Below are 118390 nucleotides of genomic sequence, written 5' to 3'. Positions count from 1 at the left end.
TGGAGAGAGAGGGAGGAGGAAGAGGAGGAGAAGAAACACATAAAAAGAATAGAATAGAAAAAGAGGGGAACAAAAGATTAAAAAATAAAGAACTTCCAATTCTTCAACTGTCCACTATATAAAAACAATAATAACTTCGTCCAATTCGCAACAACACCCCACAAAGCCACTTTCTATAAACAAACATTATCTTCAACCCTAAAATCCAGATGTCATTATTTCATAATGTTTTCCAGGCAAAAAGTCTATGAGAGGTTTCCAATATTTAACAAATGTTAACAATGGGTTTTCTCTTAATGAACGTGTGAATTTTGCCATCTCAGCTAAATCCGTTAGCTTTAACAGCCATTATTCTAATGTTTTTAATTATGTGTCCTTGAATCTTTGTTCAAGTAAAGGTCTTGCAGCTGTGATCATATATTGTAACAAAGAGGAGCACACATTCTGGACAGAGAGATGGGATATCTTTAGACGCAGCAACTCCGTCTCCCTGACCCTCAGGTCTGCCCTGATGCTGCACTTAATAACCAGGTGGGCGCAGCTGGGTTAAACCAACTCCAGCCTGTTCACTCTTCCACTCAGGTCTTTGTGATATAGAGACAATCATCCTCAGGAAAGATGAATAATCTCTCTATCCCCCCTCCCCCCCTCCTTGCCCACAATCAAACCACAGAAGCAAAAACAAAAACCCACACAAATTAAAGTCAGTTAGTCCTTAAACAAGATCCAAATCCAAAATTCTGTTCAGCAGCCTCAGCTTTTGTAGCTAGAGCCAGTCAGGACCCCTCTAGGTCAGGAGGGAGAAGGCCTGTAAGGCAGGGAGCAGGTCTTCCAGGACTCAGAGCCATGAGACAGTTGAGGAATAGAAAGGGCAGAGTGACTAAAGTTAGAAGGGAGCAATGTTGAAAGGTAAAATGCTTTTAATACAGATAAAAGGAAAAATGGACAATCTCTCTCACTCTCTCCATTTATTTTTTTGCCGTCAGGTACTCCTTTGTGTTCAGTTCAGGCTTCAGTATAATAATGTAGCACTTGGGCATGAAGATGCAGCCCAGAAGCCCAGCACTGGAAGCCAAGATAGAGAAGACCTGCACAGCTACCATGTATTTCCCCTTGGTGCTCAGGTAGGTGGGCACAAAGGACACCCAAACACTGCAGAAGACCAGCATGCTGAAGGTGATCAGCTTGGCTTCATTGAAGGCCCCAGGCAGCTTCCTGGCTAGGAAAGCCACCGTGAAGCAGATGGCCGCCAAGAAGCCCATGTAGCCGAGAGCAGCGTAAAACATGGCCACAGACCCTTCGTTGCATTGCAAGATTATCACCCCAGGTAAGGAGCTCATGTCAGAGTTTGGGAATGGAGGAGAAAGTCCCAGCCAGATGGTGCAGATGACAACTTGGACAGTGGAACAGGAAATGACAATGGAGTTGGCCAGACTTTTCCCCAGCCATTTCCTCAGCCTGTTCCCTGGCTTGGTGGCCAAGAAGGCCAACACCACAGTAATGGTTTTTGCCAATACTGAAGAGATGGCAGATGAGAAGACAATGCTGAAGACCGTTTGTCGGAGAAGACAGGTGACTTTCCTTGGCCGGCTGATGAAGAGGAAAGAGGACAAAAAGCAGAGGAGGAGGGAGAAGAGGAGGATGTAGGAGAGGTCCCTGTTGTTGGCCTTGACTAGGGGAGTTTCATTGTATTTCATGAATATTCCCAAAACAAAGCCTGTAGTTGAGGAGAAGAGTAGGGCAAAGGAAGCCAGGAGTTTCCCCAAGTAATCTTCATAGGACAAGAAGGTGATTGCTTTGGGGACACATTGATCTCGCTCCTTGTTTGGATGCTGATCTTCTGGACATTTGGTGCATTCATTGGCATCTGCACAGAGTAAAAGAGACATCATTATCCTAACATTAGTCATACACCTAGAGCAGTCTTATAATTGTGGGGAATGGTTGGCATATGGGAGAGATCAAGAAATTAATAACAACAACAACAACAACAACAACAACAACAACAACAACAACAATAATAATAATAATAATAAATTTATTATTTATACCCCGCCCATCTGGCTGGGTTTCCCCAGCCACTCTGGGTGGCTTCCAACAAAACACTAAAATACAATAACCTATTAAACATTAAAAGCTTCCCTAAACAGGGCTGCCTTCAGATGTCTTCTAAAAGTTTGGTAGTTATTTTTCTCTTTGACATCTGGTGGGAGGGCATTCCACAGGGCGGGTGCCACTACCGAGAAGGCCCTCTGCCTGGTTCCCTGTAACTTGGCTTCTTGCAGCGAGGGAACTGCCAGAAGGTCCTCGGTGCTGGATCTCAGTGTCCGGGCAGAACGATGGAGTTGGAGACGCTCCTTCAGGTATACTGTGTTTTCTAGTAGAGAACCTTCGATCCATAGCTTCTTTCCACTGGTGTCGTGTCCTACCTTCCTGAGTGGAGATTGTCCCTTCTGAGCAGGGAGCACAGTCATAGCAGCACGGAGGTTTCCCTTCCTGAATCTTCTTGGCAAATCCAGGGCAACAGCTCTTTGTGCATCTTGCATGAGGCGTGGTCTGGAAATAAACAGAAGAAAGAGCATTGAGGAAATGGATTGTTCAGTATTGGAAGGATCCCTGGACTAACACTAACACTAGCACTAGCACTAACACTAACAATAAAATAATATCTGTACCCTACCCATCTGGCTGGGTTACCCCAGCCACACTGGGCAGCTTCCCACAAAGATAAAAATATAATAAATCATGAAACATTAAAAGCATCTTTACTTCCAATTGCCCAAAGTGAGCCCAGGCCCAATTAGGAGTGATTTCTTTTTTGCTTTCTGTAGAGCAGCATGGCTGTGAAATCTCTTTAGTGTTTCTGCTTCTTCCCTTTAACATTGATATACTGCCCTTTTCTACATTGAACCAGTCATTCCTACAAAATGGGGCACTAAAACAACTCCTGACACTGTTGCCATCACACCTGCTATGTGTTGGTGCAGTTGTGAAATAAGGCTGGACTGACTGATTTCTGCTTTGCTTCAAAGGCTAAATGGTGTTGTTGAGGTTGGCATGAAGGCTGCAGAACTTGACACCTAGTTTTCTTGTGAGGCATATCTGTACTTCCCATTTTCATTTTAGGAAGCTTTCCCAGCTGGGTGAATAAATATTTATTACAGCTGTTCATTTTGTAATTCATTTTGTAAGCCTCTTATTCATTGTCAGATTTTATACATGCTTATACAACAGTGAGATCCATTAAGCTCATTGCTATTTATCTCCAAGGAAGTGTCCATGACTGCAATAAAAGCTTCATATGTAATCTTCAGCAAGTTGTTAGAATGTAGAATATACCATAGATATTAAAAAGGCATGTAACATTTCTCCTACCTTCTTACACAGTGTGGGCCATACTATTGTTTCTGGGCTAATGGTGAACTTTAGATTTGAGGACTTCTGTCTCTCTATGCTTCCAATTTTCACACCAGCATGAGAATTATTAGGAAACAGCACCCAATTCACAATATCAAAGTCAATGGCCAGTGCCCCATTCTCATCCAAGTACTGTGCATCAGTTGAAGTATTAGAAGACAGATGGACTTCTTTCAAGAATGAATGAAGCTAGAACAACAGAGAAAACCACGTTGGATGGCATATATTGATTATAAAGACATTTGGAGGTGGAAATCATTGGTTGGATATTCCTTCACTTGTCATATGGGGACATGGCTGATGTGCACACATGAGAAGAAAATGGGATGTCCCAGTTTTTCCAAGACACCTGTAGGGTATGCTGTGTTCCTATTATGATTATTCCAGAGTTGGAAAATAAATCACAATCTTCAAAAGCGAGAGGCCATTTTTGTAATCTACCCCCCACTCTTTAACCCATATCTAATTCTACCCTTCCTTCCCCACCCATCACACTTTATGTTAGCACAACTTAATAGGTTTTATAGACAATACAAGCTGAGAGACACAGGTCAACGCAGATGGGTTGGCATGGAATCATCCTATAAAGTAGATAAGCAAGATGGCTAGCTTAAAAGCAATTACATTAAATGTGAGGGGGTTGGGAAACCCTATGAAAAGAAAACGCATCACTTCGTATGTGAACACCATGAAACCACACATTCCTTTCCTACAGGAAATACACAATCCACCGAAAGGAAGCAAACTCCTGGGTGATCCCTGCTTCAGTCAACAATGGATTGCACCTGGTTCAGGAAAGGCCCGCAGAGTAGCCATAATACTCAGTAGAGACCTGAGCTTCAAAGCCACGACAGCTAAAAGACAAAAAGACAATTGGCTCCTTATATGCTGCAAACTAAAAACAACTTGAGTTCATCCAGAAAACTCTAAACAAGTTCCTCTCCTTATTCAAAGGGGAAGCAATCCTGGGAGTGTGACCTCAACCTAAATATGAGAAGCATCTTCCTGAAAGACACCCACCCTACAACACCATGGACAACCTTCCTCTGAAGGCAGTCGCTTCAGGGACTCTTACAAATTAGGGACTCTTACAAATTGCTAAAAAACACAGGGGTCTCTATGACATATGGTCTCTATGACATATGGGGCAAAGAAGACCTGGGATACACCAGCTACACATTCCATTCCAGGCACCACAGCACAGTCCAGACTAGATAGCATTCTGCTCACACAAGCATCGATCCCCTTGGTTGAATCAACAAACAAGTAGAAGTTACGAGAAGAAACACAAACCACCCCATTATGGTCCTTCAGTCCGATCCCAACCACAAATAAGGTAATTAGAAGGAGTCTCACAAAAACTCTCCAAAACTACTTGAAAGAAAATGATGTGGACAATATAACAACCCGCCTCCTTTGGGATGCAATGAAAGCAGTCACAAGAGGAGCCTCCATAAAAGAGAAAGCATCCCTTGAAAAACAAACCTCCTCAAAAATGAGCAAAATAGAACAAGACATCACGGCCCTCTCATCACGCTACAAACAGAAAGGAGCTAGAAAACTCCTTAAACGTATAGAACAAAAAAGGAGGGTACTAGATTCACTAGAAATCAACAAGAAAATGATCGACATGTTATACGCAAAACAATGCTTCTATGAGTATGGAGGGAAATACTCCAAATTATTAGCAAACAGGTGTAGGAAAAAATCACTCAAAACAAGAATACACTGCATCACCAAAAAAAGACGGTGGTGACAAATCAACAAAGACTTGAGGAGATGGAACAACACCAACTTCACTCTCTCAGACTAAATAGCCATGATCAAAATGATCACCCTCCCAAAATTAACCTACCTATTCCAAATCCTCCCAATCTGGATTCCCCCAGCCCAACTTCGCAAATGGCAGAAAAAACTACACTCATTTATCTTATTTCACAAAAGACCAAGAACAATCCCCATATACCTGCACCTCCTCTCCTCAGAAGGAGAATGGGAAATCCCCAACATAGAATCATATTACATTGCCAACCAAGTGTGCCACATAATTCTGTATATCCTAGAAAACAAGATGAAACAATGGATACACCTGGAGACATAATCAAAAATATCTCCACCACTGCATACCTATTCCTCCCAAACAAACTACAGTGGAACCTCTACATATGGACGTAATCAGTTCCGGAGGTCTGTCTGTAAGAGGATCCGGGTCGCTGGTAGAAGCGCCATTGTGCGCAGACACATTCGGCGGCAGCGCACTTCTGCGCATGTGCAGACGGCAGCAGCCGCTTCTGCGCATGCACGAATTGTGGCAAACCCGGTGTTTACTTCCGGGTTTGCCGCAGTCGCAACTTGGATCGGGCCTAAGTAGAGGTGGTCGTAAGTAGAGGTTCTACGGTAAGGAAAATCCCCACAACACTAAACAGGTTCACACAGACCATGCTTAAAGAATGGAAGGAAGAAGCAGGTAAACTGTCCCCAACGCCATCACCACTAATCCCCCTGGCTCACCACCCACCATTTCACCTCCAGATAGAAACCTGGCAAGCCAAAGGCTTATATATACCGCCTAGCAGACTTCTACAAAAATAACAAACCCATATCAAGACAAGAAATACAAGACAAACTAGGGGATACCCAGATGCCCTGGCTAACACACCCAAAATATGCAAAACACTACTAAACCTTAGGTTATGTTAGGATAACTGAGCATCATTCCTGAATCAGAAATGGAGTTGTCGATGCACCTTTGGTGCAACATTTTATACAAGCATTGCATTCCGATGAGGATCTAACATTTTTTGTCATTTGGGCATATCAGGGACCTATGGAACAAGCCCAAAAAAATCTTTTGCAGAAGGAAACCAGATTTCTTTTTCTGCTTAATACTTTACATCCAGCAGGCCTGAATACTGAACTAGATTACAGCTGTTTACCTATGAGTCATTATGTGTTAATTCTTAAAGGTACATCATTTAATTTCTTTAAACATGAAAATATGGTCTCTTTCATTAACATTTACAGAAATTGTAGCCACCTGTGTTAGAATCTATACTGCCTCTCTGTATAAAAAGGAACTTTGGCCAATGATTGGATCAACTGAATTTATTTTTTTCCATGTTTCTGTCATACAAAGCCACTTCTGAGCTAGGGAGGAGGTGGGGTTGAGGGCCAGAAGCATCATAGCCAGACGCTGGAGAGACCTGTCAGGAGTAAGCATGGACCAATGGTATCAAATAGTATGGGAAATAGCTTTCCTAGAAAAACTAACCAATAAACTGAAACTGACATGGGGACAAATAGAAGAAGAAACCTTCACCCTGGTATGGTTCCCCTTTATCACATACACTGCCCAAGAAAAGAACAAGTATCACACACCCCACTCAAGCACAAAATCAAATCTCACTAGAGCCAACCTGTAATGGTTCTAGGGGTTGCTCATGCGTAAATCGGTGCCACACCTGGCTAGGTTACCTGGGTGAACTCTTTCTGTCCGGACAGCCACTCACCCGTGGCTGTCTCAATCGGTGGCAGAATCCGTCAGTGGGCATTTCTTGAACTTCTTCCAGCAAAGAAGCTCTTTGACGCCTAGTCTCCGCCTACTCTCCCTGAGCGGAAGCCTTCTGCTCAGGGAGGGTGTGGGCAGCGGAGGACCCGTGCTCTCCCCGCTGGTCTCCGGCGAGGAGTCATGGAGCCACCTCGCCGATTCCTCCATCTGCCCCCCTTCTCCACTGGTGCTACGCTGATTTCCTTCCCCAGAAGATGGGCTGCTTCTCTCCCTCCCGGGACGCTCTCCGGAATCCCTCTGGAGCCCTCCCTCTCCCTCTGGCTCCGATGGCAGTTCCCTGACACAACCAAACACAACTAACTACACCCTAAGCCATGCCTGACCTCTCACCACAAAGGAAATACAACAAGCAAATAGTAAGAGAACCTACACAGGTGACACTGACACAAAACCCCACGCATACACTAAGCAGAAGAATAGAAGCATAACCACCTGACCTCACCCCACTCACCATTCCTCCTCCCCCTCTTTCCCCCTCTTTTCTTCCTAACCTAACCCTGTATGTAACACTAATGTCTCACACCAAATGAAACTGATCTGTACAAGCACAACTTGAAAAAAAGACAATGCATGTATTTTTGTAAACTAAAATATATTACATATATAGATATATAGATATATATATGAAGAGGCCATACCTGCCATGGCTGTAGACTTTGAAGCTTCATCTTGTCTCCTTCACCCACCATCAACCTCCGCTTTGATCTGGATGAATAGGCTGCATTCAAGGCTTGAGCCACAACTTGGACACTGTAGTAAGTTATGTAGCTATCTTGGGAGTGGATCCCTTCGATCTCCTCCTGGGGCAGCAGCATCTGATTCTCCTTCTGCCTGCATCTTTGCCAACCCCTCACAGATAAGGCATGCTTTAAATATGAACATACAAATGTTTTCCGCCAAGAAGCAGAAGCTCTTGGCTCATAGTAGTCCTTTTTTGCCCCCTTTTGAGTCTTCATTACAAATGACAATGAACCATGGGCATATCGGAAGGCGTCAGTCTCATAAAACAATATGTTGTCTGGAAAACATGTGGTGATCCAAACTTTCCCCCCGGTTTGTGTCCTTTCAAAGAAAGATTGTACCTCTATGATAACATAAAATCCATACTGAGAATCTGTATAGTAAACAAATACATTGACTTGTCTCCACATGGCAGATGGCTCATGAGAGAACCACAGGGAGGTTTTCCATTGTACTCGTTCAGTGAAGGCAGCACAAATTTCCCTTTTGCTCATCAGAGGTGTCAAAGTGCTCAAGAACTTTTCTCCATTGTCATTGTCTGAAGCAAAGAGGCCGACCCATGTCCATCTGAAGTGCAGGAGGAGTTGGGCCACCCCCTGGCACTGAGCTTCTTCACTTGGGACCATCCAGTTGACAAAAGGGGACTGTTTTTTATCATGAAGAACGAAGCCAGAACTGAGCTGGTGAGAGAAGGGAAAGAGACTGATGCTTTGCTTTTCAGGATGAAGATTAGATGACAAATTTAATTATCAACCACAACCTTATTTGAAATAATTTTTATTTTATTTTGGCAATGTATATACCACTTAACTGCTTAGCAATGTATAAACCGCTTAAAACCTTAGCAATTACAGAGGACATCATCATCATCATCATCATCATCATCATCATCATATTTAAACCCCACCATCCCCAGCTAGAGCCGGGCTCAGGGCGGCTAACACCAGTAAAATTACAGTAAAAACATAATGGGGGGTGTGTGTGAACCAATTTAAAATACAGGTTAAAATGCAATTTAAAATGCAATTTAAAATGCAGCCTCATTTTAAAAGTGGCCCATAGATCAAAACCATAAGGGGTGGGACACATAAGGGACTGAGTCCAGACCAATGGCCAGGCGGAACAGCTCTCTCTCAGCATCTTCATTTAGCAAAGGAGTTGTTCTGTATGATTCAGCTGGTTTAGGTCCATTTGTTAGGAGTAGATATAATTATAGCTTCTGAACTATAGGTGGTTTTGGGTGTGTGTGGAAGATTTGTAGATTGTTGTATTCACTTGTTATTTTATCAGTGGGAAGTTTATAAAGGGGCATAATCAGCATAAGTCATTGGGTGGATTTCAGTTTTAGTCATCTTTGCTACTGGGCATGAAGCAATTAGAGAAAATCTCTATGGAAATATGAATTGTGGACATGAAAATAGAAAGTGAGGTCTTTATCAATAGGATGTTAGAATCTCCAAATATCTATTAAGCTATTTACTTCCATTATGCTTTAAAGGTCTTGGTTTGTTGTTTAGTCGTGTCTGACTCTTCGTGACCCCATGGACCAGAGCATGCCAGGCACTCCTGTCTTCCACTGCCTCCCGCAGTTTGGTCAGGCTCATGCTGGTAGCTTCGAGAACACTGTCCAACCATCTCGTCCTCTGTCGTCCCCTTCTCCTTGTGCCCTCCAATACATCACTACTTGGAAAATCATAGCTTTAACTACCTTGTCAGCAAGGTGATGTCTCTGCTTTTTAAGATGCTGTCTAGGTTTGTCATTGCTTTTCTCCCAAGAAGCAGGTGTCTTTTAATTTCGTGACTGCTCTCACCATCTGCAGTGAAAGTAAAATCTCTCACTGCTTCCATTTCTTCCCCTTCTATTTGCCAGGAGGTGATGGGACCAGTGGCCATGATCTTAGTTTTTTGTGTAGTCAATGAAGCAGAAGTAGATGTTTTCCTGGAACTCTCTAGCTTTCTCCATAATCCAGCACATGTTTGCAATTTGGTCTCTGGATCCTCTGCCCCTTCGAAATCCAGCTTGCACTTCTGGGAGTTCTCGGTCCACATACTGCTTAAGCGTGCCTTGTAGAATTTTAAGCATAACCTTGCTAGCGTGTGAAATGAGTGCAATTGTGTGGTAGTTGGAGCATTCTTTGGCACTGCCCTTCTTTGGGATTGGGATGTAGACTGATCTTCTCCAATCCTCTGGCCACTACTGAATTTTCCAAACTTGCTGACATATTGAGTGTAGCACCTTAACAGCATCATCTTTTAAAATTTTAAATAGTTCAGCTGGAATATCATCACTTCCACTGGCCTTGTTATTAGCAGTGCTTTCTAAGGCCCATTTGACTTCACTCTCCAGGATGTCTGGCTCAGGGTCAGCAACCACACTTTCTGGGGTGTACGAGCCGTCCATATCTTTCTCGTATAATTCCTCTGTGTATTCCTGCCACCTCTTCTTGATGTCTTCTGCTTCTGTTAGGTCCTTTCCACTTTTGTCCTTTATTATGGTAATCTTTGTACGAAATGTTCCTTTCATATCTCCAGTTTTCTTGAACAGATCTCTGATTTTCCCCATTCTATTGTTTTCCTCTATTTCTTTGCATTGCTCATTTAAGAAGGCCCTCTTATCTGTCCTTGCTATTCTTTGGAAATCTGCATTCAATTTCCTGTGTCTTTCACTATCTCCCTCACATTTTGCTTGCCTTCTATCCCCCGCTATTTGTAAGACCTCATTGGACAGCCGCTTCGCTTTCTTGCATTTCCTTGGCTAGGTCTTGCCTAGATTGCCTTTTTTGAGATATGTCAATCATAGATGAAATCATGAAATCATACCATTGAAGTCACCTCCAAGTATTATTTCACCTTTAGCATGACTTTTTATTACACTATTTGTAGATTTGACAGGGGAAAAGATCGGTTAATGCACATTGAAGAGTACAGTGGTACCTCAGGTTACATACGCTTCAGGTTACATACGCTTCAGGTTACAGACTCCGCTAACCCAGAAATAGTGCTTTAGGTTAAGAACTTTGCTTCAGGATGAGAACAGAAATCGTGCTACGGCGGTGCCGCGGCAGCAGAAGGCCCCATTAGCTAAGAACAGTTTCAGGTTAAGTACGGACCTCCGGAACGAATTAAGTACTTAACCCAAGGTACCACTGTATTTATATTAAAGCAGCTGTACATTTAACATTATGTCCCTTTCTTCCTATCATTTTGCTCAGTTTATTTAATAAAATAATTATAGTATCCTCAGCATAATTTGTTGTTTCATGAGATGGCAAAGCCCATTCTTACTTGTGGGATTTTGTAGATGCCCAACATGCCTGCAATGTGCATGGAAATGTCGGATTCACCCCGTTCAAGAACAGCCAGTAACGTTTTCTGCCTTCCACAGGTATAGTTTGGAATATTGATTTTCCCACCAGCAAGCAGATCTGTCAGGGCATCAGAAGTGGTTCTTCCATCAAAATAGGTCTCATAGATGCTGTAGCCCAGGGTGATGTTGGGTAGGAGCCTGGGGTTATGATTGACATCCTGAACAGCCAGCAAGAAGCTAAGAATTTGCCACCCCCTCTTATTCACAGAACTGCAAAAAGAATTATGTCACATAGTGACATTCAGTTCAGTGAAATTGAAAGTATAGCCTTCTCCTATAGCCACTAAATATCTTAAGGCTTTCTAAAATACTTCTGTAATACTAAACTCTTAAAAATACATTTTGACCTGGCCAATATGGCCAACTACCTCCCAGTCTCAAATCTTCCATTATTGGGCAAGATGATTGAGTGGGTGGTTGCTGAACAACTCTAGTCATGACTGGAGGATGCAGACCATTTTGATCCCTTCCAATCGGGATTCAGGCCTCATCATGGGATGGAAACTGCCTTAGCTGCGCTGATCGATGATCTCCAGTGGGCTAGGGACAAAGGTGAGAGCTGTTTCCTAGTTCTGCTGGATCTCTCTGCAGCCTTTAATACCACCAACCATGACATCCTTTGTGACTGTCTAGAGGAGCTGGGAGCTGGGGGCAGCGTTATACAGTGGTTCGGCTCCTTCCTCCTGGGCCGTGTCCAGAATGTGGTGTTGGGGGGGTGAGTGTTCATGCCCTGGGCTCAAACTTGTGGGGTGCCTCAGGGTTCCGTCCTCTCCCCCATGCTTTTTAATATCTATATGAAGCCGCTGGGATAAATCACCGGGGGCTTGGGCTGGGTGTTCATCAGTATGCAAATTATACCCAGCTCTACCTCTCATTTAAATCAGAACCAGTGAAAGCAGTGAATGTCTTGTGTGAGTGTCTGGAGGCAGTTGGAGGATGGATGATGGCTAACAGATTGAGGTTGAAATAAATAAATAAATAAATTTTGTCCAGTTGCACCTTGGAGACCAACTAAGTTTGTTCTGGGTATAAGCTTTCGTGTGCATGAACACAAAAGCTTACACCCAGAACAAACTTAGTTGGTCTCTAAGGTGCTACTGGACAAAATTTATTTATTTTGACTGTGTCAGACCAACGCGGCTACCTACCTGAGTCTAGATTGAGGTTGGATCCTGACAAGACAGAAGTACTGTTTTGGGGGGACAGGGGGAGGGCAGGTGTGGGGAGCTCTCTGGTCCTAAATGGGGTATCTGTGCCCCTGAAGGACGAGGTGCACCGCCTGGGAGTCATTTTGGACTCACAGCTGTCCATGGAGGCGCAGGTCAATTCTGTGTCCAGTGCAGCTGTCTACCAGCTCCCTCTGGTACGCAGGATGAGACCCTACCTGGCCTCAGACTGCTTCACCAGAGTGGTGCATGCTTTGATTATCTCCCGCTTGGACTACTGCAATGTGCTCTACATGGAGCTACCTTTGACAGTGGCTCAGAAACTGCAACTAATCCAAAAAGTGACAAAAGAGGCTTCTCAAATATTGATAGATGGGAGTCATTAAACCTTATCCTTTGGGGAAGGGTGAATTCTCTCAAAACGAACATTATCCCAGATTTATTTATATTCTGAGAAGACTTCCAGTTTTTATATTCCGATCATATTTCCAAAAGATAAAGTTCCTGTTTAGGAAATGTATTTGGAGTTCAAATGTACTGAGAATATCATTGCAGAAAATGCCATCACAAATTAAGGAAGGTGGCTTTGGAATTCCAAATCTGGAATTATACCAGCATGCTCATTTATTGTCAAGTATCAGACACTGGAGACCTACTGGGGGTCTTAATCTCCCGAGCTGAGCAACTTTAGAGAATACATACATACAGTAAAGCCTTTGGTTAGGTGGACAGTATTAGGATCCATTTCCACATGCTAAACTTACCCTGTGGGGAAATCCTACTTTATATTTTATCCTTTTATAAATAAATTATTCTAATTTTTAAAAATAAAATCTCTCACACTCAGCGGCCTTGTGGAAGTCCGGCCTCGCTTTGTCCAGTGGTCAGTAGCTAAGGTCTTTTCCAGGCATTCTACATCTCACAAACATTGCTTCCCATAAAAGGGTTGGCATGTTTGGAATCAAAGCATGAGAAGAGCACCTGCCTAAGCATAGTAGAGGGTTACAGTTTTCAGTTGCATAGATTGCTTTGTGCCTGGGGAAAATAATTGTGCATTGAAAATTGTTCTCCCCATTTATCATTGCACCCAGCTCTAAAGGACAAGCCTGCCTTGCAACATTCACTTTTCTGAGTGAGAGAACCGATCTCCCGTTCATCTCCAGGTGAGGGTAGTGGCTCAGTCCTGGGACACTAATTCATAAACTTCTAGAAAAATTTATTGGGTTGAGAGTGGGAGAACTCCAAAATTTTCATGCCAAATAATGCTCCAAGGTTCCATGAGACACAATGAGAGAATGAATTTCATTTTGCTAACTACAGAAAACCTGCAACAGCCACACCCTATATACCTCCATAAACCTCCAGGACACCATAGACCTCCAGGAGAGACCCACCCTGGCTTCAGTCACTTTAATCTCAGAGGGGCTGACCCAGGTCCATCAAGAGAACTGGAGTGTAGCAGAAACACATCAATATATTACTCACGCATCAACAAAGTTCAAGGGGGTGCTGGAGAAGGTGAAGGGCAAACGATCTCCAATGAATCTTGAAGATACAATCCCACTAATAAGATAGTTTCCTGGCCTGTAAAAATTCACAGCATAATTGAAATCGCTGACCAGATTCAGTGAGCATTTTGCCTTCTGCTGCATCCCGCAGGTTACAAGAGGGAGCAACAAGAGCAGTGTTATCATTCTGAATCCACCTGCTACACTTCCCTTCTGACTGTTTCTCTCAATTTCATAACCAGCTAATCAGAAGATGCCTAAACTCTTGCAAAGACGTGTCCAGCTCTAGCTTCAGAGACAAAGAGGACATGATATAACGGAGTGCTAGAGCACTTGTTTGCACCCAAAAGTGCCAGGTTCAACCTCAGCCAACTGTTCCAGGTAGGGCTGAGGATGTCCTCTACTTGGAGAGCTTACAGTCAGTAGATAGTACTAAACTAGAAGGCAGCTTCCTATGTTCTGATTAAGCTACACAAGCACTTATCCCCTACACCCTTTCACCTGACGTATATCTTGACTGCAAGGACTCTGTGGCACACAAGATATTTTATATATCTAACTTCTCAGGCACGGTGGAGTAAATAACCTCCTGCTGCTTTTGATCATGATGTTTGTGTTATTGTTCCCAAAGGCAGCATTCAAAGGGTGTGCAAGGGGGATAAGAATAGATCACTGTGGTTCTGATAATTGTAAGGGGAAGAAAGGTCTCCTCTAGGAGCAGGTGCAGAGCAGGAGAAAAACATGTTGACTCAAGAGACTGACAAGGTTCAAAGAGGGAGAAAGTTGAGTTTGGCTGAACATGATTGACATCAGAAGAGCCCTAAAACTGTATCAGACGAAGGGCCCATAAAGTCCAGCATCTTCTTCTCAAAATGGACAGCCAGTTGCCCCAAAGGGAAGGCCACAAGGAAGGGGTCAGTGCAGCAGCCCTTTCCCTATATGGGATTCAGAGTCTTCCTGCCTCAAACAGTGGAGGGAGGCCATATTCATAAGGGCTAGTGGCTGTTTATAGCCTTATCCACCTCCATGATGTGGCCTAAATCTCTATTTTTATTTTATGCAAAATTCACCTACCACTTTATTGTAGATAGAGGTTTACCAAAAAAAAAACCCCAAGAAAAATAATAAATTTCTTGGGAAAAGACAAAGATAAAAACAGATATATTTAGAAATCCAAAATATTGTTAAGTAAAAAGTTAAGCTAAAGATAGATTAAATAACATGTCAACTTCTACATGTCTGAACAGTCTTTCCTCAATGAACATTGTTTTCCCAGGCACCAAAAAGAATGCAGCGAAGGTGTCAAAAGGTTGAATGTGGCAAAGTGTAGGTGCTGCCACAGGAAGGGATCCATTTCCACCTGTCCAGAATGAGCATTGTGCGGTACCAGCAGTGCTATTTTCTAGGGGTACTCAAGGGTGCGCAGTACTCCCCCCCAATTTTTTTTTGTTTAATATAATTTTTATTAACAAACCAATCAAATCACATTAATTCCAAATTACAAAGCCAAATTTTTTGTTGGGGGTACCCATGCTTCGAGCTCCGAAAGGGATCCAAACATCTCTCTTGATGCTGCTTTAATATTCACAGTTCTGTCCAAATAATATTCACAGTTCTGTCCAATCTTCACTTTATTATTTTCCTCATCTTCTTGTTGTTATCATATATTCCTTTCTTTGTGTCCACAAGCGGGTTAAAAACAAACGTTGTTATATCCTGTGTGAATTTTCCATTCCTCCAAGAGTCATATTCAAACAGACAGACGCCATTTCAACACTTCCGTACAAAACATTCTTAAAGTTTGCCCGTTGAACTTCGCAGGCCTGTCAGTCTCTCCTCAATCTTCTTAGGGGGTTCTGCCAGGTCAAACTCACGGTCCGATATAATGGTCTCCTCCCCCTCAATCGTAAAACCTTCAGCCAGGCCTGCTTCTTAACAAGTCTCTTTTTATAACTGCGTCATTCCAAAGGCCTTTCATTCCTTTCCAGATATTACACAAGCCATGTCTTTGATTGATAATTCATTTCCACACAGTTCTTAATCATCCCGCTTATAATCAGTAATTGCAATGATTCTTCTTGGGGGGAGGATTGTTAGGTAATCACATAAGATAAAAAAAAGAAAAGTTCCCCCCCCATTCCGTCCCATTCCGACATACCAACCCTTTGATATATCTTCTTGTTATATTATCCTGTTGAATCCAACCCATCGCTCCACTTCACAGAGGTCACTTCCATTAGCAGTCTTAACTCCCGTTCTTCACTTGAAATATGGGCATTTGCTTCTCTCTAATTGTTTGTTTTGAGCTCCTGCAACCAGGCCGCGCGATCAGAGACAGCGTCAGGGAGTGCCGTCCCACACGAGTGCTGTGCGCCTTGTGCCCTCACCCCCTTCTTTCGAACTTGGGGGTGATTTATGGCAACCGCAGGCGAGGCAGTGTTCCCCATTCCCTTGGGGTAACAAGGGAGGCTGCATACTCCCATATCAGCCTCTTAATTACCTCGTGTGAGCCGGAGAGATGGTATTGTCGGCCATCTTCCAATGCGCCCCTAGCAGCCCCTCCCCCCCAAATGTTAAAGGTGTGGTATGAAGTAACAACTTCATGGTGAGTACCAGCACTCCCCTTCTTTTTTAAAAACAACAACAACAACACTGGGCACCAGCAGTTGGGCCAGTTTTTCAACCTAAAGCAGATGAGTGAACACATATGGAATAAGGCAGTTCCCCCAATCAACTCTTCCCAAGCTGTTAGGAGCTTCCATACAACCTTGAATTTGGCACAGTAACAAAGGAGTCACCACTGAAGATCTCAGAGCAGAGTTGTGATCTGCTGGTGAAGTCCCAATCCAGCCGAATGACAACATTTGCATGCCTGTGGTCCTCCAAAACCAGGCCAGGGACCCCCCCCCACTGCTGAGTGTTGACCTAAGAGTGATTTCACTGGATGGAGTGGAAGTGACTGTGTCTTGTGCCAAAATGAAGCATTGGGACAGACACAAGGTGAGGTCATGTCAGCCTGTCTCTCATTTTTAACTAGGGGAGAGTTCTTCTTTTAAATCCTTACTCCTAAACCAAGCTTTTTCATTTCTCCAAATATTTTGAATGTTTACCATTCCAGAACAGGGGGCACTAGCATGGTATCCTCCAGATTTTGTTTGATTATCGCTCCCAGTAGCCATCTGGAAACCCATTGAATCCACCAGACTCTGAAGAGAAGCTGCCAAGCGGAGAAGCTGCTGATTGCCAAAATCTCAACAGGAAGTGATCTGAATTTGACAAAGGACTGATGCCAACGTCCCGCACTTTCAGATCACCCTCTTCCTGCCCAGTTGAGAAAACAAAGTCCATAATGTGGCCTCTCACATGCCTTGGGATAGTGACATGTTGGGACAGCCCCATGGTCATCGTGGCAGCCATGTGTCAGGGAATTGGCAGAGGAGGAATTGTGGAGACCACCTCCCCAGCCTGATCCTTCCAGAAAAGAGGAAGACAGTTAAGAAGTACAACAGGGGTTGGCGGGAGGTCACAGTTTAGATGCAGATTAGGGGGAAAGTTATGGAATAATGGGCTAGGAGGATGTAATGGTTCCTAAGGGGGTTGCTCGTGCGTAAGCAGGTGCCTATCTTCCTGGCTGGGTGCAAACACCTGGCTGGGCTGCCAAAGTGAACCTCCTCTGTCCGGACAGCCACTCCCCCGTGGCTGACTCAATCGCTGGCAGAGTCCGTGAGTGGGCGTTTCTTAAACTTTTTCCAGCAAAGAAGTTCTTTGACACCTAGTCTCCGCCTACCCTCTCTGCGCGGAGTCCTCCTGCGCAGGGAGGGCGTGGGCAACGGAGGACCTCTAGTCTCTCCGCTGGTCCCAGGCAAGGAGTCATGGGATCGCCTCGCCACTTCCCCCACCAGCCCCCTTCTCCACTGGTGCTACACTGATTCTCCTCCCCAGAAGATGGGCTGCTTCTCCTGATCCCTGGACGCCCTCTGGAATCCCTCTGGGCTCCGCGCTCTCCCTCCAGTACTGATGGCAGTTCCCTGACAGAGGAGGAGGAAGAGGACGTACCAGGGGTTGACAGTTGACGGACACAGTGTCTTTAAAAAGCATTTCAGACCCCATCTCCCAGAACATAGCAAGCCTTGAAAGCAGGGGTGCAAAGGGCTCAAAGGCAGAGGGCGCTTGTCAGCACCCGTAGAGATGATGAATGAGAAAGTGGGAGAGACCTGGAGGGTGGAGATTCTCTTGAGACAATGCCATTTTCCAAGAGGCTGGGTTCCAAATCCTCTCTGTAAATACTGAATAAAAAGCCAATGGTAAGAAGCATTTCCTTGTATTTGTATGTTCCTGGCAACAGGCCATGAGAGTTGCTGGTACCCAACTGACACCTTGTTTGATTATAGCTCCAAGCAGCCATCTGGAAGCCCCTGCCTCTCCCAGCATGAAGTGATCTGAACTTGACAAGGGACTGATGTCAATGTCCCACACTATCATATGACCTTCTTCCTGCCCAGTTCAGAAAACAAGGTACAGAGTGTGGCCTGTCACATGCATTGGGATGGTGATATGTTGGGACAGCCCCATGGTCATTGTGGCAGCCATGAAGTCCTGAGCCACCCCAGAACCAGTTGCCTCAACATGGATGATGAAGTCCCCCAAACCAACAGTCTGGGAGTCCTCTACACCACCTCTGAGACAACCTCTGTCAACTGAGGCAGGGAGACTGCTGGGCAGTGAGGCGGGCGGTAAACCAGCACAGTCCTTAATCAGTCCAGACTGCCCAATGCCAGAAACACACATTTTATTTTTTTAAGAATATATATTTTATTAAAGTTTATATACATAAAAATTACAAAACTTCATATATTTTCCCATTTTCTAAGCAAACCAAGACTTTTATATAGATACAATAAAAACACAGAAAGGTGTGTGCGTGGGAGAGAGAGAGAGAAGGAAGAAGAAAAACATTTTAAAAAATAGAAAAGAGAGAGAAAAATAAGATTCAGAAAGATACCGAAGAAGCTGGTCTCTAAGGTGCTACTGGAAGGAATTTTTTTATTTCGTTTCGACTATGGCAAACCAATATGGCTACCTACGTGTAACTAAAACTAAAATCGGTTAACCTTCAAACAAGATCCCAACCAAAATGTTTTTAATACAGACCAAAGGAAAGATGGATAATCTCTCTCTCTTTCTCTTTCTCTTTCTCTATTTTTTTGCTGTCAGCTGCTCTTTCGTGTTCAGTTCCGGCTTCAGTATAATAATGTAGCACTTGGGCATGAAGATAAAGCCCAGAAGCCCAGCACTGGAAGCCAAGATGGAGAAAACCTGAACGGCTACCATGTATTTCCCCTTGGTGCTCAGGTAGGTGGGCACAAAGGACACCCAAACACTGCAGAAGACCAGCATGCTGAAGGTGATCAGCTTGGCTTCATTGAAGGCCCCAGGCAGATTCCTGGCTGGGAAAGCCACTGTGAAGCAGATGGCAGCCAGGAAGCCCATGTAGCCGAGGGCAGCGTAAAACATGGCAACAGACCCTTCATTGCATTGCAAGATGATCTCTCCAGGTAAGGAACTCATGTCAGAGTCTGGGAATGGAGGAGAAAGTCCCAGCCAGGTGGTGCAGATGACAACTTGGACAGTGGAACAGGAAATGACAATGGAGTTGGCCAGACTCTTGCCCAGCCATTTCCTCAGCCTGTTCCCTGGCTCGGTGGCCAAGAAGGCCAACACCACAGTGATGGTTTTTGCCAACACAGAAGAGACGGCAGATGAGAAGACAATGCTGAAGACCATTTGTCGGAGAAGACAGGTGACTTTCCTTGGCCGGCCGATGAAGAGGAAAGAGGACAAAAAGCAGAGCAGGAGGGAGAAGAGGAGGATGTAGGAGAGGTTCCTGTTGTTGGCTTTGACTAGGGGAGTTTCATTGTATTTCATGAATATTCCCAAAATGCAGCCTGTGGTTGAAGATAAGAGTAGGGCAAAGGAAGCCAGGAGGATCCCCAAATAATCTTCATAGGACAAGAAGTTGATTGCTTTGGGGACACATTGATCTTGCTGCTTGTTTGGATGCTGATCTTCTATACATTTGATGCATTCATTGGCATCTGCACAGAGAAAGAGAGACATAATTATCCTAACATTAGTCACACACCTAGAGCAGTCTGAATGCTGTTACAATTGTGGGAATTGGTTGGCGTATGGGAGAGATCAAGAAAGAACGCTGTGTTCACAGGTAGAGAAGTTCCATGGCTTCTTTCCACTGATGTCGTGTCCTACCTTCCTGAGTGGAGATTGTCCCTTCTGAGCAGGGAGCACAGTCATAGCAGCACGGGGGTTTTCCTTCCTGAATCTTCTTGGCATATCCAGGGCAACAGCTCTTTGTGCATCTTGCATGAGGCGTGGTCTGGAAATAAATAGAAGGAGGAGCATCGAGGCTTTAGGAAATGGATTGTTGAGTTTTGGAAGGATTATCATTACTGTTGTTGTTGTTGTTGTTCATACCCAAACCATCTTGCTGGGTTTCCCCAGACACTCTGAGCAGTTTCCAGCACATATAAAAATATAATAAAGCGTGAAACTTTATTATATTTTTAAATATAATAAAGCATCTTAACTTCCAATGGCCCAAAGTGAGCTCAGACCCAATTAGGAGTGATTTCTTTTTTGCTTTTTGTAGAGCAACATGGCTGTGAAATCTCTTTAGTGTGTCTGCTTCTTCCCTTTAACACTGATATACTACACTTTTCTACACATATAGACAATCCAGGCAACATGTGAATTGAACCAGCGACAATAAAATTTCCTACAAAATGGGGCACTAAAACAACTCCTGACACAGTTGTATTGTGCAGTTGAGAAATAAGACTGGACTGACTGATTTCTGCTTTGCTTCAAAGGCTAAATGGCGTTGTTGAGGTTGGGATGAAGGCTGTACCTAGTGCAAAAATTGGCACCTGGTTTGCTCTTGAGGCATATCAGCACTTCCCATTTTCATTTTAGGAAGCTTTCCAGGCTAGATAAAATATATATATTACAGCTGTTCATTTTGTAATTCATTTTGTAAGTCTCTTATTCATTGTCAAATTTTATAGATGCTTATTCAAGAGTGAGATCCAATCAGTGCAATGGGATTTAGCTCCAGGGAAGGGTCCATGATTGCAATAAAAGCCTCATATATACTGTTCAACTAGCTATTAGAGTGTAACAGAAATCATAATATTAAAAAAGCACATAACATTTCTCCTACCTTCTTCCACAGTGTGGGCCATACCATTGTTTCTGGGCTAATGGTGAACTTTAGATTTGAGGACTCCTGTCTCTCTATGCTCCCAATCTTCACACTAGCATGAGATTTATTAGGGAACAACACCCAATTCACAATATCAAAGTCAACGGCCAGTGCCCCATTCTCATCCAAGTACTGTCCGTCAGTTGAAGTATTAGAAGACAGATGGACTTCTTTCAAAAATGAATGAAGCTAGAAAAACAGAGAAAACCACGTTGGATGGCATCCATTAGAAAAGATTGGTTATGATTTTGCGAAATTATGTAAAGAATGGTCATCATGGATTTAATATATGTTGAACAGAAAGTTCTAAGAAGGATGGAGTCATCTTTCTACTATAGGATCAACAACATCATAACAGGGCGGCCTCATTGCTAAAACCTAGACCACCTCCAAGATAGTCTCTATCCCAAAGCCACTCAAGGTAAAGGTAAAGGGACCCCTGACCATTAGGTCCAGTTGTGACCAACTCTGGGGTTGCAGCGCTCATCTCGCTGTATAGGCCGAGGGAGCCGGCGTTTGTCAGCACACAGCTTCCGGGTCATGTGGCCAGCATGACTAATCCGCTTCTGGCAAACCACAGCAGCAAACGGAAACACCGTTTACCTTCCCGCCGGAGCGGTACCTATTTATCTACTTGCACTTTGACGTACTTTCGTACTGCTAGGTGGGCAGGAGCAGGGACCAAGCAACAGGAGCTCACCCCGTCGCGGTGATTTGTACCGCCGATCTTCTGATCAGCAAGCCCTAGGCTCTGTGGTTTAACCCACAGCACCACCCGCGTCCCCAAGCCACTCAAAGACAGCCACAAAGTAGAAGCATACCCATCATTAATAAACCAAGACTACAAGATATTTACATCAATCTTGGCTAACTGTCTAAAAATTTTCCTACACAAGTTAATACCGTCAGACCACACTGGCTTTGTCCCACGTTGCGATATGATAGACCCCATCAGGAAACTACTGAATCTGATTGAACACAGCAAGGTAACTAGACTCTGACTGACAGTTAGGTTCCTAGACATCCTCTAGGCTTTTGATTGCTTAGAATGGAAATACCTACTAGCTGTACTAACTAATATAAAATTTCGTCCTAACTTCTTACAAACCCTCAAACAAATATGCACCCGAGCTGCAGCAAAATGCAGGACTAACAGTATGGACTCTAACACTATAACAATCCAAAGAGGCACAAAACCAGGATGCCCACTATCTTCCCTTCCTATTCATCCTGGCTCTGGAACTTCTAGCAATTCGAATCCGAGCAGCCATAGACATCAAGGGAATGGAAATAAAAGGCAGAACCTTTAAATTAGGGCTATTTGCATATGACCTGATGGTCACAGCACCAGACCCCATAAACACAGCAACCACCTTAACTAGAGAACTCAACACATTTGCAATGGTGTTGGGCCTACAAGTAAATTTTGCAAAATCTGAGGCTATGTGTTTCAACACGCACCCACCCCATACTCAGAAAGAATTCATCAACATCACCAAGATAAAACTTTGCAGCACCTGGATCAGATACCATGGGGTACAAATAACCAGAAACCCCAACAAACGATACCCCCAGAATTACAACCCCTTGTGGTGACAAATCAACAAAGACTTGAGGAGATGGAACAACACCAACTTCACTCTCTCAGACAAAATAGCCATGATCAAAATGATGATCCTCCCCAAATTAACCTAATCTGGATTCCCCCAGGCCAACTTTGCAAATGTCATAAAAAACCAAGAATAATCCTCATTTACCTGCACCTCCCCTCCTCAGAAGGAGAATGGGAAATCCCCAACATAGAATCACATTACATTGCCAACCAAGTACGCCACATAATTCTGTATATCCTAGAAGACAAGATGAAACAATGGATACACCTGGAGACATAATCAAAAATATCTCCACCACTGCATACCTATTCCTCCCAAACAAACTACAGTGGAACCTCTACTTATGGACGTAATCAGTTCCGGAGGTCCGTCCATAAGAGGATCCGGGTCACTGGGAAAAGCACTGTTGTGCGCAGGCATATTCGGTGGCATCACACTTCTGCACATGCACAAATTGCGGCTAACCCGGTATTTACTTCCGGGTTTGCCGCAGTCGCAACTTGGATCGGGCCCAAGTAGAGGCAGTTGTAAGTAGAGGTTCTACTGTAAGGAAAATCCCCACAATACTAAACAGGTTCACACAGACCATGCTTAAAGCATGGAAGGAAGAAGCAGGTAAACTGTCCCCAACCCTGTCACCATTAATCCCCCTGGCTCACCACCCACTATTTCACCATGCAGCACAAAACCTCCAGATAAAAGCTTGGCAAGCCAAAGGCCACATAATCCCACATAATCCAGTATATCCTAGAAGATGAGATGAAACAATGGGTACACCTGAGGAGACATGATTGTAAATACCCCCATCTGTGGACAAACGCCTGAAAGCGAGATGAGTGCCGCAACCCCATAGTTGCCTTTCACTGGTCTTAACCGTCCAGGGGTCCTTTACCTTTTACCTTATACAGTAGGACCTCTACTTACAACCGCCTCTACTTGGGCCTGATCCAAGTTGTGACCGCAACAAACCTGGAAGTAAATACCGGGTTTGCAGCTATTTGCGCATGTGCAGAAGTATATTGATATCGAGAGGCCATACCTGCCATGGCTGTAGCCTTTGAAGTTCCATCTTGTCTCCTCCATCCACCATCAACCTCTGCTTTGATCTGGATGAATAGGCTGCATTCAAGGCTTGAGCCACAACTTGGACACTATAGTAAGTGATATAACTGTCTTGGGAGTGGATTCCTTCAATCTCCTTTTGGGGCAGCAGCATCTGATTCTTCTTCTCCCTGCATCTTTGCCAACTCCTCACAGACAAGGCATGCTTTGAATATGAACATCCAAATGCTTTCTGCCAAGAAGCAGAAGCTCTTGGCTCATAGTAGTCCTTTTTTGCCCCCCTTTGGGTCTTCATTACAAATGACAATGAACCATGGGCATATCGGAAGGCGTCAGTCTCATAAAACAAGATGTTGTCTGGAAAACATGTGGTGATCCAAACTTTCCCCCTGGTTTGTGTCCTTTCAAAGAAAGATTGCACCTCTATGATGACAAAAAATCCATACTGAGAGTCTGTGTAGTAAACAAATACATTGACCTGTCTCCACATGGCAGATGGCTCACGAGAGAACCACAAGGAAGTTTTCGGTTGTACTCGTTGAATGAAGGCAACACAAATTTCCCTTTTGCTCATCAGAGGTGTCAAGGTGCTCAAGAACTTTTCTCCATTGCCATTGTCTGAAGCAAAGAGGCCGACCCATGTCCATCTGAAGTGCAGGAGGAGTTGGACAAGCCCATCGTACAGAGCTTCTTCATTTGGGACCATCGAGTTGACAAAAGGGGACTGTTTTTTATCATGAAGAACAAAGCCAGAACTGAGCTGGTGAGAGAAGGGAAAGAGACGGGTACTTTGCTTTTCCAAACAAAGATTAGATGACAACCTCAACCGTATTTGAAATAAAGTGTTTTTATTTTATTTTAGCAATGTATAGACAACTTAACTGCAGTAGTCACTAAGACATTAAGAAAGAGTCAAAAGGAAAAAACCCCAAAGAAGGTACATCTATTAAACTAAATTAAAATGTCTGGAGTAATAATGATAACAAGTCTTCATGAGGCCTCATAAGGTAAATAGAGAAGGGCCTTGTATGAGCTCAACTGGAAGCGAGTTATATAAAATTGTTCCCACAATAATATGCACAAAGCTCATGTTGGAAACAAGCTGTGCATCTGAGCTACTGGGGACCCCAAACCATGATTCATCCTTAAAGCTCAGTGATTGAGGAGGATCATAATGGATCAGGTGGTTCTAGAAGTATTCTGGACCCCAATAGTTAAGCACCTCTTAAAGAAATACAAGGAACTTGAACCTAGCCCTGTAGCATAAGGGCAGACAGGGCAAATTTAGAGCACTGGTGTTACATGCTGGCAATAGCCTGTACTTGTCAGTGGTCTAGCTGTAGAATTTTGCTTCCCTTGCTGGCTCTAGACCAGGTCCAGGGGTAGCCCCATATAGAGCGCTTTGCACTAATCAGCTCTTTTTTTTATATAATATATTTATTAAGGTTTAGGAATTTATATAAAACAGAAAAAACAGAACAATAAAAAACAAAAACAATAAAAATACATACAATCAAAACAGAACACATACAAAACAAGTATAATTTCCATCCCTTATATTCATAAAACTTACTTTCCCGACCTCCTCATACCTCCCCTTTCTGTATTCCATTCTCTAATTAAGTCAATTCAGCAAATCCTTCCCCTAATTTCTATATAATTTTTAGCCTTTCTTTTCTTAATCACATAATCATTACAGCTTTTAACCCCTTAATTTCTGAATCAACATCGTTCTAGCCTTCAATAATTTTACAATGTTTCTTAAGATAGTCCTTAAATTTCTTCCAATCTTCTTCCACCGTCTCTTTTCCCTGGTCTCGAATTCTGCCGGTCATTTCTGCCAGTCCCATATAGTCTATCACTTTCATCTGCCATTCTTCCACGGTGGGTAGATCTTGTGTCTTCCAATACTTTGCGATGAGTATTCTTGCTGCTGTTGTAGCATACATAAAAAATATTCTGTCCTTCTTTGGCACCAATTGGCCGACCATACCCAGGAGAAAGGCCTCTGGTTTCTTCAGGAAGGTATATTTAAATACGTTTTTCATTTCATTATAAATCATTTCCCAGAAAGCCTTGATCCTTGGACATGTCCACCAAAGGTGAAAGAATGTACCTTCTGTCTCTTTACCTTTCCAACACTTATTATCAGACAAGTGGTAAATTTTTGCGAGCTTGACTGGAGTCATGTACCACCTATAAATCATTTTCATAATATTTTCTTTCAAGGCATTACATGCCGTAAATTTTATACCGGTGGTCCACAACCGTTCCCAGTCCTCAAACATAATGTTATGACCAATATCTTGTGCCCACTTGATCATAGCTGATTTAACTATTTCATCCTGTGTATTCCATTCCAACAGCAAGTTACCGTATTTTTCGCTCTATAACACGCACCTGACCATAACACGCACGTAGTTTTTAGAGGAGGAAAACAAGAAAAAAATATTCTAAACGAAACAGTGGATGTATGATTTTTGTGGTTCATGCTGTGGCCACAGACATGTGATCTGACGGTGAGTTTGGGGTAGCCCAATGCAAAAATCCTGAGGATCCATGTGGATCCGTGCTTTGTAACCACGTTTTAAGTGGGGAGGGAAGGAAAAGAACTCAAGGGACAAGGAGCACGCGTGGGGTGTGTGGAGAAGGATGATGCTAATAATGCAGGAGAGGCTCCTCTCTGGCTTTGCTCCTTTAGAACAAGCAGGCTCTGCGTCTCTCCCTCCTCCCCGGCAAGGAAACCATGATAGTAACCACTCTGAGACAAATCAAGAAAAATTGCGACCAACACTCTCCCCCAACAAGCGCAGTGAGGTCAAAGCACACACACACACGCAGAGAGAGAACTGGCCCTAAAGTCACAGGGGTGCTGGGGGAGTGAACGGGAAGCAAGAAAAGGAGAAGGAGCCCTCACACACAGAGAGACACACAGAGTGTCATTCTAAAGTCGCAGGGGCGCAGGGAGAGTGAACGGAAGCAAGAGAAGGAGAAGGAGCCCTCACACAGACACAGACACACAGAGTGTCAATTCTAAAGTCGCAGGGGCGCAGGGAGAGCGCAGGGGCGCAGGGAGAGTGAACGGGAAGCAAGAGAAGGAGAAGGAGCCCTCACACAGACACAGACACACAGAGTGTCAATTCTAAAGTCGCAGGGGCGCAGGGAGAGTGAACGGGAAGCAAGAGAAGGAGAAGGAGCCCTCTCTCACACACAGACACACAGAGTGTCAATTCTAAAGTCGCAGGGGCGCAGGGAGAGTGAACAGAAGCAAGAGAAGGAGAAGGAGCCCTCACACAGACACAGACACACAGAGTGTCAATTCTAAAGTCGCAGGGGCGCAGGGAGAGTGAACAGAAGCAAGAGAAGGAGCCCTCTCACACACACACAGACACACAGAGTGTCAATCCTAAAGTCGGAGGGAGAGCGCAGGGGCGCAGGGAGAGTGAACGGGAAGCAAGAGAAGGAGAAGGAGCCCTCACACACACACAGACACACAGAGTGTCAATTCTAAAGTCGCAGGGGCGCAGGGAGAGTGAACAGAAGCAAGAGAAGGAGCCCTCTCTCACACACACAGACACACAGAGTGTCAATCCTAAAGTCGGAGGGAGAGCGCAGGGGCGCAGGGAGAGTGAACGGGAAGCAGGAGGAGGAGAACGATAGCTCAAGCACACACACACACACAGCCCCTACAGTGGCTAATCCAAAATCGGACAGCAAAAAACTGCAGGCAGGGACAGAGAGCATGGGGTTGTTTTAAAGCAGCCAACCCCGCTCTGCTTCTCTCCCTCCTCCCGGCTAGGCTGGCTGAAAAGCTTTGCTGCTACTTAGCAGCTCAGTGGGGAGGAGAGAGGAACATAGAGGACGGGGTTGTTTTAAAGCAGCCAACCCCGCTCTGCTTCTCTCCCTCCTCCCCGGCTCCGCTAGCTGACAGGAGCCGCTTACTGTTTCAAAGCGAGCCACGGACTGCTCACAACTGCAGCAGATTCCCCCGCCATCTGTAGGCATTCGCTCCATAACACGCACAGACATTTCCCCCTACTTTCTAGGAGGAAAAATCTGCGTGTTATGGAGCGAAAAATACGGTATACATTTTTGACAAGTTCTTATGCACTAATCAGCTCTTGAGGGTCACCATGTACAAACTATCCCAAAGTACCAACCTGTTATTGTGTATGGAGTCCAACCCCATCCAGAACAATTGTATTAAACGTGAATCCATTCCTTGAAGCTCCTGCTGAGATTCATGGTCAACCCTATGTGAGATAAATGACCTACTAGAACTGCTTTTTAATGTGTATATGATTTTATACTATTCTATTTTGTTCTGAGCTTTTAAATTTTGTAATTAGTGCTTTTATTAGTGCTTAAGGTTAATGCTGCCTCATCTCTAACTCTTTCAATTGGCAAGACGTAGTTGTCCAAACATAATATTTTGTCAGATCGAGTTTCTGCAAGTTGTATTTTATCAATATTGGGGCATAATCAGCATAAGTCATTGAGTGGATTTCAGTTTCAGTCATTTTTGCTACTGGGAATGAAGTAATCCCTATGGATATATGAATTGTGGACATGAGAATAGAAAGCGAGGTCTTTATCAGTAGGATGGTAGAATCTCAAAATACCTATTAAGCTATTTTCTGCCATTACTTTTTTAAAGACCTTGGCTAGATTGCATTGTTTGAGATATGTCAATCATAGATGAAATCATACCATTGAAGAAGAAGAAGAGGAGGAGGAGGAGGAGGAGGAGGAGGAGGAGGAGGAGGAGTTTGGATTTGATATCCCGCCTTTCACTCCCTTTAAGGAGTCTCAAAGCGGCTAACATTCTCCTTTCCCTTCCTCCCCCACAAGAAACACTCTGTGAGGTGAGTGGGGCTGAGAGACTTCAAAGAAGTGTGACTGGCCCAAGGTCACCCAGCAGCTGCATGTGGAGGAGCAGTGAAGCGAACCCGGTTCCCCAGATTACGAGACTACCGCTCTTAACCACTACACCACACTGGCTCTCGAAGTTACCTCCTAGTATTATTTCACCTTTAGCATGGCTTTTTATTACATTATTTGTAGATTTATGGGGGGGATTGGTTATTTATTGGTGCTTAAATGCATATTGAATGATATTTATATTGAAGCAGTTGTACATTTAGAATTATGTCCCTTTCTTCCTATCATTTTGCTCATCTTATTTGTTAGAATAGTTATATTAACATCAGCAAAACTTGTTGTTTCATGAGATGGCAAATGTGGGGTGTGCCTGACTTGAAGCCCATTCTTACTTGTGGGATTTTGTAGATGCCCAACATGCTTGCAATGTGCATGGAGATGTCGGATTCACCCCGTTCAAGAACAGCCAGTAACCTTTTCTGCCTTCCACAGGTGTAGTTTGGGATATTGATTCTCCCACCAGCAAGCAGATCTGTCAGAGCATCAGAAGTTGTTCTTTCATCAAAATGGGTCTCATAGATGTTGTAGCCCAGGGTGATGTTGGGTAGGATTCTGGGGTTATGATTGACATCCTGAACTGCCAGCAACAAGCTAAGAATTTGCCATCCCCTTTTATTTGCATAACTGCAGAAAGAAAATGCCACATAGTCATGTTCGATTTAGTGAATTTAAAAGTCACATTCTTTTTTGTATAAATCAAAGCAAATGGGAAAGGAGCCCAGTAAGTAGGGTATAGTCCACGGTATCTTTGCAGGATAGAATGGAGAAAAAACCGTTATAATCTATAATACTAAACTGCAAACAAAAATCATGTCTAATTGGGTAAATGTCCTCCCTGCTGCCTTATTTTACTCCTAATTTTGAAGAAGCTTAATTATGAGCAACATAGATACAGTGGCACCTCCGGTTGAGGACGGGATACGTTCCGGAGCTCTGGTCAGATCCCGAGGTTTCTGCAACTGGAGGGACTGCTTCTGCGCATGCGCATGTGTTGGTAGAGCGCTTCTGTGCGTGCGCGCGTGGCAACAACCCAGCAATATACTTCTGGGTTTGCCGCTTATGTATCCCGAAGTTTACGTAAGCAAAGGGATACGTAAGTGGAGGTGTGACTGTACCAGAACTACTGAGGGAGATGGAGCTCCTTCAACTGCGCATGAAATGGCCAATCCAAAAATGAAGGGGGGGAGGCTGGAACTTATTTGAACCCCACAGCCCTAAAATAGCTTATGGAGATTCTTAAACTGATGCAGCAAGATTCGGTTGTGATAAAACACAATACTACACGAGCTTGTTCCCCGCCTCCATTGCATCTGCAGAAAACAGCAGCAGGTGACACTTTTAGGTGGGTTGCAATGTAATGGAACCACCTCCACCACTGGGGCCTTGTGAGGACCTCAAGATCTCCTGCAACGATTTCACAAAGTTTTTTGCAGATTTCATTTTGTTAACTACAGAAAACGTGCAACAGCCACACCCCCAAAGACCTCCAGGATCCCATAGATCTCCAGCAGAGACCAACCCTAGCTTCAGTCACTTTCATCTCAGAGGGGCTGATCCAGGTGCATCCGGGGAACTGAAGTGAAGCAGAAACACATCAATACATTACTCACGCATAAACCCTGTTAAAGGGGGTGCTGTGGAAGGTGAAGGGAAAACGATCTCCAATGAATCTTGAAGATACAATTCCACCAATGAGATAGTTTCCTGGCCTGTAAAAATTCACAGCATAATTGACATCCCTGATCAGATTCAGTGAGCATTTTGCCTTCTGCTGCATCCCGTAGGTCACAAGAGGGAGCAACAAGAGCAGTGTTACCATTCTGAATCCCCCGGCTACACTTCCTTTCTGATTGTTCCTCTCAATTCCACAGCCAGCTAATCAGAAGAAGCCTAAACTCTTGCAGAGATGTGTCCAGCTCCAGCTTCAGAGACAAAGAGGACATGATATAACGGAGTGCTAGAGCACTTGTTTGCACCCAAAAGTGCCAGGTTCAACCTCACCCAACTGTTCCAGGTAGGGCTGAGGATGTCCTCTACTTGGAGAGCTGCCACCAGTCAGTAGATAGTACTAAGCTAGAAGGCAGCTTCCTATGTTCTGATTAAGCTACACAAGCACTTATCCCCTACACCCTTTCACCTGACGTATATCTTGACTGCAAGGACTCTGTGGCACACAAGATATTTTATATATCTAACTTCTCAGGCACGGTGGAGTAAATAACCTCCTGCTGCTTTTGATCATGATGTTTGTGTTATTGTTCCCAAAGGCAGCATTCAAGGGGTGTGCAAGGGGGATAAGAATAGATCACTGTGGTTCTGATAATAGTAAGGGGAAGAAAGGTCTCCTCTGGGAGCAGGTGCAGAGCAGGAGAAAAACATGTTGACTCAAGAGACTGACAAGGTACAAATCGGGAGAAAGTTGAGTTTGGCTGAACATGATTGACATCAGAAGAGCCCTAAAACTGTATCAGGCGAAGGGCCCATAAAGTCCAGCATCCTCTTCTCAAAATGGACAGCCAGTTGCCCCAAAGGGAAGGCCACTAGCAGGGGGGTCAGTGCAGCAGCCCTTTCCCTACATTTGATGCCCAACAACTGGCACTCAGAGTCTTCCTGCCTCAAACAGTGGAGGGGGGTCATATTCATAAGGGCTAGTAGCTGTTTATAGCCTTATCCACCTCCATGATGTGGCCTAAATATCTATTTTTAAAAAAAACAAAATTCATGTACCACTTTCTTGTACAAAAAAACCCCACAAGAATAATGATAAATTTATTGGGAAAAGACAAGATAAAGAAGATCTATTTGGAAATCCAAAATATAATTAAGTAAAAAGTTAAGCCAAAGATAGATTAAAGAACATGTCAACTTCTACACATCTAAACAGACTTCCCTCAATAAAAATTGTTTTCCCAGGCACCAAAAAGAATACAGAGAGTGTGTCAATAGGCGGAATGTGGCAAAGTGTAGGTGCTGCCACAGGAAGGGATCCATTTCCCCCTGTCCAGAATGAGCATTGTGTGGCACCAGCAGTGCTTTTTTCTGGGGGTACTCAAGGGTGCGCAGTACTCCCCCCACCCCAAACAACTTCATGGTGAGTGCAAGCACCTTCTTTTCTTTCTTTAAAAAAAGCCCTGGGCACCAACAATTGTGCCAGTTTCTCAAACTGAACCAAATGAGTGAATATATAGGGAAGATGACAATTCCTCCAGTCAACTCTTCCCAAGGTGTTAGGAGCTTCAGTGAAACGTTGAGCTTGGCTCAGTAACAAAGGAGCCACCACTGAAGATCTCAGAGCAGAGTTGTAACCGGCTGATGAAGTCCCAATCCAGCCCAATGACCATCTCTGCATGGATGTGATCCTCCAACACCAAGCCAGGGACCCCCCCCCCCAATTGATGAGTGCTGACCTAAGAGTGATTTCAGTGGATGGAGTGGAAGTGACTGTGTCTTGTGTCAAGGTGAAGCATTGGGACAGACACAAGGTGAGATCATGTCAGCCTGTTTCTCATTTCTACCTAGGGCGCAGTTCTTCTTTTAAATGCTCACTCTTAAACCAAGATTTTTCATTTCTCCAAGTGTTTTGAATGTTTACCAGGGGGTCCTAACATGGTGTCCTCCAGATTTTGTTTGATTATCGCTCCCAGCAGCCATCTGGAAACTTATTGAATCAACCAACTTACAAAGACTGACCATCCAAGGATGTCTCCTGCCTCTGCCAAGTGTAAAAGGTGCCGTTACCCTCAATCTCAACAGGAAGTGATCCGAACTTGGCAATGGACTGATGTCAATGTCCCTCACTTATAGTTCACCCTCTTCCTGCCCATTTGAGGGGGGAAAGGTCCAGAGTGTGGCCTGTCACATGCATTGGGACGGTGACATGTTGGGACAGCCCCATAGTCATCGTGGAAGCCATGAAGTCCTGAGCCACTCCAGAAGCAGTTGCCTCGGCATGGATGCTGAAGTCCCCACAAGTAAAGAACTTCTGATTCTTCAGCTGTTTGCTACATAAAAACAATTATCACTTCGTCCATTTCACAATAAAACCCCACAAAGCCACTTTCTATAAATAAATTATGTTCAAACCTCAAATCGAGATGTCATTGTTTCATTTTGTTTTTCACGCAAAAATTCTATGAGAGGTTTCCGGTCTTCAACAAATCTTAACAATGGCTTTTCTCTTATTGAATGTGTCAATTTTGCCATCTCAGCTAAATCCGTTAACTTTAACAGCCATTATTCCAATGTTGGAACGCGGGTGGCGCTGTGGGTAAAACCTCAGTGCCTAGGACTTGCTGATCGTAAGGTTGGTGGTTCGAATCCCCACGGTGGGGTGAGCTCCTGTCGTTCGGTCCCAGCTCCTGCCGACCTAGCAGTTCGAAAGCACCCCTAAGTGCAAGTAGATAAATAGGTACCGCTTTATAGCGGGAAGGTAAACGGCGTTTCCGTGTGTGGCACTGGTGCTGGTTCGCCAGTTGCAGCTTCGTCACGCCGGCCACGTGACCCGGAAGTGTCTTTGGACGGCGCCGGCTCACGGCCTCTTGAGCGAGATGAGCACGCAACCCTAGAGTCGGTCACGACTGGCCCGTACCTTTACCTTTATTCCAGTGTTGGTAATGATGTGTCATTGCATCTTTGCACATATAAAAGTCTTGCAGCTGTGAGCATATAGTGTAACAAAGAGGAGCACACTTTCTAGATACGCCCCCAACTGGAAAGAGAAATGGGACCGCTTTAGACCCAGCTACTCTCCCTGATGCTGCTGTTGGACTTTGCTGCCTGTCCAGCACATTTCCTCTGCGCAAAACTTCTTCCAGGCAGCTTTCCGTGTGAGAAGAAGGAAAAAGTCCACACACTGTTCTTTCTAACAGCGTTTTATTTACATCAGCAGGCAAAAGAACGAACGATTCCACCCGAACTTGGACACATGCTGTGTGTCTCTCTCGCTCCCAGCAAAAAGTCAAAATACTTTCACACAGACAAAGAAAACTGCAGCTTCCGTTGGAAGCCCCTCCCCAGCTGTAGGACATTCAGGAGGTTTAACCCTATACATGCCACAGCTGCACTGAATACCCAGGTGGGCACAGCTGGCTTACACCAACTCCAGTCCACTCACTCATCCACTCAGGTCTCTGTGATATAGATACAATCCGCCTCCTCATCCACAATCAAACCATAGAAGCAACAACAAAACCCCACACAAATTAAAATCAGTTAATCCTTAAACAAGATCCCAATCCAAAATTCTGTTTAGCAGCCTCAGTTTTTGTAGCTAGAGTCAGTCAGGACCCGTCCCTCCTCAGGCCATGTGGAAAAAGGCCTGTAAGGCAGGGAGCAGGTCTTCTGGGACTCAAAGCTGTGAGATAGTTGAGGAAAAGAAAGGGCATCATTTTTGTGACCATAAGATGTAAATAATTTCTCATTTAAAAATTGAATTTATTTGTGATCCCATCAGATTTTGTTATCCTCATTGGTCATTAATTGTTGGACCAAATTATCATATTGGGTTAATAAAATAAAATAAAATAAAATAAAATAAAATAAAATAAAATAAAATAAAATAAAATAAAATAAAATAAAATAAAATAAAATAAAATAAAATCTAGCTGTTAAGGCCTGTAAGGCAGGGAGCAGGTCTTCCAGAACTCAGGGCCATGAGACAGTTGAGGAATAGAAAGGGCAGAGTGACTAAAGTGAGAAGGCAGTGATGCTGAAAGGTAAAATATCAACTGAGCAAAGTGAATGAGGTGTCATACTGAGAGGAAAATGGCAGTTTTAAACAACTGAACTCCTGAGCTCCCTAGAGAAACACAAAAATTCAGCATCACCTGTTGAAAGTGATTAACAATGCTTTTAATGCAGACCAAAGGAAAGATGGTTGGATAGTGTTCTCGAAGCTACCTGCATGAGTTTGACGAAACTGCGGGAGGCAGTGAAAGTCAGGAGTGCCTGGCGTGCTCTGGTCCAGGGGGTCACGAAGAGTCAGACACGACTAAATGACTAAACAACAACAAAAAGAAAAATGGATTATCTCTCTCACTCTCTCTGTTTATTTTTTTGCCATCAGGTACTCCTTCGTGTTCAGTTCGGGCTTCAGTATAATAATGTAGCACTTGGGCATGAAGATAAAGCCCAGAAGCCCAGCACTGGAAGCCAAGATAGAGAAGACCTGCACAGCTACCATGTATTTTCCCTTGGTGCTCAGGTAGGTGGGCACAAAGGACACCCAAACACTGCAGAAGACCAGCATGCTGAAGGTGATCAGCTTGGCTTCATTGAAGGCCCCAGGCAGATTCCTGGCTAGGAAAGCCACCGTAAAGCAGATGGCAGCCAGGAAACCCATGTAGCCGAGGGCAGCGTAAAACATAGCAACAGAGCCTTCATTGCATTGCAAGATGATCTCTCCAGGTAAGGAGCTCATGTCAGAGTCTGGGAATGGAGGAGAAAGTCCCAGCCAGGTGGTGCAGATGACAACTTGGACAGTGGAACAGGAAATGACAATGGAGTTGGCCAGACTTTTCCCCAGCCATTTCCTCAGCCTGTTCCCTGGCTTGGTGGCCAAGAAGGCCAACACCACAGTGATGGTTTTTGCCAACACAGAAGAGACGGCAGATGAGAAGATGATGCTGAAGACCATTTGTCGGAGAAGACAGGTGACTTTCCTTGGCCGGCTGATGAAGAGGAAAGAGGACAAAAAGGAAAACAGAAGGGAGAAGAGGAGGATGTAAGTGAGGTCTCTGTTGTTGCCTTTGACTAGGGGAGTTTCATTGTATTTCATGAATAGTCCCAAAACAAAGCCTGTGGTTGAGGATAAGAGGAGGGCAAAGGAAGCCAGGAGGACCCCCAAATAATCTTCATAGGACAAGAAGGTTATTGCTTTGGGGACACATTGATCTCGCTCCTTGTTTGGATGCTGATCTTCTGGACATTTGATGCATTCATTGGCATCTGCACAGAGTAAAAGAGACATAATTATCCTAACATTAGTCACACACCTAGAGCAGTCTGGATGCTGTTACAATTGTGGGAATTGGTTGGCATATGGGAACAGTCAATAAAGAACACTGTGTTCACTGGTAGAGAAGTTTCAACCCATGGCTTCTTTCCACTGATGTCGTGTCCTACCTTCCTGAGTGGAGATTGTCCCTTCTGAGCAGGGAGCGCAGTCATAGCAGCACGGAGGCTTCCCTTCCTGAATCTTCTTGGCATATCCAGGGCAACAGCTCTTTGTGCATCTTGCATGAGGCGTGGTCTGGAAATAAATAGAAGGAGGAGCATTGAGGCTTTAGGAAATGGATTGTTGAGTTTTGGGAAGATTATCATTGTTGTTGTTGTTGTTGTTGTTTATTCCCCACCCATCTAGCTGGGTTACCCCAGTCACTCTGGGCAGCTTCCCGCACAGATCAAAATATAATAAAGCGTGAAACATTAAAAGCATCTTTACTTCCAATGGCCCAAAGTGAGCTCAGGCCAAATTAGGAGTGATCTCTTTTTTGCCATACTTTAGAGCAGTATGGCTGTGAAATCTCTTTAGTTTTTCTGCTTCTTCCCTTTAACACTTTTCTGTACATACATACAATCCAGGCAGCATGAAATATATGAGGAACAAGAGCTTAACGGCAATGCTAGGATCAAAATAAGAAAAAACATGAGAATTGAACCAGCCATCATAAAAAACTCCTACAAAATGGAGCACTAAAACAACTCATGATACAGTTCCCATCACATCTGCTATGTGTTTGTACAGTTGTGAAATACGGCTGGACTGACTGACTTCTGCTTTGATTCAAAGGCTAAATGGTGTTGTTGAGGTTGGCATGAAGGCTGCAGAACTTGACACCTAGTTTTCTCGTGAGGCATATCTGCACTTCCCATTTTCATTTTAGGAAGCTTTCCCAGCTGGATGAATAAATATTTATTACAGCTGTTCATTTTGTAATTCATTTTGTAAGCCTCATTCATTGTCAGATTTTATACATGCTTATACAACAGTGAGATCCATTAAGCTCATTATCTCCAAGGAAGTTTCCATGACTGCAATAAAAGCCTCATACGTAATGTTCAACAAGCTGTTAGAATGTAGAATATACCATAGATATTAAAGAGGCATGTAACATTTCTCCTACTTTCTTACACAATGTGGGCCGTACAGTACTATTGATTCTGGGTTAATGGTGAACTTTCTACTACAGTATCCTTTTTTATAGCACCAGTCTTAAAGGAAACTATATAAAATTGTTATAAGGTAAAAAAAGAAAAGGTTAAAGAAAAGGACCCCTGGATGGTTAAGTCCAGTCAAATTCAACTTTGGGGTGTGGCGCTCATCTCTGCTTTCAGGCCGAGGGAGCCGATGTTTGTTTTTTTTAATAAATTTTTTATTGGTTTTTTAACACATTTTAAAAGACAAGACAAGACAATACATAAACAAACAAACATATAAACACGTATAATTTCTTAACATTTTTTCCTTAAACCTTCTTTCATCGACTTCCCCATACCTCCCTTTTCTGCATCCCTGTTTTAAATCTTTCCAGCAACCCCTAATTTCAACTTGTGGCACTTTTTTAAATCCTTTTTCTCATATCCAATTGTTTGTCCCTGCAATTCTATTTTACATAACCCAAGACATTTTAACATTCATTAATTTTGCAACAGTTCTTAAGATAAACTTTAAATTTCTTCCAATCTTCTTCCACCGTCTCTCTCCCTTGGTCACGGATTCTGCCAGTCATCTCCGCCAGTCCCATGTAGTCAATCACCTTGGTCTGCCATTCTTCCAGTGTGGGTAGTTCTTGTGTCTTCCAATACTTTGCTAAAAGTACTCTTGCTGCTGTTGTTGCGTACATAAAGAACGTCCTATCTTTCCTTGACACCAATTGGCCCACCATGCCCAGGAGAAAGGCCTCTGGTTTCTTCCCGAATGTGCATTTAAGCACCTTTTTCATTTCATTATAAATCATTTCCCAGAAGACCTTGACCCTTGGGCACGTCCACCAAAGGTGGTAAAAAGTACCTTCAGTTTCCTTACATTTCCAACATTTATTATTGGGCGTGTGGTAAATTTTTGCAAGCTTGACTGGGGTCATGTACCACCTATAAATCATTTTCATAATGTTCTCTCTTAAGGCATTACATGCCGTGAACTTTATACCGGTAGTCCATAACTGTTCCCAGTCAGCAAACATAATGTCATGCCCGATGTCTTGTGCCCATTTAATCATAGCTGATTTAACCGTCTCATCCTGTGTGTTCCATTTCAACAGCAAGTTATACATTCTTGACAAATTCTTAGTATTGGGTTCCAAAAGCTCTGTTTCTAATTTTGACCTCTCCACCTGGAAGCCAATTTTCCTGTCCTGTTTAAAGACTTCATTTATTTGGTAGTAATGAAGCCAGTCTCTTACTTTAGACTTCAGTTTCTCATAACTCTGCAATTTCACTTTTCCCTCCTCATACTCTATAATTTCCCAATATTTTGGCCATTTGGATTCCATATTTAGTTTTTTCACTTCCTTAGCTTCCATTGGTGACAACCACCTGGGGGTTTTATTTTCCAACAAATCTTTATATCGAATCCAAACATTATATAATGCTTTCCTAACAATATGGTTTTTGAAACCTTGATGAGTTTTAACCTTGTCATACCATATATATGCATGCCAGCCAAATCTGTTATTGAACCCTTCCAAATCCAAAATGTCTGTGTTTTCAAGAAGCAGCCAGTTTTTCAGCCAGCAAAAGGCCGCTGATTCATAATACAGCTTTAAGTCCGGCAGGGCAAACCCCCCTCTTTCTTTTGCATCAGTTAATATCTTAAATTTTATTCTGGGCTTTTTGCCCTGCCAGACAAATCTAGATATATCTTTTTGCCACCTCTTGAAACAATCCATTTTGTCCAAAATCTGCAATGTTTGAAACAAAAACAACATTCTCGGCAAGACATTCATCTTGATAACAGCAATTCGGCCCAACAAGGAAAGTCTTAAATTTAACCATATTTCTAGATCTTTCTTAACTTCTGTCCAACATTTCTCATAATTATCTTTAAATAAGTTCACATTCTTGGATGTCAAATTAATCCCCAGGTATTTCACCTTCTTTGCTACCGTTAAACCAGTTTCACTCTGAAACTTCTCCCTTTCAACAGCTGTTAAATTTTTGTCCAGTACTTTCGTTTTCTGTTTGTTCAGCTTAAAGCCTGCTACTTGACCAAATACTTGTATTAGTTCTAAAACTCTTTTCGTACTAGTCTCTGGCTCTTGCAAGGTTAAAACTAGATCATCTGCAAATGCTCTCAGTTTATACTGTTTAGCTCCGACCTGGACCCCCTTAACCAGCTGGTCCTCTCTAATCATGTTTAATAAGACCTCCAGGACCGATATAAAAAGTAGTGGGGATATTGGGCATCCCTGTCGTGTCCCTTTCTCAATAGCAAATTCTTCTGTAACCACATTATTTACAATCAATTTTGCTTTTTGTTCAGAATAAATTGCACCTATACCATTTTCAAAACCTTGGCCTACCCCCATCCCTTGGAGATTCTTTTTCATAAAATTCCAAGAAATATTGTCAAAGGCTTTCTCCGCATCCACAAATATTAAAACTGCCTTAGTATTAATATTAACTTCCAGTAACTCCATAATGTCTATTATGTTTCTCACATTATCTGACAAATGTCTTCCTGGAAGAAAGCCCGCTTGGTCTTTATGAATCTCCCCCACCAAAACTCTTTTCAATCTTTTTGCCAAAATGTCTGCAAAAATTTTGTAATCCACATTGAGTAGTGATATAGGGCAGTAGTTCTTAACCTGGTTCTTTTCAGTCTCTGTCTTTGGTATAAGTGTAATATAAGCTTCTTTCCACGATTCAGGTGCCTTCTTCCCCTCTAAAATTTCATTGCAGACCTCCTTCAACGGTTGTATAAGCCATTCTTTCAGAGCTTTGTAGTATCTGGAGGTCAGTCCATCGGGTCCTGGAGATTTTCCCAATTGCATGTTTTGAATGGCTCCCTCTATTTCTTGCTCAGTTATCTTCTGGTTCAAAATCACTTTGCTCTGTTCAGAATTTTTTTGTAATCCATACTTTTTAAGAAATTCTTCTATTTCTATTTCATTCACCGGCCCTTGTGCATAAAGTCTCCTGAAATAGCTCTGAAAACAGTTTCTAATCTCATTTGGTTTATAGATGTTCTTTCCCTCCACTTCTAAGTTTGTAACCGTATTCTGTTTTTGTCTCTTCTTCAATTGCCATGCCAAAAGTTTCCCACATTTATCTGCCGATTCAAATGTCTTTTGTCTCATTTGTTTTATTTTCCATTCTATCTCTTGGTTCATCAATTCCATATATTGTCTCTGGTAAAACTTAATTTCTCTCAAAATTTCATGTGACTTTGGTTTAGATCTCAATCTTTTTTCTCCTTCTTTTATCTTTTCCAAGATCTTGTCCTTTTGCTCATTCTGTCTCTTCCTTTTTATGGCATTCTGTTGTATTAAAAATCCTCGCATGACGGCTTTACTTGTGTCCCAAATTACTCTTTTTTCCACTTCTGTTCTCAGATTTATCTCAAAATAGTCCTTTACCACTTTCTGGGCCTTTTTGTACACCTCTTTATCTCTAAACAGGGAGTCATTCATCCTCCATCTAAAGGAGCCAGCTGTTGTTGGGTTCATCTCCATCTTTACAGCATTATGGTCGGAACAAGTCTTTGGGCAGATTTCCACTTTCTTAATCTTTGAAGCCATCCCACTAGTTATCCATATTTGGTCAATTCTGGTCCAAGTCATTTTTGCCTCAGAAAAGAAAGTTCCCTCTCTCTCAAGAGGGTTCCTTGTTCTCCAAATGTCAATCAAATTCATATTATCAGTCATTTCAAAAAAGGTCTTAGGTAGTCTCCCATCCTTGGAGACCACCTGTCTTTGTGCTTTGTCCATATTTGTGGAGACGACTCCGTTCATATCTCCCATTAAAATTACATTATAATCCAAATAGTCCATTAATGTCTCATGCAATTTCTTAAAAAATTCTGACTTCCCTTCGTTCGGTGCGTAAACTCCTATTATTAATAATTTTTCTCCTTGAACTTGAATTTCAATTGCCAAATATCTTCCTTGTTCATCTTTAAATATTAATTTGGGAACCAACTTTTCCTTTGCATAAATCACCACTCCTCTTTTCTTCACTTTATCAGATGAAATAAATTCTTGTCCTAATCTTTTATTAATAAGTAATTTTCGGTGCACTCTGGTCACGTGAGTTTCTTGTAAACAAATCAAGTCCAATTGTTCTTTTTTTAAAATATGAAACACCTCCCTCCTTTTTCTGGGGAGATTCAGTCCATTACAATTCCAGCTTAAAATTTGCAGAGACATCTTGTTATTTACTTGGTTACTCCTCCAACTGCTCCAAGCAGGCCTTCTTCTGTTGGTGTTTTAATTGCAAAAGATAAGTTTGAAATGTCTGGTATTTCTGCTAGGTCTGTAGTGTCCACCGTTTCCTTCCAGAGGTCCTCCTCATTCCTTGCCAAAAATTGTTCTTTGTCTTGCACTGTTTTTATCTTAATTTTCTTTCCTTTGTAGTTGAAACAGGCCTTGCGGAAACTCCCATCTGAATGGTATGTTGTTCTTTCTCAGTAAGGTGACCAAGTCCTTGTAGTAGGTCCTCACTTCCAAGATATATTTAGGAATATCTTTGAAAATCTGCACACGAAAGTCTTCAATCTCAAGAGCTCTTTGAAAATGTAAATTTAATATCTTGTCTCTCTCCTCCTGAGATCTCAGAGTTATTAAACAGTCTCTAGGGCTCTTTCTGTTTTGTTTCCTGCCCAGTCTGAAAGCAGTTATTATCTTAAATTCCTCTTCTTTCAAGCTGTCCTGCCAAAATTCCAAAAATTCTTTTGTAAGGTATTCTATCAAATTGTCCTTTTCATTTTCTGGAATCAATCTTAATCTTAAACTTCTACTTTTCCTCTGTAATTCCAGTAAAGACAGGGCAGCATCAGGGAGCCGATGTTTGTCCGCAGACAACTTTCCAAGTCATATGGCCAGCATGTCTAAACGACGTCTAGTGCAGGGAGGACTGTGACAAGATCCAGAGTGCACAGAAACACGGTTTACCTTCCCGCCACAGTGATACTTATTTATCTACTGGCACTGGGAAGCTTTCAAACTGCTAATGTTCAACAAGCTGTTAGAGTATAGCAGGAATCAGAGATATTAAAAAGGCACATAACATTTATCCTACCTTCTTACTCAGTGTGGGCCATACTATTGCCTCTGGATTAATGGTGAACTTTAGATTTGAGGACTTCTGTCTCTCTATGCTCCCAATTTTCACACTAGAATGAGAATTATTAGGAAACAGCACCCAATTCACAATATCAAAGTCAATGGCCAGTGCCCCATTCTCATCCAAGTACTGTGCATCAGCTGAAGTATTAGAAGACAGATGGACTTCTTTCAAGAATGAATGAAGCTAGAATAACAGAGAAAACCACGTTGGATGGCATATATTAGTAAAGACTTATTAATTGGTAATGTATGTAAAGAATGGTCATAATGGATTTAGTAAAGGTGGAACACAAAAGTCTAAGAAGGGTGGAGTCATCTTTCTACTACAGGATCCTGTTTTCTATAGCATCAATCTTAAATGAAAGTATATAAAGAATGATATAAGGTTTTTTTTAAAGGTAAAAGACCCCTGGAAGGTTAATTCCAATCAAATTTGACTTTGGGGTGTGGCGCTCATCTCCACTTTCAGGCCAAGGGAGCTGACATTGTCCACAGAGAGCAAGATGGCTATACAATGGCATCAGGACCTGAAAGTCACAGATTATAAAGACATTTGGAGGAGGAAATCATTGGTTGGATATTCCTTCACTTGTCATATGGGGACATGGCTGCTGTGCACACATGAGAAGAAAATGGGATGTCCCAGTTTTTCCAAGACACCTGTAGGGTATGCTGTGTTCCTATTATGATTATTCCAGAGTTGGAAAATAAATCACAATCTTCAAAAGCGAGAGGCCATTTCTGTATTCTACCCCCCACTCTTTAACCCATATCTAATTCTACCCTTCCTTCCCCACCCATCACACTTTATGTTAGCGCAACTTAATAGGTTTTATAGACAATACAAGGTGAGAGACACAGGTCAACGCAGATGGGTTGGCATGGAATCATCCTATAAAGTAGATAAGCAAGATGGCTAGCTTAAAAGCAATTACATTAAATGTGAGGGGGTTGGGAAACCCTATGAAAAGAAAACGCATCACTTCGTATGTGAACACCATGAAACCACACATTCCTTTCCTACAGGAAATACACAATCCACCGAAAAGAAGCAAACTCCTGGGTGATCCCTGCTTCAGTCAACAAGGGATTGCACCTGGTTCAGGAAAGGCCCGCGGAGTAGCCATAATACTCAGTAGAGACCTGAACTTCAAAGCCACGACAGTGCTAAAAAACAAAATAGGCAGATTCATTTTTGCTAAAGGGACACTAGATAGCAAAACTAAACTGACAATTGGCTCCATATATGCCCCAAACACAAAACAACTGAGTTCATCCAAAAAACCTAAACAAATTCTTTTCCTTCTCCAAAGGGGAAGCAATCCTGGGAGGTGACCTCAACCTAAATATGAGAGGCATCTTTCTGAAAAACACCCACCCTACATCCCCATGGGCAACCTTCCTCTGAAGGCAACCCCAAACATTTAGGGACTCTTGCAAATTGCTACAGGTTCCATTCTGGGTGCCACGGCACAGTGTGCAGACTAGATAGCATTCTGCTCACACTAGGTCTGATCCCCTTAGTTGGATCTGTGAACAAAGGCAGCATTAAAATCACAGATCCTGCCCCAGTAGAATTTGCCCTTAATATATGAGAAGAAACATAAAACACCCCATCATGGCCCTTCAGTCCCATCCTAACCACAAATGAGCTAATTAGAGGGAGTCTCACAAAAACACTCCAAAACTACTTCAAAGAAAATGATGTAGACAATATAACAACCCCCTTCCTTCGGGATGCAATAAAAGCGGTCACAAGAGGAGCCTGCATAAAAGAGAAAGAATCCCTTAAAAAAACAAACCTCTTCAAATATTAGCAAAATAGAACAAGACATAATGGCCCTCTCATCACGTTACAAACAAACTGGAGCTAAAACCCCGCCCCCTTCCTTAAACTTATATCCCAAACATACACTAAGTAGAAGAATAGAAACATAACCACCCCACCCTACTCACCACTCCTCCTCCCCCTCTTCTCCCCCTTATTTCTTCCTAACCTAACTTATATGCAACACTAATGTCTCACAACAAATGAAATTGATCTGTAGAAAACACAACTTGAAAAAAGGAAAATGCACTTATTTTGTAAACTAAGAAATCTTATACAGTGTGCATATATGAGTGTGTTTGTGTGTGTGTGTGTATTATATATCTCTATCTCTATCTCTATCTCTATCTCTATCTCTATCTCTATCTCTATCTCGATATATCTATATCTATATCTATATCTATATCATCTATATCTATATCGCGCTAGAGGCCATACCTGCCATGGCTGTAGACTTTGAAGCTCCATCTTGTCTCCTCCACCCACCATCAACCTCTGCTTTGATCTGGATGAATAGGCTGCATTCAAGGCTTGAGCCACAACTTGGACACTATAGTAAGTGATATAACTGTCTTGGGAGTGGATTCCTTCAATCTCCTCCTGGGGAAGCAATGTCTCCTTCTCCCTGCATCTTTCCCAACTCCTCACGGATGAAGCATGCTCTGAATATGAACATTCATATGCGTTCCACCAAGAAGCAGAAGCTATTGGCTCATAGTAGTCCTTTTTTGCCCCTTGTTTGGTCTTTATTACAAAAGACAAAGAACCATGGGCATATCGGAAGGCCTCCATCTCATAAAACAAGATGGTGTCCTGAAGGCCTGTGGTGATCCAGACTTTCCCCCCAGTTTGTGTCCTTTCAAAGAAAGACTGTACCTCTATGATGACAAAAAATCCATACTGAGTATCTGTGTAGTAAACAAATACATTAACTTGTCTCCACATGGCAGATGGTTCATGAGAGAACCACATGGAAGTTTTCCGTTGTACTCTTTCGGTGAAGGCAACACAAATTTCGCTTTTGCTCATCAGAGGTGTCAAAGTGCTCAAGAACTTTTCTCCATTGCCATTGTCTGAAGCAAAGAGGCCGACCCATGTCCATCTGAAGTGCAGGAGGAGTTGGACCACCCCCTGGTACTGAGCGTCTTCATTTGGGGCCATTGAGTTGACAAAAGGGGACTGTTTTTTATCATGAAGAACAAAGCCAGAACTGAGCTGGTGAGAGAAGGGAAAGAGACCGATGCTTTGCTTTTCAGGACAAATTTAATTATCAACCTCAACCTTATTTGAAATATAGTATTTTAATTTTATTTTAGCAATGTATAAACCACTTAAAAGCTTTGCGATTACAGAGGACCATACCTCAGCACCTTCGTTTAGCAAAGGAAGTGTTCTATATGATTCAGCTGGTTTAGGTCCATTTGCTAGGAATAGGTACATTTATAGCTGCTAAACTCTAGGAGGTTTTTTGGAGGTGGAAGATTTGTAGATAATTGTTGTATTAACTTGTTATTTTATTAGTGGAAAGTTTATATAGGTTGCTTTCATTTATCAATGAATAAATTATGCTTTGTACCTGTTCCTCGGTGACTTATTACTCTAAGAGTAAGACTTTGACGCAGGTGGCACTGTGGGTTAAACCACAGAGCCTAGGACTTGCCAATCAGAAGGTTGGCGGTTCGAATCCCTGTGACGGGGTGAGCTCCCGTTGCTCAGTCCCAGCTCCTGCCAACCTAGCAGTTTGAAAGCACGTCAAAGTGCAAGTAGATAAATAGGAACCGCTCCGGCGGGAAGGTAAACGGCGTTTCCGTGCGCTGCTCTGGTTCGCCAGAAGCGTCTTAGTCATGCTGGCCACATGACCCGGAAGCTGTACGCCGGCTCCCTTGGCCAATAAAGCAAGATGAGCGCCGCAACCCCAGAATCTGTTAGGTATTCAAGGAAGATAGAGTCCTTTTGATGTTGCCCAGCCTGGCTGCCATTGCTATAACAGACTCAGCTTACCGGCTGTCCACCATTTCGGTTCTCACCAGCTGCCAAGCTGCCAGGAAACAGCAAGAGCTGTTTACATCAGATGTCTCACAGCGTGAGAAAGGAAGTGTGAGTCAGTTCTCAGACTGTCTTCAGCGTAACCGGGGTGGAGTTACGTTCGTCCCTTCCGCTCCTGGACTGGAGCAGTGTTGAGTCGTAGTACTCACAAGCTGGGCTGTTTGAGACAGCCAGCCATGCGTGTTGTTTTGTACGCAGTTTAATAAAGTAGATGAAATCTACGAACTGCCTTTTCCTTCTGATGTTTTGTGCAGAAGGGAATTAGTGTGCTTTTCTCATAAGAGCGAAGTTGCTTAATTATCGGTCTCTCTGGACTGAAGGAGGATTCCTGAACGGCAGCCAGAGGATGACCACCGGACTAATCGCCCTGGAGTGCTTCGGGATGCTGGCAGTGGTCCCGGGCGGGTGATAATCCAACAGCAACTTCCACCGGCCGCAGAGCTGCCTGAATGGTGGTGACTGGTGCAGCAGCAGCCTGGCACCTTCCTGCAGCTGTGCTGTCACAGAATGAGGAGGAAGCGCTTCCACCACGGCTGGTAGTAGGATGGACCCACAGCCATGGGGGCAGGAAAAAAGGTGTGCCCTCCTCACACACTTGCTATAGAAGCCAAGACTGGGGGCGGGGCCGTAGTGCAAGTACCGTGTACCAGTGAGTACCACTAGAAAAAAGTTTGCTATTTCTAAGGAAGTAGTTAGTTTTTATGTCTTATACATACAATTAAGATTCTTGCTTGCCTATATTATAGTTGATATGAAAGTAATTTAGATGGCTATTTTCAAACCACCACTGTGGTATGCCTGAGTCAATGCATTGTCTTCCATTTTTCAGTTTGAAGTTTTTGGTATACCGATCTTATTTCATTTCTCCATTGACCCCGGATCTGGTCTTTGCTTATTAACTTTTTTAAAAAATGATTTTTTCTGAATTAAATATTTCTCTTTTGGGGTAAACGTTTTCCATTTTTCAGATATTTTTTGTATCAATATTGCACAACTATAGGTTTCTGCTGCATCCCAGCTTACTGGCCAGGTTACCTCTAGAGTAATATTTTGGCTCATTTCTAACTCTTTCAATTGGCAAGACGTAGTTGTCCAAACATAATAATTTGTCATATCGAGTTTCTGCAAGTTGTATCTTTAGCAATATTGGGGCATAATCAGCATAAATCATTGAGTGGATTTCAGTTTTAGTCATCTTTGCTACTGGGCATGAAGCAAAGAGAGAAAATCTCTATGGAAATATGAATTGTAGACATGAGAATAGAAAGTGAGATCTTTATCATTAGGATAGTAGATTCTCCAAATATCTATCAAGCTATTTTCTTCCATTATTCTATTAAAGGTATTGGCTAGATTGCATTGCTTGAGATCTGTCAACCATAGATGAAATCATACCATTGAAGTCACCTCCAAGTATTATTCCACCTTTAGCATGGCTTTTTATTACATTATTTGTAGATGGGGGGGGGGAGATCGGTTATTTATTGATGCGTTAATGCACATTGAAGGATATCTATATTGAAGCAGTTGTACATTTAGCATTACGTTCCTTTCTTACTACCATTTTGCTCAATTTATTTAATAAAATAGTTATAGTATCCTCAGCATAATTTGTTGTTTTGTGAGATGACAAATGTCAGGTGTGCCCATTCTTACTTGTGGGATTTTGTAGATGCCCAACATGCCTGCAATGTGCATGGAGATGTCGGATTCACCCCGTTCAAGAACAGCCAGTAACGTTTTCTGCCTTCCACAGGTGTAGTTTGGGATATTGATTTTCCCACCAGCAAGCAGATCTGTCAGGGCATCAGAAGTTGTTCTTCCATCAAAATGGGTCTCATAGATGCTGTAGCCCAGGGTGATGTTGGGTAGGAGCCTGGAGTTAAGATTGACATCCTGAATGGCCAGCAAGAAGCTAAGAATTTGCCATGCCCTCTTATTCACAGAGCTGCAAAAAGAATTATGCCACATAGTCGTGTTCGATTCAGTGAAATTGAAAGTCACATTCTTTTTTTTTTGTAAATCAAACCCAATGGTAAAGGAGCCCAGTAAGCAGAGAACAGTGGGGCAATGCCCATGGTATCTTTGCAGGAGAGGAGAATGGAGTAAAAACCAGGACACAAACCAGCCCCCTGAACCCAGCACCAGCTCCAGTGGCAGAGGCTCCAACTGTATTTTATTCTCTGAACTGCCCTGAGATTTTAGGATGAATGGCAGCATATAAGTTTAATAAATAAATACAGAAAAACTTACGCCTAAGATTGAGGAGGACGGTTTCACATATGACATCACACGCATGACATCACATGACATCGCATGACGTTTTGGGAGGAGCCAGGGAATGGAGCCAAACACAGTTGATGATGGCTCCTCATTTCTGAGACTCGACACTTCCGGTCTTAGATGGCTCCATGAGCAGTTACTCTCTTCTCCTCTCCCTGCTAAATATCTTAAGGATTTCTAAAATACTTCTAGTATACTAAACTCTTAAAAATACATCTCTATGAGGCTGCTGGGAGAAACCATGGGGGGTTTGGGCTGGGTGTTCATCAGTATGCAAATTATACTCAGCTCTACCTCTCATTTAAATCGGAACCAATGAAAGCAGTGAATGTCCTGTGTGAGTGTCTGGTGGTGGTTGGAGGATGGATGACGGCTAATAGATTGAGGTTGAATCCTGACAAGGCAGAAGAACTGTTTTGGGGGGACAGGGGCTGGGCAGGTGTGGGTCTTGATCCTGAATGGGGTAACTGTGTCCCTGAAGGACCAGGTGTGCAGCCTGGGAGACTCAACAGCCTTCAAGGGCTTAGAATCCTCCACTCCACGGGCTCAGGGAAGATTTGGGAAGCCTGGCTCAACTTTGTCCAGTGGTCAGTAGCCACCACTGTATCTAAGGTCTTCTCCAGGCATTATATATCTCACAAACATTGCTTCCCATTAAATGGTTGGCATGAGAAGCATGAGAAGAGCACCTGCCTAAGCATAGTAGAGAGTTACAGTTTTCAGTTGCATAGATTGCTTTGTGCCTGGGCAAAATAATTGTGCATTGAACATTGTGATCCCCATCTATCATTGCACCCAGCTATAAAGGACAAGCCTGCCTTTCAACATTCACTTTTCTGAGTGAGAGAAGCAATCTCCCGTTCATCTCCAGGTGAGGGTAGTGGCTCAGTCCTGGGGCCAGAAGATTTTATTGGGTTGAGAGTGGGAGAACTCCACAGTTTTCATGCCAAGAAATACTCCAAGGTTCCATGAGACACAATGAAAGAATGAATGTCATTTGCTAAGTACAGAAAAACTGCAACAGGCATACCCTATAGACCTCCAGGGCCCCAAAGATCCCCAAGAGAGACCCACCCTAACTTCAGTCATTTTCATCTCAGAGGGGCTGACCCACGTGCATCAAGTGCATTGAGTGTAGAAGAAACGCATCAATATATTACTCACGCATCAACAAAGTTAAAAGGGGTTTTGGAGAAGGTGAAGGGCAAACGATCTCCAATGAATTTTGAAGATACGATTCCACTAATGAGATGGTCTCCTGGCCTGTAATAATTCACAGCATAATTGATATCCCTGATCAGATTCAGTGAGCATCTTGCCTTCTGCTGCATCCCGTAGGTTGCAAGAGGGAGCAACAAGAGCAGTGATATCATTCTGAATCCACCAGCTACACTTCCTTACTGATTGTTCCCCTCAACTCCACAGCCAGCTAATCAGAAGAAGCCTAAACTCTTGCAAAGACGTGTCCACCTCTGGCCATAGAGACAAAGAGGAAAGGCTATAGCTCAGTGGTAGAGCATTGGTTTGCACCCAACAAGTGCCAGGTCCATCCTCTCCCAACTGTTCCAGGTAGGGCTAAAGATGTCCTCTACTTGGAGAGCTGCCACCAGTCAGTAGATAGTACTAAGCTAGAAAGCAGCTTCCTATGTTCTGATTAAGCTACACAGGGACTTATCTCCTCCACCCTTTCACCTGACGTATATCTTGGCTGCAAGGCCTCTGTGGCACACAAGATATTTTATATACCAAACCTTTCAGGCATGGTGGAGTAAATAACCTCCTACTGCTTTTGATTTTGATGTTTGGGTTATTGTTCCCAAAGGCAGCATTCGAAGGGTGTTCATGGGGGATAAGAACAGATCACTGTGGTTCTGATAATTGTAAGGGGAAGAAAGGTCTCCTCTGGGAGCAGGTGCAGAGCAGGAGAAAAACATGTTGACTCAAGAGACTGACAAGGTTCAAATAGGGAGAAAGTTGAGTTTGGCTGAATATGATTGACATCAGAAGAGCCCTGAAGCTGGATCAGGCGAAGGGCCCATAAAGTCCAGCATCTTCTTCTCAAAATGGACAACCAGTTGCCCCAAAGGGAAGGCCACAAGGAAGGGGTCAGTGCAGCAGCCCTTTCCCTACATGGGATTCCCAACAACTGAGTCTTCCTGCCTCAAACAGTGGAGGGAGGAAGAAGAAGAAGAAGAAGAAGAGTTTGGATTTGATATCCCGCCTTTCACTCTCCTTCAGGAGTCTCAAAGCGGCTAACATTCTCCTTTCCCTTCCTCCCCCACAACAAACACTCTGTGAGGTGAGTGGGGCTGAGAGACTTCAGAGAAGTGTGACTGGCCCAAGGTCACCCAGCAGCTGCATGTGGAGGAGCGGAGACACGAACCCGGTTCCCCAGATTACGTGACTATCGCTCTTAACCACTACAACACACTGGCTCTATGGGAGGCCATATTTATAAGGGCTAGTAGCTGTTTATAGCCTTATCCACCTCCAAATTTCTCATACCACTTTCTTGTACAAAAAACCCCACAAGAATAATAATAAATTTATTGGGAAAAGACAAGATAAAGAAGATCTATTTGGAAATCCAAAATATTATTAAGTAAAAGGTTAAGCCAAAGATAGATTAAAGAACATGTCAACTTCTACACATCTAAACAGACTTTTACATATTTCTCGTATGGGTGTTGTCCAGAATAGTTGGATTTTGGGGCACTCCCGCCACTTGGTATAAATCCAAGGATTCCCTGGCAGACGAGGGAGGGGCATCCCTCGCAGAGGATTTGAATGCCTTTTTTGCCCGTTTTGAAGTAACATCTGCAGCAACACCTGCTGAGGCTCTACCACCACCACCACCACCACTCCCTGGGAAGGCTTTGCCATCATCACTACCATCACCATCATCAGTACAAAGGAATGTAGCAGTCTCTGTGGAAAAAGAAGAGATGAGGAAGGTGTTGAAGGGAATCAACCCAAGGAAGGCCACAGGGCCAGATGGGGTAGCTGGAAGGGTATTGAGAGACTGTGCAGATCAACTAGCAGGAGTTTTCACTGGGATTTTAAATCGATCCCTAGCCCAGGCTATTGTTCCATCCTGCCTAAAGTCCTCTATTATCGTTCCAATAGCAAAAAAACCTAACCCAGAAGATCTGAATGACTTTCGTCCAGTAGCACTCACACCTATAATCATGAAGTGCTTTGAAAAGCTGGTACGAAATCATGTCATTGCCTGCCTACCAGAGGGACTGGACACATTCCAATTTGCTTATAAAACGAAAAGATCGACAGAGGACGCTGTGGCGATTGCCCTCCATGCCGTCCTTGCACATTTGGAGCAGCGGGGGGGTTATGCCAGACTGCTTTTTTTAGATTTCAGCTCGGCATTTAATACCATTCTACCACAGCGTCTGATGTCTAAACTGGAAGATCTGGGGCTTCCGTTATCACTTTGTGGGTGGATATTGGACTTTTTGTCAGACCGCTCCCAGAGGGTTCGGTTGGGCCCTTATACCTCTAAAATGCTTAAGACTAACATAGGAACACCACAGGGATGCGTACTCAGTCCGCTCCTTTATATTCTCTACACGTACGATTGTGTCGCTGCTCACCCTAGTAATAGGGTTGTCAAATTTGCAGATGACACAACCGTGATTGGGCTCATCCCTGAAAGGGAGGGTGAAACGCACTATAGAGATGAGGTGGAGCGGCTGACAGAGTGGTGCAGAGCTAACAACTTGCTCATAAATACAAGGAAGACAAAGGAGCTTGTGGTGGACTTCAGGAGACAGAAGAGCAATATCCAGCCACTTTTGATTGATGGGGTCTGTGTGGAGAGGGTAACAACGTTCAGATTTTTGGGCATTGAATTACAAGAGGATCTGTCCTGGAGTGTCAACACAAGGGGGCTTGTGAAGAAGGCGCAGCAGAGACTGTACTTTTTGAGAATTCTAAGGAAAAACCATCTTCCGCAGAAACTGCTGCTTGCCTTCTATCACTGTGCCATTGAGAGCGTGCTCACCTATGGCTTATGTGTGTGGTACGGAAGCTGTACTACCCAGGACAGGATGGGGTTGTGCAGAGTTGTTAAGGCAGCAGAGAGCATTGTTGGCTGCCCACTCTCCACCTTAGAGCAGATTTATGCCACAAGGTGCCATAGGAAGGCACTGGACATAGTAAAAGATCCATCGCATCCTGGTCACTGTCTCTTCGAGCTCCTGCCGTCGGGACGGAGATACAGGACGATGAAGACAAGAACGAGCCGTCTTAAGAACAGCTTCTTCTCCAGAGCGATCTCAGCCCTGAATGGGAAGCCTGGACTTTGAAAGTCATCTAATCTTCCTTGCTGTACTATACTGTATTGTTTTAATTAGTGTTTTTATGGAGCATTCAAGTAATTTCGTTGTCCCTGAGAGGGGGCAATGACAATAAAGATATTATTATTATTATTATTATTATTATTATTATTATTATTATTATGTGCCTGTGGAGGTGCATCCTCTCCAGCATTTTGGTGAGGTTCCTGGACGTATCCAAGACAACAATGCCCACTTACACCACAAAGAACTCATAACCCACCTACTTTCAGCAGCCAGAAACACCATAACAAGACACTGGAGAGACCTGTCAGGAGTAAGCATGGACCAATGGTACCAAATAGTATGGGAAACACCCTTACTAGAAAAATTAACCAAAAAACTGAAACTGACACGGGGACAAACAGAAGAAAATGCCTTTACCCAGGTATGGCTCCCCTTTATCACATACACAGCCCAACAAGACAATGACAATAACCCACCAACAGCATACAAATCAATATGGCTAACCTGATCCAAAACACCCACCCACCCCACTCACCCATGAAAACAAAGACCACCACAGCCAGCCACAAATGAACAACCACACCCTAGGCCAATCCCAACATCTCTCACCCCCAAAGGAACACAAGTGAACAGCACATGAAACGCTGACACCAAACCCTACATACATTAAGCATAACAAAATAACTTTTGCCAAAAAAAACCAGAAGCCTTTTTACTTGGATTAACAGGAGAATAATTACCAAGGGACTTAAAAGGATTATTCATGTATATGACAACAGCCGCAATAATGTTGCTTGCCCAGAAGTGGAAGGAAGAGAAGGTACTAACAAAAGAAGAATGGATAACTAAAATGATGTACTATGCCAAAATGGCAAAGATGACCATGAAGATCAGATACCAAGATGAAGAAAAGTTCAATCAGGAATGGAAGAAATTTATAGACTATCTTAAAGACCACTGCGTTAGCAGGTTTGATATAACATTTATGAAAGTGTATAATGTAAAATCAGGGTAAATAAGAGGGAAAACAAATAGTTTGGAGAAATATGATTAGATGCAAGGAACTGCGGGGGGGGGGGGTGTTGGAAACCAGGGGGTGTTGGGGGGAAGCCTGTATGGTATTTTTGGAAAAGTTTTGAGTATATAAAATATTGTTTGAAAATAATATATATGTTGTTTTTAAAGAGAAAATGAGGCCCAGAGTGTGGCCTGTCACATGCGTTGGGATGGTGATATGTTGGGACAGCCCCATGGTCATCATGGCAGCCATAAAGTCCTGAGCCACCCCAGAAACAGTTGCCTCAACATGGATGCTGCAGTCCCCCCAAACCAACAGTGTGGGAGTCCTCTACACCACCTCTGAGACCAGCTCTGTCAGCTGAGGCAGGGAGACTGCTGGGCAGTGTGGTGGGTGGTAAACCAGCACAGTCCCTAATCTGTCCAGACTGCCCAATGCAGAAACACATATTTTATTTTTTAAGAATATATATATATGTTTCTAGAGATAAATACAAAATTTATATACTTTCCAATTTTTTTACTTAACCAAGACTTTTATATAGATACAATAAAAACACAGAAAGGTGGAGGAGAGGGAGAGAGAGAGAGAGAGAGAGAGGGAAGAACAAACATATTAAAATAAGATTCACAAAGCAAAGAACTTCCAATTCTTCAGCTGTCCACTATATATAAGCAATATTCACTTTGTCCAATTCACAATAACATCCCACAAAGCCACTTTCCGTAAACTAACATTATCTTCAACCCTCAAATCCAGATGTCATAATTTCTTTTTCTTTTTCATGCAAAAGGTTTCCAATCTTTAACAAATGTTAACAATGGCTTTTCTCTGATTGAACATGTCAATTTTGCCATCTCAGCTAAACCCATTAGCTTTAACAGCCATTATTCCATTGTTGGCAATGATGTTTCCTTGCATATTTGTGCATATAAAAGTTTCGCAGTCGTGATCATATATTGTAACAAAGAGGAACACATATTGTAGATACTCCCCAACTGGACAGAGAACTTGGAGAAAGAGATGAAATCTCTTTAGACGCAGCTACTCCCCCTCCCCGACCCTCAGGTCTGCCCTGATGCTGCACCGAATAATCAGGTGGGCACAGCTGGGTAAGACCAACTCCTGCCTGTTCACTCATCCAAGCAAGTCTCTATGCTATAGATATAGTTACAGATAGGTAGCCGTGTTGTTCTGCCATAGTTGCAGACTCATTGCAACTCATTACCAAACTTAAAACCATGGAGAGACCTGGTCTGAACAAAGACATTGGATTCTTATCTCATTATACATGACAAAGCCATTTTTCACCTTCTCACCCCTTGCTTATTCCTGTAAGACCTATTGCAGTCGTTAAGAGTCGTCAACAGGCTCATCACAGCTATCTGCCAATCACCCATTCCCACCACCCTTCTGAGTAATACCCCTCCCCACCTTCTCACTATATAGAAGGATCTGGCAACTTCTGTTTCAGTGTATCTGAAGAAGTGTGCATGCACACGAAAGCTCATACCAAGAACTAACTTAGTTGGTCTTTAAGGTGCTACTGGAAGGAAAAAAATTTTTTTTGTTTTGCTATAGATATAATCGGCCTCCTCATCCACAATCAAACCATAGAAGCAACAACAAAACCCCCACACAAATTAAAATCAGTTAACCTTTAAACAAGATCCCAACCCAAAATTCCGTTCAGCAGCCTCAGCTTTTGTAGCTAGAGTCAGTCAGGACCCCTCCCTCCTCAGGTCAGGTGGGAAAAGGCCTGTAAGGCAGGCAGCAGGTCTTCCAGGACTCAGGGCCATGAGACAGTTGAGGAATAGAAAGGGCAGAGTGACTAAAGCGAGAAGGCAGTGATGCTGAAAGGTAAAATATCGACTGAGCAAAGTGAATGAGGTGTCATACTGAGAGGAAAATGGCAGTTTTAAACAACTGAACTCCTGAACTCCCTAGAGAAACACAAAAATTCAGCATCACCTGTTGAAAATGATTAACAATGATTTTAATACAGACCAAAGTAAAGATGGATAATCTCTCTCACTCTCTCTGTTTAGTTTTTTGCTGTCAGGTACTCCTTCGTGTTGAGTTCGGGCTTCAGTATAATAATGTAGCACTTGGGCATGAAGATGCAGCCCAGAAGCCCAGCACTGGAAGCCAAGATAGAGAAGACCTGCACGGCTACCATGTATTTTCCCTTGGTACTCAGGTAGGTGGGCACAAAGGACACCCAAACACTGCAGAAGACCAGCATGCTGAAGGTGATCAGCTTGGCCTCATTGAAGGCCCCAGGAAGCTTCCTGGCTAGGAAAGCCACCGTGAGGCAGATGGCAGCCAGGAAGCCCATGTAGCCAAGGGCAGCGTAAAACATGGCAACAGACCCTTCATTGCATTGCAAGATTATCACTCCAGGTAAGGAACTCATGTCAGAGTTTGGGAATGGAGGAGAAAGTCCCAGCCAGGTGGTGCAGATGACAACTTGGACAGTGGAACAGGAAATGACAATGGAGTTGGCCAGACTTTTCCCCAGCCATTTCCTCAGCCTGTTCCCTGGCTTGGTGGCCAAGAAGGCCAACACCACAGTGATGGTTTTTGCCAACACAGAAGAGATGGCAGATGAGAAGACAATGCTGAAGACCATTTGTCGGAGAAGACAGGTGACTTTCCTTGGCCAGCCGATGAAGAGGAAAGAGGACAAAAAGCAGAGCAGGAGGGAGAAGAGGAGGATGTAGGAGAGGTCTCTGTTGTTGGCCTTGACTAGGGGAGTTTCATTATATTTCATGAATATTCCCAAAATGCAGCCTGTGGTTGAAGATAAGAGTAGGGCAAAGGAAGCCAGGAGGATTCCCAAATATTCTTCATAGGACAAGAAGTTGATTGCTTTGGGGACACATTGATCACGGTTCTTGTTTGGATGCTGATCTTCTGGACATTTGATGCATTCATTGGCATCTGCACAGAGTAAAAGAGACATCATTATCCTAACCTTAGTCATACACCTAGAGCAGTCTGGATGCTGTTACAATTGTGCAAAATTATTGGCATATGGGAGAGATCAAGAAAGAACACTGTGTTCACTGGTAGAGAAGTTTCAATCCATGGATTCATCCCCCCCAAAAAGGAAAAAACAAAATAGAAATGCATTCATAGGAGTTGTGGAAGAGTAATCTAAGATTTACTGCTTGTTATACTTTAAAATAAAATTATACGAAGATGATTTATATATAGTATATATCAAAAGGACAAAAAAGCTGGCCAAAATGTATTAAACTAAGTATGTGTTGGAAGTGCAAAATGTGGCGGACTTGCAAAAAGGCTAAGGGTACTGGGGAAAGATATATGAGATTTAAAAAATGTTTCAGCTGATGGGGAGGAGCTGATGATTCCCTATAAACCTGAAGCTTTGTTAAAGGAATTATTCCAAAAAACCTGGTTAACTTATTTATGCACTCAATGATGGCAGCATGAAGAATATTGTATGCCCAAAGGAAGATTGGCTTTTGAAAAAGATGGAGTATTTGGAACTGGCAAGAATGACAGAAAAGATCAGAGACCAAAATGACAAAAAAACCCCACACCCTTTAAATAATCAGTAAAATGTTTCCAGTGTTAAAGAACTGCTTTAGCAAGATGAAAATGCAAGGAGGACATGCAATATGAGCAACAGTGTGAATTATTATGACCTATAGGTTAACAAATATGGATGTATTGAATAGTATAGGTGAAATATCCAGCATTTAAGGGTAAATATGGAAACCATGGAGAAGGAGGATGGGAAGGCAACAGATAAAGTAACTTACAGTTTATGTTAAAACAGGTAAAGATTTCTTTTCTGTGGAAAAATTAATAAATAATATTTTTAAACAAAAAGTTTTCTCTGTGAAATGTTTCCTAGTTGCTTCTATTGAGAGCAGGCAGGGAATGGTGAAGCAATTCTTGTCAGTTGTGTCAGTGGGGCTTCAAAGGTACAATTGAAGCAAGGCAGACGGTCTTCTGCCCTTTATCTGATGGGTGGTGCATGCATGTATTGCTTAAGGAGGCGGGAACAGTTTCCATCTAGTGGAAACTGCTTCCTCCTGTTGTTGCTCTTTGATCCTCCGAAAACCAAGCAAAAGGACAGCCTTCCGGCTGGAGGAATGGCAGACTGAAATATCCACTGCTGGTGCTCCTGCAAGCCAAGATAATTAAGCAGTGGTGAGAGGTGATCAGTATATAAATGAGAAACCAGAGAGGCATTCCGTTCATGGTGTTCCATCACAAACACGATTGTTCAGGCTGGCTCAGATATTTACCCCACCCTCCCATTGAAGGCCCTTTCCACTGATGTCGTGTCCTACCTTCCTGAGTGGAGATGGTCCTCGCTGGGCAGGGAGCACAATCATAGCAGCATGGGGGCTTCCCTTCCTGAATCTGCTTGGCATATCCTGGGTGGCAGCTCTCTGTGCATCTTGCATGAGGCGTGGTCTGGAAATGAAGACAAGGAGCATTGAGAATAAAGCATTAGGAAATGGATTGTTGAGTTTGGGAAGGATCCAGGAAAAGGCATCTTTACTTCCAATTGTGATTCTTTTTTTCTTTTTTGCAGAGCAGCATGGCCATGAAAACTCATTAGTGTATCTGCTTCTTTCCTTTAACATGAATGCCTCCTTATTCTATACATACAGATGATCGAGGCAGCATGAAAGATACAAAGAACAAGAGCCTAACTACATGATCTTTGAAGAAGCAATCATAAAACGCTCCCACAAAATGCAGCTCTAAAACAAATCCTGATAAAGCTGCCATCACATCTGCTACTGGTTTATGCAGTTGTGCTTAAATATGAGTGGGGTCCATTAAGCTCAATGAGACTTAGCTCCAGGAAGTGTCTAGGATTGCAATGAAAGCCTCATATGTACTGTTCAACTAGCTATTAGAGTGTAGCAGAAATCACATATATTTAAAGGTTAAATAAATTTATCCTACCTTCTTAAACACCGTGGGCCATACAGTTCCTTCCGAGTTAATGGTGAACTTTATATTTGAGGACTTCTGTCTCTCTATGCTCCCAATCTTCACACTAGCATGAGAATTATTCGGAAACAGCACCCAATTTACAATATCAAAGTCAATGGCCAGAGCCCCATTCTCATCCAAATACTGTCCATCAGCTGAAGTATCAGAAGACAGATTGACTCCTTTCAAGAATGGATGAAGCTAGAACAGAGGAAACCCCAGCTCTGAGATAATGTGAAACCACTTTGGATAATTCATCCTTGCTGCGTCTGCACCCTAATCTCTTTTGAATTAAGGGCCAATACATCTTTCATCTGGACTCCTAGGGACTATGATGCACACTAAAGTCCCCTCATTTGGCTTCAACATTTTGTCAATGACCAATCAGCATTATTGCATATATTGGAAAAGACAGGTAACGGTTTCGGGAAATTTTGTGAAAAAATTGTCAGTATGGATTTATTAAAAGTGGAACACAACGTTGTTCAAGGGATGGATTCCAATTTTTACTACAGGGTCTCTTTTTCTAAAGGAAACTATGAAAATGTCAATCCAGTTGCATTAGGGCGCTGGTAGTCGTAGATTATACGGAAGTTTGGAGGTAGAAAAAAAATTGGTTGGCTATTCCTTCCATTTGTCATAGGGCTCCCTCAGAGCAAAGCAGTTTTGGAGCTCCGTGGATGAATTTGTAACACAAAAGTTTGTAAATGTATTGATGTCTAATGATAATCCAGAATGGTAGTGTTTGAATCTCTGAATTTAATTCCCTCATGTTTTCTGAGTTAGGTCTATTTTTAGACTGCTTATTAAATTTTGTAAAACAACCAGCCCCATATTCATTTTACATCCAGATTCTGCTGAGTGGAGCTATGAGAGCCATCTTCCAATATCTGAAGTGCTGTCACATGGAAGATGGAGCAAACTTGGTTTCTCCTGCTCAGGAGGGTAGGACTCGAACCAATGGCTTCAAGTTACAAGAAAGGGGATTCTGGCTAAACATTTGGAAAAACTTTCTGATGGTAAGAGCTATTTGAAAATGGAATGGACTCCATCAGACAGTGGTGGAATCTCCTTCCTTGGAGGTTTTTGGTTTTTTTTAATAATATTTATTGAAGTTTGACAAATACAAAACAACAACAACAACAAGCAATAAAAAAGAAAAAAAGAAAAATACAATAAGCAAGAAAAAGACAAAAACATTTTAAGACATTTTAAAAACAAAAACATTTCAGAAAAAAGAAAAAGAGAAAAAAGGGAAAAAAAGAAAAAAGAGAAAAAGAGAAAAACTCCTATTTTCTTAACCTTAACTTTCATTTACTTGTTTCCTTGACTTCCTCACACCTCCCTTTTTGTATTCTAGTTCTATTAGTTATTTCAGCAAATTCTTTCCATCTTTCTCAACTTTTATTGAATAATTTATCTTAACAGTCTACCTTATTTAGTTAACTCAGCAGATCCTTACCATCTTTCACCATATTTTGTTATTCAATTTACCTTAATATATTTAACCTTATCTTACCATAGATACCTTAACACTTAAAACTTAATGCTTATTTACATAACTCCTTATATCATTTCTACTAAAGCCAAATAATTTCATTCCAACATTTTCCCTAGCATTCATTAATTTTACACTAATTCCCAAAATAGAAAATTCCCTTTATAAACATTCATCCAATTTTCATCCAACGTCCCTTCTTCCTGGTCTCGGGTTAAGTCAGTCCTTACTGTCCATACCATCTAGTCCATCAACCTGGTAGTCTTACGTCCGAGGCTCTTAAGTCTCTTCCATGCCTCTTCTGCAAATCTTCTTCTTCTTGTTTGTATTTGCACTTTCCCTTGTCTTCTGCTGGTCTCTTCCTTAATTTCTTTCCTTTCTCATTGAGGAGTAGGTCTCTGGGGGGTTCCAACACAAAATTATCTCCACCTCCCCTCATCAGACCATCCCACTCCCCCCAGCCCCACTCCCCACAACCATCAACATAGTCCACAAATATTTTACATGTTTCAAAGTCCCTCCAGTGTCAAGGGCCTCCTCAGCTCCCAACTCCCCCTGGCGTACTCCTGATTCAGTCTTCGAAAGCAATGGTTTGTACTCCTGCAGGGCCTCAGATCCCTCTATTTGAACTACTTGGATTAAATCTTCTTCCATTGTCGTCTGCTCTTGCACTTGTCTAGTCAAAGTAGGTTCCTGAAAAGAGCCCTGGGTGATTTCTGTATCAGTGTTCCCTGTTAGATCCCCCTTACAGACCACAGCAGTCACCAAGTCCCTCTTCTCATGCATCATATCCACCATTTCATTCATTATGTCAATCTTCTTATGCATCTGCTCCAACAGAACACTTGTCCTGCAGAGGGCACTCACCAGTACTTCCTCCCAACACATTTTCGTTGAAGGCCAGAGGACTTTCCCACGATCTTAATCTGACAGCTGTAAAGTCCCTCAGTGGACTGGCACAACAATATAACAAGCTCCCTCTAGAGACGACAGATTCTATTTGTATCCAATTTTTTGTAGCAAATCCAACCAAGAGAAGTTACTTTCATTTTTCAAATATTCAAGTGCTTTCAAATACTTTGTTTCTCTAAGATGCAAAAGGCAACATTGGATTCAATTCGTTTCTCTTCTTTTACTATCTGTCATAAAATTCCATTCAGGGTCAACGAACGTCTCAAGCAATTTCTGTCTCTGACACCCCGTTCCCAGGCAACATTGGATTCAATTCGTTTCTCTTCTTTTACTATCTGTCATAAAATTCCATTCAGGGTCAACGAACGTCTCAAGCAATTTCTGTCTCTGACACCCCGTTCCCAGGTCAGAGACGGTGAAAAACGTATCTTTCTTTACACCCTCTCCAAGCTTAAACAGTCAAAATTCACCCCCCCTTGCTCTCACTTCCAGGGAGGTTTTAATAGTTATAAATGACAGGAATATCGAACTTTATAAATGGCTTTCCAGGCTATTAGCTTGAAAGGTTTTTGCTTCAGTCTGTTTACAAGAAGTGGAAGGCGGACTTCCTGTTTTAGACCTTCCCGCTTCGATGCCAAATTAAGGTATTTTTTTAATCCAATTTTCCATTTCTACTCACGGGTACTTATTTTAAAGTCCAATTGTCCACAGGAAAAAGTCAGCGCTCTCCGGCAACGGCTATGCGGCTTCACTCCACAAAAGTAGCGATTGATCCAAAACACCGCGCTGCTCACCCCACGTCGCTACGAAGCCCAAAAAAAGGGGTTTCCTTACGAGTAGGGGAGGCGCTCCTGGTGTCAGCTGGATCCCAAGTCCCCAGGCTTCATCCGCCTGGGGTTTTTGAAGGGTCTCCGCCTTCGCCGCGGCGGCAAGACCCAGTTTCTGCGGAGCGCGTTCCTCCCGGTCAGAGGAACTCCGCCATTGCTGATGGCGCTAACCCGGAAGTCCCTCCTTCCTTGGAGGTTTTAAGGCAGCGGTTGGATGGCCATCTGTCATGGATGCTTTAGTTGGATCCCTGCATTGAAGAAGGTTGGACTAGATGATGTCTGGGGTCCCTTCCAATTCTATGATTCTGTTACTCTATTATTCTATGTTTTGACCTTTCAAAACTGCATTTGGTGACTTTTTTGAATTCCCAAGAAATGTAGTGTACAAAGCTGCTAATAATTATTATTATTCATATTATTTATGTTAAAAATTACCTTATTTTTTCATGTGTAAGACTAGGTTTTTTTAACCAAAAAATTAGGTATCAAAGTTGGGCTTGTCTTAAACACGGGTAGTGCTGAGGGGTGTTTTCTTAATTAGGAGTCCCCCAAAATAGTGGGCGTCTTATACATGGGGGTGTCTTATAGAAGGAAAAATATGTTAGTTGCTTTATCTTGCCCTGGGTACGCAAAGTGACTTACCAACAAACCCCCAATCTCTGTTTAAGGCCTTATAACTGGAAACCAACACTTTGAATTGGGCCCAGAAACCAATTGGCAGCCAATCTGGTTGGACCATTGCTCCAACCATCTAGCCCTGGTGAGTAACCTGTCTGCTGAATCTGACACCAGCTGAAGTTTCTGCACTGTCTTCAGAGGCAGCCCTGTGTATAACACATGGTTGTAATATAAGTAATCTGAAATAGGTAGATAACTGCAGACTCAGACCAATGGTCCAAACAGCTCTACGATGCTCTCTATGTTGTGACGCCTGCCAATTTGTGGCTGGTACTTTTGTATGCTGGAATGTCACACTGGTTTTGTGGCTCTGATGCATGAGAGGGCCATTTCTGTTGTTTGCTCCCCATGGTTCCAGTTTCTCCTTGCCGTATGAGTCTCTGGGAGGCAGGACTCTGGTAGGTTTCTGCCAGCAGGTGAAAACAATGTTATTGGATTATTTAAACATAAGATCTGTTCATTGCATTTCAATGTATTCCTGGAAACTGCCCTCAAGTATGGTGAAGGATGGCTTATACATTTTCAGAAATTTGTAGAAATAAATGAAAATACACCGCCACAATGCTTGATTCTGATGGTGGGATAATGGGCAGAAAAGCACAATGGGCTCAGTAGAGCATCTGCTTTGAATGCAAAAGGCCACAGATTGAATCTCCAGTTGGGCTGGGAAATATTCCCTTTCAGAAACTCTGGAGAACCACAGGCAGACAACCAACGTGGAAAATACTAAGCTAGATAGATCAATGGTCTGCTTTGATGTAAGGCAGATTCCTATGTTCCTATCAGGATCATTCCAGAGGTGTGTTAATGAATCACAATCTTCAAAAATCAGAGGCCATACCTGCCATGGCTGTAGACTTTGAGGTTCCATCTCGTCTTCTCCACCCACCATCAACCTCTGCTTTGATCTGGATGAATAGGCTGCATTCAAGGCCTGAGCCACAACTTGGACAATGTAGTAAGTGATATAACTGTCTTGGGAGTGGATCCCATCAATCATCTCCTGCCTTGGCATCTTCAGATGCTCCTTCTCCCTGCATTTTCCCCAACTCCTCACAGACAAGGGTTGCTCTGAATATGAACATGTAAATGCTTTCTGCCAAGAAACAGTAGGTATTGGTTCATAGTGGCCAATTCTCCTGCTTTTTTTGGTCTTTATTACAAAGGACAAAGAACCATGGGCATGCCGGAAAGCTTCCGTCTCATATGACATGATTGTGTCCTGAAGACCAGTGGTGATCCAAACTTTCCCCCCGGTTTGTGTCCTTTCAAAGAAAGATTGTACCTCTACGATGACAAAAAATCCATACTGAGATTCTGCATAGTAAACAAATACATTGACTTGTCTCCACATGGCAGGTGGTTCATGAGGAAACCACAAGGAAGTTTTCCGTTGTACTCTTTCGGTGAAGGCAGCACAAATTTCCCTATTGCTCATCTTAGGCATCAAAGTGCTCAAGAACTTTTCTCCATTGCCGTTGTCTGAAGCAAAGAGGCCGACCCATGTCCATCTGAAGTGCAGGAGGAGTTGGACCACCCCATCGTACAGAGCTTCTTCATTTGGGGCCATCCAGTTGACAAAAGGGGACTGTTTTTTATCATGAAGAACAAAGCCAGAACTGAGCTGGTGAGAGAAGGGAAAGAGAGACTGATGCTTTGCTTTTCAGGATAAAGATTGGATACTTCTATGTGAAAGAAGATGATAAATTTAATTATCATCCTCTAACTTATTTGAAATGAAACATTTTATTTCTGTTTAAGCTATGTACATACCACTTAACTGCAATAGTTTGTAAGCAGTTAAGAGTCAATGGGGGGGGGGACCAAGGATCCAGTTCTCATCCTGGCCAATCAGATGCATGTGAGAAACACCAAGCAGGAGCTGAAAACAATAGCAATCTCTGCTCCTGTGTTTTCCAGAAACTGTGGTGACAGGAGCATGGTCATCATGGCCAGTAGCCAAAGATAGCCCTCTCCTCCTCCATGAATTTGTCCAATCCCCTTTTAAAGCCCTCCAAGTTAGTGTCCATTGCTGCTACCTGTGGACAACAAGCTCCATCGTTTAATTATGAGTATATATGTAAAATTGGGATTTCTTTCTTGCCCCCCATCTGCAACACTTCACACTCATTTACACTTGCCATTTTGACACCCTTTCTCTGAATTTGGAGCATTTCCCACAATTTATTTATTAAAATATTTCTATATGCTTTCTCCTTCATGAAAAGCACTGTTTCAAAGTGGTGTACATTATAAAGTAAGGAATAAAACCAGTTACATTATCCTCAGCAGAACTTGTTTTTTTCATGGGGAGGAAGATGTCAGGTGTGCCAGACTTGAAGCCCATTCTTACCTGTGGGATTTTGTAGATGCCCAACATGCCTGCAATGTGCATGGAGATGTCGGATTCACCCCGTTCAAGAACAGCCAGTAACGTTTTCTGCCTTCCACAGGTGTAGTTTGGGATATTGATTCTCCCACCAGCAAGCAGATCTGTCAGGGCATCCGAAGTCATTCTTCCATCAAAATTGGTCTCGTAGATGCTGTAGCCCAGGGTTATGTTGGCTAAGAGCCTGGGGTTTTTATTGACATCGTGAATGGCAAGCAAGAAGGTAAGAATTTGCAATCCCCTGCTATCTGTCTCACTGCATAAAGAATGGTGTCACATTGTCACGTTCGATTCAGTGAAATTGATAGTCACATTATTATTATTTTTATCAATCAAAGCAAACGAGAAAGGAGCCCAGCAAGTAGGGCACAGTGGGGCAGTGTCTGCACTATCCTTGCAAGAGAGGAGAATGGAGAAAAACACAAATCTGGCCCTATGTGGTGACCTACTTGGTTGTCCTAACAGGTCTGGTGGTTGTGTGCCCTGTGACCTCACAGTTCCCTAGGGTGATGAATAACCAGTCAAGACAGCAGCATATAGTTTTTGGGTTCAGATAGGCCACAATTTTATTGGTTACAGATGTGAATGGTTTGGCATCGGTATTGGGTGAAGTCAATTATTCCAGCCGAGCACATCTGCTGAGAGTGCATCTGGGGGTAAACCACATCTTGGGGGCGGGGGCTACATCAAATAGAGGCATTGCTATTCTTCTAGAAAAAGAGATGCCAGAACTCACCATGAACACCTCCCTTGTTTTCTTATAATGGCAAAGGCACCCACCTGAGAGATGCCAGAACTGAGTTCCAGTGACTTCTGGCTGCAAAAAAAGCCCTGAATAGGAGTATCCACCCCAGGGGTCCCCCTTGAAAGAGTGCTATGACCTAGACGCTGCCTGGATGTTGGACAGAAGCCACTCCTTTTGGATCCCTTCAAAGGGAAACCCTTAACCAAGGAGGGGCAAACAGGGGCTACAACCTCCCCTCCAGAGCCACAGGCAGCATTGCACTTGCCTAAGCATAGAAGGCTGTATATTGTACGACAAGGCTGTATATTGTCTCCCTGCTTATTTAACTTATATGCAGAATTCATCACGCGAAAGGCTGGGCTGGATGAATCCCAAGCCGGAATTAAGATTGCTGGAAGAAATATCAACAACCTCAGATATGCAGATGACACAACCTTGATGGCAGAAAGTGAGGAGGAATTAAAGAACCTTTTAATGAGGGTGAAAGAGGAGAGTGCAAAATATGGTCTGAAGCTCAACATCAAAAAAACGAAGATCATGGCCACTGGTCCCATCACCTCCTGGCAAATAGAAGGGGAAGAAATGGAGGCAGTGAAAGATTTTACTTTCTTGGGCTCCATGATCACTGCAGATGGTGACAGCAGCCACGAAATTAAAAGACGCCTGCTTCTTGGGAGAAAAGCAATGACAAACCTAGACAGCATCTTAAAAAGCAGAGGCATCACCTTGCCAACAAAGGTCCGTATAGTTAAAGCCATGGTTTTCCCAGTAGTGATGTATGGAAGTGAGAGCTGGACCATAAAGAAGGCTGATCGCCGAAGAATGGATGCTTTTGAATTATGATGCTGGAGGAGACCCTTGAGTCCCATGGACTGCAAGAAGATCAAACCTATCCATTCTTAAGGAAATCTGCCCTGAGTGTTCACTGGAAGGACAGATCGTGAAGCTGAGGCTCCAATACTTTGGCCACCTCATGAGAAGAGAAGACTCCCTGGAATGTTGGGAAAGATGGAGGGCACAAGGAGAAGGGGATGACAGAGGACAAGATGGTTGGACAGTGTTCTCGAAGCTACCAGCATGAGTTTGACCAAACTGCGGGAAGCAGTGGAAGACAGGAGCGCCTGGCGTGCTCTGGTCCATGGAGTCACGAAGAGTCGGACACGACTGAACGACTAAACAACAACAACAAATAGGGTAAGATAGAATGTCAAGGATAGGTAGGTTGGGGAAGTCCACAAACAATTAGATAGGAGAGGATGGATGGATGAAAACAAGTGTATCCAAATGTAACCAAAAAATGCATAAATAAGTAAAACAATAAAGGAAGCAGAAACACATCAGTATATTACTCACGCATCAACCCAGATAAACGGGCTCTTGTCAAATGTAAAGGGAAATTGATCTCCAACGAATCTTGAAGATATGACTCCACTAAGGAGATGGCCTCCTGGCTTGTAAAAATTCACAGCATAATTTGTATCCCTGAGCAGGTTCAGTGGGCATTTTGCCTTATGCTCCATCCCACAGGTTACAAGAGGGAGCAACAGGAGCAGTGTTATCATTCTGAATGTGCCTGCTACACTTCCCTTCCAACTGTTTCTCTTAACTCCATAACCAGCTAATCAGAAGAAACCTAAACTCTTGCTGGACAGAGGTTGCTGGGACTTGTCCAGCGAACCAAAGAGGAAGGGCCATAGCTCAGTGGTAGAGCATATCTTTTCCAGGCAGAAGGTGCCAGGTTCAACCTCTGCTACCTGCTCCAGGTAGGACTGAGGATGTCCTCTACCTGGAGAGCTTACAGTCAGTAGATAGTACTAAGCTAGAAGGCGGCTTCCTATGAACTGATTAAACTTCACATGGACTTATCTCCTGCACCCTTTCACCTGGCCTAGAGCTTGACTGCAAGGACTCTATGGCACAAAATATATTTTATATATCAAACTTCTCAGACATGGTGGAGTAAATAAACTCCTCCTGCTCTTGATTGTGATGTTTGTATTATTATTCCCAAAGGCAGCATTTGAAGGGTGTGCAAAGGGGATAAGAATAGATCACTGTGGTTCTAATAATTGTAAGGGGAAGAAAGGTCTCCTCTGGGAGCAGGTGCAGAGCAGGAGAAAAACATGTTGACTCAAGAGACTGACACGGTTCAAGGAGGGAGAAAGTTGAGTTTGGCTGAACATGATTAACATGAGAAGAGCCCTGAAGCTGAATCAGGTGAAGGGACCATAAAGTCCAGCATCTTCTTCTCAAAATGGACAATCAGTTGCCCCAAAGGGAAGGCCCTAAGGAAGGGGTCAGTGCAGCAGCCCTTTTCCTACAAGTGATGCCCAACAACTGGAACTCAGAGTCTTCCTGCCTCAAACAGTGGAGGGAGGACATATCCATAAGGACTCGTTTCTGTTCATATCCTTAGCCACCTCCATGACTTGACCTAAGCCTCTATTTTTATTTGAAATAAAATTCCCATACCACTTCATTGTAGACAGAGGTTTACAAATTTAAATAGTTAAATAAAAAAAAGTTAAGCTAAAGATGGATAAATGGCTAGCAAAGGGAAAGCTGGGTTTGGCCTATCCTTAAGCATTTTTAGACTAGGAGTCACCAACATGATCCCTTTCAGATTTTGTTTAGGATTGAAGTGTATTAACTTGATCCATGTCATAGATCCCCTGCGTAGTCCTATATAATCCAATACAGGCTATAAAAAGCCCCATTCCAAACAATCAAAGGCTTTCTCTGCCTCAAAAAAATAACATGCCATATAGTTGTTTCACTTTATTGGTAACATGAATGAAATGCAGCACCTTACATATGTTTCAAGAGAGTTTATGTCCCATAATAAATCCAGTTTGATCTGCTATATATTTATCTATTACTATATTTAATCTACTTGCTAGAATTGTGAAACAAAGCCCTGATTCAGCAATGCTGTAAGACAGTACGGCTGGACATTATCTTTTTAAATATGTGATCACTATTCTAGCCATTTGCCATGTTTTAGGAAAAACAGTTCTTAGCATAATTTTATTTAATGTCACTTTCAAAGATTACTCTAATTCATTCAATAATTTTTCATATTACTTGGCTGTGAAACTATCCAGTCTGGGGGCTTCATTGCATTTTAACACATTAACCATTCTGCAGAGTTTAGGGAGCGTTATAGGAGATTGGAGCTTATCAGAACCAGATTGGGTTAGACATTGTATTTTTATTATTTTTAGATGTAAAAAGGCTTCAATAGCATCTTTTTTGTGACAATCAGATGTATATGATTTCTTATTTTAAAAAAATAATTGATTTGTGATCCCATCAGATCTTGTTATCCTCTTTGGTCTTTAATTGTTGAAAGTATGTAAGTGTGTGATTGTGTAAAAATGTGCTAACAATTTGCCAGCTTTGTTCCCTTTTTCAAATAAACACTGTCTTACAACCTTAGCTTTTTCTATCTTTCTGAGCAAATATTAAGAGATTACTTTCTAAGTAGCTCTGATTTTCTATAATTATTTTAAGAGCAGCTAGTTTAAGGTTTTTAACAAATTCTAGTTTTTCAATTTCAACCTCATCATTCAGTGCTTTCTCCCTTGGTGTGTGTCCCCTCCCCCCCCCAAAAAAAACATGAAGCTTTTGAATTATTTGACCTCTCATTATTGCCTTTGAAGTCTCCCATATGGTATATTTATCACCTCTACAGAATTATTAATATTCTCTTAATATAGATGCCAGGTCCTGTATGACATTTTCATTTTGTAATATAAAATTATCAATATGCCAGCAATTGTGGTTGTCCATGGCTTGTCCTTTCTATAATAATCAGAGCAATTTCAGCATCACCTACTGAAAAGGATTGACAATACCTTGAAGACATACAAATGGAAGGACAAATGACTTCACACAGAGACTCTATATATATTTAGTTTATTCTTTTGCTGTCAGGTGCTCCTTCCTGTTCAGATCAGGTCTTAGTATAATAATGTAGCACTTAGGGATGAAGATGCAGCCCAGAAGCCCAGCACTGGAGGCCAAGATAGAGAAGACCTGCACGGCCACCATGTACTTCCCCTTGGTGCTCAGGTAGGTGGGCACAAAAGACACCCAAACACTGCAGAAGACCAGCATGCTGAAGGTGATCAGCTTGGCTTCATTGAAGGCCCCAGGAAGCTTCCTGGCTAGGAAAGCCACCGTGAAGCAGATGGCAGCCAGGAAGCCCATGTAGCTGAGGGCAATGTAAAACATGGCCACAGACCCTTCGGTGCACTTCAGGGTGATCTCTCCAGGTTGGGAGCTCATGTCCGCGTCTGGGAATGGGGGTGAGATGCCCAACCAAATGGTACAAATGAGAACTTGGACAGTGGAACAGGAAATGACAATGGAGTTGGCCAGACTCTTCCCCAACCATTTCCTCAGCCTGTTCCCTGGCTTCGTGGCCAAGAAGGCCAACACCACAGTGATGGTTTTTGCCAAGACAGAAGAGATAGCAGATGAGAAGATGATGCTGAAGACCATTTGTTGGAGAAGGCAGGTTGTTTTCCTTGGCTTACCAATGAAGAGGAAGCAGGACAAAAAGGAGAGGAGGATGGAGATGAGGAGGATGTAAGAAAGGTCCCTGTTGTTGGCTTTGACTATGGGAGTTTCACTGTATTTCACGAATATTCCCAAAATAAAGCCTGTGGCTGAGGATAAGAGTAGGGTAAAGGTAGCCAGGATGATCCCCAAATACCCTTCATAGGCCAGGAAGGTGATGATCTTGGGAATGCATTGATCATGGTCCTGGTTTGGATGTTCCTCTTCCAGACATTTGGTGCACTGGCCTGCATCTGAGGAAGAGAAAATTGAAACTGTCCAGAGGTGCATCTGGAGTCTTCATTGTACATCTTTCTCGGCATACTGGGGACACATCCCTTAACCTTGGGCTTTGACAGGTAAAGGATTTCATTTTGTGGGAGGTGATTTAAAAAAAGGTAAAGCAAGAACCCTATACAGCGACCCAGAGTGGCTGGGGCAACCCAGTTAGATGGGAGACATATAATAAACTGATGGTGGTGATGATGAAATACCTCTCAGTCCCTCCCAGAGTCTGTCTCTGAATGAATCTCTGCCCTCTGCCCTTGATAAGGAGTCACCCACCTTTTCGAGTGGAGATTGTCCCTTCTGCACATGGGGAACAAGCATAGCAGCAAACTGGTTTTCCTTCTTCAACCGCCTTGGCATATCCAGGGCGACAGCTTTCAGTACACCTGGAGTGAGGCACAGCCTAATTGGTAATACAAAAAAAAATGATGTATAGATGGTATATCACACCAGTACAAATAGCAAAAATGTATAAAACCTGGTCAAACATATGTTGGAAATGTAAAGAAAAAGAAGGTACTTTTTATCATATGTGGTGGGAATGTAGAGAAGTTAAAAATTTGGGGGAAATGATATATAATGAATTGAAAAAAAATGTTTGAAATTACATTTGTAAAAAAAAAAAAAACATTTTTGTTAGGGATTGTAGGACAAGACCTGCCAAGAAAAATAAAAAAACTTATTTATGTATGCTGCAACAGCGGCAAGAGTCTTGTTAGCACAAGGATGGAAGAATGAGGAAATCCCAAAGAAAGAACAGTGGCAAGAAAAATTGATGAGCTATGCGGAATTGGCCAAGCTGACATATAAACTGCGTGACAAGGACAATTGTAACTTCAAGGAAGAATGGGAACTTTTTACAAATTACTTTAAAAGACAACAAAATGACTTGGCAGGTTTTGAATAAACATCCCCAAATTTATTTGTTGAATATGTGGTAGATAAGGCAATGATATGTACAATTTTACAATATGCAGAGGATAATATGTGCAAAGAAACCGGAGAGAGGAGCTGAGGGAAGTCCTGGGGGGGAGGGGATAAAAAAGGGGGGGAATGTAACTGGATATATTGATTGATAAATTGGTTGTGTGTGTGTGTGTGTGTGTGAAGGTGCAGTGAGGAGAAAGTGTTAGGAGTATACTGTATCTGGAATTGGTTCCTAGAGTTTGGAAAAGACCCTGGTACTGAATTCTGCTGAACTCTAAGGCAATCTCCATTGAACCCCAAGGCAATTTTCTTTTGATGCATACTATTTTGGTGTGTTTGTTTGCTTGTTTCTACATTTATTATTCCTCTTTTCTATGTCTTAGGGTCTTGCTAGATTCAACGTGCTGCCTTATTGCAGGGCAGGTATGTGGGTAAACCATATGCAGAGCGAGTCTGATAGAGGTGGAAATCGTCTCTCGTGTCTTGCTACGACGTCCTTTTTATGAGGATATACGCTCGGTCTTTATCACCCCTGTTATGCAGAAAATTCCAAGTGGGTCTGAAACTCAATGCTTAAAATCCCTGATAGAGGATAAGGATCCAGAGATCACGCTAAAGGTGGCCAAATTTTGCACGGCTGCCATAAAACTCAGGGAACAAGCTTTGCTATTACAAAGACGAAGGACTGAGATGCAAACCCTAGGTACTATTTTAGAGACTGACTTAAACCACATTTCTAATAGCTGTCATATTCACATTGTTTATCGTTATATTCGATTGTAAATTCTATTGTGTTTTATGTTTGCTTAGTATGGTATGTGAATCTGGTCTGGGACTGTAATAAACTTCATTTCATATGTCTTAGGGCTCATCTACACTTCCACTTCTCCTGTGTTTTCTTCTGCTTGTACCATTCCTTCTAGGCATGGGTCTGAGAAGATTTTTCTTTGCCCCACCCCTTTCCTTGAGAAAAAGGTGCTGTTTACCACTGAGAATCAGAGCGAAGTCAATCCTCAGAAAACCCAACTGGCGTTTGTTACGATTCAGCAGTAAAATTTGCAATCAAGTCCCATTTGCAGTCTTCAACAAATTGCTACATCTTAACACGTGCCACATAAAATAAAGTATACCCTACCTTTTTAAACCATTGGGGCCAGGTAATAGCTTCGGGGTTAATCTTGAACTTTATGTCAGCGGATGTCTCTCTCTCTACACTCCCAACTTTCACTCTGGCACGAGACATGTTGGGAAACATCACCCAGTTCACAATATCATAACTGCCGGGCAGCTCCCCATTCTCGTTCAAATACAGTTCACCCATTGAGGTATTAGAAAACCGGATTGCTCTCAAGAAAGGGTGAAGCTGGAATGACAAGATAAAACATCAGGATATAGAAAGCATATTAGACCTCTCAGCCCTGCTCCCTTTGAGCTCCCATGAAGTTCGGCAAGTGTAAAACTCAGCTAGTGTATATGCCCTGATGAGTGTGAGGTGGGTGGCTACTAGCAGAAACAGCAGCATATCTTTATACACAGTAATAAAGTTAGTGCCCTTCATTTATCCCCACAAGTGCCAATGCTGGAGACACTACTAAGTTAGATTCTACGGTTTGGAAAGTGCATTGCAGTTTGAAAAGAGGGAAAGGAAATACCTGCCATGGCTGCAGCCTTTGATGTCCCAACCTGTCTCCCCCATCTCCCATCAGCATCCGTTTTGATCTTGACGAACGTGCAGCATGTAAAGCGTGCGCCACGGCCTGGACATGGAAGTAAGTGCTGTAGCTGTCTTGGGACAGGGCCCTCTCCAGCTCCTCCCTGGGCAAAGGCTGCTGCTGCTGCTCCTTCTCTGTGCATCTTCTCTGACCTTTCACAGACAAGGCGTGCTTCGAATATGAGAAACGATATGCTTCAGCCCAAAACTGACGAAGAAGATAGGAATATGGTACATAGTAGTCGTGTGTGGTCCTTTTGGGGGTCTTAATTATAAAGGAGAAAGAACCATGGGTGTACCGAAAACTTTTGCCTTGCAATACCACATTGATGTCCTGAAAACCTGTTGTGATCCAGACCCTTGCTCCAACTTGTTCCTCAATCTGTTTTTGTAGTGTGATGATTGTCACCCATCCCATGCGAGTGTTTTCATAGTAAACAAACACACTGACTTGCCTCCATATGGCAAAGGGTACCCCGGATACAAACCCTTCATAGAGAGTGCCTTCTGTTAGTCGTTTTGTGAAGGCAACACAGATGCCACTCTGGATCATCAGAGATGTCAGGGCATTCATGAACCTCTCTCCATTCTCGTTGTCTGGAGCAATGAGGCCAATCCACGTCCATCCAAAATGCAGGAGCAGCTTGACAATCCCCCGGTACTGGGAATCCTCTTTGGGGAGCAACCGGTAGACAAAAGGGAACTGGGATTTGTCATCCATAGCCTGAGCATTGAAGCCGTAACTGATCTAGTGAGGAAAGGAAGAGATTCGTGCTTTGCTTTGGTCTCAGGATAAGAACCAGACATTTATTAACCTGAAATGATTAGTATTAGTCTGAAACATCAAGGGGTGGGATATCAGGTGCGCAGAGACTGGGTTTAGGAGCCCTGGATCCAATCTGCAGCGTTTTAACTTAGTTTTGTGTGCCCTGCCTTGATTTCCCTGGAGAGAAAGTGGAATTTCATGCCTGTGAATTCCTATTCTGCCCCTCCATGCTGCCCCTTCCCCTTCACACCTGTGGTACTTTGTAGATGCTTGACATGATTGAAATGTGTTTGGAAATCACAGAATTGGCCCCTTCAAGAACAGCCAGCAGGTTATCATTCCCTTTTCCACAGGTGTAGTTTGGGATGTTGCTTTCCCCACCCGAAAGCAGGTTTAGCATGGCATCGGACGTTATCATTGCATTGAATAAGCTCTCATAGAGGTTGTAGCCCAGGGTGATGTTGGGTAAGAGCCTGGGGTCCCTGTTGATCTCCTGGATGGTGAACAAGAAGGACAAGATGTGCCAGTACATCCTACCTGAGAAACTGCAATAAATAAATACTTTTTTAAAAATGTGAGACAGCTATTCACCATTCAGCGGCTATACAGTTGTTTTGATTCCCCCCACATAATGGCCTGTATGTCTGCCATGAGGACTGAGAAAAGTCATATCCTTCTTGCAATATGAAAAACCCACTTGCCACTTAACAATAAAAGTAAGGAAATGAACACTCCATCACAGAAGGGAAAGAAACACACAGCCTAAAGGGACTAAGAAACTGAGGATATCCCTGGTAATTAGGAGCATCTAGAGTAAGTTTACCAGACATCCCCATTTCCCAGGGACAGTCACCGGATTTACACATCAGTCCCCATACAAAATCCATTGATGTTGAAAAGTGTCCCAGATTCATTGAAAAAAATCTGGTGACCTTAATCTAGAGTGCAGTTGAGGAAGCACCAAAACCATCAAAACAACTTTACTTATGAATGAAGCCTAGTGGGTTGAAGTTGTTGGTTTGTGGTTGGTTGTTGTTCAAAAAACTGAATAGTTATGTCTCAAATTTTGGAGATTTGACACTGGTATAATGAGGAGGTCCTATGACTTCCTGGCTTGATTTTTTAAAAATAAATTATTATTCATTTTGGCACTTCTGCCAAAAATGTCTCCCAGAGCAGGTTTATAATGTCACTGTTACGAGAGCTTATCGCCGAAAAATACACAACACAAAAGCAAAAGGTCTCAGGAGGCAGGATGGAAACCTAGGAGGGATTTTTGCATGAGTTGCTTGGCCAGGAAGAAACCTGTGTGTGCGCGCACACACACACTCAGAGAGAGAGAGAGAGAGAGAGAGAGAAGTTCTGACATCTGTTTGCCTGTAGGAAATTGCAAGACTTGGGTGCTACCCTCGACTCAATGCATCATTTTGCTGAACCGATTTACTTACATCCTTCAACAGGCAACACTTCATCATAGCAGCTAGAACATCTTCCCAGGGATGACAAAGGGAACTAGAAAATAGGACAGGTATCTTGGGAACCTGTGCCCCCACTGCAATTGTTGCTGGTCTCCCATAAGCCCCCAGCCAGCATGGCCAATGGCCCAGGATGACAGCCCAGCAACATTTGGGTGGTCCTCAGCCTTGATCCAGGGACAATTTCTGTTGTAAATTGGAGACGCATAACTTCCATCAGCATATAATGACTTACCGGTCAAAGTTGGTTACCGGGAGCCGAGAAAAGTCGTATAAGTTTTGCTTAAAAGGATATTGTGGAGATATGATCCCGCTAATGAGGAAGTCTCCAGGCCGGTAGTAACTCCAAGCTTCTTCTTCTATGGTCAGATTCAAGGGGCATTTTGCCTTCAGGTTCCCACACACTCCGTGGGGTATCAATAGCAGAACCAGCAGAACCAGCAAGGGTACCATCCTGGCTCTGCCTCCTGCACCTGTCTCTCCTCCAGAGTCAGCTAATCAGAAGATGGCGAGAACTCTTGCAAGGCCAAACCCACAGTGGCTTCACCCCTACAGGGGCATTCAGCTTCAAGCAGACACATCCCTCCCTTTCACCTGCTCTATGTCTCCTCAATTCGTGTCTCACGCAGGAGATACGTTGTGCACCAACTCCCCCCCTCCCCCTGGAAGAACGCAACGGATAACCTCAGGCTGGCCTTTATTCCAATGTCTAGGCGATCTCCAGAAATCTCTCTCGAGCTTTGGCAAGAATAAATCACTATGATTTTGATGTAATTATAATTAGGAGGAAAGCTCATCCCCACAACATCCTGAAATCATTGTGGCAGGTGCAGCACTGGAGGAAAATATGTTTGTGAGGGATTACAGATGCAGCTCCAAATTTGGCATGGGTTGTGTGTGAGAGAGTGTTTTGCCCAAACTTTGGTGACAAGAGCATTAGAAAAGCAGTGACCTGGTTCAGTCCAAACAGCCAGTTGAGAGTGGTCCATATGGACAAGGGGGGCACTGCCCAGCCAACCTGTCTGCCACCACCCAGTTTCCTGCCTCCTTTCTTACAAACAGCCCAGGTGATGGTCCTCACTATCAGCTCCCACCACCTCCTTAGTCTCTGTGTTGCCCTTGCAGAACTCAGCAAGGGAGGAAGGCGAGAACAAAACCATAATTGGTTGGTTCTGTCTGTTCCTGGCTCTGGTTCCAGTTATCTGCTCTGGCGCCATCTACTGTTGGGCTCCTTGCCTTCTGCCCTACCAGCCACAATGGAGTCAGAGTAGGACCTTGGAGGGAGGGCGAGATGGGAAAGGGATTCTTCTCTTTCCTTCACACGCTGGACCACCTGCCCTTGAGTTGGCTAGGAAGCATGCCGGGTGGTAGAGGAAGGCAGAGACATGTCACGTGGTGAATGGTACACCTGCCTGGTACACCAAAGCCACGTTTCTTGGGTAGTTGGGAAGGTAGTGCCAAAGTAGCCATTTTGCCCTGCGTGGAAGAGTCAAAGCACAGCACCTACTTTTGCATGTGGAAGGTCCCAGGCTCAGTCCCTAGCATCTGGGAGAGAGCCTGGTCTGAAATCCTGGATGGCTGCTGCCATTCAGTAAAGACAATGCTAGGCTTGATGGGCCAATGGCCTGACTTAGTATAAGGCAGTTTCATACATGATGGTGCTGCTGTTCTGGGCTTTGTAGAAAATTTGAGGTCTAAAAAAGCGTATTAATCCAAACTTTGTTTTGTGCAGTGGTTAACGTGTTGCACTAGGGCTTGGGAGAAGAGGACTTAAATCTCCATACTGGGGATTTAAGGGCCAGACACTGTGCCTCAGCCTAACATACCTCACAGGGATGTTCTTGTTGTGAGGATCAAGTGGGAGGAGGGGAACCATATAGGTCACCTTGAGCTCCTTAGAGGAAAGGGAATATAGGTGCAGCCAGGAGAGATCCCAGCCACAACTGGCAACTGAAGGAGTTGAACTGCTCAGGTTCTCCATATGAACCTACCTGGACCTGGAGATCATCCTCTGAGGCCCTTCTTCGTGTGTCTCCTCCACGAGAGGGTGACAACACAAGAACAGGCCTTCTCTGCAGTGGCTCCCCATCTTCAAGGTCTTTGGCTGATTGACATCTGATGCCCTTTTAAATGTGTTGTTGGAGAGGGGGTTGCTGGTTTGCTGTGGTTGTTATTTCTACTATGTGTTCTGTGGTTTTTATATTGTAATGTTATGTTGTGAACCCCCCCCCCCGGGTCACAGAAGAATCCAGAGCCCAGAAGGAATCATGGAGAGAAACAGGTTGGCTGTGACTGCAGCATTCAGCACCCCGATTCATGGGGGTCCAGAGTTTTGGGACTGGAGGCATATATTTAGGAATGACAGAAACTGTTGCGGGCAGCATAAGATACACATTACACTGGTGGTGCTCACAAAAGACTACACATACAACACATATTTACATTCGAAACACAAAGAATGAATTCCCAGAACCTTTAACAAACTGCCAGGATTTAGGGAGGTAGAGAAAGACACTTAAAATGTGTACGCAGTCACACACACTACAAATGAGACACAGGAAATACCCTTCCAAAATGGGCAAAATCCCCCAGCCACACAATCCACCCAAACTATGCCCCCCCGCCCACTGTGGACTGGGCAGGGGTACTTGGCAGCAACTACAGGTGTGTGAGAGGCAGGAGATGTCCCCCGGGTTGAAAGCGCCACAAGCCCTTCACCTGGTTGGCCTCTCAGTGGTTCAGCTGGGCCTGACTCTGGGGTGCATGAGCTACTATTGCATTGCACCCACCACAGACTGTTGTGGGGCCTGAGGAGGCTGCGAAGGTTGCCTTTGGCTGCTGCCTGCCTGCGGCGTCACAAAAGAAAAGGCAAGTGAGTGGATAGAGAGGTGGGCTGGTGAGGGCAGAGGAGGGAGGAGGGAGGAGGGGGCTGCTGTATTGGCTGCTGCCTGCCTGGGCAAGAGAAAAAAGGAAGAGTTTCAGAATTCTACGATCATTTGATAAAAAGCCCAGCTAGGTGATTTGTCCAGCTTAAAATCAGTGTGGGAATATGATTTAATAACAAATACTGACGATTCCACCAGAAAAGGGCTGTGGTTGGCAAGTATATTTCTGTTGGCAAATATTAGAAAACTCTCACACGAAATGTGGCATAGATGGTATGGGACATATATAGCCCAACTAGCACATATTACATCAGCTGTAATAAGCCCTATGTGTTGCCATGGTTGTGATACTAAAGGGACCTACTTTCATCTATGGTGGAAGTGACCACACATTCAAACATTCTGGTCCCTGATTCACACAGAACTGTTAGCAATACATAGAAACTTTGCTCCGGAACGTTCTTTTTTAACATCGTTTCAAGGTACAAATAAAGATTTAACATCCAAACAATTTATCGCCTTCTTAGTATTTGCAGCTTAGATGAACTTTTGTACAGCACTGGAAGGAACTCGACAACTTGAATATATAAATGTGGTACAAGAATGCATAGAATATTGCAATTGGGGGGGGGGTTTACATCAAATTTAAGACTAGTTCAAGGTAAAGCACAGCCACAGGACTTCTTTTCGGTGTGGTGGGGCTTCATGTAATATGCTAATGACAAAAAATCTATGTGATTTAATGCCACAGGTGAACAGAAATGTCTGGTTGTCATAAAAATCCTCTTAGGTTATTGTTTTGCTTAGCAAAAGGTTTGGTGCTTTTTCTCTTTTCTTCTACCTTATTCCTACCCTCATTTTCCTCAACTTGGGTTTTTTAAGCAGTGTATGTTTTATCAGGTCACAGCAAACCTACAGCAAACAATATGAAACAACATACATTACATTTATCAGCATTGAAAAAATTTGCTGTTGTCTTTTGTTTTTAGTTGGATATTTTGGAAAAATTATATGGGAGGCTAATTTTTAAAAAACTTTTTTTTAAAAAAGCACCCCTTTTGGCCCTACCTGTTTTCCTCCAATATAGATAAATGGGGTTATATTCAGCTAACTTTTACTCAGAGTAGACCCATTAAAATTAATGGACCTAAGAAAGTTATGGTCATTAGTGTCTATGATTCTTCTTAGAGTAAAAGCTAGTTGAATACAACCCATGGGTTGTGCTAACTGAAACATTTTCTGCAGACAATGATTTGAAGTCCCGTAAGGTTCTCCTTATCCCAATCCTTAACAAGATGATTGTATTCAAGGCGATGGTGCAGGGCAAGACAAACTCAAGGAAATGCAAGATTGCGAATCAGTTCTGTCTGCAGGTTCCGTTTCCATTTCTTCCGCGTTCACCTCGATGACCACGATCTCTTCCTTGATGGCAACTTCCTTTTCGGGAGGAACATAACCAGATGTGGAAGGCAAGGCTTCGAGATCAGAAGCGCTGTCTTTTGGTTCCCTGTGAAAAGGATCGTGGCCTGTGGGCTGCTTTGCCTCCCTCTGGTTTTTGTCATGGAGAAACGTATAGGGCTCCATTAATTCGTCGAGCATCAATTCTGTGTTTAGAGCACATTCGAAGTTGTTGTCATATTCCCCCGTCACGGACAGTAAGCCACCTTGTAGCGCCAACATCTGAGTTAGCGTTTTCATGCCGATAACTTTCTGTTCCTTTTCCTTGCCCTCACCCTTTTCCCTCTTCCCGCCAAAGCACTGCTCATCTAGCTGAATCAGCTCCTCGTTTGTAAGGCGTTCCGTGCGACTCGCAAGCGCCTCTCGCACATCCTCCTCATCCACACCCTCAAAGCCAGCCTGTGCTGCCAGGTCCACAATAGTCTTATGTGCAGCAGGCAAGTCCTTCGCCAGCGCTCTGTGATCACGAACATACTTGGGGCATAAGCTTTTCCAGGCAGCATTCAGAGTCTCTTTCGTAACCATCGACCAAGCTGTAGCAATGAAATCCACAGCCTTCCTTATGTTGAATTCTTTCCAAATGTCCACAAGGCTTCTGCTGTCTTCGGCACTCTTCATGACTATGTGTTTCATGACAAGTTGGAGATAGTAAGCCTTGAATTTGTCGGTCACTCCTTGGTCCATAGGCTGCAATGATGAAGTCGTGTTGGCAGGCAGAAACATAACACGGACATTGTCGGAATAATCATGGCTGCTGACAGGGTGGCCAGGGGCGTTGTCCAACAGAAGAAGCACTTTGTTGTCCAGGTTGTTCTCCAGGCAATAGTCAGTTGCAAAAGGAGAAAAGTAGCTCCTGATATAGTCGCTGAAAACTTCGCGAGTGACCCATGCCTTTTTGTTGGAACGCCACAAAACGGGCAGAGTTGATTTGGGGATCCCCTTCAGCGCCCTGGGGTTCTCTGAGTGGTACACAAGGAGGGGTTTTAGCTTCACATCACCCTCGAGATTACCGCCCAGCAGCAGCGTCAGCCGATCCTTTGAAACCTTGGGCCCCGGCACCTTTGCCTCCTGGATGGAGATGCACGTCCGAGACGGCATGCGCTTCCAAAACAGCCCTGTTTCATCCATGTTGAAGATCTGCTTCGGGTGGTACCCGCCTTCCTCAATGATTTCCTGGAAATGTGTGGGGTAGGTTGATGCGACCGCAGTGTCGGCAGTAGCTACCTCTCCCCTTAGCTTAACATTGTGAAGGTACGCCCTCCTCTTAAATCTGTCAAACCACCCCTTGCTCGCCTTGAACCCCATGCCTACAGCACCCGCATCCCCCTTCTCCGCCTTCTTCCTCTTCAGATCCTCAAACAAGGACAGTGCTTTCTCCTGAATGAGGAGGAAGGACAATGGGGCGCCCCGATTGCCGTGGCAGTCAATCCACTGAACCAGCAGCCTCTCCAGAGTTTCATAAATTTCTGCTCGCCCGGTTGTCACCTTGGTTAACTTTTCGCTCTGCAGATTTTCAGCGCTTGCTTTTATCCTCTCGCGGTTGTTGAATATGGTACGGACTGTAGACTTTGACAAGCCCATGGCTAAAGAAATGTCTTTGTTTCGCTCCCCGCGCTCTGCCCGCTCCACCACCTCCAGCTTGACCTTCAGTGTGTGGGCTGTTCTAGCCCTCCTGCTCCTGGCCATGATGGCCAGTTTTTTCTCAGCTTTCTTCCTTTCTTTCGGGGACTTCCCAGTACACCTGAAGCACTTTCCACACATCCCACATTTATCTGGTTTCTCTTTTGCGTGAGTTCCTAGTGGTTTAGCAAGTGATCTGCTATCGCCAAGGCTCTTTCCGCACTCGACACATACATATGGCTTCCACCCTGAATGTATTCTTTCATTACTAAAATTCCCACTGGTGCAGAAGGTCTTTCCGCAAGCTATGCATTTATACGGTTTCTCCCCCTTGTGGATTATTCCATGTGTAGCAAGGTCTCCTCCATTGCTGAAGCTCTTTCCACACTCAACACATGTGTACGGTTTCTCCCCGGTCTGGATACTTATATTATTTTGACAATGTTGCTTATCCAGACTGATGATTTTGGGTCCCCTTTGGTTTCCAAATGTCTCTTTCCACATTCCGTACTCCGCAGATGATTGCACGTAATTCTCGCTGGACTGACCACCTTCTGCTTGGGAAACAAAAGGAAAAGGAAATCCTGTTAGGATGGCAAGGCAGAAACCAACGACCTCATCAGGGACAAGCCCAATTAGCTGCTTCTCTTTTATGTGCATGCAAGGCCCACCCCCCAAACCCCCTTACAGGCACCAGCTCCCCTTCAGATCTTTCTGTATAGGGACAGAAGGTCTCAGTAGGCATTCTGAGCCCTTTTCAAAAGGACACTGTTAGAATCGTGGAAGGAAGAATGCATTCAGTGCACAGATCCTGAAAATAGGAAGGTGTCTTATACTGAGTGAGTTCATTGGTCCACAGCCAACAGTTCTCCAGGGTTTCAGGCAGCAGACCCACCCAGACTACCTGGAGATGCTGGAGACCAAACCTGGGAATTTCTATCTGGAAAGCAGAAGCTAATCTACTTTATTTACATATAATACACTCAGAGCATTCTGACTTAGCTCCTTCCTCTTTCTCATCAGACAGCAAAGAGAAAAAGACCAAAGTACAATAGTCCTACATCACAGAACATATTAACATCAAAACATCCTATTTCTGTCACTTCCCACCCTGTGGAATGAAAACATACACCGTCATGTGATAGAAAACAATCCCATGACTGCAAACACGGAGCAAGAATCCTAACAGGGTCATCTAGTCCAACCCCTTGTCAGGGAAAGGTCTGGAGACGAGGACTGGGAAATGCGTTCACAGGCAGATCAGCTTCTCTCAGAAGAGGAGGGGGGTGATTGGCTCCCTCCTTGCCTCCAGCGTTTTCAGAAGCAGAGAGAGATACAGACGCAGAACACATTCCCCAGGAGTTGCCTAGCTACGAGATAATGAGAGACGAGCAGGATCAGCTAGCAGATACGTCATTGGAGAGTGTGGGGAGACCCCCCTCCCCAAAATCTAGGAGGTCTGATCATATCAGAGAAGGCAGAGAGGGGGAGGAACTTCCCATTGGCGCTCAGGATGTTGCTGGGGAAGTGCAAGGGTGGAGTCAGACTAGCCTTGCGGAGAGATGTGTGTTTTGTGCTTGCAGCATGATGCTGTAATAAAAGGACTAAAAGTCTATGAATTGCTCATTAATTCTTATCTGTGAAGTTGCCGAAGAAGAAGAAGAGGAGTTTGGATCTGATATCCCGCTTTATCACTACCCGAAGGAGTCTCAAAGCGGCTAACATTCTCCTTTCCCTTCCTCCCCCACAACAAACACTCTGTGAGGTGAGTGAGGCTGAGAGACTTCAGAGAAGTGTGACTAGCCCAAGGTCACCCAGCAGCTGCATGTGGAGGAGCGGGGAATCAAACCCGGTTCCCCAGATTACGAGTCTACCACTCTTAACCACTACACCATACTGGCTCACACTGGAAGAGGAGTACTCTCCACATCTGCCACCTTGCAAGTTTGCGTTTAGTTTGAGTTGGATGTGAAGCAGGACTAGTTCAGTACCGTGGGAGCAGAAGTATAGTAGCCATTCTTGTCGTTGTACAGTCATACCTCGGGTTACAGACGCTTCAGGTTGTGTTTTTTCAGGTTATGGAAGCGTCAAAACCCGGAAGTACCGGAATGAGTTACTTCTGGGTTTTGGCATCATGCATGTGCTAAATTGCGCTTCGCGCATGCGCAGCAGCACTGAATCGCAACCCACGCATGCGCAGACGCGGCACTGCAGGTTGTGAATGCTGCGGGTTGCAAGTGTGCCTCCCGCACAGATCACGTTCGCAACCTGAGCATCCCCTGTAATAAACAAACAAATAAACGAAGACTGAAGCTATACACTGTAGAGGGGCCCCAAAGGGTCATGTTGCAAAATACCTTATTTACAACTAAAAAGCCCCTGAGAGGCGGCCACCCAATCACTATTTAAAAACCTCCAAAGAATGAGGGTCCACCACCTCATCTTCAAGCATTCCTCTATGCTTGGCTATGCTAGGGCTGGAGAATTCCCAAAAATGTTATCTGTGGTGGCTGCAGAAATAAAGGGGGTTAGCAAAACACGCATTAAGAAACCCAGCTCATGGCTTGAAGGGTTTTTTTTGTGTAGTGCCATATCATCTCAGAGTGAGGGGGGTGGACCCTCCCCCACTATTACCCTACACAGGTTTGCCTCAAACATCAGAAGAGAGCAAAGAGTGATCCTTACCCAGAAAGCTCAGGTTCCCACAAATCTCCTCCATGACTTCTTGGTGCAGAGCTCTCTGGCCCAGATCCAACAGTGCCCACTCCTCCTCCATGAAATGCACAGCCACCTCCTCAAAGATCACTGGGCTCTGAAAGAAGAACGTATTTGCCACCTCCCGTACACACAGGTATTAGCATGCAAAGGTTTCCTATTGGGCAGGTGTGGAAGGATCAAAAGGGGAACCCAGAGACATCCGCCTGCCCCTGCCTCCAATCTCTCGAACCGTTCTCCTCTCACCTGATCCGGTGGCTTGGTAAGAACAGCTTCTGCTCCATCCCAAAGAGGAAAAGGGCCGGAAGGACGCTCCAGGGTCATTTCGCCACCTGGGAGGGACACAAAAATGATGGGATGATGAGGCTGCCCTTGAGACTGACCCAGAAACTCCAGCGGGTGCAGAATGCCGCGGTGAGACTCCTTACAGGGTCCTCGCTGAGGGATCACATTCACCCAGTGCTATACCAGCTGCACTGGCTCCCACTGGGGAGTACAGGGTCAGGTTTAAGGTGCTGGTTTTAACCTTTAAAGCCCTACTTGGCCTAGGACCCTCGTACCTATGGGACCGCCTCTCCTGGTATGTCCCACAGAGGACCTTACGGTCTTCAAACAAAAACATCTTGGAGGTCCCAGGCCACAGGGAAGTTAGACTGGCCTCGACCAGAGTCAGGGCTTTTTCGGCTGTGGCCCCGATCTGGTGGAACGCTCTGTTACAAGAGACTAGGCCCCTGCGGGACTTGATATCTTTCCGCAGGGCCTGCAAGACAGAGCTGTTCCACCAGGCCTTTGGTCAGGGCACAGTCTGACCCCCTCTCTCCTTCTGTAATCTTCATAGAACTCTAGCCCAATGGTTGCCATTAATTTGATTCTGAATTGATTTAAGAATGTGATGTGGTCCAAACAAAAGCAGAGCAAGACTTTGGGCACCAGCTTGGCTGCAGGAGGTGCTGGAAGGGGGCGGACAAGGCGCCATCCAACCACGCTAGGGGCTCCCCCCAGTAGGATCTGCTCTACAAGAAACCAAAGAAATGGAAGAAATATATTCTCATTCAGACACCTCTGACAGTTCAGCACCTGGTGAGAAAAACTTCAACAACAACCCTCCCTCCTCATATCACAGCTTTGCTTCCTTTCAAAGTGATGGATTGGAGCTAAATAAGTTGTTGTTGTTTTAAGCTGCAGTCCATCTCCTTGAGCGGAAGCAAAGCTTTTGTAGATGAGCACATCTTCATAAACCGTGGGAGGAGATGGAGTCAAATGTTTCTGCCCCGCCCATAGCTGCCAACCTTCCCTTTTTTTGCGGGAAATTCCCTTATTCCAGTGCCATTTCACACTGCTATCCTGGATTGTTAGATATCCCGTAGACTGTCCCCGGGACGGGTGAGGCTGCTGATCCCTTATTTTCGAGGAAGAAGAAGAAGAAGAAGAAGAAGAAGAAGAAGAAGAAGAAGAAGAAGAAGAAGAGGAGGAGTTTGGATTTGATATCCCGCTTTATCACTACCCTAAGGAGTCTCAAAGCGGCTCACATTCTCCTTTCCCTTCCTCCCCCACAACAAACACTCTGTGAGGTGAGTGAGGTTGAGAGACTTCAAAGAAGTGTGACTGGCCCAAGGTCACCCAGCAGCTGCATGTGGAGGAGCGGAGACACGAACCCCAGATTACGAGTCCACCGCTCTTAACCACTACACCACACTGGCTCTCTGAGGCTGCTGATCCCTTATTTTCAAATCTGAAAGTTGACAGCTATGGCCCCGCCCCCCCCAGCTCCAGGGGAACAGGGAGAGCGATTGGCACATCTGAGAGATTCAAAATCACCCGTGGACCCTCACCTGGCGAGGCAGCTCCTCCGTCACCCTCCAGCACAATCCACCTGAACTGTGGCCTCTGCATGGGACCCAGGGTGTCCTCCTCTGCCTCGAGAGGACCTCTGGCCACTTCTCTCCACCCCTCCACCTGAAATAATAAATAAATAAATAAATAATTTTATTTATACCCTGCCCTCCCCGGCCAGAGCCAGGCTCAGGGCGGCTAACAGCAGTAAAATTACAGTAAAAACATAATAGGCAGAAGAAGAAAAAAAAACCATTTAAAACACAGGTTAAAATGCAATTTAAAATGCAGCTTCATCAAAACCATAAGGGGAGGGGAAACATAAGGGTCAGACTGAGTCCAAACCAAAGGCCAGGCGGAACAGCTCTGTCTTGCAGGCCCTGCGGAAAGATGTCAAGTCCCGCAGGGCCCTAGTCTCTTGTGACAGAGCGTTCCACCAAGTCGGGGCCAGTGCTGAAAAGGCCCTGGCCCTAGTTGTGATCATTAGGTGAGAGGCATTAGAAGAGGAAGGAGGCAGGGAAAGGGAGGGCAAAAGGTGTGGATATAAGAATCCTATGGATCATGCCATCCACCTGTCAGGGAATGGACTGAAGAGGAGGAGGAATGGGGTGGAGAGCATTGAATTACAGCAGGGTTTCGAAGAAGATCACAGCACAGAGGCAGATGAACAAACGAGCTGGGAGGTGATAGGAGAAGTGGGAGGGGAGGCAGAGCCAGCTGACATGTTGTCACTGGACAACATAGCTGATCCCCCGTCCCCTAGAACTTGGCGTTCATTAAGAGTGCAAGAACAAAGGGCACAGAGACAGTTGACCACTGAAGACACTGAAGAAACAGATGCTGTTGCAAGAAAGCAAGGGGAGGAGCTCAGTGTGAGCAACGCCATTACTGAGGACTGACTGGATTTCTTTGTCTCTCACCATGATGACTGAATAAACTCCCTTGCTGCCATCGGGGGAGGGAGAGAATTCCTCAAGTCTGACCCCACCTTTTGGCCCTGCAAGGATTAAACAGCTCTCACCTGCTTCTCCTCTCCCTGCTTCTTCCCCTCCACCTGGCTCAGAAGGAAGCCTTCTGCCAGGGCCACCGCCTGGGAGCTGGTCTCCGCTCCGCACTCCCTGACCCAGTTCTCCATCTCCGGGGGGAGGATAGTCAGGAACTGCTCCAAGACCACCAGGTCCAGCATCTGGGCCTTGGTGTGCTTTTCCGGCTTCAGCCACTGGCGGCAAAGACTGTAGAGTTGGCTGCAAACCTCTCGGGGCCCCTCGGCCTCCTGGTAGCCAAACTCCCTGAAGTGCTGGCGCTGAGTATCTGGGCTGGCATTGTCCTCATCGAGGGTCTTCTGTTGTGCCCTTTTCCAGAAGTCCCCGCTGCTCCCAGCTTGGGTTAAATGGGGTCCTTTTCCTACCTCAGGTCCAGCTAACCATCTTTGTTCTCTTCCATCTTTGTTCTCTTCCATCTTTGTTCTCTGCAGTAGCTGAGCTTCCAAGAAGACCTGAAGAACAAGAACATTTGTTTGTTCGTTTTAGATATTTCTTCGTTGTCATTTGCCCAAACGCCCCAGCTTAGCACACAATTAAAACATTGGAACCGTATTTGACAAATGCATAAAGGTAATACAGGAATGAATCAACAAAGTTGTAAAATTCAACACCTATCCTCTGTGCTATTTAACATCTACGTGAAACCACTGAGAGGGGTCATGCAGAGGTTTGGAGTACACTGTCAGCAGTATGCTGATGACACTGAGGTCTTGCCTTGGTAATGGACTGGAAGAGAGCAAACAAATCAAACTTCATTCCAGAAAAGATTGAGGCATTGTTAGTGGGTGGTTACTTGAACCGGATGGGTGGGAGGTGACCTGCTCTTGATGGGGTTACCCTTCCTCTGAAGGGGTTGGTAGCTTGGGGGTCCTCCTGGATCCTAAACGGCCTCGGTCCAGTATACCTGAAGGAGCATCTCCACCTTCCATCGTTCTGCCCAGACACTGAGGTCCAGCACCGAGGACCTTCTAGCGGTTCCCTCACTGTGGGAAGCCAAGTTACAGGGAACCAGGCAGAGGGCCTTCTCGGTAGTGGCACCCGCCCTGTGGAATGCCCTCCCACCAGATGTCAAAGAGAAAAATAACTACCAAACTTTTAGAAGACATCTGAAGGCAGCCCTGTTTAGGGAAGCTTTTAATGTTTAATAGGTTGTTGTATTTTAGTGTTTTGTTGGAAGACACCCAGAGTGGCTGGGGAAACCCAGCCAGATGGGCGGGGTATAAATAATACATTATTACTACTACTACTACTATTATTATTATTATTATTATTATTATTATTATTATGCTGTTGCTCGAGGCTCAGGTGGCCTCAGTGGGCCAGAGTGCCTTCCATCATCTTCGGCTGGTGGCCCAGCTACTCCCCTATCTGGACAGGGATAGCCTAACTACTGTAGTCTATGCTCTGGTAACCTCAGGGTTAGATTACTGCAATGTGCTATACATAGGGCTGCCTCTGAAGACTGTTTGGAAACTTCAGCTGGTGCAAAATTCAGCAGTCAGGTTGCTCACCAGAGCAAGACGGTTTGAGTATAGCCTTACACCGATCCTGGTCCGACTGCACTGGCTACCAATTAGTTTCTGGACACAATTCCAAGTGCAAGTTTTGACTTATAAAGCCTCTCTCCCTGTGAACTGGCCCGGACACTAATATAACCATCTGAGGCCCTTCTTCATGTGCCTCCTCCTCGAGAGGTCCAGAACCGGGTGGCAACATGAGAAAGGGCCTTTTCTGCAGTGGCTCCTCATTTGTGGAATGCTCTCCTTGGGGAGGTTCAGCTGGTGCCTTCACTATACATATTTAGGTGCCAGGCAAAACTTTTCTCTACAGCCAGGCTGTTAATGGGCCTGTTTTGTTCTTATTATATATTTTGTGTGGGGTGGGTTGTTGTGTTTTATGCCTTGAGATCTTTGGATAAAGGGTGGTATACGACTGTTATTGTTAACACCTGCAGACATCAGTAAACAGTTACCTGGAAAATGAAAGAGGCAGACAATTCAGAGCGGTTGGTGTTGTGAAGTATTTGGCTTTTAAATAATAAGGGGAGGCAGAATAGCAGGTTGGGGGGGCGTGATTCAGTGGAGAAGACTGCAGGGGCTTCTGAGCACAGGATCGAGAGTGATAGGCAGAATTTAGGTGGTACATGACCCCAGTCAAGCTTGCAAAAATCTATCATACGCCCAATAATAAATGCTGGAAATGTAAGGAAACTGAAGGTACTTTCTACCACCTTTGGTGGACGTGCCCAAGGATTAAGGCCTTCTGGGAAATGATCTATAATGAAATCAAGAAGGTACTTAAGTGTACCTTTCATAAGAAACCAGAGGCCTTTCTCCTGGGCATGGTAGGCCAATTGGTGTCAAGGAAAGATAGGACGTTCTTTATGTATGCTACAACAGCAGCAAGAGTTCTTTTAGCAAAGTATTGGAAGACACAAGAACTACCCACGCTGGAAGAGTGGCAGACGAAGGTGATTGACTATATGGGACTGGCCGAGATGACTGGCAGAATCCGAGACCAAGGAAAAGAGACGGTGGAAGAAGATTGGAAGAAATTCAAAACTTATCTTAAGAACTGTTGTAAAATTAATGAGTGCTAAAATGTTATGGGTAATGTAAAACAGAATTGCAGTGACAAATAATTGGGTAAGAGAAAAAGGATTAAAGAAAGTGAATTATAAGTAATTGAAATTAGGGGTTGCTGGAAAAGTTTAAAACAGGGATGCAGAAAAGGGAGGTATGGGGAAGTCGTTGAAATAAGGTTTAAGAAAAAGAGGTTATGAAATTATACGTGTTTGTATGTTTGTTTGTTTGTTTGTGTATTGTCAGTTGTGTTGTGTTTTGATATACGCTGGAAAATTAATAAAAAATTTATTAAAAAAAAGAGAGTTATAGGCAGAATTCTACCAGCAAAACTGACGCCATATAAAACTCGCATCTTGCAGAAGTTGTACCCATAACTCTCAAGGTGTGGGGGCATAGCTGTCAACTTTTCCCTCTTCTTGCGAGGAATCCTATTCGGAATAAGGGAATTTCCCTTAAAAAAAGGGAAACGTTGACAGCTATTGGGGGTGGGGGGAGGTAACAAAACATATCAATAAGGGAAATGAGGGGAAAGAAAAGATAGGTAAATCTGCTTCATCTTTGCCTTGGGCTCACGTTGTTTTGTTTAAGGGAAAGAGCGAGCTCACATAAAAACTGAGATTTATAGCCAGGCCAAAAAAGAGACGAAAACAGATTAAAGGATGAAGCAGGCTTGGTCTTCTTAAACTGGCGTCCTCACGCAGAGTTGTTTTGAGCCCAGTCATATTGGAGACTATCGAAAAGACATGCTTTGAGTATGTGTATAAATGCTTTGAATATTTTTATATGCTTTTGACCTCGCTTGCCTTTCCTTCTTTTTGTCAAGCCTCCATTCACCGTTCTGATCTTTGCATCCAAATCCCCCCCCCTTTGCACCCCCCTCCCTGGCCCCGGGACGCCCCTCGAGCCCAAGTTGTGGGGAAGTGGGACTGGGAGAGAGCAGTTGTCACTCACCTCATCCAGGGATGCAACCCGTGGGAAGATCTTTTCTTTCTTTCCCACATGCAAAGCGCGGAGAGAGGAGAGGAATTGAATCTTGCAAAGCTCAGCTGCTCCTCTCCTCCTCCTCCTCCTCCTCCTCCCCCCCAGCTGCCTCTCTAGGCATCCAGCCGCCCCTTTCTCAGTGGCTTTCCCCCCACCCCGCCTTTATTTATTTTTTGCAAAGGAAATGCACGTCCCCCAAGGGTTAAAAGCAATTGCTCGCAGCCCTAGAGAGGTCCCTGGGAATAGTCACTTCCTCCTCCCAAATCTTGGTGGGGAAGGGAGGGTGGGTGCGATTTGCAGGAAATCCTGCAGTGCTGGTGGGGGTTTCTCAAGGCAGGGGGAAAACAGCAAAGGGAGATCATGGAATCAGCTGCATGGGACCCCGAGGGGTCATCTAGCCCAACCCCCTGTGATGCAGAGATCACAGCTAGATCATACATGACCCAACCCCTGCTTAAAAGTCTCCAGTGAAGGACAGGGCAGCCACGTCGGAGGCTGGAGCCTAGGAAGTCTGCCTTATGCTGAGTCCTATTGCCTGCATTGACTGGCAGCAGCAGCAGCTCTCCCAAGATTTCAGATGAGGGGCGCTTAAAGTCCTGAGCAGGCTCTGTCTGCCCAGGACGCAAGTGAAGCAGGTAGAAGGGGCCTCTGCCACCCTAAAATAAGTATACGGTGTGGACATGGCCAGAGTTAAAAAATAAAAGACAGGGAGAAAGAGTTCAGCCCTGGCAAGGGAGCAGAGAGGGAGGTGGAAGGAAGGCTCTTGATTGTGAATGGTAGAGTTGGAAGGGGTCCCGAGGGTCATCTAGTCCAACCCCCTGGAATGCAGGTGTCACAGTTAAAGAACCCCAGACAGATGGACAGCCAACTCTATTTTTAAAAAACCTCTGATGAAGGAGAGTCCACCACCCTTGGAACAATTTTGCCCTTCTGCCAAGTCGCAGGAATCAGATGCAGCCCATTGTGCGATTTTCATAGAATCAAATATTTGGGGAGTTAGAAGGGGACACAAAGTGGTCATCTAGTCCGAACCCCCGGCAGGGCCAGAATCACAGCTAATTTTGGATCCTGAACTGGACCGGCATTTCTATTCTCCCACCGACCAGCCTCTTCCAAAGCCATTCATTCCATGTTTTGCTCCCTCACTCCTGTTAGGAGTGAATAAAAACAAACTTTTAAGGATTTGCAAACCCCGATTAAGAAAAAGAGTGTGTGTGGCTGAACATTTTAAAAGCTCAAATTGCTATTATCATTTACGTTTTGAAAGTGGGGAAAATAAGCCTATTGCTGGCCAGGTTCTGGGACACACAAGCACACATAGCTTACCGCAAATAATAACAACTCTAACCCCTCTTAATTAGTGAGTATGTTTCCCTCAGGCAGAAGTACAAACTTCTGCTAAGATGGAAAAAAACAGAAAGCAGAAAAACATGTTTGGAATATCTCAATAAAGGCCTCCCACCTCCCTCTTCTGGCGTACAATATTAGGCCTGCTGGAGAATGCTTGCAATGTGTGTACTATCGGACTCAATGAATGGATGCAATATTCTCATTCTCTCTATCAAGGGCAGGATAGTGAGGTCAACCAAATAACAGAATCTTTGGAAAACTTTCCAGACTGGCCTCCAGTATCTATAACCAAAGTCAAGAACCTTATTTTAGTTAAAAAATAATAAAGCACCCAGCATAGACCATTTGCCCCCAGAACTGTTGAAATCTAACATCAGCTGGTGGGCCTCCCAGATGACAGTAATATTCTCATTTATCGATTCATCCGGGTTTTTTCCTGAAGTCTGGGCCACTGCTGTGGTCATCCCTTGATTCAAAAAGGGCCTTCCATCCGATCCGGCTAGTTATAGACCAATTAGTTTGCTACCTGTAATTAGCAAATTATATGCAAAGCATCTTTACAATAAGCTAGTTGATTGGATAACCTGATGGAGCTATTCTTGCCGAAGAACAAGCAGGAATTAGATAAGGCAGATTCACTACAGACCATTGCTTTGTACTAGCCCATTTTATAGATAAGTATGTTAAGAAACCAGGTGGCGTGCTATATGTAGCTTTCATTGATCTGAAAGCTGCATTCGATTCAGTCTCTCGAGAAAGACTGTGGGATAAGTTGAACTCTTCAAGTATAGATAAAAGATTATTGTTATTGATTAAATGTCTATATAAAAACTGCTGAAAGTGCATTGCTCTACAAATGGGCAGCTCACAGGATCCGTACTGTAGCCTTTCTAGGCCTTTTTAACCATGGGTAGGAAAGCGTCGCACCCGGCCAGGGACGAAAAGAGTCAAAACGACACCAAGGGGTTAAATCCAGAGAAAGAGCTTTATTCGGCCATGGGGGGGGGGTGGCAGAGGCACCTGTGTGATGGATTCACAAAAACAGGCCGCAGAAAAAACCTTTTACAGCAGGTTTTTATCCTTTTTCCCAAACCCCCTTTTTCCCTCTCCCCCTTCACAGAATTGCATAGAAAATGTTTCTCTCTTGTTCCCTGGCTCTGCTCCCGGAAGAGTTTGCAACAATCTAAATGTGCTTGGACAAGGTCAGCTAGCCTGAGAAGCAAAAGACATTGTTCTCTACCTTTGTTACATAGAAAGATGCTGAGCTAAAAGCTTTTAGCCTTTGAGAGAGAAAAAAACTTTGAGAAGTGCAGTTTGAAAAGTGCTTGAGGCTTTGAGGCCTGGCTGGGGTGGGGGGTGGGGATTCAGAAACAGTTTTTTAGGGTAAGCTAACTGTTCCCCTTCAGTACCAGCCACAATGGGAGTTAAGCAAGGTTGTATCCTAGCTCCCACAGTTTAATTTATGTGTAAATGATATTGTTCAGAGTTTAACATCCCCAGAGTATCATGCCTCGAAATTGGCCACAAAAGCCATCTATGTATTACTATTGGATGGATTTCCCCCTAAATTGATTTTTGAATTCTGAATTTATTGTTACTCATGTTTTATACAGTATTTTATGCTGGTTTTTGTTGCATCAATTAAGTGTTTTAAATTAGTTGTTAGCAGACCTGAGCCCGGTTTTCTGAGCCAGGAAGGGCGGGTTATAAAAAAAATAAAGATTTATTATTATACGCAGATGGTGTGGTACTTTTATCCCAAACAAGAGTAGGCCTAAAAAGATGGATGAGGGCATTCTCAGGATACTGCCAAAGAGAACAGCTGGCTGTGAATTGCAAGAAAAATAAAGTTTCCAGAAATGATAGTCAGTCACGTTGATGCTGATTGGTCTGGGACGGAATGCAACAAGACTCTGATTGGCCAGCAAAGAAAAGGGGGTTGACTGACAACTGGCAGAAATAGTGACAGTTGGGCATGTCAGTTGGTGAGGGAAGGTGTGAGGCAAAGAGCGCTGAGAGGAAGCTGAGGGCTGGATCTAAAGCTGCCATTAGGGCCAGGAAAGGGGAGCTGGCAGCTGTGCCAGGCCAAGGCTGCCCTGCTTTTTAAAAAAGGCCTTAACTTAAAGATTTCAAAACAGTTTTTTCAGAGATTGGTTAAGCTAGCCAAGCAGCCAGAAGTACAACCGGAGGAGCTTTGGGGGGCGGTCAGAGGCAGGAGCACCAGGGGAGTTGGCACCTATGGCCAGAAGCAGATTGTCCCCAGTAGCTAAACCGGGTTGTGAGCATATATGGCCAAGGTGGAGTTTTAGGGTCTTTCGCCTGAGGTAAATTTGCCTTCTAGAGGCTGCTGTCAGCAACTGCTATCGAGTCCAGTCCACAGAAACTGTCACTGAGCACATCAAAAGCCACCAAGTCAGTATCAGTGTCCTCTTGATGGCATTAATGTGCCTTTAAAAAACAGTCTTAGTTAATGGTTCGTTCTCTCCAGTGTTAGCTGGGTATAATAGATTTGGCCACTGTGAGAACAGGATGCTGGTCTGATCCAGCAGGGTTTATTAAAAGGTGGGACCAAAGGAAACCTTTACATGGTGATAGTTGAGGGAACAGTTTTCCACACAGAAGAAGAGTTGTTTGGATTTGATATCCCGCTTTATCACTACCCTAAGGAGTCTCAAAGCGGCTAACAATCTCCTTTCCCTTCCTCCCCCACAACAAACACTCTGTGAGGTGAGTGGGGCTGAGAGACTTCAGAGAAGTGTGACTGGCCCAAGGTCACCCAGCAGCGGCATGTGGAGGAGCGGAGACGCGAACCCGGTTCACCAGAGTACGAGTCCACCGCTCTTAACCACTATACTTCCCTGGGCTGTATGGGTGGTCACTTGAAGGCCTTGTGGGCTGTAGGCCCCTGAAGTTTGTCCCGATATGCCAGAACTGACTGCAACACAGAGCCAGTGAAGTAATTCTTCCTCAGAATGTGGAGTCTGACCTTTCAGAGTACGAAGGGCTCTTCTAGATGGATCCCCCCCCCCCCCAGTGAGTGAGGGAGATGGAGTCAACAAAACCATATCTCTTTACCCATTCTACTCAATTCTCACAAATAAAGTCTTCCTGGAACTTTGGAGAGCTTGGAGGACTCCCTCAGGTGGACTCTTCTTCCTCGAAGGTTTTTAAACGGAGGTTGGATAGCCACCTGTCAGAGATTCTTCAATCCCTGCATTGCAGCGGGTTGGACTAGATGTAATCTATGTACTCTATGATTCTATGGATTGTAGGCCACCATGTCTGGTGTAGCCTAGGCCAGGGTTGGATTTGCCTGGAGCCTTCCATTTTTGCCACTATCGAGGGGTGTAGCATCAAAGCCACATCCTGCAAGCTTCTGTTTGATGTACATCTGTACGCAGGCACTGCTTCCAGGGTCTGGAAAGCAGGAACGGATATGGAACACCCAGACACCCCACAAGAATCCCGGGACTCCTCAAACCCAAACAAGGAAGCAGCGACTCTAAAATTAGCTAAATGTGTTTTAATGTGCGTTGACTACAAAAGGCAGGGCACAGTCAGAATTCCAGGCCAATGGAGAGAAATGGTTTCTGTCAAATGTGTGTGTGTGTGTGTGTGTATCATAATAATTTTTAATAAAAAAACTAAGGCACAGGGGAAATAAAAGGAAGCTTCATGCAAACCAGTCAAGAAATAATAACAGGACCCAGTAAGGCGTAAAAACATGCATTATAGCAGCCTCCCTCAGAGGTTTTTGGACTCCAATGGCTGCACTAGTGTGCAGCTGATAGGTGCTGTAGTCCAAAATCACCTGAAGGGTGCCATAGGCTATAATATACCCAAGTAAATAAATGTGGGGCCTACTCTTTTTTTCCCCCAGAAAGGTGACAGCTACCAGCATCAGTCTGTGTCTGCACGAATGTTTGGTTTGTTTAAAAAAGTCTGCATATTTATATAGCTTGCTCCTTTTCCACACCCCAAATATTTATTTGGGGGAACTAGGAGGAGCCTCTTGAGAGTCCCAAGGACTGCAAGAAGATCAAACCTATCCATTCTGAAGGAAATCAGCCCTGAGTGCTCACTGGAAGGACAGATCGTGAAGCTGAGGCTCCAATACTTTGGCCACCTCATGAGAAGAGAAGACTCCCTGGAAAAGACCCTGATGTTGGGAAAGATGGCGGGCACAAGGAGAAGGGGACGACAGAGGACGAGATGGTGGGGATGTTCTCGAAGCTATGAACATGAGTTTGACCAAACTGCGGGAGGCAGTGGAAGACAGGAGTGCCTGGCGTGCTCTGGTCCATGGGGTCACGAAGAGTCGGACACGACTAAACATCAACAGGAGGAGCCTCGGCTATGTGGATTCATCAATGACTAACAAGGGGTGATTCAGCAGCATCTCAGGGGTGACGTACTGGCTCTCCTGGGCGAATTCTCTGATGGGACGCAAGACTGACACCCCCTCTGAAGGCATCTCAACGTTCCAGGAAATTATGGGGTTCCCGGCCCCGACGTGAATCCTCTGGTGCCTGTTTAGATCGGCTTTCCTATAGAACCTCTTCCCACATTCCAGGCACTGGTACGGCTTCTCCCCCGTGTGGATTCTCTGATGGGAAGTGAGGTCCGTGTGCTGGCGGAAGTACTTCCCGCACTCCAGGCACTGGTAAGGTTTCTCGCCGGTGTGGATGCTCTGGTGGCAAGTCAGGTTCTTCTTCTGGCTGAAGCTCTTCCCGCACTCCAGGCACTTGTACCGCTTCTCCCCGGTGTGAATTCTTTGGTGGGTGAGGAGGTTGGACTTGTCGTAGAAGCTCTTCCCGCAGTGGGAGCACATGAAGGGCCTCTCCCCTGTGTGGATTCTCTGGTGGGACGTGTAGCTCGTGATCTGGCTGAAGCTCTTCCCGCACACCAAGCATTTGTATGGCTTCTCGCCGGTGTGGACTCTTTGGTGCCTGGTGAGGTGCGGCTTGTCGTAGAAGCCCTTCCCGCAGTACGAGCAGACGTAGGGCTTCTCCCCCGTGTGGATCCTCTGGTGAGAGGTGAGGCCAAAGCTCTGGTGGAAGCTCTTCCCACACACCAAGCACTGGTACGGCTTCTCGCCCGTGTGGATTCTTTGGTGGATAGCGAGGCTCGACTTGTCGTAGAAGCCCTTTCCGCACTCGGCGCATTTGTACGGCCTCTCCCCCGTGTGGATTCTCTGATGCGACGCAAGGTTTGCACGCTGGGTGAAGCTCTTGCCGCATTCCGGGCATTTGAACGGCTTCTCTCCCGTGTGGATTCGCCAGTGAACGTTTAGGTCTGATTTGTGACTGAATCCTTTCCCGCACACCGGGCAGACGTTCCTCTTTGCTCCTTTCTGCTTTTCTTGCTGAATAGGAGCTTTGGGGAAGCTGATGCCCTGCCAATTAACTGATTCGTTCATCCACACCTCCAGCTGATTCCGCTCCTGATTTTTTGGCCCTTCGTGATTTCTGATTTCCTCTTCTGTCTCTTGATACTTGTTCCTTTCCGACGACTCTCTGGATGGTCCCTCCTCATCCTTACTGGGCCACCCATCACCTTCTGGAGGAAAGGAGAGGAGCCTGGTTAGAAAGGGCGGAAAGCTTTTCATCAAACCAGATTCACTCCCATAGAGAAGAGGCTGCACATATGTGGTTTAGTCAAGGCACATCAGGTTTATCCAAACCAATGGATTCAAGGTACAGTGGTACCTCTGGATACGCTAGAAAGGAGATTCCGACTAAACCTCAGGAAGAACTTTCTGACAGTAAGAGCGGTTTGACTGTGGAACAGTCTCCCTCGGGAGGTGATGGGCTCTCCTTCCTTGGAGGTTTTTAAGTAGAAGTTGGATGGCCAACTGTCATGGATGCTTTGGCTGAGATTCCTGCACTGCTGGGGCTTGGACTAGAGGACCCTTGTGGTCCTTTCCAACATTCAAGCTTCCTCAAATGAATCCTGGGAACCGTAGCTGATCAAGGGGGCTGGCAACTGTAACTCTGTCAGAATGGAACGGCTGTTCTCAGGATTCGAGGGAAGTCCTGTGCTTTGAATGTGTGTTTTGAATGCCCGTTTTCAATGGATCTGCCCTTAGAGGTGTTGTGTATAATTCTTAATTCACCATTTTAACTAATTATTTGAATCTTCCTTGAACTGCATTTCTTGTACACAGATTATAGACTTATGCACTCAAGGCAATACAGAAACTGCTAAAGTAAAATAATAATATGAAATCCTTTACCCAGCAAGGCCACGTTCCGGGAATTCTCCAGCATGACTTCTCTGTACAATGTTCTTTGGCTTGGATCCAGCAGAGACCACTCATCCTCGGTGAAACACACAGCCACCTCCTCAAAGGACAGGGGACCCTGGAAGAAGAGGAGGAGGAGGAGGAGGAGGAGGAGGAGGAGGAGGAGGAGGAGGAGGAGGAGGAGGAGGAGGAAGAAGAAGTACATGGTGTTCCCCTGTTAACAGGCAAGTCAAAGGAGAACAGTTGTCCTTCACTCCCAAATGCGGAGAGAGATGTTTGATGTGTGCAGGGGAAGGTAATTTCCCTACAGGGGTGATTTAATATAATATTTAAAAAAAATATTGTGCTTTCCCAACAATAAATGCTCGTGTCAAAGCAGTTCATTAATAATAATAATAATAATAATAATTTATACCCGACCCATCTGGCTGGGTTTTCCCAGCCACTCTGGGCGACTCCCAACAAAATAATAAAAACATGATAAAACATCAAACATCAAAAACTGGGACATGAAGATACCAGGTAGCCTGACGTCTGGCTGGTTGAGATTATAATGGACATCAATCTCTGACTTTTGCCTTCTGGGTTTCTGGGGGTTTTCCTGTTGTTATTCTGTCTCAGTTTCAATAAACCTACCACTACAATTATGGACTGGTCATTTCTTCGTCAGAGGGCAAACGGGAAAATTTAGCAGGGGATCAAACACTTTATCCCCCTCACCGTATACAAACAGTTTTGATATCAACCAGTCTCTCCCTGCCTTGCAAATATTTTTCAATGATCCTTTCCTTACCTGAGGCGGCTGCACAGCAGCTGCTTCTGCTCCGCCGTTAAGAGACCTTTCAGGGGGTGGCGGTGATGTCATCCCGTTCCCTGTGAAGAGGTGGTGGAGGCAAAATGTGGAAAGCAGTAGTACGTCAGCGAACTGTGGGTGAATTCCAGGCCCCACAAGAGGAGAAGGCAGCTGGACTTTCTCCTGGGAACTTTGCATCCATAGGTGTCAACTTTTCCCTTTTCTTGCGAGGAATCCTATTCGGGATAAGGGAATTTCCCTTTAGAAAAGGGAAATGTTGACAGCTAGGTGCACCCCCACCAAAAAGGGATCCTCCCTTACCCGGTAACATGTTCCATGGACGATCCTCTTGGTTGATTACCCCAAATAACGGGATCTGACAGGTACTGGGCAGGCCAAACACTGCCTTGGGGGAATCGATGATCACTTCCAGCACCTGAAACAGAAGGATCCCAAGCAGGGAAATGGGGAGGAGTTGAGAGAAACAATACTGACCGAGGGACGGATTCACGCCTCCCTCACCTAAGTCTCTGCAAAACCCTGCTGAAATCAATGGGGCAGGGCGGAATGTCTGGGCCTCCCCACCCAGCGCATCGTGGATAACTATCTGGCAATCCATGGTGGCCATGCCCTGCTCTCCACAGTTGCAGCCAGCAGGGCTTCTCAGCTGTTGGAAACCTCAGGGGGTGAGAGGGCTCTCGTGCCCGTGTCCTGCTTGCAGGTTTGCCACAGGCAAAGTCAGATGGCCTTGTCTGACCAGCGGAACAATCGGCCTCTAGAGGTAGTGAAATCTCTCCATTGCAAGGAACTGCATGTCAAAATACAACCCCTCCTTTTAATTTGGAAATCCGCCATGATGGAATAAGGCCGAGCTGCAGAGTTATAAACAGTCATAGGGGGAGATGAGCCCTTAATATGTCATTATATTTGTATTTCAGGTCTGATTTGGTAAAACTCCCCTGGAAAGGCTAATGTTTGATGCAACCGGTCTGGGAAAATTAATGAGCAGACGCCTAGAATTGTTTCATCGGAACTGAGAGAAGATGGCGGCTGCCAGCAGCGAAAAGTCTTTTGGATTGATTCGGCAGAAATACCAGCGTGTGAGGAGATGCTGCAAGGACAGAGGGGTATCATACACATAAAACCCACACAGAAACACATCATTTTACTTCAGCTTGCTTGTGGAAACAACTCGGAGGCAATGAAAGAAGGAAAACAACAGGAAGATTTAAAGGAACTACTAGAAATGACTATCAAAAGCAGCAGAGATATGAGATAATCAGAGCCCCGCCCCCCGAACTCGAAGCATGGGAAGCCCCAACAAAAAAATTATAATTCAGCAGAATATTTGGATTATTTGATATGTATATGTATAATTTGGAATATTTAATGTGATTAGATTGTTAAAAAGGAAAACTTAATAAAAATGATTTAGAAAAACAAAAAACAACCCCTCCTTGGGTACAATCCCAGCTCCCTAGAACTAACAGGGTGTTCAACTTTCTCACCTGATCCTCTTCCTGCTTTCTGTCTTCCTCCCGACTCAGGAGGAAGCCTTCGGCCAGGGCCACCGCTTGGGAACTGGTCTCTGGCCCACACTCCCTGACCCAGCTCTCCATCTCCGGGGGGAGGACAGCCAGGAACTGCTCCAGGATCACTAGGTCCAGCATCTGGGCCTTGGTGTGCCTTTCTGGCTTCAGCCACTGACGGCAGAGACGGTGGAGTCGAGTGCAGGCCACGCGGGGGCCCTTGGCCTCCTGGTAGCAGAAATGCCTGAAGCGCCGGCAGAGAGTGTTTGAACTCACTGCTCCTTCATCCAGGATCTTCTGCCCTCCTCTTTTTTGGAATTCCCCAGAGTTCTCAGCCAAAAATGAGCCAGGGCCTTTTCCTGATGCCTCCCTTGCTGGGCCTGGAAGACCCATTTTACCTCCGAGATCCATCTCAGCTCCCTTCCAGACCAAAAAGTCCTCTTGCTGCAAAGTTCCTTCCATTCCCAGGACAAAGGTTGTGTGATGAGGCCCCTGATTAGTCTCAAAAGACCTAAAAGGGTGCAATCCTAAATGCGTTCACCTGGGAGCGGAGTCCTGTTGAAATCAGCGGGGCTTACTTCTGAGTAGACACATGCAGGAAATGCACTGCTGGTCTACAGGCAAGCAGGTGAGTTTTAGGCAAAACAGGAGGCTTTCAGCAGTCAGTTCAAGATTCTCCCTTTGGAAAAGAATGAGAGATTGTGTCACATATCGATGTACCCTTTGCATTGCTGGGGGTTGGAACAGATGACCATTGGGGTCCCTTCAAACTCTACAGTTCTATTATTAGAACGTGGCCACCGTGGCTAAGGGAGCTGGGCATGTTTAGCCTGGAGAAGAGGAGGTTAAGGGGTGATATGATAGCCATGTTCAAATATATAAAAGGATGTCACATAGAGGAGGGAGAAAGGTTGTTTTCTGCTGCTCCAGAGAAGCGGACACGGAGCAATGGATCCAAACTACAAGAAAGAAGATTCCACCTAAACATTAAGAAGAACTTCCTGACAGTAAGAGCTGTTCGACAGTGGAATTTGCTGCCAAGGAGTGTGGTGGAGTCTCCTTCTTTGGAGGTCTTTAAGCAGAGGCTTGACAGCCATATGTCAGGAGTGCTCTGATGGTGTTTCCTGCTTGGCAGGGGGTTGGACTCGATGGCCCTTGTGGTCTCTTCCAACTCTATGATTCTATGATTCTGTGGCTGGTAGCCATTGACAACCCTCTCTACAGATTTATCCAATTCTCTTTTAACTCGATGCAAGTTGGTGCCTACTTGTTCCTGTGGGAGGGAGTACCACAGCTAAACTCTGTGCTGTGTGAAAAAGGGCTTCCTTTTATCTGTCCCGGATCTCCCAACATTCACCTTCACTGGACATCCATGAGTTGCTGGTGTTGTGAGAGAGGAAGAACTCGTTCTCTCCTTTCCCACTTTCTCACCCGTTTATAAGCTTCTATCCCGTCTCCTCCGACTCGCCTTTTCCCCAAACTAAAAAGTCCCAAAGGCTGCAACCTTTCCTTACATCGCTCCATCCCCTTGAACATTTGAGCTGCCCTTTTCTGAACCTTTCCCAACTCTGCGATATCCTTTTGGAGGTGAGGCGTAACCAGAACCATACACAGGATTACAAACACGGTCGCACCATATATCTGTACAATGGCAAGTCCACTCAGAAGAAAGTGTCTTGTATAATCGCTTCTAGACTGCCCTGAGAGTCCTACCACCAATTTAACAGGTCAGTAACTCGATTTTTTTTTAAAAAATTGCTATTACATTTCTACCCCACCTTTTCTCCAAAGAGCTCAAGGGGATGTACACACTTTGGCCCCTCTCAATTTTTTCGTACGGAGCCCCCAGTCGTCTCACGGACTATTGACCCGTACAGCACTAATCCGCTGCCACCAACCAGGTCCTCCCCGATAAATCACTTAAGTCTCATTCAGGTTCTTAAGTTAACAAAGAGTATAGTTTATTGCAAACACAAACTTTAACTGCATTCAAAACGTTGTTGCTCTTTACCTTCTTAGTCTTATTTTATCCTGTCTCTCTCTCTTCTACCTCCCCTCACACAAGAACCAACTGCACTACAGTAACTGTCTCTCTTATTTCCAACTGCCTGCCAACTGCTTTTCCAACCAACCCACTAAAACCAACCTGGGCTAAGCCCTTTTATAAGCAGGTAGGCTCCGCCTCCAGCTTTCCTATTGGTCTACATATTAACCCTTTCTCCCCCCCAGACATTTTCAAATGAACGGGCAAGCGCCACACCTCAGAACAACCCTGCGGGGTAGGTCAGCCTGACCGACCCAAAGTCACCCAATGGGCTTTGTGGGTGAGCAGGGATTTGAATCCTGATCTCCCATGTCCTAGTCCAGCACACTAACCACTACTTTGCGCCGCCTCTCAGGCAGTGTGGTGTGAGCACTCCCCCAAGTCCAAGAAAATTATTTATACAGTGGTACCTTGGTTCTCTGATGCCTTGGTTCCCAAACACCAAAAACCCAGAAGTGTTCCGGTTTTTGAACGTTTTTCGGAAGCTGAACGTCCAATGCGGCTGTCGGCAATTGTTTCCGGGGCGCATGCACCAGTTTTGAGGCTTTTCCGGTTAATTTGTTTTTGTGACTGCGTGGAACCCAGTTCAGCTACTGAATGATTGATTGTGTGACTGCGGAAATGGATAAAAGCGATCATCAGCTCAGGCATGGAAAAAAATAATTTTAATTTATTGTATTGTATTGTAAAATTTGTATAAGGAAAATAATAATTTTTTTTCTACGAACATGAGTTTGACCAAACTGCGGGAGCTTAGACCAAACTGGCGCGCTCTGGTCCACGGGGTCACGAAGAGTCAGACACGACTAAACAACAACAACAACAAGCAAGAGCTGTTTGAGGGAGGAACGGGCTAACTCTCTTTCGCCCACATGCCAGGGATTCCTCGCCCGGGATTCCTGCGGGGGTTGGGCTGGATAGCCCCTGGGGGTCCCTTCCAGCTCTGTGGACGGTTTAAAACACGCAAAGGAGGCGGCGCCCTGCAAAGCGGGTGCTCCCCCAAAAGGCTTGCCTGGCAGAGTGGCCTTGTCAAGGAGGGAGGGGGGCTTCGGTGAGACGGGGGCGGGTCTTTTCCGGGGGGGGAGCTGGGAAGACTTTCCCCTTCTTAACTTGCTTCCCAAAGAACCCCTCCCCCCTCCCGCCTCAACCCTGCAAACCCCCCCCCCACACTGCAAACTCACCCGAGACCCCCCACCTCTTCCTTCCTCTCTCTCTGCTTCTATCTCTCTGAGTTAGGGGGGGGAGTGAAGGGAGGAAGTGACGTAACCCTAGCTCATTTCCTCCTCTTCCTCTCCCCCCCCCCAACCCTCTCTAGGACTTTGCAGCACGTGGCTTTAACCCTTGCAGGGACGACCAGCAAGTGGCGCCTGTGCAAATTGCCCTCACTTTGTGCTTTTGCTGGTAGCTTTTTTTGTGGGGGTGGGGAGGTGCAAGCCAAGGGTTACACCGGCTTTTTCTAAAACTTTTCCACCGGCCTGGGTGCCCCGAAAGCCTTATTCAGGATAGCGATATGCAAGAGAATAGCACGAGGAGATTTAAGAGCAGCAGCAGCAATTAATTGCATATTTGTGCCAAATCCAATTTAAATTATTTCGCTTAATTCAACAAAACTGAGGAACTACCACTGTTCAGTAGTGGAAGACGACAATGTGATTTTATGTGAACTGTGTTGCTTTTATTGTTGTTGTCCGCTCTGAGCCCGGCTTCGGCTGGGGAGGGCGGGGTATAAATAAAATTTTATTATTATTATTATTATTATTATTATTAATAATAATAATAATAATTACAGGAGACTGATAGTGAGATATAGTGGGGTAAGGTCTGGGGTATGCCATGTACAGAAAAGGCTTGCAGGGCATGGAATTCTCTTGTCCGGTAGGATTAAGCTGGAAGCCTTTGAGAAGTTTTGGAGACATCTCATTTAATATAGTAACAGGGCAAATCTGCCACACACACCTTGAAAGCAGCCTCGGTAGACGCATGGAATATGTGAAAACAGTGTCGTTGATATTATTTATGCTTCCCGTTTCGCCATGGATGTAGCCGGGGGTGGGTGGGGAGGTACAGGGGCGTAGGAAGTGGGGGACGGAGGGGACGGTGCGCCCTGGGTGCCACTCTTGGGGGGTGACAATATTGCCCCTGCCTCCCCCCAGCTGTAGAGCGCCCAAGGGTGCACGGCATCCATATGGGCTGCCGCTCGTGCGCGCCATCCTTACAGGCTGCCTCTCACACAGCGACCGTATGGTGTGCCATGTGCGCGCACTCCATGCGGAATGCCACACATGCGCAGTCCGTACAGGATGCCACTCGCATGGCAGCCTGTACAGTCGCTGTGCGCAAGCAGCATGCTGTACAGAGTGCGCATGTGCGGCATCCCATACGGTCTCCGCACATACTCAGTCCTTACAGGATGCTGCACATGCTCTCTCTGTACAGGATGCCCCTCGCGTGGCAGCCCGTACGGTCACCGTGCCTGAGCGGCAGCCTGTACATACTGCACATGTGTGGCAACCTGTACAGACTGTGCATGCGTAATCCGTACGGGATGCCACACATGCGCACTCCGTATGGGCTGCCCTGCCCTGGGTGCCGGAGAGGGTTCCTCTACCACTGGGGAGGCAGCTCCCTCTCCTAAATCATGTAAAAAGAAATAAAAATGCTCAACTAAAAGTAGAAAACGTAAAAAGATTTTGACATATTTTTCTGAGCGCTTAGGGTCAAAAGAAAGTAATATAAAACAACTGTTGCTGATACATTTCATTCTGAATCTGCTAGACAGAGGCAGAGAGAGGATGACGACAGGGGGGTGTCCTGCCCCGCCCCCATCCCAAAATCCTGGCTATGCCTTTCCCGCTTTTTCTGTTCCCAGAGCCAGTGTGGTGTAGTGGTTAAGAGCGGTGGACTCGTAATCTGGTGAACCGGGTTTGCATCCCCATTCTTCCACATGCAGCTGCTGGGTGACCTTGGGCCAGTCACACTTTGGCCAGTCTCTCAGCCCCACTTACCTCACAGTGTTTGTTGTGGGGGAGGAAGGAAAAGGAGAATGTTAGCCGCTTTGAGACTCCTTCGGGTAGTGATAAAGTGGGATATCAAATCCAAGCTCTTCCTCTTCTTCTTCTTCATTTCTTATGTTCCTAGCACCGGTGCCAGGCTATTTTGCACCCTAGGCGAGGCTAACTACTTGCACGCACGCACGCACACACCCCACCCCCAAAATTTGCTAACTTCAGTTTTCAGAAACAGGTGTCTTATAGCAAGTAAATGAAGAGCACAAAACTTGAAATTGCCAAGTTTATTTTAAATTGCCGGAGTAAGTAGCACAGCAAATACCAAAGCAAATGTTCTAGCGCACAGATCATTTGGAATAACCTTGCAAACTGTGGTGTTAAAATTCAAGGCACTTAAAAAGTTTCCGTTTCAGGCACATAAAAATCTCACTCGGCCTGCCTGTTCCTTTGCAGATTTTCTCACCAATTCCTTCAGATCCAGTGTTGATGCTGTGTGTGTGTGTGCTCAACAGATGAAATTGCCAAGCCGACGAATCTCTTTAGCAACAATATTTTTAGAAGTTTGAGCTTTGAGAAACTTGAGTTCAAAATACGCAAGAAAAGTAAAACGTTGCCTGAAATTTGTAAGCTGTAACAAAAAACTAACCTGTAACTCAGCCCTCCCCAGCCTGGTGCCATCCAGATGTTTGGGACTACAATTCCCATCAGACCCTCTTCTTGGGTCCATCTCAGCATCTCTTCCTGGGATGAGAAACGGAGGAGGGAAAAGAGGTGACCCAAGGAAGGGCTTTCCCTGCCAGCTCCTCTTGCCTGCCTGGCCTCAAAGTAGCTTGGGGACAACGTCAGATTTAGGGTGGTGCAGATGATTCCCCAGCCACTCTTGGCAGCTCCTAACAGAATACAGTCATACCTTGGGTTACAGACACTTCAGGTTGCGCTTTTTCAGGTTACGGACCGCCAAAACCCGGAAGTACTGAAACGGATTACTTCCGGGTTTCGGCGGCCGCGCATGTACAGAAGTGCTAAATTGCGCTTTGCGCATGCGCAGAAGAGCCGAATCGCAACCTGTATGTGTGCAGACGCGCCGTTGCAGGTTTCGAACACTGTGGGTTGCAAACGTGCATCCCGCATGGATCACGTTCGCAACCTGAGCATCCACTGTATTAAAAGCACGATAAATACATCAAACATTTAAAACTTCCCTAAACAGGAGAGAATTATATATATATAATATATACAGTGGTACCTCGGGTTAAGTACTTAATTCGTTCCGGAGGTCCGTTCTTAACCTGAAACTGTTCTTAACCTGAAGCACCACTTTAGCTAATGGGGTCTCCCGCTGCCGCCGCGCCGCCAGAGCATGATTTCTGTTCTCATCCTGAAGCAAAGTTCTTAACCCGAGGTACTATTTCTGGGTTAGTGGAGTCTGTAACCTGAAGCATCTGTAACCTGAAGCGTCTGTAACCTGAGGTACCACTGTAAACCTATCTTTATTTGGGCAGCCCAGGGCCTCCATACACACTGTCCAGGATTAGGCTCCGGGGAGGCCACTTCAGGGCTGCCAACACAGCGGTTGGGCTTTTCCCCTGGAGGCGCACTCCATTGTCTCTTGAGACAAGTGGAGGCCAACAACAACAATTTATTTGTGTGCCTACTCAAAGTTAAGCCCTGGGCAGATGGGTGATTGAGTTGCCACAACTATGACATGGTGCACTTGAGAGCATGCGCATAGTGAATTGGGGAGGAGATCGGTGCCTGTTGAGGAGATCTATTTAAAAAACAACTGTACCAAAAGGAATTATTGTGAAATAGGAAATATTTTTTTGGGGGGGTGTCAAAATTTGTCTCCTTTCAGGCTCCATATTGCCAAAGTCTGTTCCTGCTTGGGGTGCCATGGTGGGCAGCCATGGCAGAGCAGAAAAATCCTTGCCAATGAACAAGCACCCTGGTAAAATTGGCAAAGATCTATAAAAAAAATTCAAACCTTTGTTGGAGATGTAAAGTGGAGGTGGGAACAATGCACCCTATGTGGTGGGGGTGCAAGGCGATTAAACAGTTTTGGACCAAGATACATGAAGCGTTGAAAAGAATATTTAAGAGCACAATTCTCAAAACGCCAGAAGCATATCTGTTAAGCTTAATAACCAACGATATCCCCAAAGATAAAAAGAATATATTCCTCTATGTGACAGCAGCGGCTAGATTACTAGTGGCACAAAACTGGAAAACAGGAAAAAATACCAGAATTATCAGAATGGTGAATTAAGATCTGTGAATTTATGGAGGTGGCAAAATTAACGGCATCCATTAGGGGCTGCCCCAAGCAAAAAAATTAAGAGAGAGTGGGAGTGTGTAGAGATATATATGAAAAAATATGGATATGGAAAGTAAGTTTAACATAAACATGAAAGGAAAGACTCGCAAGGATACAAGATGATATTATAAAGGATATGACTATTAAGTATAAATAACTGCTAACACAACAAGAAACAATAATACAATTGCCAATAAGATCTCACATGAGTGAGGGGAAGTCGGGAGTGGGGGAGGGACGTAGAGGGTGGTACTTGGAAAAGTATTGGGGGGGGGGAAGAGAAGGGAAAAATAGAAAAAGCACCCTGGCGAACAGACTGTTGCGGAGTGAAACATCCTCAGGCAGGAGCAGGAACAGGATAGAAAGTTATTTTGGGCATTGTAGGTGTGGAGTGTGTGTGTGTGTGTGTGTGTGAGAGAGAGAGAGAGAGAGAGAGAGAGAGAGAGAGAGAACTAGAAGTGTCCTCTTACCCAAGAGGCTGCTAGGGTTTCCCCTCTCGCTTCTGTGGGGGTCTCCTCAGTCACCAGGTCCAGTGCCCGAGATGTGCAGGGGGAACAGGGTGCTGGTTAGAGAGCTGTCCCCTTTTTGGGGTGGCCTTCTTCCTAAATTCCCAGGTTCTACCAAGATGTGTATTGGTGGGTGCAGGGATGACCCCCACCAGCTGTCGTTCTTCTGCTGTGGTGGGAAGGTAAATGGCGTTTCCGTCTGCTCTGGCTTCCGTCACGGTTTAGTCATGCTGGCCACATGACCTGGAAAGCTGTCTGTGGGCAAACGTCGGCCTGAAAGCAGAGATGAGCTCTGCACCCCATAGTCAGATTCAACTGGACTTCACCGTCCAGGGATCCTTTACCTTTACCTTTTACCGCCACTAAAAACCCATGAGGAGACTCACACTACTTCTGGGGAAGTGCCCAGAGCTCTCAACTTTCCACCAGTCGAACATGATAATCATGAACCTGTTACAGTGGTACCTCTGGTTGCAAATGGGATCCGTTCTGGAGGCCCGTTCGCAACATGAAAAGAATGCAAACCGCAGCGGCACGCCTGCGCACGCGCAGGTTGTGATTCGTTGCTTCTGCGCATGCACATGACATCATTTTGTGCGTCTGCGCATGCGCAAGCGGCGAAACCCGGAAGTAACCCTTTCCAGTACTTCCGGGTCGCCGCGGGACGTAACCTGAAAGAACGTAACATGAAGGGGACGTAACATGAGGTATGACTGTATAACAGAGCGCTAGTGAGATGGACCCCTGCCCAATATTCTTGTTTTATTTATTAGACAATTAATTTATGAAATATTAACAATATAAGAGGGCTTCAAGATTACTCTCTGAATCTAAGATGCTCTGAGTCTTCCTTGTTCCTTTATTGCAGTTACAATGGGAGTAATGCGGCTGTTCCTATCATACTAATCTAACCAGCCCTGCTTCCAACTCTCTCTACCAAAGACCAAAAATCATTTGACTCTCATCCCATCCCACTCACCACCAGCACTCCAGATTCACACTCTCCCCTTTCCTAACATTACATTGCATCTTATATTATACCTACTATTGTAAGACGTTATCTGCATGTTTTAAATATGCTGTAAGCTGCCCAGAGTGGCTGGAGGAACCCAGGCAGATGGGTAGGGTAGAAATACTACAACAACAACAACAACAACAATAATAATAATAATAATAGTGATAATAATAACAACATACAAGTTTATATACAAATACCAGAACATCACATAGACTTCTATGCATTTAACATTTAAAGGTAAAGGGACCCCTGACCATTAGGTCCAGTCGCGGACGACTCTGGGGTTGCGGCGCTCATCTCGCTCTATAGGCCGAAGGAGCTGGCGTTTGTCCGCAGACAGCTTCCGGGTCATGTGGCCAGCATGACTAAGCCGCTTCTGGTGAACCAGAGCAGCGCACGGAAATGCCGTTTACCTTCCCACCAGAGCGGTACCTACTTATCTACTTGCACTTTGACGTCCTTTCAAACTGCTAGGTGGGCAGGAGCAGGGACCAAGCAACGGGAGCTCACCCCATCGCGGGGATTCGAACCGCCAACCTTCTGATCAGCAAGCCCTAGGCTCTGTGGTTTAGATCACAGCGCCACCCGTGTCCCACCATTAAATAAATAACATTTATTTCCCCCTAATTAGGTTCAATGATGTGAAGAAGAGTGAACTCTAAGGGAAACGTGTTTTACGCTCCAGACATCTAAATGATTTTGCGCCTCTGAGAGTCTGTTGATGTTTTCTAAGTGTCCCACTATAAGTGAAGCTCCTTCTGCATTCCATACATTTGAATGGTTTCCCCCCTCTGTGAGTCCATTGATATTTTCACAGTGCTCCACCAACAGTTAAGATTTGTCCGCACTCTGTATTTAAAGGGTTTTATCCCTATGTGGATGGTTTCTTTCCCATGTGAGTTTGTTTATGTTGTCTAAGGTTTCTTTTTTGACTGAAGGTCTTTCCACATTCCATACATTTAAATGGTTTCCCCCCTGCGTGAGTTTGTTGATGTTCTCCAAGATTTCCAGTATCAGGGAAGTTCTTTCCGCATTTCAATGGTTTTTCCCTTGTGTGAGTCCGTTGGTGTTGTCTGAATGTTGAACTAAACGTGAAGCTTTTCCCACAATCCACGCATTTAAATGGTTTATCCCCGGTGTGAATTCGTTGATGTTCTCTAAGGTTTCCCTTCTGACTGAAGCTCTTTCCACACTCCGTACATTTAAATGGCTTCTCCCCTGTGTGAGTCCGCTGGTGTTTTCTAAGTGTCCCACTTTCAATGAAGCTCTTCCCGCACTCCATACATTTAAATGGTTTCTCCCCTGTGTGGATCTGTTGATGTTTTCTAAGTGTCCCACTTTCACCGAAGCTCTTTCCACATTCCATGCATTTAAAGGGTTTCTCCCCTGTGTGAGTTCGTTGGTGTTGTCTTAGGTTTCCATTCTGACTGAAGCTCTTTCCGCACTCCAAACATTTAAATGGTTTAACCCCTGTGTGAATTCGTTTATGTTTTCTAAGATTTCCACTGTAAGTGAACTGCTTTCCACACTCCATGCATTTAAATGGTTTCTTCCCTGTGTGAGTCTGTTGATCTGCAGTAAGGAGGCCCTGCAGAATTCTGACTTTCTTCTCCATCGCCTGCTTTAGAGTGCAGGAAAATACAGAATCCTGTAGGGGTTTTAAGGAACAGAAAAAAGGAATGTGAAACAAATCAAGTGCAATTAGCATATTGTCTTATTTTAACATCTTATACATCCCCCTGCATCCTCCCTATGTCCCACATGTTTAGGAAATGAAAAGGATATTACTGTATTTTTCACCCTATAGGACACACTTTTTTCCCTCCAAAAATGAAGGGGAAATGTGTGTGCGTCCTATGGGGCGAATGCAGGCTTTCGCTGAAGCCTGGAGAGCGAGAGGGGTCGGAACGCCGCCATCCCGCTGTCCCCGGACCTGGTTTGGAGGCTGGCGGCGAGGAGAAACGCGCTTCTCCCTGCCGCCAGCCACACAAGCTCAGGGGACAGCGGGGAGGCGCAGCGCCGCCATCCCGCTGTTCCCCGACCTGGTTTGGGCTTCAGGCAGATATCCGCAAGCCGTAGGAGCCCGGCGGGAAGTCGCGCCAGTCTCCCAAAGCTTGCGGAGAGCTGCCTGTTCTGGGGGCTAGGGTCGGGGGAAGCTTGGGCTTCCCCTGCCCCAGCCACACGCCTGGGGGGGAAATAAAATTTTCTTTCTTTATTCCCCCCCAAAAAACAACTAGGTGCGTCCTATGGGCCGGTGCGCCCTATGGGGCGAAAAATACGGTAATGTTAAATAATAGTAATGCATCATCAACCTTCCATAATCTTTATGAAAACAGCATGATCTTAGAAAATGGTTTGCTGCGGAATAGCCTTTTTAACGAAAGTAGTTCCTCACAGGAAAGGGAGCCGCTTTCTGCCCCCTATTTCTCAGCTTCAGCGTTCCTAATGCAATTTTTCATCCTCTGCCTTGCATGATAATCCTCCATCTCCTGGGCCACATTTTAACCCCTTTATCCCCTAGATGTTTATTAATCACCTGCACAGTCCCTTTCACCTCAGTACAGTGGCACCTCTCGTTGTGAACAGGATCCGTTCCCGGAGCCCCATTCGCAACATGAGCAGAACGCAACCCGCGTCTGTGCGGGTCACGGTTCGCCGCTTCTGCGCATGCTCGTGGCGTCATTTTGAGCGTCTGCGCATGCGCACGTGGTGAAACCCATAAGTAACCCTTTCCAGTACTTCCGGGTCACCGTGGGATGCCACCTGAAAAATGTAACCTAAACCGAACGTGACAAGAGGTATGACTGTAGGTCCATAGTAACCACCTTGGGAGACCCAGGTCTGAGTCACTTCTAGGGACTGTGGTATGGGTCTGTCAGTGAAATAGTGGTAAGGGTTGGTGCCTGGGAACGACTAAATGAGTGCTCAGGAAGGAAAATGTTCTTGGATCTGGACCTCCCCTTGTCAGCCTTGCAATGCATGGGAATTGCTGGAGATGCAGAAGGAAAGCAGGTTTCAATTTAGGGAATCTGAAACTGAAACACCCACCCCAATTGTTGTTTATAATTATAATGTGCCACCTGATCTCATGTTCATCTTGTGACACTGGAATATCCCAGTGGAAATTCTCTGTGCAGGCCTCTCTCACGTTCCTTTCTCCTTTGGAGTGGGTGGTCAAGGATTTCTGGATGTACCACCTATGCTTCAATGGGGAATATGTATGGCACTGAAAAACCTCGATATTAAATGTCAATATAAAGAGCCCCCGTGGAACATGTGTCCTCTGTATCAATGGGGCCTCTTTTAAAGGACTCACCCTGTATAACTGTACTTAATGGAAACTTCAACCTTGGATATATAGGATTGATTCATTCATGGGATGAAGCTGTTAACTGTTATTTCTGGAGGCACAAATTTATTCCTAATCTATCTTAAATACATTGATAGTATTATGTCACTGGGTGCTGGGGCAGGGGTAGCACCTCTCGTGGGGGACATATAGGGCTCCTTCGGTCCCCACCCTGCACTCAGCTCTCTCCGGTGGGCCCTAGAAGCTGGCAGCATGCAACAGCGGACACAACCCAGGGAATAGTTTTGACTGGCTGGCTAAACCTGTTGAGGATAGTCAGTGGGTCTCAAACCCTCAGGGAGTTAGGGCCTTCCGCTGTATGTGAAGACAGGTTCTGGTGGATTTAGCGGATGACACCAAGCGTGGATCCAACAGTCAAGAAATTGGTTCTGCACGTTATTCCAGGTACACTCCAACCAACAGCACACATTCCCTAATCCTGAAACCATTTAAGCCCTGAGGCTACTGCCTTGTGAACCACCCGCCATTTCAGTAGGAGTCCTTCGGTTCTCCCACCTTCTGGCCATGTTCCCCCTCCACCTACAGAGTGGATTCATCTGAATCCCAGGGGCTGGGAGTCCTAAGTGGGGAGACAGCTGTTGGCCCTGCTGGGGGGTTTCTCCTTGGCTGGTCCTTGTGAGAAGAGGATGCTGGACGAGGTGGGCCCTGATCCTAATCCAGCAGGACTTTTCTCATGTTCCCACAAACTGAAACGAGACCTACAAAGATACAGTCTCCCAGGCAAGAGGAAGGACATACCCCTCAATTGGTCCAGTAAAAAGATCTCTGTATTTTTCTGTTTCAAGCGAGGAGTTGATCTCAGACTTGCAGATCAGAGTCTCTCCTGTGCACAATGAGTAAAACGGAAGTGCCATTTATGTCACTGTAAAAGTATTTTGTTGAAGAAAGTTATAACAAAGTAGCTGGTGTCCCGTTAACGGCTAATAAAAGTATGATGGTCTCAACTTTTGTGGGCCACAGGCTGAGGATGTGGACTGTGGAGCAGGAATACTCGCAATCTCCATTATCCTGTGAGTCTCTTTGTAGATTTTGCGTAGTTATTTTGGAATTCCTACTGCAATATCGGCTCATGAAAAGTTACGGATGGAGTAAATTACACGGTTGCTGTATACTATCACCCCACACACAAACTCTCATTCACATACAGTCTGTAATTTTGGCAAGCTCACAGCCCTTTCCTGTAATACTGGCAATGCACAGCCCTGGGTGTAGAGCCTCCAGCCACAGGTATTGTCTATCATGGAAATGCCCCAGACTGGGACGGATTATGGATCTTTGGATGCTGATAGACTGTATCTCCGTTTGTAACTGACTCTGACATTGCCTACAAAAAATAAAAGTAATAGAAATGCTTTCAGGGTATACTTACCGATAAACCCTGAAAACCTTTCTATAGAATCCTCACCTCATCTGTCTCCTGAGAAATCTCTATGTGTGACAAGAAGCTACAGTTAGAACTGGATATGGAACAACTGATTGGCTCAAAATTGGGAAAGGAGTATGGCAAGGCTGTATATTGTCTCCCTGCTTATTTAACTTGTATGCAGAATTCATCATGCGAAAGGCTGGGCTGGATGAATCCCAAGCTGGAATTAAGATTGCCAGAAGAAATATCAACCACCTCAGATATGCAGATGACACAACCTTGATGGCAGAAAGTGAGGAGGAATTAAATAACCTTTTAATGAGGGTGAAAGAGGAGAGTGCAAAATATGGTCTGAAGCTCAACATCAAAAAAACGAAGATCATGGCCACTGGGCCCATCACCTCCTGGCAAATAGAGTCGGACACGACTAAACAACAATAACAACAATGCAGCCGAGGATCAGTGGGGAGAGGACTGAGCTCCCAGGGAGAAAAGGGTGGGGGAATCAGTAGACCCCCCCCCCTTATCAGGCAGAGTGGGCAGAAGGGAGAAGCCAAGGCAGACCCACCACCGGAGATTCCTCCTCCAGCGCCCAAGGATGGAGACATCTCTCCAAAAGGAAGAGTCTCTCTCTCTCCCTCTCTGCTCGGCTGGCCTTCTACCCCCCAGGGATGCTGCCATTCCTCCCTCAGCCCCCCAACTTCCTCTGCCCACCTCCCTCCGTCCCACAGTCTCCCCTGCGCCCAGAAACCCCCTTGGCATTGCTCACCCCTCGCCCTCTGCGCTGAATCTCTCCCGGGCGCACCAACCTCTCCATCCCGAGGCGGGAGAGGGAGGGGGGGTCTCTATCGAGGCCTATTTCACTTCCTTTAACCCTTTCGTGGACTCCGTCTCTCCCTCAAGGCGCAGGAGTACTTCGAGGGATTCCTGCCAGGGGGGAACGGCAGAGGGCGTCATGTTTGGGTCCTGGGTTCAAATCCATCCCTGCTTGGGGATAGGAGGTCCTCGTGGGGACCCCCTTGGTGGGCATCACGTTTCAGTTCAGGCAAGAGTGCCCGGAGGGTGCAGGGCAGTTCAGCATTGCTTGAGCCCCCGGGGAAAAGAGACGCGTGTGGAGGGGAGGGCGCTGCAAAGGAGATGGCAGCTGGATTGCATGGATCGGGGGCCACCTCCTGGTCCCCCAGGAAAAAGAAACATGGGTGGTGGGGGGGCTCCAAAGGAGATCCTGCCACGCAATCCCTGCAGGTGTTGGGCCCCCCCTTCGCAGCAGGATTGCGGGGATCGGAGCCCCTGCTTATGAGGCCCAGGAGAGGGGCTCTTTTGCGGGCAGGGGTGAAACTAGGCTGGATTTCCCCCGAGTCAAAGACCCGATTGGGGACATTTGCGTCCCCACAAAGACATCCTCAACGGCGCCCTGCTGGAGGCGTCACCTGGTGCAAAAAACCAACCACCCCCGGCTAGCCCACCCCCATAACTACGGCTCTGTTTGCAGGAGGGGTCTCTGTCTTTTCCTCTCTACCTTCCCCCTAAATCGCCCCCTTTCCCACGCAGCCTCTTTACCTCTTTGTCCTCTCTGGACCTCCGCCTCCCTTCCTCGCTGTTCCGGTTTCCTTCCCCGCAAAATGAAGCGGAGTAGGGGGGTGAGGGGAATTAGTCAACCCACACCCCTCCTCCCCTTCGGAAAACCTCCCACTTTTCACTTTGGGCCCCCTGGAAACTTCCGACCGATAGACACTTCGGGTTCCTTGTCGAAGGCGCGCGCCTCTAGAGCTACGTTTCAGAGCAGCCCCTGCCTGTGTTGGGATGGAAACAGGAAGAGATGGCGCTGCCTTTGGCCTCCTGCTCTTGGGGCTCCGTCGGGAAATGGCCCCCTCCTCCCCCCCAAGTCGCCTCTCTCCCCACAGCGGAGAGTGGAAATGGGGGCGGGAGCGGGTGGCTTGCTGTTTGTGTATGAGCTGATGGATTTATGTTTCCCTCCACAGCAGGGTGGCAGCTGCACACTTATTTCCCCTTATTTACTTTTGTGATTGTATCATTTTAATAGAGTTGAGGGTCTTACGTAGACTCTTCCTGGCTCCTCAAAAAGGCCAGAAGAACAAGGACATAATCCATGTCTGCTTAAGAGTGGGCTAGGTAATAAGGAGGCAGTAAAAAGATGCAGGAGGGACGCGGGTGGCGATCGGCAGTTCGAATCCCCGCGGCGGGGTGCGCTCCCGTTGCTCGGTCCCAGCGCCTGCCAACCTAGCGGTTCAAAAGCACCCCCGGGTGCAAGTAGATAAATAGGGACCGCTTACTAGCGGGAAGGTAAACTGCGTTTCCATGTGTGCTGCGCTGGCTCGCCAGAGCAGCTTTGTCACGCTGGCTACGTGACCCGGAAGTGTCTGCGGACAGCGCTGGCTCCCAGCCTCTAGAGTGAGATGAGCGCACAACCCTAGAGTCTGTCAAGACTTGCCCGTACGGGCAGGGGTACCTTTAATAAGATGCAGGGGCCATGCAATTATTTGTATAGTTTAAATAATATACGTATATACGTATGTGTGACTATTATTATTTATTTAAATGATGAAACATCAACATAAAAAACTTCCCTAAACTGGGTTGCCTTCATAAATATATATCAATACAGTGGTGCCTCGCAAGACGAAATTAATTCGTTCCGCAAGTTTTTTCTTCTTGCGAGTTTTTCGTCTTGCGAAGCACGGTTTCCCATAGGAATGCATTGAAAATCAATTAATGCGTTCCTATGGAGACCGCTTGCCAGGCTGGCGGTGCGGAGAAGGGCTTTTCTCCCCACCGCAAGCCTTCAGGACAGGTACGGGAACAGAGGGGAAAGCGCGCAGTGCTTCTCCTCTGTTCCCGGGGCTTGCGGTGGGAGGAGGGTTTTTCCTCCCCACCGCCAACATTCAGAACAGCATTCTGAATGTTGGCGGTGGGAAGGAAAACCCTCCTCCCACCGCAAGTCTTCAGGACAGCCATCCGAAGGCTGGTGCGGGGAGAAGGTCTCTCCGCCCCACCGCCAGCCTTCGGAGGAGCCTTCCGAAGGCTGGTGGCGGGAGGAGGTCTCTCCGCCCCACCGCCAGCCTTCGGAGGAGGTCCGAGGACAGTGGGGAAGACGTGCTGCGCTTCCCCGCTGTCCTGGAGATTTCCCTATGGGCTTTCGTCTTGCGAAGGAAGCCCATAGGGAAATTCGTTTTGCGAAGCGCCTCCAAAACGGAAAACCCTTTCGTCTAGCGGGTTTTTCGTCTTGCGAGGCGTTCGTCTTGTGGGGCACCACTGTATTTGTTTTCTAATGATTGTTTTCCCTATGTCTTTAGCAGTTGTCTTCAGGGGCACAGTTACCCCTTTCAGGACCAGGAATTCTCCAATCTTGCCTGCCCCGTCCCCCAAAACAGTACATCTGTCTTGTCAGGATTCAACCTCAATCCGTTAGCCACTATATATCCTCCAACTGCCTCCAGACACTCACACAGGACTTTCACACCTTCACTGGTTCCGATTTGAAAGAGAGGTAGAACTGAGTATCATCCACATATTGATGAACACCCATCCCACCCCCTTGAAGATCTCTCCCAGCAGCATGTGGAAGAGGATGGAACCCTGTGGCACCCCACAAGTGAGAGCCCAGGGGTCCAACACTCATCCCCCAACACCACCTTCTGGATACGACCCAGGAGAAAGGAGCGGACCCACTGCATAACAGTGCCGCCAGCTCCCAGCTCCTCTACACATTCCAGGAGGTTGTTGTGGTCAATGGTATTAAAGGCCTCTGAGAAATCCAGAAGAACTTTTTATTGAGGGTGAAAGAGGAGTGCGCAAAAATATGGTCTGAAGCTCAACATCAAAAAAACGAAGATCATGACCACCTCCTGGCAAATAGAAGGGGAAGAAATTGAGGCAGTGAGAGATTTTACTTTCTTGGGCTCCACTGATCACTGCAGATGGTGACAGCAGCCACGAAATTAAAAGACGCCTGCTTCTTGGGAGAAAAGCAATGACAAACCTAGACAGCATCTTAAAAAGTAAAGGCATCACCTTTCCAACAAACGTCCGTATAGTAAAAGCTATGGTTTTCCCAGTAGTGATGTATGGAAGTGAGAGCTGGACCATAAAGAAGGCTGATTGCCCAAGAATTGATGCTTTTGAATTATGGTGCTGGAGGAGACTCTTGAGAGTCCCATGGACTGCAAAAAGATCAAACCCAACCATTCTTAAGGAAATCAGCCCTGAGTGCTCACTGGAAGGACAGATCGTGAAGCTGCGGCTCCAATACTTTGGCCACCTCGTGAGAAGAGAAGACTCCCTGGAAAAGACCAAGGTGTTAGGAAAGATGGAGGGCACAAGGAGAAGGGGACGACAGAGGACTAGATGGTTGGACAGTGTTCCTGAAGCTACCAGCATGAGTTTGACCAAACTGCGGGAGGCAGTGGAAGACAGGAGTGCCTGGCGTGCTCTGGTCCAGGGGGTCACGAAGAGTCGGACACGACTAAACGACAACATTCCTGGCCTCTCTCCTTTTGTCTCTGA

General features: G+C 44.9%; 6 protein-coding genes across 8 annotated transcripts; all 6 read right to left on the bottom strand.

Annotated features, from left to right (window-relative positions):
* Positions 1-968: 968 nt before the first annotated feature.
* On the bottom strand, positions 969-30481 carry LOC310758151 (vomeronasal type-2 receptor 26-like; the record flags this gene model as incomplete). Its single annotated transcript, XM_083604081.1, has 6 exons — positions 969-1867; positions 2430-2556; positions 3376-3606; positions 7624-8406; positions 11012-11303; positions 30273-30481. 6 exons carry the CDS (start codon positions 30479-30481, stop codon positions 969-971), a joined length of 2541 nt encoding a protein of 846 aa, XP_083460207.1.
* Positions 30482-34708: 4227 nt separating this feature from the next.
* LOC310758150 (vomeronasal type-2 receptor 26-like) lies at positions 34709-49475 on the bottom strand (the record flags this gene model as incomplete). The annotated part of the gene is made up of 6 exons (XM_083604080.1): positions 34709-35607; positions 35785-35911; positions 41899-42129; positions 44212-44988; positions 47476-47767; positions 49267-49475. The coding sequence occupies 6 exons, from the start codon at positions 49473-49475 to the stop codon at positions 34709-34711; spliced, it is 2535 nt and encodes an 844-aa protein (XP_083460206.1).
* Positions 49476-55483: 6008 nt separating this feature from the next.
* On the bottom strand, positions 55484-67954 carry LOC310758149 (vomeronasal type-2 receptor 26-like; the record flags this gene model as incomplete). The annotated part of the gene is made up of 6 exons (XM_083604079.1): positions 55484-56382; positions 57768-57894; positions 58396-58626; positions 63182-63964; positions 64694-64985; positions 67947-67954. The coding sequence occupies 6 exons, from the start codon at positions 67952-67954 to the stop codon at positions 55484-55486; spliced, it is 2340 nt and encodes a 779-aa protein (XP_083460205.1).
* A 1422-nt stretch (positions 67955-69376) lies between these two features.
* LOC310756564 (vomeronasal type-2 receptor 26-like) lies at positions 69377-74421 on the bottom strand. The gene is made up of 5 exons (XM_083600855.1): positions 73980-74421; positions 72905-73711; positions 72388-72615; positions 70602-70728; positions 69377-70291 (listed from the first exon to the last, which is right to left on the bottom strand). The coding sequence occupies exons 1-5, from the start codon at positions 74259-74261 to the stop codon at positions 69393-69395; spliced, it is 2343 nt and encodes a 780-aa protein (XP_083456981.1). The 5' UTR covers positions 74262-74421; the 3' UTR covers positions 69377-69392.
* Positions 74422-78224: 3803 nt separating this feature from the next.
* LOC310756496 (uncharacterized protein) lies at positions 78225-90407 on the bottom strand. The gene is made up of 6 exons (XM_083600673.1): positions 90295-90407; positions 86737-87210; positions 85715-85838; positions 84129-84214; positions 83853-83979; positions 78225-81724 (listed from the first exon to the last, which is right to left on the bottom strand). The coding sequence occupies exons 2-6, from the start codon at positions 87172-87174 to the stop codon at positions 79395-79397; spliced, it is 3105 nt and encodes a 1034-aa protein (XP_083456799.1). The 5' UTR covers positions 87175-87210; positions 90295-90407; the 3' UTR covers positions 78225-79394.
* Positions 90408-95182: 4775 nt separating this feature from the next.
* On the bottom strand, positions 95183-103547 carry LOC310756659 (uncharacterized protein). 3 transcript variants are annotated; one of them, XM_083601174.1, is made up of 7 exons: positions 103466-103541; positions 102695-102897; positions 100220-100919; positions 99033-99147; positions 98712-98791; positions 97910-98036; positions 95183-97233 (listed from the first exon to the last, which is right to left on the bottom strand). In XM_083601174.1, exons 3-7 carry the CDS (start codon positions 100700-100702, stop codon positions 96029-96031), a joined length of 2010 nt encoding a protein of 669 aa, XP_083457300.1. In that variant the 5' UTR covers positions 100703-100919; positions 102695-102897; positions 103466-103541; the 3' UTR covers positions 95183-96028. The 3 variants fall into 3 exon arrangements, with proteins under 3 accessions (XP_083457300.1, XP_083457299.1, XP_083457301.1); XM_083601173.1 differs by lacking the exon at positions 103466-103541 and adding an exon at positions 103013-103342; XM_083601175.1 differs by lacking the exon at positions 102695-102897 and having other exon boundaries at positions 103466-103547.
* Positions 103548-118390: the final 14843 nt, after the last annotated feature.

The sequence above is a fragment of the Podarcis filfolensis genome (genome assembly GCF_964270895.1).
Source record: "Podarcis filfolensis genome assembly, chromosome: 2".
NCBI lineage: Eukaryota > Metazoa > Chordata > Lepidosauria > Squamata > Lacertidae > Podarcis > Podarcis filfolensis.
The sequence above is the reverse complement of the archived record's forward strand: the minus strand, read 5'-3'. Positions and strand labels throughout refer to the sequence as shown.

Excerpts from the sequence above, each read along its gene's own strand:
- LOC310756564 (XM_083600855.1), bottom strand. The coding sequence starts at position 74,261 with ATGTACTGGCACATCTTGTCCTTCTTGTTCACCATCCAGGAGATCAAC. Across the intron at positions 73,712-73,979 it reads GCATCTACAAAGTACCACAG|ATCAGTTACGGCTTCAATGC; the intron begins GTGTGAAGGGGA and ends TTTCCTCACTAG. Across the intron at positions 72,616-72,904 it reads AAAGGCTGCAGCCATGGCAG|CTTCACCCTTTCTTGAGAGC; the intron begins GTATTTCCTTTC and ends TTGTCATTCCAG.
- LOC310756496 (XM_083600673.1), bottom strand. The coding sequence starts at position 87,174 with ATGGAAGAGAACAAAGATGGAAGAGAACAAAGATGGTTAGCTGGACCT. Across the intron at positions 85,839-86,736 it reads AGCAGGGAGAGGAGAAGCAG|GTGGAGGGGTGGAGAGAAGT; the intron begins GTGAGAGCTGTT and ends TTATTATTTCAG. Across the intron at positions 83,980-84,128 it reads TTACCAAGCCACCGGATCAG|AGCCCAGTGATCTTTGAGGA; the intron begins GTGAGAGGAGAA and ends TTCTTCTTTCAG.
- LOC310756659 (XM_083601175.1), bottom strand. The coding sequence starts at position 100,702 with ATGGAAGGAACTTTGCAGCAAGAGGACTTTTTGGTCTGGAAGGGAGCT. Across the intron at positions 98,037-98,711 it reads CTGCTGTGCAGCCGCCTCAG|GGTCCCCTGTCCTTTGAGGA; the intron begins GTAAGGAAAGGA and ends CTCTTCTTCCAG. Across the intron at positions 97,234-97,909 it reads CCGGAACGTGGCCTTGCTGG|AAGGTGATGGGTGGCCCAGT; the intron begins GTAAAGGATTTC and ends CCTTTCCTCCAG.